At 51.3% G+C, this 143,342-nt stretch overlaps 1 protein-coding gene across 1 annotated transcript; it reads left to right on the top strand.

The window, feature by feature from the left end:
• The first annotated feature begins 29,177 nt into the window (after positions 1-29,177).
• On the top strand, positions 29,178-96,812 carry NKAIN1 (sodium/potassium transporting ATPase interacting 1). Its single transcript, XM_034754366.1, has 6 exons — positions 29,178-29,310; positions 35,301-35,381; positions 47,824-48,021; positions 51,821-51,881; positions 63,869-63,950; positions 95,723-96,812. Exons 1-6 carry the CDS (start codon positions 29,251-29,253, stop codon positions 95,730-95,732), a joined length of 492 nt encoding a protein of 163 aa, XP_034610257.1. The 5' UTR covers positions 29,178-29,250; the 3' UTR covers positions 95,733-96,812.
• The last annotated feature ends 46,530 nt before the right edge of the window (positions 96,813-143,342 follow it).

Below are 143,342 nucleotides of genomic sequence, written 5' to 3'. Positions count from 1 at the left end.
ATTTTGCACACCCCCAAATCCCAGGAATGCTCATGTCCAGGGGATGGGTTTGGTACACGCACACACACACACCGGCACACACACACACAGATGCACAAACATGCACAGGCATGTACAGATGCACACACACGCGGTGAAATGTCCGGAATGACCACTGAAGGGACCCGGAGTCGGATGATCTAATAAAGACTGGAGCAAACTGCGCTGAGTGCTCCCCTGAGCTCCTAGGAGAGGGCTCTCAAGCAGGAGAGAACCCCCATGGGCAAAGCGTCTCCCATAGTACGGAGATGCTGCTCTTCATCTTGGCAGGCGCGGGGCCCTGGCGAAGTGGCAGGGCCTCGGGACAGGGGCAGGGCAAGAGTGTTCGGTCTTGTGCGATTAGAACCCAACTCTCGCTGCTGACTCTGCGCTCAGGATCAGGCCTCATGTGGATTTCTCCCATGGGCCAACAGCAGAAAGGCGGCAGCCCTCGCCAGGTTAGTGAAGAAACTTTCGCTAGGAACCGTGCCGGACTGTGCGACTAGCCACATCCAGACAGAGCATCCAGCCCGGCTGTGAAAAGCTGCCCCCCCGCCCCCCGCGCGCCATCCTGGGCTGACTAGAGGACTCCTGGGGAGCGAACGGGTGAGGGAGCCCTGCAGTTCTAGGGCGCTGGCTCCCGTCTAACACAGCTCTGACTCAGGCTGGAAATTGGCACAGTCCGTCCCGTGAGATGTGTTGGGTTGTCACTAGCCCGGTTCTGAGGGGTGAATGCCCACGACGCCCAAGCACCGCTGCAGAGGAGACTAATTGGCTCCCTCGCTGGCAGGCTGAGCAGAGGCCAGGGACTGAATGGGCCTCCGAGACAGATCCCCCTCCCCCCATCCCTGGAGGGGTCCCCTCCATGTCGCTTCGGAGGAGGATATTGGTACCTGCTGGCCCTGTTGCTGCTCTCGCTGTCCCTGTTCTGTGTCCCTGGAGCCGTCACGGTCTCTCAAAGCCCTCTCTTAAGAAGGGAACTCAGGGACGGGGAGCATCCAGCCCCTAGCGCCTGGCTCAGGGTTGGAGTTACACCTGTGTGGAGCTCAGGGGAACGTCCTGCCAGGCTCCTCCATACTGATCCCGGGCGGCGATTTATTCATCAGCGGCCCAAGCTTTGAGTCTGCAGACAGGACGCCTGTGTGTGTTGGGTCTTCCTGAGGATTGCTTTGTTGCCCTCTGAAATTTGATGAGCTGCTGGCTCCAAGCGGCTGCTGCTTCTCCTTCGTCAGCAGGTTTTGCTGATGATTCTGGATCTTGCTCGCCCAGCCTTTGATCCAAGAATTACGGCTCCAATTAACGGCAAGGAAACAGGCTCCCCCCCCTCGCCCTCCCATGGGATCCATCGCCTGCCTCCAGCCTGGCGATATTGACGGAGGGAGGTGGTGGTTCTGAGCAGCCAAACCTCTCTGCGAAGCTCCAGTCAGAACGGCTTGGGGGGAGTAGGAGCGTTATACTCTTGCTATCACATCGCTCCTGTCCCCCGGCTCCCCCTTCCCACTCCATTTGTGGGCCAGGCTGTTATCTGGCTCATGAGGGTGTGTGTGTGTGTGTGTGTGTGTGTGTGTGTGTGTGTGTGTGTGTGTTGCAGTAGCAAACTACCTTTCAATACAGGGGGAATCTCAGGCAGGTCAGGGGAGCGGGTGCAAAGTGCGAACAGCAGGTTTGTTCCACTGACTCCACACAAGAAGCAAAGCCAGGCTGGCCCAAGGCTTAGGGTGCTACTTGGGAAACCCACATTCAAGGCCCTGTGCAACAGGGGCCAGTCCCTTAGCCATTGTCCCCCATCTGGACTATGGGGATAACAGCACTGCCCTGCCTCCCAGGAGTGTGTGAAGATCAAGACATTAAAGCTGGTGAGAGGCCCAGATACTAGGGTGACAGGGGCCAGATAAGACCCTAAGACAGCAGGTGGGGTGATGAAATACTGAAGGGCAGCCCTAGGGGACTGTAGAGTAACTTGGTGTGGACATGCATGTGGAATTGGATCTACTCCTGGTTTTGTAATTCTATCCCCCTCTATCGGCTGGAAGACAGAGCGTAGCCACCAGACCCCCATGTTCTCCAGGGCATTTGGGGATCATGAGGTCAGTTCTGAACGTTATGATGATTTGAATCCCAGCAGGGCCTAGGAGCCCTCATCACGGACCAGGCCCCACAGGACGAGGTGCTGGATGGAACCGAGCAACCCGAACGTCTTCCCACGACACATTCCGAACGGCGACTGCCTACTTCAGGTCTCCCTGGGGGACGTTTCACCTTTTCGGTTTGAACTGACATTTCAAAATGGAGAGGGAACTTTCATTTCAATTGCACCCGCCAGGTCGGTGTAAAAAACGTGACACGACGACCATCAAAACCGCAGGGGGAATTTCCGCTCTGATGGGGAAAATCGTTGATGTTTTCCCGCGAAAAACACCTGCTCTGCCGAAATGGTATTTTCCCCAGGAAAACGTCCCTCGTCACAGACCTGGACTCGCTGGGTTTGAAATGTGACCTGTCTGATCATGTGGCCACAGGTCTGTTCTGCCCTGTTAGTTCTGGTGTCCCTCCCCCCAAACACGGCGGGGATGTGTGTGCCCATGCCTGCCCCACCCTCGAGAATGAGCAGTAGGGGGGGGTTAAAGTGACGCAATTCCCCTGCAGTCAGCCAGCCGGGGGCACACTTCCAGGTCCAGAGATGAGTGGCACATGCTGGTGGCTGCATTTCCTTTCCCTCCTGTTTGCTCATTTCTTTTTCTGATTACGGGAAGGTGCTGCTGTGTGTACAAGCCGGCTGCTGGCTGGGCCTGTGTGGCAGGGCCGGAGATGGGAGCTGCTCTCAGCGCTGAGCTGGGCCAGACATCCGGCCCGCAGCGCGCAGTGTCCCAGGCTGCCCTGCCGAGGGCTCTCCTGGCTGCGCTCAAACGCTAACAGAGCCGACGGGCCGCTCATGCAGAAAGCTCTTTGGTCACTGGCCAATTAAGCACAAGTGCCTGCGCTCCGGAGTGCAGGTTAGCCTCGCGTGAAGCATACCAATGAAGCAGGAAGGTGCTGGGGGGCAGGGGAGGGGACCACTCGGGCTCCCCTCAGCAGGGAGCCCTGAAACATGGCTCCAGGGGATCGTCCCCTCCCATGCCGCAGTGCAATCCACTCCTTTCGTTGTCCCCTCCCTGCGCAAAACTAGTCCCCCTCGAGGTCCTTGCCCCTTCTCCCTGGCTTCTGTGATCTACTGCGTCAGTGCAGGGCAGCTGTAGCCAGGACTCCTGGGTTCTTCCTTTGTTCCTGGGCGGGTGCCTCATCTTGTGGTTGGAGCAGAGACTGGGAGCTCCAGTGCTGCAGCTGGACGGCTGTAGCACCACCGCATCCATGCATCCTACATGGTGGGAAAGGGTTTGTCCAGTGATGGCGTTAAACCACCTCTTGGAGAGGGGGGTAGCTAGGTCGACCTAGCCCCATCGACACTGGGGGAGTGGGAGGGTAGGTCAACGTAACTACGGTGCTCAGGGCATGAAGTTTTTAAGTATAGACCAGGCCGCCAGAGTGCTGTCCAGTGATTGGAGCATGGAACTGTCAGTCAGGACTCTTAGAACCAGATTTCTTGGTTTCTATTCTTTCTAGCTGGTAAGGGAGGTGGAAGCAGCATTGTCTAGTGGTTAGAACAGAGGCCTGGGAGCCAGGACTCCTGGGTTCCCTTCCTGACTTGGGCTCTAATTCAGCAAGGTACTTAAGCCCCTCAGTGGTCTGACTAACTTCGGTGGGACTGATGTTAGGCCCGTGCTTAAGTGCTTTGTTGGGCCGGGGCCCTTGTCACTGATTTGCTGGGTACCTTTCAGGAGGTCACTTCCCCTCTCTGTGCCTCGGTTTCCACACCTGTGAAATGGGGATAAGCAGAGCCCCATTTGGGAGTTGCTTTGAGATGCTGAGAAGAAAGGGGCTAGCGAAGCGTAGCGCTGCCATGGCTTATGTCCTCCTTGCTGGCTTCCTTCCAGCTCACTGTCCCATGGGCCATCACTAGCCCGGCCTCCAGCCCATGTGCGACTCTTCCAGCCAGCCACACCTCTTGTGTGTCCCAGGGCATTTCCTGTGTGAACCAGGCAGGGGAACGCCGCTGAGCTGTGAAGCAGCTGGCCTAGAATTTACTCACTGAAGTGTCCCAAAGGGGCCACGCTAGGGAAAGGCCTAAATTATTCACTCCATTTACATTCATTGCGTTTCCCTGATGTCAGCAAATGCTCAGCCCTTTGAGTCTGCCGGAGCCAGGGCAGCCTGAATATTTCATCGCAGGGAGCCGGGGGGGGCCAGCCCTTCTGAACAGAGGGTCCTATGGCCCCACCCCCACATTGCAGGTCCCACCCCTCAACATCACAGGGTCCTATGGCCCCGCCCCCAACACTGTAGGGTCCTATGGCCCCGCCCCACCATTGCAGGTCCTATTGCCCTGCCCCCAACATCACAGGGTCCTGAGCTGCTGGCGTTTTCCTGCTCCCTCTTCCCCAACCCATCCCCCAAATGTCTTCTGGCTCCTGAGGGCAGGGGAGGCCCTATGCCTGCCTCCTGCAGCCGCTCTGATTGGCTGCCCTTTCCCCAGGGACGGGACGAGTTATAAAGGCACAAGCCTTGGCAAGGCCGAGTACCTGACAGCATTGCTGCAGCATGGGGTACTCCAGGGTTAGCATTACTGCAACATGGGGGTACTCCAGGGTTAGCATTACTGCAACATGGGGGTACTCCAGGGTTAGCATTGCTGCAGCATGGGGGTACTCCAGGGTTAGCATTGCTGCAGCATGGGGTACTCCAGGGTTAGCATTACTGCAGCATGGGGTACTCCAGGGTTAGCATTACTGCAGCATGGGGGTACTCCATAGCATAGCATAGCTACTCCAGTGATTCTTTCGGGAGACAGCTACCTTCCCACCAGGTAGATCCTGAGAAGTAGGGAAAGAATAAGAGAAAAGGTGGGAGAGGGGGAGAAAGAGAGCTAGGTGGGGAGAGGAGACGGAGTGGATGAGAGCGAAGGATGGAGAAAGGGGGATGGTGGCTTCTATTCCCAGCTCAGACACTGCCTCATTGTGTCGTTGAAGCTCGACTCTTCCCGTCTCTGTGCAGTGATAATAGTACCTCACAGTTACAAGGCCAGCGCTGGGCGGGTCAGAAAGTCTGCCCATATTGTGCTTTCCATTGGTAAGTCTCAAACATTTTACAAATAGGGGTCGCCGTCATTAGCCTAATTTTACAAGTGGGGAAACTGAGGCACAGAGCAGGGCAGTCATTTGCCCTGGGTCAGTGTCAGACGTCCTGACTGCCGGTCCTAGGAGCTACCTATTAGATCCTGCAGACTCCCACATGCAATGGCAATAAGATTACCTACGGGGATGTGAAGCATTAGATCCAACATCCTGAACAAATTCCATTGTGATCAATTACCTGTGTATTCTGCCTCCTCCCACGAAGGGAAGAGCTGGGCGAGCAGGGAGCACGTCAGCCGGAGGGGGGCATGGCAGCTTCCAGCAGACGAACAGAGCGGAGCGAGCTGGGTTTCAACAGCCGTCATGCTGTGGCAGTTTGTTTGCTCTTTTATTTAAAAAGTACATAAATACATAATCATGTACCTTAAAAAATTGCTGCGATCTTCTCCATAGCTGCCAACTCCCTTGGAATTGGAGTAAATACAGGCGGGCAACTTTTAAACACATGTAATTGGGGAGGGGAGGGGGAAGGAGCCAACATATTATTTATCTGTTTATCTGAGTGAAATGTAGCGCTGCCTTCCGATGAATCGCACGGTCTGTTAGGCAATGATGATTCACATCACTCTAGGACCAGAAGGTTCCCAAAGAGCTTTGAGAATGACATGGAATCGAACACCCCAGGGAAATGCAGCCACCTCTGGAGTGGAATGCAGCAGCCCTTTAACAGCAGATAATAGTGCTGCTCGGCCATTTAGGATGGGAGGTGAAGGAAAATCTGGATGGCAGTTGAAAATGCTGGATGGATTTACATCAGCGGGCTGTAATTACTCAGAAGTGGCATTTGTGTAGCCCGGAGAAGGGTGGGTCTTTGGCGCCCAGGCCTGAATATGTGTATCTCATCTCGGGTGAGGCATCACGTCCAGGACATCCTGGCGTCACACCGGGCATGAGGCACAGCACTGGCTCCCGGCACGGACTCACCACCACCTTCCCTGCCCCAGCTTTTTCACCAGAGTCTCTTAGCCGGGCTCTGATCCAAATCAGCTTGTGCAATTGAACACGAGCTCAGTAGAAAGTGGAGGTGACACACCTGTGGGGCACAGACCTGGCCCAAAACAGCCCCAGAGCAAAGCTCTGAAAACATCCAGTCTTGATTTAAACATTGTCCCCGCGGCCCCTGGTAAATTGGTGAATTACGCTCATCCTTTTAAATTGATGCAAACGAGCACAATGGGGTAGGGACGATTGGCCCTTCCTGGGATGCTAATTACAATGGACTGTTCCATTTCCCCTCCCCTCCTTCCTGGGGGTGGGGGTTAATCAAATGTTTTTCCTCCTTGAAGCGAGAGCGCCCGTTTCTCTGCGGCTGTTTAATTATTGAGGCTCCCAGGCTGTGATCATATATTTATGCATCTCCGTGGGCGCCCCTGTCATCCCAATCACAGCTCAGGCGAGAGGACGCCCCTCTTGGGGGGAGGGTCTCGCCTCGGGCCGGGCGAGGGGCGCTGCTGGCCAACCGCCTTTTAAGAGCAGAGCCCCCTGGAGTGGGGGGAGCAGTGCATTGTGGATGCAGCTCTGCCAGATGCAGGGGGTCTGTTGTGCAGCAGGCCCAGATGTGGGGTTTGCTAGAACAAAGAGACCCCTCCTCCTCCAGAGGTTCAGCAGGACGAGAGTGCTAATACATAATGGATAATAATGCTCTGCGTTACTGCACCGGGGATTTCAAAGCACTTGGAGAACGTAATCCACGGCAGCCCGTAGGTAAGAGCTAGGCATCACTTCGCTCGGCACCGAAATGCAGCCATCTCTGGGCTGGGACACAGCAGCGGTCTGCCAGCTGCAGAGCAACATTCAAACTGCAGGGAGGCAGAAAGTGTAGCCACTGGAGGTGGAAGGTGGCCAGGACAGCCGGGATAACATTGAATCTCCTGCAAAATATTCCATAAGCACAGCAGGGGTGGGGCTAATTGGCCCTTGTTTGGATGCGTTGGGCTGTTCCATTTCCCCTCCCCGGGGGGTGGCTGGTGATCCTATGGGGTCTTTCATGACCAAAGGGGGTCAGATGCTGGTTAGCTAAAGGACAGCTCCAGAGCCCAGCAACCCCTAGCATCATGCTGGGGCATTGAGGAGAGCACCCCCTACTGACTCTCCTACAGCACTGCAGTGGGGTACCAGCACTCTGAGAGAAGGGGGATTTCACCAAGTGACCCCCAGGTCTCTGCTATGGCTATCGGGCTGCTCCCCAAAGAGCAGGGGCCCTGAGTCCTGATCCCGGCCCAGTCCAAGCCGCTTGGGGGCAGGAGCGGAGCAGGTCCCAGTGCCACAGCCTCAGAACACAGCACCAGCTGCAAGGGCAGGGGCATAAGGGGGACCTGCCTGCCCCAAACATCTTAGCCTCCTGTTGGTGCCCTCTCAGTACGGCGGCAGGACTTGAGCGTGCTCACCCAGCCCCTTCCCTTTCTGCATTGGGGTGGGGGGCAGCCAGGATCAGATCCTCCCCTGCTCTGAGCTCCATCGATGGGCACCAGGGAGTCAGACCCACTAGAGAGCCCTAGCGGTGCACTAAGGCAGGCGGTGCCAATGATCTCACCCCTGGGTGCTATGCACATTACAGGCCTGCTGCTGAGACAGTGGCTGTTTGCTGGACTACAGCTCCTGCTGGCAGGAGCCCCCCAAAGGCAAATGATGCCCGGGGGTCTCCTGGCCTCCAGCATTTGTGCCTCGGACACTCAGGGCAGTGTGATTGACAGGCTGTCGTGCTGTTGGATGACTCCGCCCACTGCCGGGGTGGTACCGGCATTTCGTCTGCTGCGCCCAGCCCTGCCAACGCTCACCTTCCTTTCACGCTCATTGTGTTATGGGCATCAGCCACTGCTGCAAACGGAGGACAGGCCTGTGCCTGGCCAGCAGGGGATGAGAGCTGCTACCGGCCCAGCCAGGGAGCGGCAGCAGCTCCCACTTCTAGCTCTAGGGTCCCCAGTTCAATCCCTGATGCCTCGGCCAAGAAAGCTGTCCCCTAAATGGTGGTAGATCAGCATTTAGGGGGATCTGCAATGCATGCTTAGAGAGTGGGTTATGCAAATGTTTCGAGGAAGAGGGGTAGGACTAGCCCCTCCCCTTTATGGCTCGGAGGAAGAGGAATCTTGAAGGTATTGGGGATGAAAGCTCTGGCTTGAGGGTGATTCTGCGCCGATTGCACATGCACAGAGGATCAAAAGCCAAACAGCCCGTAGGACATTGTGTGTTGTGCACGTATGTGATAGGCTGCCCTCTAGTGGGCAGGCCGCAGCTAGGATAACTGACCTACAGCTGGTACCACCCTGAGTGGTCCCTGTTAGCTCATTGGCAGTGACCTGCGATGGCCATGGTCCTGACTGCAAGGCTGAGCGATGTGGGTTTGTGCGGCCTCACTCCTCACATGTCAGTTCCTTCCAAATAAACCCCCTGGTGAAAAGGGATCTGGCAGGACAGGAGGAGCGTCCATTTTTTTTTTGCCATTGGAAATGAATTTTCCTGGCAAGAACAACTGACACGAATCGTAAATCACTGGCGCTGACAGCTTCACCTTCCAGATTAGCCTAATGTGGCTCCTCCCAGCCCCGTTAAACACCGATCTCCGTGATGTACGCCCACAGAGCATTCAAAGCCGGCTGGGCCTCTTTGATGCCTTCCTCGCAAGGCCCTTCCCTGGAGCAGTTTAAAGGCCCCGTGCGGGCAGGCTTGAGAGCCACCCTGCTGGGAGTCTGTGACCGCTTTGACTCTAACAGGCATCAGTTTTAAGACCCAGTGCTCCGGGTCTCAAGCATCCATCGGGAAAAAATAGGGGGCAATCAGAACCTGCAGGGCTGGATTAATCTTTTATTAGCCGCGGCACCTGGACTGTGGCCCCACCCTCTGCTCCGCCCACACTCTGCCCCAAGGCTCCACCCCCACTCAACCTCGTCTCCTTGAGGCCCCACCCACCCTCTGCCCCAAGGCCCCACCCCCACTCAACCTCGTCTCCTTGAGGCCCCACCCACGCTCTGCCCCAAGGCCCCGCCCACTGCTCGCATGCAGGGAGGGGGCAGAGAGGAACACACACTGGCCAGAACAAAAGTCAGTGCCTGTGATCTAGTCTGACCTCCGCTAGTCTCTTCTGCCCTAGATGGGACTGAGCCCCACACTATGTCGCTTCAGAAGCTAGTGCCCCAGCTACTAGGCCACAGGAGCGAACCGAAGGACCTTGTCCATAACACAGCTTGTCCAGAATACAATGGCCTGGCTGCATTGTGCTGTAACTTCCCCGCCCCGTCGTAATGATCTGGAGTCTCCGGTTCTACCTTTCCATCGCATTTCGAGCCGGCACACACCGCCGAGGCACTCGGCAGTCGGGAAAGATTCAATTCTTCTATATTAGAAGCTGCAGTCCCTAGAGTGAGATGTCTGTCTAGTGTGTTATTACCTAGCAGGGTGGTATTTTCTTTTATCTCAAAAATACAGGGTCGAATTCAATAAAAGAGCAAAAATTGCAGCTGGCGGGCAAAAGGATTTGTTGTTTAATAAAGTGGCTCCGTTGGGAGTGAAGGACGGGTGGTCCTGAGAAACCTATTCCCCTGCCGTAATTAGATTTCAGCCCAGCTCTTTCCAAACTCAGCTCCAGGGACCAGCCAGGATGTTGCAGCATTCAGTAGGTGGCGCTCTTCCCCCTCAGTCAGTGTTGAGAAGAGACGAACCGATGAACGGAGCTGATCTGCATAGAGCCAATGTTTGCTGGGTGAATTTAGATTCATGTTCTCTTGAGAGTGAAATCCCCTCTTGTGCAGAGGGGCGGCATGTGGCCTATGCACCACTGAAGTCCTTCTGCTGACCCTTTGCATGGGAGTGATTTGTGAGCACGAGAAACGGAGGGTTGTCTCCAAGGTGTTGGTTACTGGACGGTAGCGGCCAAATGGTTCGAACGAACAAGGCTCAGTCTGTGCATTGAGCATGAGCAGCACATTGCAAGTGTTCACTGTCCAAGCCATGTTGCTTAGTTCGGATTGGATATGGCGGTCACACGGCACGGTCCTGCCCCTCCCCTTGGGAAGAGCAGGACTCGTTTAGAATCCAGTTTCCAAGGCGAATAGCACTCGCTTTGGTGAGCTCAACATGCGCTTTCCACCAGTATTGGCTCGAAGTTTGCCGGTTCTGCCAGTAAACTCACTTAGCAGAATAGTCACAGGGGGCAAAGACTAAAGGGCCGTGAGGTGGGGGAGGGGTTGTTTTATTTGAGGGAATATTTCCAACCACACTCTAGTCTCCCAGCATTAGGGTCACGTATTCTAAAGCGACCTCGAAAGCCAGTGAGACCTAGAACGCGGCTCCACTCAGAAAGTTACAGCAGGATAACGGTGCTGGGGACGAATGGGGTCTTTATCCACGTAGAGCTCGCCAATGCTAGCAAATTGTGTTGCTTTAACTAGATTCATATAGTTAATGAAGCAAAAACCCCTAGTGTCCATGTGGTTTACCAGTATAAAAGACCTTATACGAGTATTGCTTATAGTTGTATTCTGGTTCAGGAAAGGGAATAACTCTACCAGTTTAAGGAGGCACCTTTATACAAGTATAAACGGGTCCACGTTAGAGATTGTAAAGCTATACTGGTAAAAATCAAATCTCCACTGAAATAGTGATGCCCGTATGATTTTTCTAGTGTAGCCCAGCCCCTGGGTGTACAGTACAACTCCAGCATAGGGGCACCATGCACCGGGGCACCATTGTGCTAGGAGCTGTACAGACACAGGACAAAAAGATGGTCCCTGCCTCAAGGAATTTTCAACCTATGTGTCAGACAAGAGACAACAGATGGAGACAGACAGGCAGATGGGGGAGCACAAGGAAACAATGCGACATGGTTGGTTGGCATGATGGGCAGTGGTCTCAGCACACCAGGGGCCGAACCTTTCTCAAGCAGTCCATCACCGTCATGGCAAAGGAGACATCTAAGCAGAGCTTTGAAGGAGGACAATGTGGCTGCTCTGCAGCTGGTTGTAGGGCGCTTCTCCCACGTGTGGGGAGCAGCGGGAGAGAAAGCACCAGGGAGCTCGTTCAGAAGTTTAACCAGTGGGTGATGGAGGCTGGCGTCATGGGCCGATCGGAGGCGGGAGCTGACATTTCGATAGTGAATGAGAGATGAGAGTGAGGGTGGGGAGAGGCCTTGAAAGTGAAGAGAAGCCGCTTATGTCTGCTGTGCTAGAGAAGGGCGGGGATGGAAAGAGCGGGGTGACGCAGTCACAGCGAAGGGCTGGGGAAATGATCTTTGCAGCAGTTTGCTGGATGAGGACGAGCACGGCTCGATTGCTTTTGTCAAGGCCAGAGAGACTAGAGCAGTGACTGAGACTCAGGATGGCGAGAGCCTGGATGAGTTTTCTCTGGGTGACGGATAGGAAAGCTGTATCTTCGAGATCTTACACAGACAGAATCTGCAAGACTTAGCCATAGCCTGGCTGCGAGGATCTAGAGAGAGATCCGACTCGAAGACAATGCCCGGTGACGGGCCCGAGTGACAAGCAGGAGGGTGATGTTGTCTCCGACAGAGGAAAGTTATTAGCTGGGATGGCTTTGGGGGAAGATTACGAGCTCTGTTTTAGCCAGGTTGTGCTTGAGCTGACGGCTAAACCCCTGCAAGGAGCTGTCAGGGAGACGGGCTGAGATTTTAGGAGACAGATCTGGAGTGAAGAGGTAGATTTGTGAGTCTTCAGCATAGAAACGGGAGTTGAATTTGTGTTTGCCGATGGAGCTGTATCGCTCTATACTGGTACAGTTAAAGCAGCAAAGCTGCATGTAGGTAAGGCCTTGGGCTCTCAAAGGCCGTGTCACTTTTGAAAATAAGACTTAAGCCCTTCTAAAAATACTGCCCCTAGTCTTGAACCTGTAGCTCAGGAGGGTGTTGTGCTCCCTCTGACAAGCTGTAAAATGGAGGGCCTGGCCATCTGTGGTTTTTAAACATCCCCTGACATCTGCTGCAAGATATGGGAGCATTAAAGGGACAGTGTCAGCTTCAAAATCACTTCTGTCTGTAAGTTTTGCATGACCATTATTGTGGGTAACATCTACAATCACTTTAACTGGAAGGGGGAGAAAGAAGAAAAATCTCTATTTTTTCCCCTCCTGGTTTCCTTTGTACAGATGACAACATTTTGCGTGGAGTCAGTTTCACTCTACTCCCTGTGTCATTAGTTAATTAGTGTTCCCTGTGCAACAGGAAAGAGAAAAACATTCACAATAATAGGAACATATGAAGGCAAAAACACAACAGTTGGCAGGGGATCTTGGGGGCAAGTGTTATAACTGAAACAGCTTTTGATTAGATTTCAGCCTGAGAGTGGTGCTTTAAAACAGACACTCTGCTCAAACTCAGATTGGTTAATTTCATTCCAACTACCTATAATTCCCTCTCCAGTTTGGATTGGGCAAAGTATTGTTCATTTCCTGTCATTATCTATCTCTCCTGCAGAGTTGCCACATATTCTTAACAAGCTGCCATGTTCCACCCCAAAGGTCATTGCATTTCAGGGGTATGAGAATAGATCCTGATTTATCTGGCCTGTGAAATGCTTTGGGTCCCTTTAACCTAGCAGTGCTAGTTCAATTATTAGAAATGGACCTGACGCAGAAAACTTGGATCCAGAGCCCAACTTCATCAGAGCTGGGGATGGTCTTTGGGCATCAGGCGGTTTGGTTTGGCCACATTGTAGATATAAGAACTACGCAAAAAGTTTGTACCCAGGCCAAACTTCCCAGAAGTTCAGGTGTGGTTAGAGCCAGCGGAGTTGGTTCAGGCCTGTCTCTGATATAAACTTGAGGATTTTATCATCGGCCTTGGAAGTTTCTGTCCCATACAAGTGCTATGGATTCTGCCCCTGAAGAGGTTAATTTGTCAGGGAGAGGGAACATTGGGTGTGTATTTCCTTCCTGACCCCTGCAGCCAATCTTATTTATACCCTGAAGCATAAGTTTTGACTACGCTTGAACTTAGCTTGCAAACCTATAAATGGGCTGGATCTGTGCTGAGCTCCCATGAAAAGCCAGTGGACATGGCAGGTTCTCAGGATTTGACCCTGTGTGCTTAAAGATCATAAACTTATCTAGTCCTTTTAAAAACCCAGCTACAACACTTACCATCAGTCTAGGCCAGAGACAGAATCTATGACCATGGCTGCTCAACATGTCTCTTGCAACTCCCTCGGCCCCTGTAATAGAGAGCAGAAACTCCCGGCACCTGGACCTTGTTCTTGTCTGATTCCATTTTTTGATTAAAATAAAATCATTGCCACAAACGCATTTCAATTAGCAGGACTCCATTGCACGTCTGGCCCTGACTAATTGATACGATTTGCTGCAAGGAGAACTTTTGGGCCAATCAATAAACTATAGAGCATTTAATTAAGAGGGAGCCCTAAAACTTGCTGCATTGATCAACTGCAGGATTATCTTAATTAGCAACTGGCTGGTGTTCGACTCCACTGCTCTGGAGCCCTGCACGGACCCAGGAGATCACCTTCACTGTCAGAGCCGCAGTGAAAGCAGAAGATGGACAGCGGGTTGTAAATTGGGGCTTTCATAAGGGGTTTGGGGGTGGGGCTGTCTGAATAGACCATTAATAACCTATGAAGGGAAAATGTGTTTGGTGGGAGATCCCCAGCTGCCTTTTCCAGACCCAACAGGTTCAGCACATCCAGATCATGTTCCTCTCGCATGCAGAGCTCTGATTCAGCGCAGCCTTTCGAGGCTGCCATTAGCTAGGCAGATACGAGACCCATAACTATGCTCATGTCTGCCTAAGCCTGGGGTGTCATGGTCTCAAGTTGCAGTGGGGGAGGTTTAGGTTGGATATTAGGAAAAACTTTTTCACTAGGAGGGTGGTGAAGCACTGGAATGGGTTACCTAGGGAGGTGGTGGAATCTCCTTCCTTAGAGGTTTTTAAGGTCAGGCTTGACAAAGCCCTGGCTGGGATGATTTAGTTGGGAATTGGTCCTGCTTTGAGCAGAGGGTTGGACTAGATGACCTCCTGAGGTCCCTTCCAACCCTGATATTCTATGATTCTATTAATCGAATCTAGGGTCTCCATGTACAAGCCACTACTGCCTGATCTGAGAGACCCGGCTTATTAGACCATGCAGTCCCAGGCCCATCGAGCTCGAGCAGTGGCCCAGAGCTCCACCCTGCGCTGGGGATGGGTTCCATGCTCAGGTGTCACTCAGCTTCAATCCACTCCGGGGTCACTTCAGCGGAGTGACTCCAGGGATGAGTCTGAGCTCCATGCTCTCACTCAGAACCATACGAATCAGCGAGGGAGAAGGGTTTAGGACACCGATGCTCTGATCTGTTAGGACCAAACCAAGGGGATGCCCAGACACTGAGGCCAGAAGGGACCATTATGATCCTCTCATCTGACCTCCTGCAGAACACAGGCTGGCAAATGCCACCCACTGAGTCCTGCAACCAGCCAATAACTGGATTTCAATTACTGACCGTTGGCGAGTGTTTGCTCTGGGCAGGTCCCAGGCTCCCACCCCTCCCTTTCCAAGGCTCTTACAGCTTGGAAGGTTTTCGGCCTGTATTTACCATTGCTTTATTCCACCCCATTACGCCTGCTTCCACCCTCACTCACCCTGAACAGACCAATGAAGTTTATATGTGACTCCGCCACCCTAGCCATGGTCCAGTGATATTCTAGCCGGTTACCAAGTCCCCTCCCCTTAGCCGTTGCATGGTAACACTGTTTAGTAGCATGCTCCATTGGTTAGCGGGCTGGCGTAGCCGTCTGCAGCTGTGTAGTTTCTTCCCAGCTCTTCCACTGACCTTCGGTGAGTCCCGCTGCCCATCCTTTGTGTTATAAGCTCTGGGGGGCACTATGTGTGTCTATACAGCACCTAGCCCGATGGGTCTTGCTCTCATGTGCTGCCATGCTAATAATGGAGTGCAGATCAAACCAAAGCATCCTTCTTACTGCCGCATTATATATCCAACGTGCCACTCAGAAAGCGGACGCGCAATACTTAATTTGTAGTATTAGACAAACCTCAATTACGCTGCTGTTCTCCACAATCACACTGCTCCAACACCGCTGGGAGAGTGACCCCTGAGTTGGGAAAGAAAGAATCTTAGTGCCTCTGTCACTACTTTGCTGTGTGTCCTTAGGCCAGACCCTGCTCTGTGCCTCAGTTTCCCCATTTTTAAAATGAGGATGATGATACTTTACCCCCCTTTGTAGAGTACGTCGAGATTTACAGCTGGAAAACATTCTGGCCTTGATTCTCCATTGCCTGTGTCATCATTTATACCTGTGTAACATGCTCTCCAGTCAGTGGTGATAATTGACATTCCCTTTGCATGGGAGCGAATGATGACAACCGGTGCCAGGCAATGGAGAATCTGGCCCTAGAAGCATGCAAAGTACAGGAATTCAGTTATTAACCCTAGCCATTTGTTATACAAAGACTCCCCTCTCCAGGAGGGGCCCAGAAAAAACCCACACGTTTTCTCAAGTCTGCTGCTGTGGGAGATTTGCCCTTGAAGACCCCTGGATGAATTGCTCTTGGTAGCAGCTGAGGCAGGCACGCCCCAGCCAGCCAGAGACGACATAGGCATGTGTTTTGCTCCCCCGCCTATGTGCCTCTGTTTCCTGCTGCATGGAGGAATTATTAGCACCTGTTCCAGAAATTACAGGACGCTGTCCCCAATTTACAGCATCAGCCCAGCATCTGCCACCTCCGCTTTTACAAGACATAACCAGGGAGATGAATTTAAAGCTGCCCGGAGCATCAGTGAGTTTAGGACTCAGTGAATATATGCACGAGGATGCAGGCTGTCGCTAGGAAGAAAGGATTTCCTGGAGAGCTAGATGGTAACTTACCAGCGGAAATCTCTGTCGAAGGAGCGAGGATGTTTGAGATAAATGAGACCAATTTTGGAAAAGAATGTGTTCTACCGACTGGATGAAATTCAAGGCAGGACATGAGTGGGTGTGGAGAGATCGGAAGTCAGTTGGAATGATACATCTGCTTGTGCTGGATTTGACTAAAGAAGCTCCACATGGTGGGAACAGGTTGGAGGCTGAGCTCTTTAGAAAGTCTGGCCATAATTGGCACGATGGGAGGTGCTGAGTGCTTAGAAATACGGCCCATTGCGTTTATCCAGCTAAAGGAGCAAATATACCAGGAGTTGACCCCTGTGTGGAGATGGATAATCTAGGACACTGAGGTCTGTTTGACTGTGGGCGGAGAGTGTTACAATCACGTGACACGGAAGTGATAGGTCAAATTGGAGATTCTGATTACAAACCTCGCGAGGGTTAATTACCTTCCCTGTATGGCTGGACAGTCTGGGTCCATCTGTCTGGCAAGAATTTCCCCCCAACCTATCCTGCATTCAGAATGGCCAAACTTTGGGCCCAGACCTGCCCAGCACAGTGTGGGGCGTTATGCCTAAGGTTGCCAGGTGTCCGGTTTTCGACCAGGCCAAAAGGGACCCTGACAGCTCCTGTCAGCACCGCTGAGCAGGCTGTTAAAAGTCCAGTTGGCACAGGGCTGGCAGGCTCCCTACCCGGCTCCACACGCCTCCTGGAAACGGCCGTCATGTCCTCCAGCTCATAGGTGCAAGGGCGGCCGGGGGGATCCGCATGCTACCCTCATGCTGAGCGCTGGCTCCGCAGCTCCCATTGGCTGGGAAATATAGCCAGTGGAAGCTGTGGGGACGGTGCCTATGTGTGGAGGCAGCATGCACTGCACAGAGTCGCCTGGCCACGCCTCCGCCTAGGAGCCGAGGGACATGTCACCGCTTCCGAGTGCCGCCTGAGGTAAGCGCCACTGGCAGCCCGCACCCCAAAAGTCCTCCCGAGCCCCAACCTCCAGCCCTGAGCCCCCTCCAGCACACAAACTCCCTCCCAGAGCTTGCACTCCTCCCGCACCCCAACCCCCTGCCCCAGCCCTGAGCCCCCTCCTGCACCCAAACTCCCTCCCAGATCCCACACCCCCTCCCGCACCCCAACCCCCTGCCCCAGCTTGGAGCCCCCTCCCGCACTCCAAACTCCTTGGCCCCAGCCTGGAGCCCCCTCTGCACCCCAAACCCCTCGCCCCAGCCCCCCCCCCCCGCTCGCAAGCCCCAGCCATACCCCTCACCCTCCCACCCCCCACGCCCCATAGGGTTGGAGGTCGCCAGCTCGACATGCCACTGCAGCTGCTGCCCCGCCCCCAATCCCATATCTGATTTTGTTAGGCAGCTGGTTCAGCCGGGCTCCCGGCCCCTCCTGCACCTAATTGCTTCGCTGTCCCTGCGGCAGGTTAAGTTGCCATCTCTGTACTGGCAGGCGAGCAGCGACGTGCTCTAATCTCGCTGCCAGCTCAGGGAAGCGGAGGGCGAAGCCGGGTCCGGACTCTGAGCAAGGTCAGCGTCAGTTGGCTTCCCGGGGGCAGGGGATGGAGGGCTGAGCACTGCTGGGGATTGCGAGCTGGGGGGTCTCAGGCAGCAGCTGAGGGGGTCCCTACCAATGCCCGCTCCTGCTAGCGGGGAATGTGCTCGCGTACCAGCGCAGTGCCAGGTCGGCTGTGCCAGCCTGGAGCAGCTGCTGCTCATGCTCCTACCCCGATCTGCAGTTAGCCAGGGACAGCAGCCCGTGGGTAGAGAGCCCCGTCTCCCCTTCTCCCTCTGCCTGCATGGGACGCCGCAGGGACCAGACCACTCTCAGATCCCCCCAGGCTGCAGGCATCATTTGTCTGGGCAGCTCCACTCTGCCCAGGTGCAAGAACCCGGCAGGTTCTTTAGGGTTGGGGCTCCCCAGCCAGTAAGCTCCCTGTCCCTATAGCATGGTGGAACTCAGCTAGGTACAGAACTGCCCTGCCTTTGGTCACTGGGGGCCATCCCTGTCCATTGCTGAGGACTCGGCTTGGCCGCTGGGGCCTTGTTTTGTTTCACTTCACTCTGTGCAGGACGCCGTGAGGGGTGATGCACGGGGACAGGGCACTGGACTGCCTCTCAGGAGGCCTCCCTCTATTGTATTCCCAGCCATGCTGCTGACTTGTTTGGTGCCCATGGGCAACTTGCTGTCTGTCTCTATGCCTCAGTTTCCCCATCTGTAAAATGCAGGTAATACTGCACACTCACCTTTGAAAAGTGTTTGGAGCTTTACGGATGAAAAGGGTCACATAGGAGCTGCCTACTCCTTTTATTATGGAGCATATTACAGAGCAAGCCAGTCACACTCGCTAATGAAGACTTTATATTTGTTCTTTCTCGGTCTGTTATTTTCCTTAATCTTCAACAGACTTTAGCCAGGCTGAAAGACTGGTGATTTGCTGTTGGTGTTGTAACTGTGCACTGCACACCACTCAGCATTTACCTGCCAGGCAGATGCACTGGAAAAATTTGTAGATGCAATTAACAGACTTCATCCATCCGCAGGGAGATTGTCTCATTAGCTGCTAATTTTGCCTCTCCCTGTAATGAAGAGGGATTTTTGCTGCGTGTTTCAATTAGATGCTTCCAATCTCCCTAGAAATCTCATTTTGACTCCTTCAAACTGTCCCAGCTTGACAGCCTGGAATTAAGGAGTCCGGCTGAAATGGAGCCTGTACTGCCCGCATGTAAACACGCTCACCTAGTCTAGCTGTTCGTAGTGAAATCCCTCGGAAGCCCTTCCTAGCTCCATCCCCAGAGTCGGAGGCTTACGTGATCACCAGAAGCTAGCAGCCTTTTGGTCTAGCTGCTTGTAAGCAGCTCTGTCAGCAGCCCCCAGATCGATGGCTGGCTATAAACCGGCGAGCGCCACGCTCCTTGTATCATTTATTATTTACATTCCTCAATTGAAAAGATTTACAGCCCGGTTGTGTTTCCCACGGCCCGTTCCTGGGCGAGTTTGAACAGGGCCGAAGTGAATTTGGCTACAGCGCAAACAGCCCATGCAGGCCTGGCTGTGCGTGGCCGTTTGGCATGAGAACGCTGGTTTGTTACGCCGCCTGCAGGGTGGTTCAGCAGCCGTTTTCACTGAAATCTCAGTCGCACCTGCAAGGCAATGCAGATGCTGTGACGAGTTGGCTCACAGAAACCCCCTTGGGAGCTGCCACCTGATGTGCCAAGACTACCTCTGCTCCTGTTTTCCTTGCCAGCTCAGGACTCCAGCCCCCTGTCTTGCTGAGCCAGACACTCCCGTCTGCTCCAACACAGACCCAGGGTCTGAATCACTTGCCCCAAAGCTGCAAGTTTACCTGAAAACAACTCACAGAAGTGTTCCTGTCTTTAACACTCAGATGCCCAACTCCCAATGGGGTCTAAACCCAAATAAATCCGTTTTACCCTGTATAAAGCTTATGCAGGGCAAACTCATAAATTGTTCGCCCTCTAGAACACTGATAGAGAGAGGTGCACAGTTGTTTGCTGCCCCAGGTATTAATACATACTCTGAGTAAATTACTAAGTAGAAAGTGATTTTATTAAATACAGACAGTAGGATTTAAGTGGTTCCAAGTAGTAACAGACAGAACAAAGTAAGTCACCAAGCAAAATAAAATAAAATGCGCAAATCTATGTCTAATTAAACTGAATACAGATAATCTCACCCTCAGAGATTCTTCAGTAAGCTTTTTCTCAGACTGGCCACCTTTCAGGCCTGGGCACAATTCTTTCCCCTGGTACAGCTCTTGTTCCAGCTTAGGTGATAGCTAGGGGAGTCTTCATGATGGCTCCTCTCTCCCTTTGTTCTCTTCCACCCCTTTATATATCTTTTGCATAAGGCAGGAACCCTTTGTCCCTCTGGGTCCCCCCCCCCCACACACACACACACTGGAAAAGTACCAGGTTAAAGATGGATTCCAGTTCAGGTGACATGATCACATGTCACTGCAAGACTTCATTACTCACTTGCCAGCACACACATATACAGGAAGACTCACAGGTAAACACAGCCATCTGCAGACAATGGTCCTGGTTAATGGGAGTCATCAAGATTCCAAACCATCATTAATGGCCCACACTTTGCATAATTACAATAGGCCCTCAGAGTTATGTTTCATATTTCTAGTTTCAGATACAAGAGTGATACATTTCTACAAATAGGATGATCACACTCAGTAGATTATGAGCTTTGTAATGATACCTTACAAGAGACCTTTTGCACGAAGCATATCCCAGTTGCATTATATTCACTTATTATCATGTTTTTATAAAACCATATAGACTGCACAACGTCACAGATGCAATACACAAGGCACACTCCATGCCTAGGAGGATAGTGCTGGCTAGTGGTTAAGGCAGCCAGGCCTCCTGGGTTCTGTTCCCTTCTCTGCTATTGGCTTGCTCTTTGGCCTCAGAAAAGTCACTTCACTTCCCTGTTCCTCGCTTTTGCCCATCTGTAAATGGGAAAAATACAGGCGTGCCGTTCTACTGCACTCTGTCAAGAGCCAGCTGTATGAAAAATGCCAAACAGGACATAGCATCAGGGCCGGCTCCAGGCACCCGCCCACCAAGCATGTGCTTGGAGCGGCGCCTGGAGGGGGGCAGTGCGGTGGGGCGCTCCGGCCCGAGAGTGGGGCCGCAACTGGGCTCGGCGCCCTCCCCTGCTGTGCTGGGGGGGCGGGCGGGGGGCTTTTTTGCTTAGGGCGGCAAAAAAGCCAGAGCCGGCCCTGCATAGCATAGCATGGAGCCAGTGCCTGCCCCGTGGAAAGTTGAGTCCAGCCTGGCCCTGCTTGTGAATAATCCCAGGGAGTTCCTGGACCCAGTGCACTGAGTCATTCCTGGGCAGCAGACTTTGCCGAATTGGGGCCTCAATGACTGGTGCACTTTAACCACAGCCTGGAACAATTGTGAGCAGGCAGCCCAGCACCCGGAGGAGATAGGCCAAGACGCTGAGAACAGCACTCGGCGTTCGAATGCCCAAGGAACATGTCTGATTTGCCAGGCTGGAGGAACCCTTTGTCTCTGCAATAGGTATTTGGTGGGTTTAGTGGGGGCAGGCCTGAGCTACCGCCCCCTTGGACAGCTGCGTGGCTGTGCACATCTGGCTCTCTGCTTCTCTGGCAGATGTTACCATCCTGCCCCTCCCTGCAGAACACAGGATGGGTGAGTGGCTGTGTTAACCCATCAGCTCAAACAGGGAACCCACCACAAGCGGAGCCAACCTGGGCTTGAGATACCGGGCTCTGCGAGCAGGACAGGCAGTGCCAGTTCATTAAGAGCTGCTTCTCTTACCCTGTGCCCATTCTAAGTGCATATTGGATTCTCCTAAGGAGGGGCATCATGGAGCTGGGGCCTGGACCCCCTTGGGGATCAGCCTCTGGGGAAAGGGAGAGAAGCCACAGAGTGAGCGGGGGGGGGGGGGGAGGTGTGTCTGGAGCCAAAGTACTGAGCCAAGATGAGAACGGCTGAAGGCCGAGGGGGCGCTGGCAGGTTTGCTGACATACTACAGAGACCGGTGCTGCAGCCGAGTGCAGGATCCATCTCAAGAACGTTACAAACAAGGTCAGGGCCATGGCTGGAGACAGGCAGGGAGTCGGATTTGGGGGAGGGGACAAGCCCTCCCGTCTGAGCAAGGCAGCTTAGGCTTATTCTCATTTCTACTCCATGAGTGCCAGAGGCTCCAAGCAAGATGAGGGCCCCCTCGTGCCAGGCGCTGCCCAGACACATTGCGAGCGACAGACCCTGCCCTGAAGCGTTTGCAAAAGCCCTGATCCCAAGCCAAGTTAAGACAATTGACTGAATCTCTCTGAAGAGTCTTTCCAGGGCCTCTGGATCGGGTCCTGCACAGAACAGACAGAACTATTGTCCCGGTCGAGATTCAGTGACTCGCCCAAGGCCACGCAAAGTCTGTGGCAGAGCCAGCCGTCCCGATTCTGTATCACAGAGGCACTTACAGGCCCCAGCTAGCTCAGGGCCTCCTCACGCTGGGCGCTGCACAGACACACAACGGGAGCCAAGAGGTCCCCGTCTGAGGAGGAGACACAGAGAGGTGAAGTGGTTTGCCCCAGGTCACATAACAGGTCAGCAAAGAGCCAGGAATAGACCCCAGCTGCTCTGAGCCCCAGGCTGTACCCACTAGACCATGCTCCCTGTCCAGCTGGGCGTCTCTGTTAGAGGGATGTGAGTTCCCATTCCCCACCTAGGGCTGCCACCCATCCAGTCTGGGGTTTGGCTTGTGTGTCCGGGTGCCATTTGACAAGCCCTGATGTCTGGGGGGTTTTAATCGGGGGGAAGGCGGAGATGGGCCGGGGCCTGAGGGAAGAGTCGGAGAAGGGGGCAAGGCCTCAAGCGAAGAGGCGGAGAAGGGCCTGGGGGAAGAGGCGGCTTAAGGATCCCATTACCAGCCATTAGAAAGCTGGCAAGCCTCCCTCCACCAGCCCAATCGTCCTTCCTCTGCAGGAAGCTGCAAATGAACCCGTTCCAGGGAATGTCCTGTCCCCCCATCATCATGGAACCCCAATAACTGGTTAACATTCCACTCGGGGGTCTGCTCGCCAGGCACCACAAGCCCCGAGATCAGCTGCTGCTTCATCGCAAGGGTCCTTCTTGAGTCCTCACAGACGGGTTCCTCCAGGCAGGAGACTTTGCGTCACACGCTGGGACCACCTTGGATTGCTGAGTGGGGGGGAGGGGCAGTAAATCCCAAGAGCCCAGCTGATAAAGGTGCCCCTAACGTGAAGCATAAATAACACTTGTTAGCCGGTGACACACACATTTCACTCAGCCCATTAAATGCTGCCATCGAAAGTTGTGTCCCTCCAACTAATGAAATTGGCCAACGCTCTGTGTTGATTTTTGTCTGAGTCGTTTTGGTTTGCAGTAAATTCTGCTCGGCAGCGCTATCCGTGTGGTCATTCCCATGCTGAACTTCACTTCGCTTGGAGCAATGGCGCTTAAATAAAGATTGCCTGGTAGGGCCATGGAGAAGCAAGAGGGGGTTTGGGGGCTCGTGTCCCACTGAGCTTTTCACGATAAATTCATTGTTTACTGCACAGTTATGATTCCCATCCCATCTCCTAGAACTGGAAGGGACCTTGAAAGGTCATCGAGTCCAGCCCCCTGCCTTCACTAGCAGGACCAAGTACTGATTTTGCCCCAGATCCCCAAGTGGCCCCCTCAAGGATTGAACTCACAACCCTGGGTTTAACAGGCCAATGTTCAAACCACTGAGCTATCCCTCCCCCCTAATTCATCTCTAGAAAATGCTCACTCCAGCCAAACGAGCTCTGAGAGGTGGGGGGGTTGAAGTGTTGGTTTGAGAAGTTATATGGGGTGCAAAGTCACAAGAACCCCTAGCCTCTATTCAGTGCTATTCACCAGAAGTGCTGAAAGCAGCTTACAAAGGAGGTAAACCTGATTTTCCTGGGGAAACTGAGTCACAGAGCGAGGAAGTAACTTGCCCAAGGCCATCTAGGGACTAAGGTGGGAATAGATCCCAAGAGTCCTAGTACAGGGTGCTGTCCACTACGCCATACTGTGTCCGTGTATAGCTTGCCAGACAGACATCATATAGCTCCATACAGAAACAGATCAAAGCTTGTGATACTGAGCAGGGTAAAACTGGGGGTGTAGTGAGACCCCCTTGAGAAAGTGAAGAGACAGGACTGGACTGTGATGCATATAAATGTAAAGAGGATTCTTTATTGAGGCTGCTACACATAGACAGACCCTGTGGTTCTCCCTGGTTCCCCGTCTGTGCTGCCGAATGTCACTGCACAGGGTGTCCCCTACGCCTGGCCTGGCCTGGCCTGGCCAGTTGTTATGAGAACGCTCCAGCACATGCGACAGGTGGATTGGGTAGGAAGGAAAGTCTTTGAGCAGCATCTAGTGACCCCAGTGTACTTCCTCTTTCAAAATGGGCTGCGGAGAAATGCAAAGGGAGATCCTTTGATGTACTGCCCGCTCCGAGCGTTCAGAACTCATAGCTGGCCACAAACAGTCATGAAATTGCCTTAAAAATCATGAGATTAATATGTTTCTGTGTGTGTATATATATACTTTTAAGTTTCTGAGCCTTTAATGTTCAGATGTGCCAGCTTTTCTCTGCAGCCACAGGGGCTAGAAACCTGGGGCCAGGTCTACAAAGGAATTTAGTAGAGCTAGGCAGAGACTGGAATTGCCGTTTCATGGGAAATTCTGCCATTTCTAAATTCATTTTCATTTCAGATCAGAACAGAATACAAAGAATTTTGACATGTCCTCTGCAAAGTGAAATGAAAAAAAAAAACAATTTTAGGTCCATCAAAACATTTCGTTCTTACTGTGACATGTTTCAATTTGTAAATGTTTTTATACTAGAAAATAAAATAAAATGTAAAACAAAAAGTCATTTTGAAATGAAAAGTTGAAATGGGCCTTGCCAAAAATGCCCAAACGGAACATCTCAACCGTAGGAAAATGCTTTTTTTAAAAAACAAAAATCAAAACAAAATGTCATTGACATTGACACGTTCCTGCTGGTAGTTTTGGTTTCTGTGAAATGGCATTTCCCCTATGGGTGCCTCCTGGGAGTTACAGATGTGTCTGTAGGAGTTATGTACCTACCTCCAATCGACTTTCAATGCGAAACAAGCCCCCAACCTGCTTAGATGTTTGTAAATCTCACTAGGTGCCTGTCTGCACCTTTAAGTGCTTAAATACCTTTGCAAAGGTGGCCCTTACTCCTCTTAAATGAAATGGAGAATCTCTCACCTCCAAACCTGGGACTTTAAGAACAACGCCAAATTCAAGACTTGTGGTAACAATGTGTGCAATAAAGAGGTTGGGCTAGAACTGGGGAGGGAGGGTCCTCTGGCAAGCAGTAAAGGGGTGAGAGAGAGCCTGGTAGTTAATTTAATCCATCTAGTTGATCGTAAATGTTGAGCTGCAATTCATTCCTGGACACGGCAGCAAAACCCATCTGAACAGAGCCCCTGGGCAGAACTGCCTTCATGCTTCCGTTTGCTGAGCGGACACAACAAATGCATCACATGATCTGCATGCAGCATGTTCACTGGGACCAGTTTTTGCAGTGGAAACCTCTTTGCACCCTATTACTCCATCACCAAGAAAAGCTCTTTGGTTTCATTTTTAAGGGTATTATTATTTATTATTTGTATTGCAAGAGCGCCTAAGGGCCGTGGACCAGGGCCTGGCTGTGCTAAGATCTGTACAGAACCAGAAGAATTGTGTTTTAAGAGTCTGCTCTGCTACATGATGTTGTATGTCATTTATGAAGCAATGCAGGAGTTTTGCAATAAATTCAATGCAGCTCTGATAGACTCAGGGTGTGGGCGCGTGCGTGCGTATTATATGCATTCTATACCGTTAGTTCTCCATTAGATCCAAAATTGTAAAGTCTAAGTGTATTTTCTAGAGCTGACCAGAAAATGAACATCCCCCCAAATGTAAGTTTTTTGGTTTTTCAATGAAAATCCAAATAATTTTTTCAAAAACATGGGGTGGAGGAGGGGGGTTGTGAAAACGTTCACTTTTGACAACACCCCTTTTTTGAATAAGAAACATTTTTGTCCAAACATGTCGACCGGCTCTAAGATTTCCTCATGTTACGAAGCATAGGCAATCCAGGGAAGGGGGAGAGTTATTCGCAACTGGCTGGAGTAGACTATGCAGCATCGGAGGTCCCTTACACAGAACTAGCTGCTCCTGGGGCAGTTGCAGAATAATAATAATAATCCCTAGCTCCTATATAGCACGTGGCATCAGTAGATCTCAAGGGGCTTCACAAAAGAGGCGGTATCATTGTCCCCATTTTACAGAGGGGGAAACTGAGGCCCGGAGAAGGGACGTGACTTGCCCGCAACTGCATCCCCCTAGTGATGGGGTTGATCCAGATACTTGCATTTAAAAATCTCAGGCTGCAGCTCAGGGAAACACATTTTCAAATGCCCCTTTTTGCCTTAGCGCAGTCACGGTCGAGAGCATTGGCGCTCAGATGCTCCTGCCCCACAGAATTGAAGGCTAAGGCCCAACTCCTGCCACTTTTTGCATGCAGGCCCAGCACTCCTCCGGGATGCAAAAAATTGCAGGATCAGGGTTTAAAGCTTTTCAGCCAACACATATAAGCTTCAGTGGGGACACTTGGGGAGAGAGACAGAGACACAGACCCAACACCAAGTGCCAGGAATCATGGCCGAAAAACATGAGATTGGCTTAAAATTAGTAAAGAGTTTATTTTCCTTGCCCACTGGTATTTAGGAGTCATGTTTTCAAGATTTTCTCTACAGCCACTATATATATATATATGTGAAAGATGTGATTCCCATCTAATCCCGTGACTCCAGATGCTGGGGTTTTAAGAAAAACACTAAGTATCTGACAATGAAACCTGGGAGTTCGCAAGGCTTCCCCCTCTTTTAAACCTTTTCTAAAACGAATTCTGTAATTAAGGATAATAGGCCTGAAGCCAATAACAAATACAAAGTTAAATAAAGAATGGACTAGTAGGCAGAGAAACAAATACCGAGACGGTCTTTCATTTTACATGCATGCAGAAATCTCTATGCAATATTTAAAACCGCATCAAAGCCTTATTTATAGATTATGAAAGACAAGTGCCATTAAAAAATCATGGCGGTAAACAAAGCGAATTCTGTACATAAAGAGCAATGAATTGTGAAGTAACAGACTGATTTGGAAGTAAAGGTGGCACAGTTCAAATTTTCTACTGTCCTGTAAAGGACCCTCGGAAAGCCACTTGAAAATATCAGCTGTTCTGCTGTATTGATTTCACAGAGTTTCCCTCAGTCTGGGCTAGGAAATTTTCCCTGAAGCAAATGAAACTCAGGGATGAATCTGGCCCTGGCAGTTCATTCCAGGTTTTCCCATTCGTCTGTGCCAAAGAGGCGAGTTCAGCGAGCGATCCTAATGCCAGTGCTCTGGGTGAAGCTGGGGAGAGCAACTCCTCCTCCAGTGCTGCAGAGCGGCAGGTAATTGAAGGACATTTAAATAGAAGAGTTAACTGAGCTAAACATGACAAGTCTCACTAACATTATTATCCCCTTGCTTGAGTCTCCAAGGCCCAGCCCTACTCTTAACCTGTAAGCTAAATCACAGGCTAATGCCCAAACCACTGTCCTCTCTGTCCACTGCTCTTTGCTGCCTGCGCCCAGCTTTGCCATTGTCTTCACTAATACCAGGGCTGTGGCGGTTCTGAGATGGAACGCAGCTTCCAGACCTCCTTACACACCTTCTGTCCTGCTGGGAGGGAGAGTCTTTCTTTACAGGGACCCATTGCTATTCAATGCAATTCACTGCAGGACGAACCCCATCACACGGCTCAGAATCAGAAAAATGGATCCGCGCCCCTTCCATCGTTGGGGAAGTTTGGACCCTGACAGGGCCGCCCAGAGGATTCAGGGGGCCTGGGGCAAAGCAATTTTGGGGGCCCCTTCCATAAACAAAAGTTGCAATACTCTAGTAACATGTATTTGGAAATGTAAAAAATAACCAGTGAAATACATTCAAAAATTAATTTTTAATAATTTGAAAATACACAAAATACATTATTTAAAAACATTAAATGCTTTAGTACATTTGCAATTACATAATGGGCTGTCGCTGGGTGATGGTGATGGTTGGTGCCAATGGGCTGTTGCTGCCTGGGGGTGGCGCTGCTGTTGCCCAGGGCTGGGTGGGGAGCTGGGCTCTGGGTCGGGGGGTGCCCGGCTCAGAGGGGCTGTGCTCGGAGCTAGGGGTCAGGGCTGTGGAGGGATGGGGTCAGGGGGTGCCCGGCTCAGAGGGGCTGGGCTCAGAGCTGGGGGTCAGGGCTGTGGGGGGATGGGGTTGGGGGGTGTCTGGCTCAGAGGGGCTGGGCTCAGAGCTAGGGGTCAGGGCTGTGGGGGGATGGGGTTGGGGGGTGTCCGGCTCAGAGGGGCTGGCCCTGCTGCTTGCTGCCGCCTCTCCGGGCGCCTCAGCGTGCCGCGTCCAGGAGCGGCCCTGGACAGCACTGCAGCGGCAGGACCTGAGCTCCTCCCGCTCAGAGCCGCGTGGTAAGGGGGTGGGGCTCCAGTGGGACCTGAGCTCGCAGCCCCGCCCCATTACCACACGGCTCTGAGTGGGAGGAGCTCAGGTCCCGCCGCTGCAGCGCTGTCCAGGGCCGCTCCTGGATGCGGTGCGCCGAGGAGCCGAGGGATGGGGGAAGGCAGAGGTGGGGGGAGCCTCCAACATTCTCATGGGGGCCCCTGTGGGGCCCGGGGTAAATTGCCCCATTTCCCCCCCCTGCTCCCCCGAGCGGCCCTGGACCCTGATCTGAACTTCACAGCTCCGGCCCATCCCTCTGTCTCTCACTGCCCAGGGACGAGCTCCAGCTCCTGTCCCTGCAGCCAAGAAAGACATTTGGGAACATCCGTCTTTGCCATCAGCTCAGTGCGTCCGTGCACCTGGCTTGCTGCTGGAGAGCTGTGTGCGAATTGTGCCTGGAAAGTTTCACAGACTCTCTGCACTTCATTTTGATAGATTCATAGATTCCAGTCCCAGAAGGGACCATCACACTTATCTAGTCTGACCTGTATAACTGTATCATCTGTATGACAAGGGCCAGAGAACTTCCCCCAAATCATTCCTAGAGCCGAGCTTTGAGAAAAAACACCCCGTCTTGATTTGAAAATTGCCAGTGATGGAGAATCCACCATGACCCTTGGTAAATTAGTCCATTGGTTTTGCTAGGGAGGCACTTGCTCCCGGTCTCTTAACAAATCAGGAGCCTGTGGCCTGCAGTGGGGAGAGGTTCCTACCTGGTGACCCCATGAGCTCTTGGCTGCCCATTCCCCTGGCTCAAGTCTCCCCAGTCCCTCCTTCTCCACCTCCAGCTGGGGATCATTCCTAATAAATCCTCCCTGCCGCGATGTATTTGCTGGACGCTGGACGATGAATCATGCAGACATTTCAGTCTATTGTAACTAATTGTCCATGGGATTTCCCATTAATTACATGATACACTTTGCCTTTAATGTCCTGCGAGCCGCTGTGCAATGAGTAATTCTTTGCTCCGTCCCCCTTTGTTCTTTTCCAGATAGCAGCGCTGGAGAGGCAGATCTTCGACTTCCTGGGGTATCAGTGGGTGCCCATCCTGGCTAATTTTTTACACATTATGGCTGTCATCCTGGGCATCTTTGGGACCATCCAGTACAGATCCAAATACCTCATAATGGTAGGTTCAAGCGGCCGGCCGGTGCACCCTGCCTGCCAGCGCATCTCTTTCGCTTCCAGCACTTTGGACAGCACTCCGCAGGTCTCACTGCGAACAGTTTTACTGCTCGGGGGCTATCGGCTGGCACCAGCCGGCACTCAGCAGTAATGATGATAATTTCATCGAATCATAGAATCTCAGGGTTGGAAGGGACCTCAGGACATCATCTAGTCCAACCCCCTGCTCAACGCAGGACCCATACCCAGCTAAATCAAATTTGTAGTGGCCCAGATTGTGCCAAGGAGATCCATGCCTGGAGAGGCCCTGCATGCCCCACGAGAAACGGGGAAGTCAATCACCTCTGCATCACCATCCCCCTCTGCTCAGCACCCTGCCGAAGGCTCTTCACGATCCTCATGGAGGAGAGGGCGGGACAGGGCTGCAGGCCAGGGAGCCTGTGTGCTCCTGGAGAGACTGCTCAGAAGCAACAGAAAGATCCCTCCCATTGGGTCACAGAGGCAGCTTGTCGCCAACTTCATTAGTACTAAGGGTCCCTGTGTATGTGTAAGGGTTACACCAGGCCCGCCCCTGTCTGTTGTTATGAAGTGCTGTGCAACCTCTCCTGGGTCTGTGAGCTGCTCCAGCAGAGAGCGAGAGAGAGAGAGCCGTGTATCAACGCTGGAGAGAGACCAGGGGGCAGTGGAGATGGGCAGCCTGGTTGGAGTTTCATGGCACACTCAGGACTCAGCCCAGTTCATTAACAGGTTCATTGAGGCTTTTCAGTCCTTACAATCACAGGCGCCACCAGCCCTGCCCCCTCCCTGCCCCTATTGGATCCCTCGCCAAAACCCTGCCCTGGCCCCGCCTCTTTCCCAAGCGTGATGCGTTCCTCCTTCTCCCCCCTCCCTCCCGGGCTTGCCGTGGGAAACAGCTGTTTTGTGGCGCAAGCGCTGGGCGAGGGGGGAGAAGCAGAGGCAGAGGTGAGCTGGGGCGGGGGGGCGGGTTGGGGAGCTGTCAGTGGGTGCTCTGCTCCCACCAATTTTTCCCCGTGGGTGCTCCAGCCCCAGAGCATCCACGGAGTCGGCGCCTATACTTACAGTGGCCATAGGTGCAGTTTTGAGGGTCCCCAATCTGAGTTAAAGTGAAGTTCTGAGTGACCGTAGATCAAGGTATGATTCAATTTCCAGTAACCGCAGGCCACGTTATGGTGCAGTTTCAGGTAACCCCAGGCTGAGTTAAGGGCAGTTTCAAGTGACCCCAGGCCAAGTTAGGGTGTGGTTTCAAGTGACCCTGAGCTGAGTTATAGTGATGTTTCAAGTGACCCCCAGGGTATGGCTCCATGTGGGATCTGCTGTTTCATTTGATTTAGACAGAAAACTGGGTGAAACTGGCTGTTTGAGCAGAGTCTTATTCTGAGATTTGAGGTTCACTTGAAGCTCAGGGAGAGTGACCCCCTTGTGAATGGCCACAAAGAAAATGAGAAAAGACAGAGGAGGGGGGAGGGAGAGGTTTGGGGAAGGAGGTGACTGGAAGGGGAAGCTGATTGAATGTGGAGCAGGGTAGGAATGAAATAGGGGTGAGGTTTTTCTTCCAGAATCCCTCCCCCATGTCTGCTCCTGGGAGTGGGCGGCAGGAGTAGAGGGAGCTGAGGAAGCCAGCCACTCGGCGGCGCAGATGGTTGAGAAGCTGCTGATGGAACGTCTGATGCAACGAAATCAAACCGTTTCATGGGCACAGACTGATTTTGCTGAAATGTTTGACAAAAAACCCCACTACCTTTTGTTTCGATAAAGCCAAAGGGCTCGGATTCCACCTGATTGTTTGGACTCTCATGTTATATGATATTAAACCAAGCTAGACAGTCAAAGTGAAGCGTTTGGACTGCAAAACAAGGAGTAATGGTCTCAAGTTGCAGTGCGGGAGGTTTAGGTTGGATATTAGGAAAAACTTTTTCACTAGGAGGGTGGGGAAGCACTGGAATGGGTTCCCTAGGGAGGTGGTGGAATCTCCATCCTTAGAGGTTTTTAAGGCCCGGCTTGACAAAGCCCTGGCTGGGATGATTTAGTTGGTGTTGGTCCTGCTTTGAGCAAGGGGTTGGACTAGATACCTCCTGAGGTCCCTTCCGACCCTGAGATTCTATGATTCTATGCTGCGCTTTGATAAGCTCGTTTCGATTTTTCGTGGGAAATTTCAATATGCCGACGTTCTGTACCTGTCTGGGCGGAGCAGCCAGTCCATGCTTCGACGGGCTCTGCATGGCAGGGCTTTGGCCTTTCCCCCAGTGCTCTCGGTTCCTGGTGCTGGGCGATCAATAGATTCAGGGACCTTAAATGTTACTGCCCCCCCCTTGGTTCTGTGCCCAGGCACATCCCCACCCGCAGCTGCTAACCCTCCAAGGGGTCCACGCAGGCAGGGGTCTGGCCCGTGCTCACGAACCATTCCACTTCCTCAGTGCCCGGCAACCTCGCCACGCCCCTACCCCCCCGAGGTCTGTGGATTTTGCTGGACAGTCTCTCCACCTCCCCTGGGCCAGAAACTGAGGGCAGAAGTTCGGGGCTGCAGGAGGAGGTACAGGGAGGTGCTCCGGAAAGGAGGCATGAGAAAAAGGAGATGTGGAAAGAAGGATGAGATCGGAGGCTTGTTACTTCCGGAGCACCATTGCTGGGCTGGTTGCTCTCCGCGGAGAAGCAGAAGTGCATCGTAATCCCAGGCTGACCCAGATAATGCAGCACAGGCCCCAGGCCTGCACTGTGCGCACTCCTTTTACATCTCCCCGGAGGCCTGGTCTGCACTGGAGGGTTTTCACACTGAGGTAGCTGCAGCCAGGGCTAACCCCTAGTGTAGACATGCTGGAACCAGGGCTACCAAGAGCGGGTTCGGGCCCCGGTGAAAAAAATTTTTCGGGCCCCCTTCTGGACCGCCGGGCTCCGGTAATTTGTACCGGCTTCCCCCCCCTCGTCAGCCCTGGCTGTAACTGTGTAAACAGCGACCCTCTTGCACTACAGTGTTTTACACTGGTTTCCACCCAGCCCCTCCAGTGCAAGCCACTTTTTACACTGGTGCAACACATCTATCCAAGGGATTTGCACCAGTGCCGCTGTACTGGCAGAGCTACCTCAGGCACGGTCTACACCTAAAAACTATGCTGGTGTCGGCAGGTTGCTCGGGGGTATGATTTTTCCCCCCGCCCCGACTGATATTGCTGGGCCGGCAAAAGCTGTAGTGTAGACACAATTATACCTGAAAACATGTCCTTTTCCCGGAATAGCTTGAACCAGTTCCCCGGTTCAGGGACCTGATTTAAGCTAAGTCAGCACAACAGTTCTTTTGCCAGTATAAATTGCATCTCCCCTAAGGGGGGGTCACTGGTACAGCTAGATCAGCAAACCCTCTCTCCTGTAGGCAAGGCCCCGGATAAATAATCCCAGTGCTGACAAGCCCCGAAGCTTTCTCAATGATGCTATAATTCCCAGCCAATTATCTGGGAAATGTGGTCAAATGACTGTAGCGGGGGCCAAACATCAGCTAATTCATCCTATCTAACTCTCCCAGGGGACAGTTCCGTTACCATTATTATCCTTGTTCTACATTGTGTGAATGACTTGCACAGAGTGCAAGGCACGGGGAGTCAGGAGCACTGCCCCTGATTTGATGCATGATCTTGGACAACTCATGCCTCAGTTTCCCCACCTGCGAGACAAGGAAAACAGTCCTGATCTAATGCGCAAGAGGAAATGGGAGGATCTTCCCAATGTTTGTGAAGCACGCCAACATCCTTAGATGTCAGGTGCTATAGACCTGCATGGTATTTTTTGTAGAACAAATTCTGTTCTCAGCTGCACAGATGCAATTGCTGCAAGATGATTTCCTCTGGGAAAGCATTGAAACCACCCCTGGTAATAATATCACACTGAGCTCTCAGAAGCTGTAGATCTCAAAGCACTTTACAAAGGAGGGTAGGATTTGTTATAGATGGGGAAACTGAGGTACGAGCGTATCGACAACTCGCCCAAGGTCACAAAGGAGGTCTGTAGCACAGCCAGGACTAAGGACTGAGGGCTCTTGTTGCAGCCCATGGGTCGCAATGCCCTCCTCTGCTGGCGCTCCGAATGACAGCACCATAAATGCGGTCATGTGACATCGTGACTCGTACGGTAGAATTCACAGTGTCTCGTTCTGTGCCGAAGAGCTCTGGAGAAGCCTGGAGCATTTCCTCTCCCATCTTGTTCTGTACTGGGCCCTGGTGAGAAGCAGAAATGCCTCTACAAGGGCAAGGTTGGTAAAGCTGGGCTTCAGCATTGATTTTAACTACTGGAACCACTTCTTTACCATAGGGGTTTTCTGCTTTAACCCCTCTTGTCCCCTGCCTGTGATCCCCCCCGCCTGGTTAGGGAGGAGAGGACGAGTGTGTTTGGTTGACATTGTCTGGTCTCTGTCCTCTTAGAGATGGGCCTGACGTTCAGATCCCACTCAGGCTTTCCCTGAAAAGTCTGGGAGCGTTTAGATGAGAGAGGGGTCGATGCTGGGAGAGTAGGTTGGGCTAGAACCCTTCTCTGGTTGATTCAATTGAAGTTTATTAGCATAAAGCGGGTAGCTTAAGCTAGTGGCCTGAGTCCTGACCACAGGTCTAGGAGCCAGGAAATTTCATGTCTGATACTGACACATTGCATGACCTTGGGCAAGTCACTTTGCTTGGTGTGCCTCTGTTTCTCCATCTGCAACAGGGGGATAACAATACCTATGCACCCATCTCATAGAATCATAGAGTCATAGAATATCAGGGTTGGAAGGGACCTCAGGAGGTCATCTAGCCCAACCCCCTGCTCAAAGCAGGACCAATTCCCAACTAAATCATCCCAGCCAGGGCTTTGTCAAGCCAGGCCTTAAAAACCTCTAAGGAAGGAGATTCCACCACCTCCCTAGGGAACCCATTCCAGTGCTTCACCACCCTCCTAGTGCAAAAGTTTTTCCTAATATCCAACCTAAACCTCCCCCACTGCAACTTGAGACCATTACTCCTTGTTCTGTCATCAGGTATCACAGAGAACAGTCTAGATCCATCCTCTTTGGAACCCCCTTTCAGGTAGTTGAAAGCAGCTATCAAATCCCCCCTCATTCTTCTCTTCTGCAGACTAAACAATCCCAGTTCCCTCAGCCTCTCCTCAGAAGTCATGTGCTCCAGCCCCCTAATCATTTTTGTTGCCCTCCGCTGGACTCTTCCCAATTTTTCCACATCCTTCTTGTAGTGTGGGGCCCAAAACTGGACACAGTACTCCAGATGAGGCCTCACCAATGTCGAATAAAGGGGAATGATCATGTCCCTCGATTTGCTGGCAATGCCCCTACTTATACAGTCCCAAATGCCGTTAGCCTTCTTGGCAACAAGGGCACAGTGTTGAGTGTGTGTGGGAGTGTGTGTGGCATTATAGGGTTAATTAGCTGATATTTGTAAGGTGCTGCGGGTATGTGATAAATTATAACAGATTTTCATTTCCAGAGCCCCGTATGCTTTTGGGGCCAACAGATTACAAACACTGGGCCTGATCACCTTGTCCCTGCTTCTAGTTTAAACCAGGGGTGACCCCACTGAAGTTTGGTGTAAATCTGGGGTCTGTGAAAGCAGAGCTGGGTCTATTACTCATTAAACAATGCGTTTGCTTGCGCGTGCTGGGTAGCTGCAGGCATCAATGGGAGCTCATGCACCAGCCCGGGTTCAGCACGCCCAAACACGTGGGGCATGGGGCTGTCTCTTTCTGCAAGGCCCATGTGCGTAAAGCCTGATCCAAAGGCCCTTGAAGTCAGCAGAAAGACTCCCCTTGACCTCAGTGGGATTTGGCTCAGGGCGGAAAGCGGGTGCAGAAGAAATCTGAATGCTGTTGGTCTCTTTCGAATGCCCGAGGGAAAAGCCCCTGGAAAAGCCCCACGCCACCGCCCGGCTGCTTCTCTCTCCTGCTGCTACGGGCTGTTTTGCCCTTCTGCATTTCTGAGCCTCTGTTTCTTTCTCTCCCCAGTACGCAGCGTGGCTGGTGCTGTGGGTTGGATGGAACGCATTCATCATCTGCTTTTACCTGGAAGTTGGACACCTGTCACAGGTAATTACCTCTCTAATGGCACTGAGCGCCGGCTCCTCGGAGCCATTGATCAGCCTGGCATCCCTGCCTCTTGGGTTTCACATCCTTCCCGTTACTGCTGTTATTCCTCATGCACACAGAGGTCACGGTGCCGGGGAAGAGCAGCGCTGGGGCGGGAGGTCGCAGTGCATCTCCACTCCTGCCGCTGCCACTGCTTACTGGTTTGCATCTTTCTTTCTTCACACCGTAGCACTGCAGAGACTAATGAGCTGATAGCGCTGGCTTGCGGGAGGCGGTGGGGCTAAGTGACCTGCATGTTTCCCCCAAATGCAGCACAACTGCTGTTCGAAGGACGGTGTAGTGAATTGGGCACTGGACTGAGGCTCTGGAGACCAGGTGTCCTGCCTAAGCCACATACTCCTTGTGTGACCTTGGGAAAGTCACTTAATCTGCCCTGTGCTTTGGTTCCCTATCTGTAAAGTGGGATGATACTTCCCTACCACACAGCGGTGTTGGAAGGATAAAGTGGTGACATGCTCAGACTCCGTGGGGATAAGGATTTAGCTGCACCTCAGTTGTCCCCTGCAACATCACCTGGCCTCCTCACACACAGCTCTGTTGGTGTCCCTCAGCCCTGACTTGCAGCACCACCAGCTATCCCAGTCCTGAGCTGCAGCTGGTCAAAACATGTTCCAGTTGGAACATAAGAGAGACAAGGTGGGTGAGGAAATAGCTTTTATTGGACCAACCTCGGTTGGTGAGAGAGACAAGCGTTCAAACTACACAGAGCTCTTGGTGCCCAAAAGCATGTCTCTTTCACCAAATGAAGTGGGTCCAATAAAGGATGTTTTCCTCATCCACCTTGCCTCTCCCATATCCTGGGACCAACACGGCTACAACTACACTGCAAACTACAGTTGGAAAATGGGGATTCAATGAATTTGGAACGTTTTGCAGGAAGGTAGCGATTTTGTCAAAATGTTTGAGGGAAATTAACTAAATGTTTCATTTCAATAAGGTCAAAATGTTTTGTTTCGACGTAATCATTTTGACTTATATAGTGTATTGTATTAGGTAAAACAATAAAGTCGAAACCTTTTAGATTTTGAGACGGTCGGAAGAAAATAGTTCCAGAATATTTCTTTTCGTAAAAAATTCTGAGATTTCAGCCTTTCAGCCGCATTTAGGGTGACGCCAGATTTCAAAATCTTGGAATTTCCTGCGGGATGGAAATTCTAGGTTTTGGCCAACTCTGTTCTGAGTCTCTCTTAGTGGAGCTTTGGGGCTGTGTGGGGAGGGGGACAAGTGTTGTCTGGATGAATGTGCCAAGGCTCCAAACTTGGTTTCTACTTTTAACCTCACCCAGATTTGCTGAGGCTGGGGTGAAATCCGGGCTCCACTGAAGTCAATAGGAATTTTGCCACTCACTTCAAAGGAGTCCGGATTTCACTCCCTGTCTCCAGAAGTGAAGAGCTGGTGTTTCCCCTTCTCCATCTCTCCCTTCTACGTCCTTTCATCTTCAGTGCTCCACTCGCTTCATAGTACAACCCATGAAAACTGCAGACTTCTTCGCTGTGTGCCCAATGGCACCAGTTCCAGGCATTAGAAACACAGTGCAGACTTCAGAACAAGGGACGGGTCATGGGCAGATGGGCTAGAGTCCAATGTCACAGGGCTGGAAGGTCTCTGCCACACGAAGACTCGGACTGTGTGTACTAAGCCCTTGGCGGGCGGGCGGGTGAGCACGCTGAGCAGCAGAGGAGACCGGGAGCATTGGACTGCGCATAGTGGCTTGTTATTGTAGGGTTTCTCCTGAGCACAGAGCTGCACACACTGGCTTTTGGGGTAACTCCTGTAGACTGGGCAGCACACGCTGGTTTGCTTTTGTCAAGCTGTCTGTAGGGGCTGGGCAGTGCCCACTGATTTTATTATTAATTATTATGATTATTACCGTAGAGTCTGGGTACCTTAGTTATGGACCAGAACCCCATGGTGCTAGGTGCTCTACAGACATAGGACAAAAAGATGGTCCCTGCCCCGAAGAGTTTCTAGACTAAGTATAAGACAAGAGACAACAGATGGAGACAGACAGAGAGTACATGGAAACAATGAGACGATAATGGTCAGTATGACAGGCAGTGGTCTCGGTCCAAGGGTTGCTTATGAGTCTTGTTCTGGTCACCGTTTTTCTCCTCAGAGGTTTGGGGGTGATGGTCTCTCGTCACAGGTTTTGGGTGTGACGGTCTCTCCTCACAGGTTCTGGGTGTGATGGGTCTCTCCTCACAGGTTCTGGGTGTGACGGTCTCTCCTCACAGGTACTGGGTGTGATGGTCTCTCGTCACAGGTTTTGGGTGTGACGGTCTCTCCTCACAAGTTTTGGGTGTGACGATCTCTCCTCACTGGTTCTGGGTGTGACAGTCTGTCCTCACAGGTTTTGGGTGTGATGGTCTCTCCTCACGGGTTCTGGGTGTGATGGTCTCTCCTCACAGGATCTGGGTGTGACAGTCTCTCCTCACAGGTTCTAGGTGTGATGGTCTCTCCTCACAGGTTTTGGGTGTGACGGTCTCTCCTCATGGTATTTTAATCTCCTCATGGCACGCAGAGAGCAATGATTTCTCCTCCCAGTGATTTGTATGCAGTGTTTTTTTCTCTTGATGGCTGCTCCTTGCAACTCTTTCTTTCTGTGGCGTTCTGGTTGCTGTACTTTTGTCCTGCAATAGTTTCTCCTCGCACCACCCATACTGTGATTCTTTCAGGCCAGAGATGGTTTCTGCTCACCAGAATTCAACCTACATGATTTCACCCCACGCTGGTTGTTTCCACTCCACATTGACATGACAGAAAGAGCGATTGGGACATGCTGTTCTTCGGTGCCTCTTCTAACAGCATCTGGAGAGCCACCAAACGGGGTGACTCCCATGGTGTTCTACGGGGACTCATTTCTAGGTTTCAGGGAAGGACGGAGGAATCTCAATGGATATAGAAGAGCCCCCAAGACAACCTGCTCACCATCAATTGGGCAGAGCTGTGCACTCCTTCCCTGTGACAGCACAGCACCTGCACATCTGGCTGGCAGCATGCATGGAGGGAGGCATACAGAGTAATCTCCCATGTACACCATGCAGGCAACTGTTGCTTCTTTATCTCTTCAAACCAAACACGGGGCCCCCTCCCCAGCCTCCCTGGAAAGGCAGCGAGTGACACTTTCACTAAATCTAAAGGGATGTGTGCATTTAGTGGCGATGGCGAAATCACTCTCTGAAACACCAGCTCCATTTACCCACCCGACAGAGATGGATAGCGCTGCCGGCTTTCCATTCTGTTACTTAGATCCATCAGCATCCCGGGAAGGGCAGGGTGCCGAGGGCGATGGGGTGGGCGGCTTTGGAAGGGAACGAGGCTGCGGATTCGAACGTGGAGCGCAGAGGAGCAAAATGAATGAGACTGATTAATAGGGAATTTCAGGGCGCTCGTTAATCACGCACTCTCACTTAGCGCTGCCTCAGTTTATGGATTGCATGAATCAGACAACCCAATTTCATAAGCCAAGGCTGCGGCTCTCACTGCAACTGCTGCGGGATCCATCCGTGTGTCACTGTAGCAAGAAACAGGCGCTTAACAGGTGGTTACAGCCGGAAAAGGGGCTGTGTTACAGTTCCTTGTCACTCAGCACAGTGACTCCTTGTGCATCTGTGAGGCCTGGGCTACACCTATCTGCTTTGCCGGCATAGCTACATCCGTTCGGGTATGTCGACACTCCAGGGGACTGTAGCGCTGTAGCTCTGCCGGCACAACCTTGTAGTGTGGACACTGCAGTGATGGAAGGGGGTGTAGGAACACCACCTCCCTGAGCGGAGGTAGCTAGGACAATGGAATCATAGGTTGGCACAGCGACGTCGCGCAGCGGGGTGGACACATTTTACACTGACCAGCCCTGCAGAGTGAATCCAGCTAAGGGACCATCCGCTCCATGAACCTATCAAGCTCGGTCTTGAAGCCAGTTAGGTTTTTTCCCCCCACTGCTCCCCTTGGAAGGCAGTTCCAGAACCTCACTCCTTTGATGGTTAGAAACCTTTCTCTAATTGCTGCCTTACACACCAGCAGCAACAGAATTGTCTGCGGTGCTCAGCTGGCCGAGATCCTGATTCTCCGTCACCCTGTGCTTCGTACCGTCATTCGCCCCAGGGCAGAGTGAGCGCAAGGGGGTGGGAATCCATCAGCGTGGCGGTGTTTTGCACGCACTTTGCACTGATGTAAATGATGTTGCCACGCAATGACGAATCGGCCCCTTTGTCACTGTTGATGCTGCTAGAGGGGAAGTGGCATGAACTGAGCTTGGTAGTTCAGATATCAGGTTGTGCCTGTCGTGCAAGCAGTGGGACAAAACTCTTTGGGACGTGGGATAGGTTTTAATTCCCTCTGTTATGTATCGTGCATGCACCTAGGGTGCTGTACGTGCAACTCTTATTAATACTTGATCTTTATATAGCACGTGTCAGGCTTTAGGACTATGCATGGAAGTGCAGGGCCATTCTGCTGACTCACCAAGCAGTCAGAACAGGTGGGTCCCATTAGCACACACATGGGCAGAAGTCTAAAAGGCTGAGATGAGTCTCTCTGAGATGAGCGAGAGCTAGAGGGAGGATAGGAGAACAACCCAGGGGAGACACTGCAAGTACTGTCATTTCCTGAAGGAGCTCAGGTGAGGCTTCTGTTTGTAGGTACATTGGCCACCCTTAGGACTTGGTTACTTACACTGGCAGTCATTAATAATGATAATTACCCTGTGTGTGTATGTGCTGTTAGGAGCAGTTTGGGGAATCAAGAGCATGTGAACAGTTGAACCTTCAAAGCCCAGCGTAGCCTTTTGCTAGCACTGATAGGCAGGGAAGCATCCTGGAGAGTTGGAAATATCAATTGTAAATTAATTTTTGTTGTGTTAATGGGTTTGAGAACTCAGCAGACACTCGCAGTGTCTATTTCCAGCAGCCAGCTAGAGCCAGCTAGAGCCCTCCAAGGAGCTGGGAAACGAACCTAGCGCCGATCAATAGCCTTTGGCGCTATCCTGCAGCACTATCCCCACGCCTCAGCTCTGCTGCTCCTGCTTTCCGGCCTGACCCAGCTCTCCCTGACGTTCGTAGGAGCCTTTCAATGGGAATCAGCGTGGGTGCCTTAATCTGCCACTGCACCTAGTCATTCCCCCTCGGCATCCAGCTGGGTGGAGACCAGGAGACTGGGCTGTCAGAAGAAGCTGCTAATGAAATATGGCTGCAGAGTCAGGGCTTGTGAGAAGCGCCCTGGATCGTGGATGTTGTGACGCTTAGGAGCACTGCAGGGTCCCCTGCTGCTGCCTGGCTTGCAGCCCAGTCAGTGCATGTCAGAAACATCCTGGCAGATGTAAAAGCTCAGGGATGGTTGTGTGAAGCTGGAGATACTGCTGAGAGCGCAGAGCAGAGCAGGATAGTTGTTCTCCAACTGGGGGGAGCTTGCGTCTGATGATGAGATTGGGGGACTGGTTGATGGCCAGAAGAGGGGGCATCCTCTTCTGGCCTTCAACCAACCCCCCAGCCTCACCAAGCTCATCATCGGAAGCAAGCTGCCCACAGAGCAGGACACACCGACCCCAAGCGGCACCAGATCCTGCCAGAACCACAGATGGAAAACTCGCAGACATATCTCCACGGCCACACTGATCAGCGCTCCCCACAACACACCTTTCAAGATCGATGGGTCCTACATTCAGTGCATCAAATACCCCCAGAACAACGGTGTAGGTGAAATCAGACAGTCACTGCGCTCTCGAATGAACTCACCCAGGAAAACGATCAAAGATGGAAGCACCCTATCTCCCATGGGCCAACACTTTTCTCAAAGCGATCACGCCGTATCTGACCTCTCTGTCCTCGTCCTCAAAGGAAACCTGCACAACGCCCATCTGGTCTGACCTCCTGCACATTGCAGGCCACAGAACCTCGCCCACCCACTCCTGTAACAGACCCATAACCTCTGGCTGAGTCACTGACATCCTCAAATCATGGTTTAAGGACTTCAAGTTACAGAGAATCCACCATTTATACTAGTTTAAACCAGCAAGTGACCTGTGACCCCGTGACCCATGCTGCAGAGGAAGGCAAGAACCCTCCAGGGTCTCTGCCCACCTGACCTGGGGGAAAATTCCTTCCCGACCCAAATATGGTGATCAGTTAGACCCTGGGCATGTGGGCAAGACACCATAGGCACCGACTCCGTGGGTGCTCCGGGGCTGGAGCACCCAAAGGGAAAAATTAGTGGGTACAGCCAAGCTCCCCCCACCTTTCCCCCCCCCCAAGCACGCCGTGTCCCCGCTCCTCCGCTACCTCCCAGCACTTCCCGCCGAGCTGCTGCGAAATAGCTGTTTGGCAGAGTTAGCACACTTCAGGAGGGGGGAGGACCGGGGATGGGGAGGAGGGGGGGAAGAGGCGGGGCCGGGGATTTGGGGAAGGAGTTGGAATAGTGGCAGGGAGGGGGCGGAGTTGGGGCAGGGACTTTGGGGAAGGAGTTGGAATGGGGGCAGGGAATGGGTGGGGCCTCATGGAAGGGGTGGAGTGGGGTGGGGCCAGGGATGGGCGGGGGGGTCGGTACCTACGAGCCAGACCCCTGTGAAATATTTCCCTGTAGTAACTCAGAGCCCCCTGCCCGGCTAGTGTCCCATCTTTGGCCCTTGGAGATATTTGCTGCCAGCTGTTGCAGATCGGCTACATGCCATTGTAGGAAATCCCATCACACCAGTCTTGAAGCCAGTTAGGTTTTTTCCCCCCCACTGCTCCCCTTGGAAGGCAGTTCCAGAACTTCACTCCTCTGATGGTTAGAAACCTTCGTCTAATTTCAAGCCAAAGGTGGCTGATGGCCAGTTTATATCGAGCTTGGGAATTTAAATTCATAACTCTGCTAGACACGAATAATCACAGTCTTACCAGAGACACTGGTTTTGTGGCTCATTACAACAATTTGTAACCTGCTAACTCTCCTTTGTCCTGCGTCTGCACAGATGTTCATTACCCACTTCGTTTTAAGTGGTTTCTTGCAGCATGTGTTAACCCCTTATGCTTAACAGTCTGTCCCTCCTGGTAGATAGCTGTGGCACTTTGGTTACCGTTTCCAGACCGGAAGAAGAGCTCTGTGTAAGCTCAAAAGTTTGTCTCTGCCACCAACAGAAGTTGGTCCAGTAAAAGATATTCCCTCCCCCATGTTGTCCCTCAAATATCAGGAATGTCAAGTAAAATCTTCCCTGGCTTTTGGTAGATGGCTCATTCAAGGTCTCGGAAATGTGGTCTCTGAGATTTCTCCGGCTTAGCAGAAGTGGCAGTAACACGAATTCTTTGACAAAGACAATTATCCTCCGAAGTATTTCTTAGGTATTTGAATTAAATATACGTTAACAAACAACAACACGCAACGGCAAAGAGTTTTAAACAGACTGAATAATAATAACTTCTCTGTTTGTTAGGATTCACTAGCATGGTGTTTCTCATGTCACGGTTCTACCAGTTTTCCAGTTAGCCATAGAGTCTTCCAGGAAAACTAGAGTCAAAACAAATTCTGTTCTGAATGTGGACTCACGAACCGGGCTTGTTTGAAAATGTAACCAGTGGGCGATGGAGGCTGGTATCATGGAGCCAGAATCGACATTTCGCTAGTGACTGGTCTGAGAGCTGGTAGGTCGGGTGGGGATAGGTCAGAACATGAAGACACGTAGCTCATGTTTGATGTGCTGCATAGGGGCGAGCCAGGGAAGGGATGCAAAGAGCGAGGTGGTGTGGAACTAAGCAATGGGGGCTGGACACGAGGCGATATCAGAGAGACAGGCTCAGATTTTTAGTTTGGACTAGCGTTGCTTGCCAACTTTCTAATTGCAAACACCCTGGCCGCACCCCTGCCCCGAGGCCCCATCCCTGCCCTGCCTCTTCTCTGAGGCCCCACCCCACTCACTCCAGCCCCCCTCCCTCCATCACTCGCTCTCCCGCGCCCTCACTCACTTTCACTGGGCTGGGGCTGGGGGTTGGGTTGGGGAAGCGGGGAGGGCTCCAGCTGAGGGTGCAGGCTCCAGGTTGAGGCCAGAAATGAGGGGTCCAGGGTGTGGGAGGGGGCTCTGAGCTGGGGCAGGGGTTTGGAGCATGGGAGCGGGCTCAGGGCTGGGGCAGGGGGTTGAGGTGTGGGAGGGGGTGTAGGCTGTCTGGGGGTGTGGGCTGTGGGGTGGGGCCGGGGATGTATTTGGGGTGTAGGAGGGGGCTCCAGGCTGGGGCAGGGGGTTGGGGTGCTGGAGGGGGTTCTGACCTGGGGCAGGGGGTTCGGAGTGCAGGCTCCGGCCAGGCGGCGCTTACCTCACGTAGTTCCCTGCCTGCCTTGGCTCCACGCTGCTCCCAGAAGAGGCTGGCATGTGTGGCCCCTAAGGCTGTTTAGGAGGTGTACTCCAGCTTTAAAAAATATCCTGGAACTGTGCGAGGAGGTTGTATTGGGGTGAGGGAGATTGGGACGGGTCTGGACCTCAGGCTCCAGGGGCCTGATTCTCTTGTGCTTTGTACCTAGCGTTGTTCTGTACATCAATCAGTGCAAAGAGGGCATACGACCAGATCACAATGGTAACAAACGCTCTGCTTTAAATGACTGCACAAGGCGCACGGCAATGGAGAAACAAGCTCTGGCATCTCACAAAGAGGAAAAGGAGCGAAGCAAAAGCGCATATTGTGCAAAGATGTGGCACTGCCGCTGTTTGCATGAAAGCTCCCAGCAGTTGGAGCAATAAATCTCAGCAAAACCGTTATGTTAACATTGAATTATTAATAAAAGTTGGTGTTGTTAAAATTAACGGCAGCAGGGAGAGCTGTAAACTGGTGCTCAGAAGAATCAGGGGAATCTTACGCTGTCAAAGAGCTGGAATGCAGAGAAATAGGACACTGATAAGCAACGGGTGTCTAGAGACCAGGGGCTGCACCCCCCCCCCCCCATGCGTCGCTGCAGGATGCCTGGAGTGGTCATTCCTCGCTTTTGGCAGTCGCTAGAAGATGCTCTCTTGCCTCTGACTCGTTCTGGGCGTAGTTCAGCTCTTCCAGGTTCAGCCGGGGATGGGACAGGCTGTGCAGAAGCCCAGCAGACATGGAAACCAAGCTCTCCAGGCTTTCCTAAACATCCCAAACATTGGGTGGCTTTTGCCATAGGGAGCTGGACTGAGACCCACAATACAGGCTGCGGATCTGACACATGCAGCCTATTGTGGGCATGTCAGCTGCATCTGCAGAAACATGAGGGGCCCTCTTTTATGTCCCCCAAACGGCATTGTTATTATTATTAAATAATAAAAAGAACCCCTTGGCTCTTATCTAGTGCTTTTCATCAATAGAACCCACAGTGCTTTACTAAGGAGGTCAGTATCATTTCCCTATTGTACAGATGGGGAAACTGAGGCCTGGAACAGTGAAGTGCCTCACTCAAGGTCGCCCAGCAGCACAGCGAGGATAGACCCTGGACCTCCTGAGCNTTTTCACTGAAAAACCTCGAAACCAAAACACTGACGGGTTTTTTTTTGTGTGTGTGGCTTCTGACAACCCAAAACCCAAACTTTTGGCTTTAAATCAAAAATGTTTTTGGTTGCCGAAAACTGGGGGGGAAATACCGTTTTTTTAAATAAATACCCATTTTTGGTCAAAAACAATTTTCTTCACAAAACAATCCTTTTTGACAAAAACCTTGATTTTTGTCACCAAAAAAAGTCAATGTTTTGTCAACGCACCAAGGGGCTGCTCATTGCCAAACTGCCCTGGGCCTGGATCCTGAACTCGGGGCTCGGGGCTGCACGTTTGGTGCTCCTGGCAGTGCTTAGAGAGGCTGCTGTGGTTTAATATCAGACACAAAGCAGAGCTGGGACACATGCACTGTCCTGAAGTGGCTCTCTGCTCCTGAACCTGTGCCCCCCCCCCCACCCCATACTCTCAGTGCTGTGGGGGCCTCTCCTCTCTTCGGGGAACCCTCCACAGCAACGCTTTCAGATGCGAGCGGTCCCCGTGGCTGCCCCCAAAGGAAGCACGGCTGCAGGAGAGCAAAGTCTTTAAGTCCAATCTGTTCTTCTGCTCTGTGAGCGGGGGCAGCTGCGTTGATCGTGCCGTGCGTTCATCTGGTCACTCCTGGAAGGGAGCCCCAGCCCACGTATTGCCGGCTCTATTGAATTTCAGCTTTGCATCTTCCGAGTCTGCTATCAGGCGGGTGCAGGCGCTGGGCTGGGAGGATTAGAGAAGCAGCATCTTATCCTTCCCCCGGTGACAGCCCAAAGCCGTGTTGTGCAGGGGCAGGCCTGCTGGGTATGAAGCAGAGATCTAAAAGCTCAGGGAGATCAAGCATGGAGAGCCCCAAAGCATGTTAATGGGCTTGCCAGGCGCCCAGGCCGAGCTATCCAGGAGCAAAGCCTTCATGGCGGGGGTCTGTGTGTCCATCTCGCTGGCAGTGCTGCCCAGTGCAATCAAACCAGGCTGGGGAGAAGGAGAATCCATCTGCATCTCAGAACCGACAGATGGACCTGACCCGGGGCTTTGCTGGAGTGTTATGGTGCTGGTTCTCCAGGTGCTGAGTGTAACCCACACACCTGCTGGGTGCCGTGTTCTGTCTCTGGTGGCACCGAGATGATTTAGAGCGAGGGGTGGGGGGGCAACCTGGGGCTCCGGTTAACTCTTCAGAAGTTAATATGCGACTTCGGGACTGGAGCTACAGGTGCCAACTTTCCACTGCTCAGCTCCAGGCCTCGCCCCCACTCCACCCCTTACCCCCAGGCTCCTGCCCCTTCCCCTGAGCCTGCTGCACCTTTGCTCCTCCACAGAGCCTCCTGTACTCTTCGAAACAGCTGATCGCAGCGGGCAGGAGGCACGGGAGGGAGGGGAGGCGCTGACCGGCAGGGCTGCTGGTGGGCAGGAGGTGCTGGGGGTGGGGGGCGGCTGACGTATTCCTGGGGCTCTTTGGCAATGTACATTGGTAAATTCTGGCTCCTTCTCAGGCTCAGGTTGGCCACCGCTGCCTTAGAGAGAGTTAAATGAGTCTGCTCTTAGCCAGGGGGCTTTTAGCTCGTGTGGTAGAGGCTCATGCACTAAGCTCCAGTGGTCCCCGGTTTGATCCTGCCTGTCGATGACCAGGGTCTGTCGGCGTTACATGTGCTCTGGCTATCGCATGGTGCAGCCAGTGCTGAGAGAACCTGCAAAGGTCCCTTTGCCCAGCTGGAGGGACAGGTGCTGCTTGCGCAAAGGAACTAACCCTGGGGCTTGCAAAACCAGGCTGGGCTCTCAAAGACGCCGCAGTGTCCTCAGCCCGCAGGCGCTTGCATGTGCCATGATTGTACAGCACGTGGCTGCCCCTCTCCTGTGCTGCTGTAGCCCTTTGGGAGGAAATGGAAGCACAGGGCTGGCAGGCTGGAGACGTGGGCTCAGTCCTGAGCCGGTCGACAGAGCCTCATGGAAGTCAGTGGAGCTCCTCTGATTCTCACCAGCTGGGGTCCCTGGCTCTCCTCCCTGCTGTGCCCTGGATTCCCGGTATGGCCCTGGGCAAGTCAGCTAACCTCTCTGGACCAACCGTGCACAGTAATGTGTGAATGTAGAAGTAACTGTAGATTTACGCTGATGGGACGGAGAGCAGAACGTGGCAGAGCAGAACGTGGCCAGGTTTCCCATTTGACAGGGATTATAAGGCTAAACTCCTGAACTCCTCTAAAATGAGACCTGTGAATAGAAGCTGCTAGAGAAGGGCTGGGGCGCGGCTAATGATTAATAAAGCAGATTGGGGATGCAGGGAGAGATGTAGTAATGGTGCGCTAAATGAATACGATTCATCGTTCGGTGCAGAAGTATGTGTGGACAGTAATGTAATGCTACGTCCCATGGGGCAGGGTGTGGCACCAGTGGGGTTAGAACATGGGCTTGCTGGACCTGAATGCACTAAAAGGTCCAGGCCCAGGTCAGCCCATTTGTGACCCTGCCCCTGCATGAGGGGACAGAGCACTACACTGAGTGGGTTACGGGCCCCTTCCCCTGTGAAGTCTTGTTGCTCTTGGTGTTGCTTTGGGGAGTGGACCTGCAGCTCCCACTGACTTCACCGAGAGTTGGGAGGGCTCCACACTTCTGAAAATCAGATCTTTGATGGTTTGTGTTGGGTGTCATTGTCTCCATATGGAGACGTGGGTTCGAATCCCACCACTGACACCATGTAGCAATTACAGAGACCCAGGACACAGTGATCAGGGTGAATGCAAGACTGTCTTTATTTTCTGCTTACACAGATCCTTACTTCCCTACTGGGTGCCTCCTAATGGCCACCCTGAATAGAGGCTCTAAATGTTGACAACCAACACCCTCTTACCCCGGGAATCAGGAGTGCCCTCTGCTAGGGAATGGTTCCTACAGAAAGGAGGGGCCTCACTCTGTGCTTGTGTTCCCATGTGCCTCTCCCATAGGACCGGGATTTCATCATGACCTTTAATACCTCGCTGCACCGCTCGTGGTGGATGGAGAATGGGCCCGGCTGCCTGGTGACGCCGGTGATGAACTCAAACCTGGCCCCCGAGGACCATCACGTCATCACTGTCACCGGATGCCTGCTCGATTACCAGTACATCGAGGTAGTGAGCAGCGCCATGCAGATATTCCTTGCGGTAAGGGGAGCCAGGGTTCGCCTCGGATCTCGTGTCCCTCCCATGTGATTCCTGAGGGCGCTAGAATGAGGAATAGCAAAGATCCTGGGTCTGTTGCACAAGCTTTGACTCCATGGGAGTTACTCCTGGTTTCAAGTGAGAAGAGAATCAAGCTCACTGGGTGTAAACCCAATGTAACACCACCAGAGTAAGGGTTTGTCTTGGTGTGATTGCAGCATGTGTAGCCATACCCAAGATAGCTTTGATCTAGCCACCTCCAGTAACAACAGCAGTGAAGCCACAGCATCACGGGCGACCGTAACTACCCGTGGTCCTGGGTGGGTGGAGCTACCCTGGGCCCCCAAGGCTTCACTGCTGTTGTTACTCAAGCTAGTTGATCAAATCACAGTCACACCTGTGATTGCAGTGTAGCCATGCCCTTAGTGGGCCTGACACTCCATTACCTTGCACTTGTTCACTAGTGCAAAGTGGGTGAAAAGTGGCGATCTGCACACTGTGCCATGGGGTAGATTCCTCTGGTCCTAGATGGCTACACACAGCGCAGGGCAATGGAGAGCCAGCCAACTCACTGAGAACATATCCTCCCAGTCACCTGTTACTGACTTCCCAGAAATTATCGTGTACCATCGCTATCACTGAATGACTGTAACACTGCAGCCCAGGGTCAGCTGCATTTCAGGGGTCAGGGACCCCTACAGAAATACAAAGTTAGCATTATTTATGAAGGTGGAGGACTGGGAGGCTGAGACATGGGATTTGGGTCCGAATCCAAATTTTCCCCAAAGTTCTGGAGCATTTGGATTCAATGTGTTCTAGTTCTGGCCCGTGCTAAAGCCAAACCCAGAAATGAATCTGGATCAGAACTTCCCCAAAAGACAAAGGAGACTTTTCCCTCCAGATTTGGGTTTCTGGGCCTGTCTCTATTAACGATCCCCTTTAACTGTGCATAATGCCGCTGTGATTCCATTCACCATAAACCAACAGGGTGAAGTTCGACACACCAGAATGGCCCCCAGAGGGGGTCGTGCTCTTAATGGCTGTCCAGTGAAACTGGGCAAAGCGCTATGCATTTAAAAAAAAAAAAAGTTTTCACATTTTTAAAAAAAAGTAAAAATCCTCCATTTCCACTCAGCTGCGATGTACCATTCAGGGGCATGTGTTATTGTATGATGCCCTCGCATCTGTGGCACCCACAGAAACCACTCGAGGAGCTGAAATGTTGTAGAGCCATCAGCCCCCAGCCTCAAAGGTATTTAAGCGACTCACTCCCGTTGGAATCAGTGGGAGCTAGGCACCTACGGTGGCTGAAGTCATTTCAATCCTTGGCCGCTCCCCAAAGCCACCACTTAGACGCTTTTGGGACCATGTTATTTTCAAAGTGAAATGGGGAGGTGTGGCTTCAAAAAATATGAAAACAGCAATCCTGGGTGTTCTTATCTGATAAATGTATCTCTAGTCCCTCGTTAAACCATGGAATAATAACAAGAGGTGTGGGGGGATCACTTAAAGATCGAGGGTGAAATTCACCTTTATACAGAAGACCATCACAAAGCGCACTTAAGTCCTCTGCACCTGGTAAATTTCACCCTAGCAGATAACAGAGCCATGAGCATTAAGCTGCATGGATTATAAACCACCAACTTCGCTCCTTTCCCTTTAGCTTCAATTGTAATATGAGTGGAAGAAAGGAATGCAGCTGTGGCACGAATATATCTGGGGGAGCGAGGCTGGCACATTCCAGCTGGTGACTTCCCAGGGTGTTAGCGTACATTAGCGCCTCGTGCTCCAGAGGAGATGTTGATAATATAATGTGTCATATCAGCTCATCTCTGGGCTGGTGGTGCTCGAGGTGTGAACAGCAGAGGAGCAGAGCAGACAGACCCTGTGCCTGAAAGCCCCCCTTGAAATGTGATGTTTCGTGTGTGCGAAGTGTTGACTCAGAAATCATACAATGACAGCCAACGAAAGAGCTGAGCGACACGTTCCCAGAACCGTGTGGACGGAGGCCACTGCTCTCATCTCCCCGTCTGGCAGCTTCCTACACCAGAGGCTGCTAGTGAGTTGTCAACAGGCAGAAAGATGCCAGGAGTTTAAGCAATTGTGAATATGTCCTTGGCTGGGCTGGAAGCAGAAATAATTGCCGGAGAGACACGCTCCCCTTTCGAGGATGCTGGAGGGGAAGGTTTTAAAGGAGAACTTCAAGGCAGGGTTTAAAAACAGGGGTGCACTTTTATTGCACACTCATGCACACACAGCCCTCCCCCGTGTCCCGATTAATAATAGCAGGGCTCCCTCGTGCAGCCTCCTGAATGACAAGCCCAATAAAATAAAAATAAGTTGAGTGCATCAAGTGCTGCTTCACGACACGGCCTGGCAATGGGGGAGCTGGATGGAGCTGGCAACAGGCCGGACCCAGTCCAAGTGGAGCACCGAACATCTGCCAGACATGACCTGGGCTGGCTTCTACCAGTCTTGGCAGCAGCAGTCTTTGATTCGGGGTGGGGCCAGGACTCGGAGGGAGTGGGAACCGGGCACATGAGCTTTGAGAAGGGCCTGCTTCCCACCAGTCTTTGCAGCTTGATGTCTCCGAGCTAATCACAGGCTTCCTGTCAGGTCAGCTGGCCTCTCCTGCACCCAGGGTGTGTGGCTCTCTCTCCCTGCGTAGTAACCTGTGAGTTCAGCCTCGCTTTCCAGCACACACCTCCCATGGCAACACCGCTTGAGAAATCCGCTCCTGCCTTTGCCACGCCATGCGGCAGGCCACCTCTTAGGACCCTGGGGGTCAGTGACGAGTGCTTTCTCCAGTCCAGGTGTAAGTGACTCAGGCAATGGGGTCTCCTGCAGACAGAGCCCACAAAGTGCAGATATTGGAACCAAAGAAAGTTCCACTCTTGTTCCCCAGTTCCAACTTCATAGAACAAACTGGAGGGATTTGAACCCTTCCAGCTCCAACACAGAACCCTTCCAGCTCCAACACAGCCCCATAATTCTCTCCCAAAAGAGCACTCCCCAAATGCTGTCACCCCCAGTACGGACTGATGTCACAGAACCCTCCTGGCCAAGGTGCTAGGACATACCCCTCCCACTCACCTGCTGAGTGCTTGTCTAAACATACAAGTTGCACCAATGTGTCTTAAATTGGTTTCTGGACATCCTATCAGAGGACAGGACTAATGCCATGTGACTTAGGTGACCTGTTACCTGCCATGAACAGAGTTGAAAACAGAGCCAAAGGGTAAAATTCATCCCATGCAGAAAACCTGCACCAGGTAGAGTGACCAGATGTCCCGATTTTATAGGGACAGTCCTGATTTTTGGGTCTTTTTCTTATATAGGCTTCTATTACCCCTCACTCCCTGTCCCAATTTTTCACACTTGCTGTCTGGTCACCCAAGCACCAAGCCTATGCACCACTTACACTTTTGTGCAGCACCTAGCACAATGGGACACTGTTCTCAGTTGGTCCCGGGCCACTGCCGTAATAGACATGGTTAATAATAGTTAATCACACATTAGCCCATAGGGTTGAGGATGGACAGGTCTGTGCTGGCCCCTCTGAATTTCACCCAACATGAACAGCTTGTGAAATTGAAATTTACTAAGAAATTTGTAACCTTCTAAATCTGTTTGCAGGTAACTGGTGAGCAAGATAAGGGGATTACATTGACTTGATAGATTATTCGCTCCAGATAGCCTGCCCGTGTCCACTGCTGCTCCTTCTGACCCGGGCTATCTGTCTGGTTTCACATTTCTCGAGTTCCAAATAATTGGCTTTTCTCTCTGTGTTTTTGTTTTGAAGCTCTTTGGATTCGTCTATGCCTGCTATGTCAGCAAAGTATTTATGGAGGAAGAAGACAGCTGTAAGTGCTTTTGCTATTAGTCACAGAGGGTGAGCGGCAGCATTGCAAAAGAATCAGGGATAATATGGTACATTGGTTTGCACAGCCAGTGCTGGGCGCAGCAGAAGTGTCGGGATTAATGAGGGGGAAATGCACCAGGCTCCTTTTTCCTCTGGGCTCCACTTCCGAGGAGGCTCCAGTGCCAAGACTGAGACCTAATCCATCAAATGACACAATCCAGGATCCCTCCTCCCAAACCCCTCAGTTTTAATGGTGCCTTGTCACAGGGTGACTGACCCCTTTAAGGGGGGATGGGCCTGGCCCCACACTATGACTACCTCCCTAGCTGCAGGGCCAGCTGATAGCCTGAAGAGAACCCGCTCCCTATAGAGGCCGGCAAAATGGAATTAGCGGCCATCAGTTATGGAGAGCTGTATAACTAATAAATCGTGCCAGGAGGCCAAGGCCTGTCCCAGACTCTGGCCTGGGGCTGCTCCTGCAACACCTCCTGTTGCTGTTGCGTGGTGTTGCCCACTGGCCTACACGCCCATTGAGGAAATGATTCTTTGTTTTTGGTAGCACCTAAAAGCCCCAACCAGGTTTGGCTGCCGCATGCACATGGAATGGAAGAGGTCTCTGCCTCGAAGATCTTACAAATACAAATAACAAGACAGACAGTCAGAAATGGACAGACAACAAAAAAGCAAAAGTGCAGGCCTTGTGAACTCCAGCATGATTTCTTCCCCATTTCGCCCTCGCATAAACACTCCTTCCCTCTCCTTCCCTCCCCTTCCCACCGAACAACCTTCCCCATTGCCAGCATTCACCACAATCTGGATTTCCCAAGCACTGGTTTATCAGGAAGGCAGTGTAGACTAATGGTAAGCGCAGGGAGTCAGAGCCCCTGGTTTCTATTCTTGGCTTTGCGACTGACTGGCTGTGTGATCCTGGGTAGGTCGTGTTGCTCTATGGTTAAGCAGAACTTACAGTCTATGCATATAGATTTATATGCATAGTCCTAAGGCAGGCTCTTTGCACAGGGTGACTTTCACCCGTTGTGCCCCAATCCCACAGCAGGGAGGTTGGCTAATAGGACAGCGGGTCAATCAGTGCTGTGTTTGTTAGTTTAAAAGAGAAATACAAACAATGGGGAAATGATGGAATAATCAAGCGCTTGTCGGAATAAGCCTTTTGGGCCAATCCTCTGTCCTTTGATCAACCTCCCACTCCAGCTCTGTCTCTGAGGAAGAGGCGGAGTGAAGCTACATAGTTAATGATACCAAGTAGGTCCATAGAAAGCACCACTACAGCATTAGACCCCAATCCAACTCCCATGGAAGTCAGTGGGAGCAAAAGGCTTATTTCAAGGGGATTTGGATCGGGCCCCTGGTGAGGGACTGCCCAACCCACAAGCAGTAGCACCCTTCTGCTTTTCCTCAGCCGACCTCACCCCAGATTCTGTGTCACGTTTTCAGGCCCGGTGATGACAGATGGCTAAATTAACTGATCAGCGCGAAAACGCGGACGTTTCGTTCACTGCCTTTTAGAGCCCAGTGCTGTGGTGTCTGGCGCAGCAAAGCGCCACATAAAATATCAATATGGGGCGATAAATAGCAGCTGAAGACATGGAACTTCCAGCATATTTTTGTCTGTAGCAGGATCAATGTTTATGCATCTATTCATTTGGGAGACTTCTCCTGTAAATCTCAAACACTTCCTTTTATGAGGGGAAGTGGTTTGCTGATGGATTGGGATTCTGAGCAGGGGTGTGGGGACGCCTGGAGTTCAGGATAGTAGAGTTAGTAGGAGCAACTTTATAGCATCTGGGAACCTTTGGCTCCGGATAAAAGCATGGGTGAAAAGTTAGCCTGAGTGTAGATCAACCCGATGCCTTCTGGGGGCAGGGCCTAACCACTATGAGCTGGGGTGATGCTGAACGTGACACCACGCAGTCACGGTCAGCATTGTATTGGCTAACTTTGTCTTCTCAGTTGAGTCGTAACACAAGAGAGATTTGTGGTGGAGATGAGCCTTCAGGGAGAACCTGGGTCCAGAGATTGGCCACATGCCATGCTCTGAACAACCCTACCTCCAGCATCACAGCCATTCCGGGGACTGTTTGCTGAACCCACTCAGCTATGGGTCACCTGGACACTCTTTGGGGATTCATGGACTAGAAATATGTGACAGCTGCTAGTTACGTCGCTTAATGCGCCTCTGGAAAGTGCTCAGATCCTGTGGCGATGGGGGCCATATATGAACCTGAACAGGGGAGAATAGAACCAATGCCTGAGACCTCATCCAGGAGCCTACATCAGTTTTTAGTTCACTTAGGTACTCTTCTCTCTGTCTGAAGTGCCACTTACTGAGTGGGCCACCATGCTCAACACCAGCTGACTCTTCCAAGAGGTGGAAGGCATTGGCACTGTCCCATCTGGAGGAGGCAATGCCTTGGAGGACTGTAACGAGATGCCACAGCAGCAGCCGCAACCTTCCAGCCAAGCACAGATGGAAAAACACAAAGCCATCTGCGCTAAAGTGCATCCAGAAGCAGCGAAAGGTCCAAAATGGCCCTACTGAGTAACACACTCAGGAAGGACGTGAGGACAGATTGCCAAAACTCACGCTGGTCTCAAACAGTTCAGCATAACAATCATGTTACTATAGGGTTTGGGGCCATGACTGTAGGTTTTTATTAATCTGATACTAACGATATGAAATGGGGTTGATGCAGGACGGTTTGCAAAAGATAGAGATGTTTACACACACAAGTGCTTTTAGCAAACCTTTTTCTACAACACGAAGACCTACAAGAGCTCCGAGGAGCCCCCAGCTCAGCCAATACAAAGGATTAATTAACACAAAGAACACAGGTCTTCCTAGCCATCAGCAGAACTTTGGCCAAACATTCATTTCACAAGGGTGTGTCTCTACAGACAGCACTGCAATGGCGTAGCTGCACCATACCAGGTGCCACTGCACGCGTCTGGTTAAGACGCTGTATGCCGACAGGAGAGATCTCGCTTGTTGACATAAAAAAACACCTCTACAAGCAGCGTAAGCTATGTCGGCGGCATATGTCTCCCACTGACAGCACTGTGCGCAGGGCCGGCTCCAGGCACCAGCCCACCAAGCTTGTGCTTGGGGCGGCACCTGGAGGGGGGCGGCGCGGCACTCCGGCTCCAGCCGCCAGGGAGAGCGGAGCCCCGGCTGGGCTCGCCGCCCTCCCCCCGGCGCTCCGGCCGGTTGGGGAGAGCGGCCCGTAGCCGGGCTCGGCGCCCTCCCCTGCCACGCTGGGGGGGTGGGGAGGTGGGGTGGCGGGAGGCTTTTTTGCCTTGGGCGGCAAAAAAGCCAGAGCCGGCCCTGACTGTGCACACAAACACTTATGTCAGTGTAACATATGTCGCTCAAGGGGGTTGAATATTCACCCCCCTGAGCGATAAAAGTTTTGCCGACATAGGCTGTAGTGTAGACATAGCCTGAGTTAAAAGCTGAGTAAGGATCGCAGCGTTTGCCCCAGTGTTACATGCCTTTACACTCCTTAGTCCCAGGTACTCCCAGTTCAGTTTTGAGGGAATTTCTTACTAGCACCTTTTCTACATAGCGGCACGCTGCTCAATGCTGCTCTTTCATTGTAAGAAAAGGGGGATTTGGATTAATTAAACAGGCCTAATTGTGGGAGCAGGTATTTCCTTTAAAAGTTTCACCGCACACTGCAGGTCTCTTATGGCTTGTCTATAGGGGACATTAGTATGCGGCAAGCCAGGGTGTGACTCTATAGCACAGTCACTTGTGTACAGTAATGTTCCCCGTGCGTGCTGGCACTAAAAGTATGTAGTGCGCTTTGACATAGTCCTGTTTCCAACAGCAGCACGTCACAGCACAGTCACTGTCTGCACGTGATGTCACTGCACGGCAGGCTAGTGCACTGTACATTCACAGCCCATGTAGACAAGCCCTTAGCCACATGTCCTATCATTCTGACACAGCTCCCATTACCGTAAGTATTGGAGAGCCTCCCAATCTTTGACCCGTGATCCCCATTTCAGAGCTGAGGCACGAAGAGACATGCCCGGGATGTTTGTGGCAGAGCAGGAACTGAACTCGGGTCAGTGCTCTAACCACTAAGACATCCTTCCCTCCTCCTAGCTTCCACCACAGTGGGGCTTTTTTACCTGCTTCGCCCTTCTATGCAATACTCCGTTACAGTAAATATGAACTATTATCTCCTCCTAGCCAGCGTTTGAAATGGTAGCAGCAGGAAGAATAGTATGGGAGTGGCAGTACGCTGTGCAGAAAGACGGAGACCCACAGAGCCATAATCACAGATTGTTACCGATCCAACCTACTCCGTTTATTTGTAACCCGGCAGAGGAAAGGAAATGTAAGCACAGCTATGGGAGAGTTTTAAAAAAAAATCTATTTCATTTATTTCCATTGAACAATATTGCAGGCAGCCACATACAAGCGCTGAGTGCTCGGCCAATAATGAAACGTACAATCACACCGATAACCATCCAGTGGCATTTACTCCTCATCTGCAAATAATTAATTCCAGCCAGTTGGCAGCATCGAATAACCAAAGGGGGGCAGGGATTTTCCCACAGCCAGCCAGTAATCAAACAAAAAGCCCCAGCAAGGAACATCCCCCCAAACCACATCAAATAAGTGACTCGTGTAGGAGGCCTGATAGGTCACTGCTGAATTCCTATTTTACGTACTCACGTGGCTCCCATCGCCACATTACAGGAGTGCCTCCAAATCTTCCATGTATTTAGCCTCACCCAGTTCTGGGAGTCCCTAGTGTACAGGTGGGAAATAGAGACATAGAAAAGCTAAGTGACTTGACCAAGGCCACAGAGGAAGAAAGAGGTGGAGCAGGGATTTAAACCTCAATCTCCCAAGGTGCACAAACCACTGTGCCATCTTTCCGCTTGCTTTAGCTGCCTTCATGTCATCAGCCAAAGCTACTACTGCCGCAAAACTCAGCCCCCAGGTTCTTAGATCTCTCCCCAGTGTGTAACCAGATTTTTTTCTGGGGGTTAAGTCCCCATCTCAGCCCCTTGGAATCTCTGCCTGGTAAATGTCCCTGATGCAGGCCTGCCTAGGGTGTGTTTGGGCTCCTCACACTTTAGCTGCTTCTTTGCAGCACCTCCAAGGGCTCCTGAAACCCTCTCTGCAGCATACTGGGCAGGAACGCAGTGGGGGAAGGGAGTACTTGGCACCCGTGCAGGGCCAGGCTCAGCTCATACAAGGTTGTCAAATTGGGAGGGGTCAGTCCTGGGTCCAGTACAATTCAATATTTTCACTGATGACTTGGATAACGGAGTGGAGAGTGTGCTTATAATATCTGTAGATGACACCAAGATGGGAGGGGTTGCAAGCACTTGGGAGGACAGGATTAGAATTCAAAAGGACCTCGACAGATTCGATGATTGGTCTGAAATCAACAAGATGAAACTCAGTAAAGACCAGTGCAAATTACTGCTCTTAGCAAGGACAAATCAAATGCACAGCTACCAAATGGGGAATAACCGGCTAGGCGGTAGCGCTGCTGAAAAGGATCTGGGGGTTAGAGTGAATCACAAATTGAATCTGAGCCAGCAATGGGAGGCAGTTGCGAAAAAGGCGAATCTCATTTTGGGGGGTGTTAACAGGAGAGTCGTATGTAAGGCAGAGGAGGGTAATTGTCCCGCTGTACTCAGCACTGGTGATGCCTCCGCTGGAGAACTGGGTGCCGCCTTTAGGAAGGAAGTGGATAAATTGGAGTGAGTCCACAACAATGATAAAAGGTTAGAAAACCTGACCTGTGAGGAAAGGTTAAATAAACTGGGCCTGTTTAGTCTGGAGAAAAGCAGATGGAGAGGAGACCTGATAACAGTCTTCAAATATATGAAGGGCTGTTACAAAGGGGACAATCCATGTCCACAGAAGGCAGGAGACGAAGTAATGGACTTAATCAGCAGCAAGGGAGATTTAGGCTAGTTAGTAGGAAACCCTTTCTAACTGTAAGGATTGTTAAACTCTGGAATAGGCTTCCAAGGGAGGTTGTGGAATCGCCATCAATGGAGGTTTCTAAGACCAGGTTGGACAAATACCTGTCGGTCTAGGTTTACTAAGCCCTGATTCAGTCCAGGTGACTGGACTAGATGACCCCTCGAGGTCCCTTCCAGCCCTACATTTCTATGATTCTGTAATGGCCACCTCAGGAGACCCAGGTTTCCAAAATGGCTGCCCAAACTGCATGTGCAAATCCCACATTTCCCCTGAGCGCATAAGCTTCATGTATGGTTTGGACCCTGATGTACCGGGGAGACTGGCCCTCCCCTCTGATCTCCCTTTGGCCATATTTCTTATCGCTGTGATTGTGAAGGAGGGACGAGAGCCCCTTCAGGCAAAGCAAGGACTGCCCCCAGATTCAAAGCTGATCTGAAACTTCAGACGCTTGAAAAAGTTCTGCTAACTTTGGGCTCTCCCTGTGGTTCCGCCAGCCCACTTTGGTCATGTATCTTTCCAAAGAGATTCTGAGAAGCATTCCAGCTCTTGCTTGATGATCCAAACGAAACCTTTGATTCTGGCTGTCTCCACGTGCTAGTTATAATACCTGGGTTAGCAGTTACTAACTGTCGTGTCTAAGGCCTGGTGTACACTAGAAAATTAGGTTGGCTTAACTGTGTTGCTCAGGGGTATGAAAAATCCACACCCCTGAGCGATGGAGTTAAGCCAACCTAAGTCCCTGTGTGGAGCATGCTAGGTTGACAGAAGAATTCTTCCATCGAAGACTGTTGGTAGGGTTGCCAGGGGTCTGGTTTTCGACCAGAACACCTGGTTGAAAATAGACCCTGGCAGCTCTGGTCAGCACTGCTGACTTGGCCATTAAAAGTCCAGTTGGCATGGGGCTGGCAGGCTCCCTACCTGGCTCCGCGCAGCTCCCAGGAAGTGGCTGGCATGTCCCTCCGGCTCCTAGGCACAGGGGTGGCCACGGGGGCTCTGCGTGCTGACCCCGCCCTGAGTGCTGGCTCCACAGCTCCCATTGGCCGGGAACTGTGGCCAATGGGAACTGCGGAGGCAGCACTTGCAGGTGGGGGCACTGAGTGGAGCTACCTGGCCACCCCGTGCCTAGGAGTCAGAGGGACATGCTGACTGCTTCTGGGAGCCACCGGAGGTGAATGCCGCCCAGAGCCTACACCCCCACCCCCTACCCCAGGCCTGAGACCCCTCTTGCACTCCAAACCCCTCAGCCCCAGCACAGAGCCCCCTCCTACATCCCAAACTCCTCGTCCCCGGCCCCACCCCAAAGCCCACACCCCCAGCCGGAGCCATACCCTCCACACACACCCTGAACCCCTCATCTCTGGCCCCACCCCAGAGCTCGCACCCCCAGCCAGAGCCCTCACCCCCTCCCACATCCCAACCCACTGCNGCTCGCACCCCCAGCCGGAGCCCTCACCCCCTCCCGCATCCCAACCCACTGCCCCAGCCTGGTGAAAATGAGGGAGTGAGTGAGGGTGGGGGAGGACAAGTGATGGGGGTGTGGAATGAGCAGAGGCGGGGTCTCAGAGAAGGGGCGGGGCCTCAGGGAAGGGGCAGGGCAGGGGTGTTCGGTTTTGTGCGATTAGAAAGTCGGCAACCCCACCCATTGGCATAAAGTGTCTGCACTGAAGCGCTACAGTGCTGTCGCTGTAGCATTTCAAGCCATCGCTTCGAGATACCATATACAGGAGTCAGCTACAACCCAGCAGTGCAGGAAGAACTGGCTCAGCTGGCCTCTAACATTTGCCTAATAGAGAAGTAGCCAAACCTGGGCAAACGGAGGCACATTGGCACCTGGCTGGGTGTTGCTTACAAAAATGAAGCAGGCTGCAGCTGTTCTCCTCTTTAATTACAAAGCCGTGCCCAAAGGAGACGACGGGTCCCAGAATGCATTGCATTGGCAGACGTTCAGACCTGTAGTCACTGTATTGGACAACCATGGGCCACATCCCAGGGCAATTTGACCCTGGCTTTGGCCACCTCTGCCTTAGGGTATGTCTATACTACCCGCCAGATCGGCGGGCAGCGATCGATCCAGCGGGGGTCGATTTATCGCCTCTACTCTAGACACGATAAATCGACCCCCGAGCGCTCTCCCATCGACTCCTGTACTCCACCGCCACGAGAGTAGACGGGGGAGCGGCAGCAGTCGACTTACCGCAGTGAAGACACCGCGGTGAGTAGGTCGAAGTACGTCGACTTCAGCTACGTTATTCCTCCCCTTTGTTAGGGGAGGAAAGAGATCTACATTCCGGCTCGCGCTCTGCATTGCCCTTGCACCAGCATTTCAAACCGATGCAGTGGAAAATAAAAATCTCCATGTGAATTGGACACCGCCTGTTGTAATAAGTTGCTTATGTATATTGAGATCTGGCAAGGGGCTTATCTGCCTCTGCTGTCTTTGAACTGTGTTTGCATTCCACACAGCACACGGCATTCAAACAAACTCAGGCATTCAATACACTTTTAATATTAATGCCACTGTAGCTGAGATTCAGATGCATTTTTTTTAATGGAATATCTTATTAGATTTGGAAATGGATGGATGCCGTCAAAAGTGAGAGCTCGTTGAATATTAAGTTAGAAAGACAAATAGGCCTGGAGGATGGCCCCCTTGACTTCACTCTGATTTCCAGAACACTAATAGGATAATCCATGGCATTCAGTGCTTCTTAAATGATTTATATATTGATTTCCGGGAGATCGGCAGCACCGGCCCTCTCGGAGTGTCTCGGAAGCTCCGCTTTGCAGGGAGAGAACCTAATTTGGTTAAATACAGTTTCTCTGTCCAAAAGCTGCCTTATGTTCACGTTGGGTAGCGGAGCAGCTGCCCACTTTGCAGGGGATTCATGGACATCTCATCACTAAATTCCTCCCGAGGATGTCCGTGGGAGGGTTTAGGTGTCAAGTGCATAGAGGACTTTGGAGTATAATTCCTCCACGGCGTTTCAGCGGGAAGAATTAAGTGGCAAAGCCGAGAGTGATTGTAAGAATAACACAGTGCGGCTTATTTTGCTGTAGCACCACCAGTAGGCGTTATCGCCTGGCGCTCGTCCCAGAGAGACAATCGCAGGCGAGAGGGGAAAGGGAATTTGTCAAGGGAGATTTAGAGGGATGAAGCGACTCAGCGGTTCAGAAACAGCAGTGGGAAGGGAGCTCCAGAGAGATGGAGCAAATTCAAGGGACAAAGGGACCCTTCCTGCCCCTTGCCCCAGCGGTGAAGAATCATTGGGGCTAGAGTGAGGAGCTGGGGGAGTGGGTGGGTGTGAGGTCAGAGGTCGGGAGGAGGAAGCTCGTGGGCAGTTTTGTACTGGAGTCAGAGAGGGATGGGGAGGCAGTGACGGAGATGGAGAGGAACGCCACTGAAAGTGTCCGCGGATGGAGGGAGGGAGAGGAAAGCAGTGAAGGTGACACAGGAGGGGATGAGCGGCTGGATGGACAGTCGGCGAAGCTGCTGGAGGATGAGGGGGATGTATGGCGAGTCTATAAAAGGGATGGAGAGATGGCTAGGAAGCCAGGGTATGTGACAGAGAATGGGGATGAGCCAATCCTGGGACAAGGCACTGCATCTGCTTTTGCAAACTTTGAAGAAAATGGAGCCTTTTCCTTCTTGCCTCAGAAGCCCAGGGCAGGTGGACGGAAAACCTGCTGGTCCAGGGCAAAAAGCAGAAAAAGTCACCATAACCTGTGATTTTAAAAAAAACCAGGGGGATAACGCTGGCAGTATTGTCCCAGGGCAGGCAGTATTGTGGGGTGGGAGAGGCAAGTATTTGCCCTGCATTGGATTTGTCCAATTGTCACAGTCCCTCCTGAAAGTATCAGAGGGGTAGCCGTGTTAGTCTGGATCTGTAAAAAGCAACAAAGAGTCCTGTGGCACCTTATAGACTAACAGATGTATTGAAGCATGAGCTTTCGTGGGTGAATACCCATTTGTCACTCTTCAGGGGTGAATGCTGTCCCGCCTGGAACTGCTAGTGCTGGCAGGCACCACTGGGGGTGCTGTTATTACTAGAGAACATTTACCAAGCCACCGAAATGTGCACAGGTAAAGTCACGTCTCCTGCCTTCAACTGTAAGTGCTTTGGGGCAGGGACTGTCTTTGTTCTGTCTTTGCACAGTGCCTAGCACAATGGGACCCTGATCCATTGGGGCTCTCCTCGGTGCTCCTGCAATATAAATGATAAACAGTAATATAATAAGAAGCCTATCATCTTCCCTGTCTTCAGTAAGGCAGATTGGCTACAGGAGAGGGATAGGAGCCGGGATTCCTGGCTGTCCTCATAAATTGCTTTATGAGCTGGGAGAAAATCCTTCCCCTCGCTGTGCCATGTGTGACATGGGCCTAGTGATACCAGCCTGCACCACAGGGTGGTGGATTAGCTTAGTGACCATCTGTAGAGCGCTTTCAGATCCTGGAAAGGGCTAGATAAGCACAAACTGTGAGTAGCAGGAGAAAGGTCTTGACTGAGTAATGAGATTTTTGTTAGTATAACGCTTTCCCAGCCTATTCTACAGACTGCATCTACACTCACCCCCCACCTGGGATTTGGCTTTATTAACACAGTCAACAATCAGGTAACAAAGTTCAGCTCAAACCTCCTCCCAGTCTCTGCAGCTCCTAAGGGCTCCTCCCTCATGACTGCTCAGCCTACACCCTAGATCCTCTTGCCCCAGAAAGTTCCTCCCCTGTATATCCAGATGGGGTAAGGAGCCACCTGCCTTGGTAAGGCAGCAGAACTCACTTGGCCCTTTCCCAGCAGGATTTGCACCTGCCAAGCGTGCCTGTGTGTGTGTGAGAGAGAGAGAGATGGAGGGGGGCATCTGGCAGCAAGCAAGCAAACACTGCTAGCCTGTCAGCAACACAAAAAAGCAACAGTGCTTGCAAACATTGGGCAGAAAAGATCTTGACTGTAACATTTTGCTCACCTGGTAATAGATGCCCACATTGGGGGAGCAGAATAGGTCAAGATCTGCTCTGGGGAGCAGAGGCCAGCGGTCTGCCCACTTATCCAGGTCTAGTGTCTGCCCTCAGTACAGCCCACTTCCCATCGCCCCTGGACACTGTGTGTGCCAAAAGCCCCCTGGTTTGCACTGGCGGCAGGCCACTCACTTGGCAGGTTTGCATTTCCCTTCTGCTCCAGAGTAGGCCCACGGATTGTTTATTCTGGTGAGTGCCCCCCGGGGCTCATAGACCAGGTAATAGACTCTCAAACAATAACCAGGCTCCTTGTATTAATGCTGTATGAAGCGGGATTAATCTGTCGGATGGAAATCACAACCATCGCAGAAATGAAAACTGATCTATTGGTGTCTGTAATTCCCCTAAATTACACACTTTAAATGAGACTTAAGTCACCCATAATTCTCCTTAAATGCCCACTTTGGCGACAATGATAGCGTAATTTTACCCACTTTGTCCAGCGTGAAATGTGAGGTCTATTGTGTGGAGTAGAAAAGAGCCAGGGGGATCTTTTTAAGTCAGTCCGGCTCTTCCTGCATTTATCTTCCGTCCGGGCAATGGGAAGGCGGCTGGGACACACGTACCGAGCTCGCAGGCCGTGTGCTCTAGGCGCACGAATGCTGGGCCGGAGTCCCCTCTCGCTTACCCTGGCTCTGCTGCTGGGATGCTGCACTGATTTCTTGGGGTCACTGCGGATTTCCACCGCTGGGAGAGAGGCCCGGGGCCGATGCACTCTCTGCATTCACGCAGTCCGACACACTCTGTCTCCGACACACACCTTCTCCCCCTCAGCCTCTCACACGAGCACGGAAGGATCCAGTTGGCTCTCCCCAGTCCGAGATGGTCACATCAGACCCACCAGGAAGTCCTGTTGCTGGGGGATTGGGCCGTTAACCTAGAGTGGGGGTGGGAGGGAAGAGAAATCCACTGCCCTGTCCTGTGCCAGCCGTGTCTCCCTGCAGTAGAAGCCGGAGCCCCTGCTGACACCCCCCTTCCTGTTCTTTCCTCTCCCCAGTTGACTTCATCGGAGGATTTGATTCCTACGGCTACCAGGCTCCACAGAAGACGTCACACTTACAGCTACAGCCTTTGTACACGTGAGTCTCGCCTGCCCGCGGGGATGCGAGCGGGAGCAATGAGTCGGGGCCGCTGTTCTGCGGGGGGCGGGATGGCTCTGGGGACTGTCAAGGGTCCAGGCAGCCTTTTGCCTCCGGTCATCACCGTGCCGCCGCGGGAGCAGACTGAGTCCTCGCCACGGCGCAGCTGCTTGTGGGCGGGCAGGTGATGGCTCGGAGCCTGGCTCCTAGCTGGACACAAACCACCAGCACAACTGGCACCAAATGGCCCCCTGCATGGGCCTTGGTGACCCAGCTGCCCTCTTGCACATCTGGGTGGGGCGTTGTGGGGAGCAGCATGCCCTGCCCTGGCCACTCCGGAAAACGGGGCCTGGTCACTAAGGCAAATGGGGGCGCGGCTGTGGGGAGGTCATTCCACCCCCCCGCCAGCACAGTTCCCTTCAGCATGCCCGACTAAGTGCCAGTGTGTCTCATGCCCCCTGCGGGGCTCATCGACAGCTGGGCGAGCTGCCCCAAGCCCCTTGGGAAGAAGGTGAACACAGTGGCTCCAGAAGCCAAGGCACGAGAAGGGACATAGGCCTGAAACCGCACAGCCAGATGCCCCCGCAGAACTGATCGGCTGGGGGAGAACGCGTGGGATGTGCAGCCAAGGGGAGATAGTCGGGTGGGGGCGGATGAGTTCCCCTGTTTTCCCCTGTGCGATGGTGAATTGAGTGTCAGGGCTTCAGCGATGTACTTGAGGGGTTTCAACAGGAGCTGATGTGAGGGGAGGGGAGCCTGAAGTGGATGGGGATCTTCCAGCCTGCAGTGAGCTAAGGGGGATGGGCGGGCGCCTGACTCAGAAGCAGGGAGTTGTGCTGTGGGAAGAGATCAGGGCCGGCTCCAGCGTTTTTGCCGCCCCAAGTGGCAGGAAAAAAAAAAAAAGCCGCGATCGGTGGCACTTCAGCGGCAGTTCTACCCCACTGCTTCATTCTTCAGCGGCAATTCAGCGGCTGGTCCTTCCCTCCGAGAGGGACTGAGGGACCCGCCGCCGAAGAGCCAGACATGCCGCCCCTTTCCGTTGGCCGCCCCAAGCACCTGCTTGCTGTGCTGGTGCCTGGAGCCGGCCCTGGAAGAGATATACGGAGACCCTCACTCCTATGAGAGAGCATAGGCTGAGCGCTATGCTGACCCACAGCCCCCCTGCTCTTCCTGTCTTGAGCCCCTCTGCAGCTGTCCTAGCACAGCTCAGTCCTGACCCACAGCCCCCCTGTCCTGAGCCCCCCCACAGCACTGCACTTACAACACTGGCAATTTTAACCTGCCACCTCCCCAGCTGCTCTAATCCTGGGTTGTTTCTATTGATCAAACACTGGTAGACAATGGTACCAGAGTTTGATCAATAGAAACAAGATCAGACTCATCACATTCATTTTCACTTGCGATCCGATTCGATTGTGCACTGAGAACCCCAGAGGTGAAAGGATGGTGCAGAAAACCCCGCTGCGCCCCCTCTCTCCTCTCTATGGCTTTCCACTCTTCCATTCTGCAGCCACTAGGCCTTCTAAACACTGAATATTTTCCAGAGCAACATCTCTTCAGATAAGTGCAACTGACTTCCCCCCCTGCCCATTTAAGCTTAACTAGATAACGCTAAAATGAGATAACGATGCAAAATCTGAAGGGATTAGCCTCATTCGGGCTTTGCTGGCTGCCAAAAATTAATTGTGTTTTAAGTCTTGTATGTAAATTCAAGGGCATACAGTGCAATTATAGATGCAGAGAGGAGACGGCCATGAGACAAATGCATCCAGAGTGCTGCTGTACTCTTCCTCAGCGCTCTGTCAAAGACATGCATTCTCACATGCAGAATTAACTTCCCTCTTTCCTCTGACCCCATCTCTGGGCTAGAAAGAGAAATGCCCCATAGGTCCCCTCACCACAGCAGATGAATAAGGGGGTGGCTATTGCAAAGGGGAAGGAATGGGTGATGGAGTGTGAAATCAATGTCGCTATGCCAGGGATCGATTGGGTCCTCGGCTCCCAGGAGTGAGATGGCAGAGACTGGAGAAGCGTTTTCCAACATAAATCCCAAATGAAGGCTTCTATCAGGCTTCTGTGATGTCTCTGCTTTGCTTCCTAATGCTAACGTTATTTTAGACTAGACGCTCTTATTTACTTCATGGTTGTACAGTGCCTAGCGCAACAGGACCCAGCCAGGGTGACCTGTAGGCACGGCTGCAGGAAAAATGTTAAATCATGATAATAACTTGGAAGCCTGCAAACTACTGATCGTCGGTCTCATAAATCCCTACTTGCTGCAGCTACTAGAGGGGGCTATGGCAGGGTGCTGCAGGGGAAGCCCTAATCAGCCCTGCCACTGCAGCCCCAATCAGGGGAAATGGTTTGGGGCTGGGCCACTAGCTAGGACTGGCCTGGAAACTGGCCACACCTGCCAGCCTCGTTAACAGGGGCTAAAAGCTTGGGAGGGAGCCCGGGGCGGGGGGCAGGCTCAGAAGGAACCCCACCAGCATGGCTATTGTCATGAAGTGAACGGAGAACGAACCCCTGGGGTTCCTGTCCCAGCTCAGTGCGGTGTTCCACAGAGGTAGCCCAGATCTGATGGCAGCGGGGGCCTAGGAACTGTTGTGGCAGTGCTGAGAACAGCTTCTGTGTCGGCTTTGGGGCAGTTAGTCAAACGGGCATCAGCCGACTTCGCAGTCAAGTGTGGTGTTTCTTGGAGTTTGTAATGAGGACGGTATTTCTTTGCAAGCAACCAAAACAGCTGCCTGGCTCAGAATTGGCAGCAGGAGAGTATTGTAGTATAGTAGGGCTAACTGGGTGCCATAGTGCTAGGCACTGAATACCCCCCACAATGCACAGAGCACCCTGGAATCCTGCGTCCTTTAGCCTTCAGTGAGCTCTTGGGCTGGTCAGTAGCGAGTATATGAGCAATGCCCCCGCTTGTATTGTTACATAGTGTGTTGTGGTGTTATTGGGCAAATCCTTGTGTGACCACCCAAAGCACTGAATTCCATGTGATTTGGCACCCCTATTGGAGAGCGCGGTGTGACGTGGCTGGGACAGGCCCAGATCCCCGGTGTTACACAGTCAACAGAACGGTGCTTTACAGCAGCATGTGGTGAATTGAATTTGGCTGGATTCACCTGCAGCTGTCTAATGACCTTCCTCTCTTGTGCCAGCCCCCGGGAAGAACAGCAGTGCAAGGAGCAGGGAGCGCACGCATGTCCGAACAGCTCTCTCGACATGGAATGATCCTAATGCGTTCTTGCACAGATGAACCAAAAGGCTGGATGGGGGTTTTAAAGATGTTTGTGTTTGTCTCAGATTAAAGCCCGAGAGAGCTTTCTCCTTCCACGTTAGGCTTTATTGCCATCAAACAGTGAGCAGGGGGGATCTTGACAGTTCATCTGAGTGGCTAACGGTCAGAATCCAGCATCCCCTTGTGGACGGTTGTTTTGGCTGACTCATTTATGCTACGCTTGGTCAATGCTGGATCGATTGCTTCAGGCTGGGACTCAGTGATGACCCCAAATAAGGTTCCCCGCGATACCAGATCAGCAGCGTCCTGCAGTAATGTGCCAAAGCCGGCCGTATCAGTAGTGTTTGAGAACACTACCAGCGATTTCTGCAGCGGTGTTTCATGGGAGTTATTGAAGCCACAAGAGATACAGGGTACTCCAAAGCTGATAGCACTTAGATGCTGTGGTGATAGGTGCTACAGAGAAACCTCAGCTAGATAGAAAGGCCTCAATTATGTTTTGCTATGGCTTTGTTTCTGTACAATGTGGAAGCCGTGCCACCAGGCGCTGGGAGCTGGTCAGATTTCACAAGCTCGGCAGGACAGAGCTAGGTAGGAGACACCAGGGAACACTTCAGATACCGCCCGAAGCAGGGTTGCCAATGGAGCTTTGGGGGCTGTCCCCTCGGAGTCAATGTGGAACCAGTACCCCAATGCGAAGGTAGGGGGCGCTGTGTTGCGGTAAAACCACACTTCAGAGAAGACCTAACACGGGCCCTGCGCGGTGTGAGATCCTCCGGCACTGGGTACAATACAGTGGAAAGCCTAGAAAGGTTGACAGGGAATAAGCTGAGTTGCAGAGAGGCTAGTGCTAGAGGTCTCTGAAGTGGGCACAGGGGAGGCAGGAGGCGTCTGCAGAGAGGAAAATGGGTGATCTTGCTATCCGGCTGTGACGATGACACATACCCCAAGCACAAGGACCGGGAGAGTATCGGGAGCAGCGTGGCCCAGGGGAGGGCTAGCAGATAGGGACTGTCGATATGTGTCTGTTTGATGGCCATCATCTTGGAGCTCAACCTGGGACCCCAATGGTTAGAACCTGAGTGGCGACAACTTGAGCTAAAGATCCAGCCTTCTGTAAGTGGTGGCTATTACCGTTCAGAACCTCTGTAGCCCTGGGTGACCTGCAGCACACCCGTACACCTGTACACTGCTTACCACAATGGGGCTCTGGTTCCTGGCTGGGGCTGTTAGGTGCGCTTGTGGCTTAAATACTAACAATAGATCTGGGCTTTGTTCCTGCCTCTCCCACCAGCTGCGTGACTCTTTCGTTCTCCCTCTGCAAACTGGGGGTCGTGACGCATTCCCCACCTTTGGGAAGCACCTGGAGAGCCAGGAATGAAAAGCACCATGTGTGATCTATTTGGATCCCGTAGTGGGTGCCAGCAGAGTGATATCTGAGTCCCTGCCAAGTAGTTAGCCTGAACCCAGCCCTGCCAGGCCAAGAAGCATCATTATCCCCTCCGTACACCTAGGGATACGAAAATCACCCAGGGAAGGGAAGGAAGAGCTGGGGATTGAACCCACTTCTCCTGTATGGACTGGCCCAATGGCTGGCCGACCACTGGGGGCTCTGGGCTGACTCTGTGCTGCCAGTGTCCTTAGCCCTTCTGGCCTTGGGCCTGATTCTTTCCCCCTTACGCCAGGCTCACACCACACCACTCCACTGACCTCAGTGGCGCTGCTCCTGATTTACGCCGGTCACTGAAACCAGACTCAGACCCTCAAAGACTTTGATCTGTTCCGAACCTGGAAATGAGGCAGCTCGAGAGGATTTGCAGAACTCGCCGTTTCACCCGTGTCGGGGGGCTGGGCACATTGTTATGTGACGTGGAACTGTAGCGGCTCACACAGCCTGTCACTTGAATGGCCGGAGGGGGGAGGGTTGAAACATGTGTTTATACTGCGCCTTTCATCCCGAAGGATCCCAAACTGCACGAACTCTCCAGTGCGCTGTATGCATCCGTCCTGATGGCACAAAGTGAGTTTCCAGTAACCACGGGGAAGCATTTGCCAGTCTGTCCTGGCTTCTGTATGTCTGTCCTTTTGCTTGTAAGTTCTTTGGGGCAGGGAATGCATTATTGTTGTACTGCATAGTACAAACTAGGTAATACATATGGAAAGCATTTTGTCTGCCAGTGAAATGTAGCTACTTCTGGAGTGGAAGATGGCAGCTATGTACAGCAAACAGCAGCCCAGCAGTGTAGGGCAGAAAGTGAAGAAGAAGAAGACTATTTGCAGTTGAACTGGGGAGAGAGGGGAGCAGGATTCTAGGTAGGCCATGAAGTCTGGTGGGTTGAGCCCGGGAGTAGGTAAGACCTGCCTGTGATGCGTTGGGTCACAGAAACCCCCTTGGGAGCTGCTACCTGATGTGCTAGGTCTACCTCTAAGCCTGTTTTCCCTGCCAGCTTGGGACTCCAGAACCCTGCCTTGTTGAGCCAGACACGTTTGCCTGCTACAGACACAGATCCAAGTCTGAACCGCATCCCCCACAAGCCGCAGGCTTAACTGAAAACAGCTTGAGAAGTGTTCCGGTCTCCAACACTCAGATACCCAGCTCCCAATGGGGTCTAAACCCCAAATAAATCCGTTTTACCCTGTATAAAGCTTACCCTGTATAAAGCTCAAACTCATAAATTGTTCGCCCTCTATAACACTGATAGAGAGATATGCACAACTGTTTGCCCCCCCCCCCCAGGTATTAATACATACTCTGGATTAATTAATAAGTAAAAAGTGATTTTATTAAATACAAAAAGTAGGATTTAAGTGGTTCCAAGTAATAACAGACAGAACAAAGTAAATTACCAAACAAAATAAAACAAAACACGCAAGTCTAAGCCTAATACAGTATGAAACTAAATGCAGGTAAATCTCACCCTCTGAGATGTTCCAATAAGCTTCTTTGACAGACTAGCCTCTTTCTAGTCTGGGCTCAATCCTCTCCCCTGGTACAGTCCTTGTTCCAGCTCAGGTGATAGCTAGGGGATTTCTCATGACTTCCACCCCCTTTGTTCTGTTCCACCCCCTTATATAGCTTTGGCACAAGGCGGGAATCTTTTGTCTCTTTGGGTCCCTACCCCTCCTTCTAAATGGAAAAGCCCCAGGTTTAAGATGGATTCCAGTACCAGGTGGCATGGTCACATGTCCTGTGAGGCCCCAAGCCTTCATTTTCCCCAGCCTGACTCACAGGAAGGTTTGCAAGTAAACAGAGCCATTTACAGTCAATTATCCTAATTGATGGAAGCAATCAAGATTCCAAACCCCCTTAATGGCCCACACGTTGCATAATTGCAATAGGCCCTCAGAGTTATATTTCATATTTCTAGTTTTAGATACTAGAGTGATACATTTATACAACCACACTCAGTAGATTATAAGCTTTGTAATGATACCTGCATTAAGCATATTCCAGTTACATTATATTCACACTTATTACCATATTTTGATAAAATCATATGGAGTGCAACGTCACACTGCCAATAATAACTCTTTGCCCTTCTTTAGCATCTTCCATCTTTGAAGCCCAAAACACTTGAGAAAGATTAATGAATTAAGTCTCACACACAAGCCCAGTGGGGTAGCTAAATATTATCACCATATTTCGATGGGGAAACTGAGGCACAAAGCGATTAAGTGACTTATCTAAGGTTCTAAAACAAGTCAGAGCTGGGACTAGAAACCAGTTCTCCTGACGCCCAGCCCTCTGCTTTAATAGCTAAGGTAGGCTGTCTGAGCACTGATCCTAGCTCTGACACTGACTTGTGTGACCTCATGCATGTCATGTCACTTCTCTGTCCCTCAGTTTCCTCCTTTGTCCGAAGAGGGCAGGTAGCTAATACCTTCCTCACAGCAGGGCAAGTTAGAATTCATGAATGATTGTACATTGCTAACGGTTAGCATTGGGCAGGACTTCATGTCCTGATGGGGTTTGAACCAGGACACCAGCGTTTAAACAGAACATCCCTGCTCTTGAGCAAAGTGCCATGGGATCTGTAGTAACCAGGGCCTTGGTCGTACAGCCCATCCAGCGCACACAGCCAGAGCCCTCTCCCATGACTAGGAATGGGGGTCCCTGCGTGTTACCCTGCTCCTTGTATGAGAGAAGCAGTGGCTGTGTGATCCTGCTTCAGCTCTCTGTGGACTCGCTTAAATCTCTTCCTCCTTTTCTTTAAGGTTAGAGTTGCATGAGCACCATGTGGTTGTGTGGTGTCCACCACGGCAAGGCCTACAGAAAGATGAGCTCCACACGCTTGGTTTCCTTACATTTCCCGCAGCCCCAGGCCGCAGGGCCCTTGGTGAATTTCAGACACATCTCCCCCTGTAAATGCAAGGCTTTGGCTCCTCAGTTCTAATCCGTTCTTCGAAGACACAATGAAATTAAATTGCGAGTCGCGTGGGAAGAGCGTCAAGCACGAGACGTTTTCCTGGCACGCCGGTGGCTTTGTGCACTCCAAGTCACAATGGCACGGTGGGGCATCCCCACCGGAGAGCAAACACCTGCGGGGCTTTAGGCTAAGGGCTCGCTGCTCATCTGGTGGTTCCAGTATTCCTCTGTCTCATGAGATCCCCCCATCAGGGCCGTATCTGAGCGCCTCTCACGCACTAATGGCTTTGGCCTCCTGGTGCCCCTGGGAGATAGGGAAACACGGTCCAGGTGTCCCTGAGCCTCTGACTGCCGGAAGCTGGGACTGGGTGACAGAATGGATCTCTCAACAATCGCTCTGTTGTTTTCATTCCCTCTGAAGCATCTGGCATAGGCCACTGGTCTGACCCAGAATGGCCATTCTTATGTTCTTATTATGTCCATTGTATGGATGGAGAATGGAAGCACCAGGGACAGGATTCATCCCTGGACTGGTATCTGGGCCTGCGCTGTTCAGAGGCGGCTGAGAGCCCTAGCCCTGGCTCTGGCAGCCCTGAGGTCCTTTGCAGGGCTGCTCCTGCTACCTCCCTCTTCCAGGCCACCCGCTCCCTGCTTCTGTTCTGCCCAAGCTCCCCCTGTACCCAGGGCTGCAGCGCTGTTGGGGCTATGTCTGCACAAGGGAGGGATCTCAGGCCTCTCCTTCAGCCCTTAGCACCAGCCTTGATGCACAAAGAGGGTGAATCAGGCCCACAGAGATTCAGTGACTTGTACCCAGTCACGCAGGAACCCTGTGGCAGAGCAGGGAACTGACCCACTCCACTGTCTTAGTCACAAGACCAGCTTGCCTTTCTTGCCTGTCCAAAACCGTTGTTTATCTCCATCAGCAGTGACCGGCCCTGGTATTGACCCATGCTTCATCTGCACTAACAATCGCTCAGATTAGGGTGACCAGATGAGAGGGAGAAAATATCGGGACACGTGGTGGGGGGTCCGCCGGCAGAGGGGAAAGAAAAAAAAGCCGAGTGCTGCCGGCGGAGCAGCATAAATAAATAAAGATGAGTGCTGCCGGCAGAACAAAATATCAGGACAAATTGCGTCCCGACCAAAGATCGGTCGGGATGCGGGTCAAACACCTAAATATTGGGACGGTCCTGATTTTATCAGGACGTCTGGTCACCCTAGCTCAGATTTCTAGCCCCTCTCACCCAGGTGGGCTCTCTGGGATTCTGCCTCAACCCCCCCAAAACAAACAACAAACCCCAACCTCATGAAAGATTTTCTCAAAATGCACCTCAAACAAACACAGCCTCTTGTGATTTACCCTGGGAGCAGATTTATTCCTCACACATGAATGGGTCTGTGTTGAACAAAATCAAAAGCTTGCAAGCAAAATGCCAGGCCGTAATAACCAAATCCCTGGACGGCTGGCTCAGTAGGACTGCCACTCTTTAGTACCCATCATATGCCTGGGGGAGGGATACCTCAGTAGTTTGAACAGTGGCTTGCTAAACCCAGGGTTGTGAGTTCAATCCTTGAGAGGGCCACTTAGTGAGCTGGGGCAAAATCAATATTTAGTCCTGCTAATTAAGGCAGGGGGCTGGACTCAATGACCTTTGGGGGTCCCTTCCAGTTCTAGGAGATGGGCTATCTCTATTTATTATACCTGCCCTGGGAGACCGACATGCCCTTACCAGCTTACTTTTTTTTGCAGAACCAGGCCCGTTTCAAGCAAACGAATGTGAGTGAGCGAGAAACCGGCTGGATTGAGGTTGAGCAGCCGGGTTTGTAGCTCGCTGGCAGGGAAGCTGGGAAGGCCGGGCTTTTAAAAACAGGCAACATTCTGAATTCATCTGTTCTGTGTCCCGGGGGTTTTCTGAGTGCGGTGTCTCTTCCTGAACACAACCCACTGACACCATGTAGGGCCCCCTCAAACGCCAGCCAGGACTTCGTAGGGATGGGACGGGCTGCTGGGGACACGGCGGGCGGCAGAGTGGTAGCCAACGCCGAACACACCAGTGCGAATTTTGGCCAGGGATTGTCACCCTCCTCCACGTCTCTGAGAACTGCCACTGAGCTCTTTAGCCCAGCGCCACCCACCACCTGTCCTGAGGTTTCCTCAGGCCGATAAGCACCCAGCGTGTCTCGAGAATTCACTTCCTCTCTCGACAGGGAGCTGAAGTGGCCTTGGAGGGAGCTCGCCCTGTGATTCTAGAGGAAGCAGGTTGTCCACACCTGAGGCTTAAGCCAGTGAGTCACCCCCTGTTGACGCATCTGGCAAGTTGCTTTTTCAAACTACGTATTTTTTTATTAGTTTCATAACTCGGGAGCAGACCGTGCACGCGCCCCGTCAGAACAGACGCAGCTTTGCCACCAGCCCTGGATTAATAACAGTCATTACTGCACAATTTGACAGCAGTGCCTCTGCTGGACATATCTCATCTGGAACAAGCGTCCCGCCCAGCCCCCCAGCTGCGTCTCTGCCGGCCTGCTGACTTACTGCCTTATACCTCACTTCAGTCCAATACCAGAGAGCCAGTGGAGTCCTGGTGCCAATTTCTAAACCTGACTGCCTGGCCTGCCCCTCGAACCACAAAGCCCCAGATGTGTGTGCGAATGCCTGTGAGAGCACACACGTGTGTGTGAGAGCTGAAGTGTCCCTAGTGTTTTAGCACAGACCGGACTTGGCGGTAGGGATTCTAAAGAGGATTGTTTCTTGAGGCTGCTGGACACAGCCAGACCTTGTGGTTCTCTCTGGCTCTCAGCCTTTGCTGCCTAGTGTCACCACACAGGGTCTCCCCTGGCCTGGACTCCGCACTCATGGACGGGATGGCTGAGTGCACTACGGAGGCAGTCGATGTGTCTGGAATTTAAACACCCACCTTTGCAAAGGAGGCTGTGTCCACACGACAAACCGCAGCGCTGCCACTACGTCACTGCCTAGTAGACTCGTACCACAGCGACGAAAGGGGGGTTTCCATCGCTGCAGTAAACCCACCCCCTCCAGAAGGCATACAGAAGAATTCTTCGCTCGACCTTGCGGCATCTCTAGTGGGGGTTAGGTCGACCTACCTACGTCACACAGGACGTGACATTTTTCACAGCCCTGAGCGATGTACCTAGGCCGACCTACGTTTTAGGTGGAGACCATGCCTAGGACTCTTAAAGGGGATCTGCAAAGCTGTGATGAGAGCCGAGGGAAGCCCAGATTTCTGGGCTGACTCCCCGTTCCCCAGGCTGTCCGGCCAGCCAGCATCGGACTCAGGGTCCATTCACCTTTTCACCGTTTTTCTCCCTGGCCCTGGCTGGTTTGCTGGCACCGTCCCAGGGCCGGACGCTGCAGAGGGCGGCTTGCACAGGCTGTCAAGAGACTTTTGCAGTCAGTGAGATCATGGACTGGTGCATTCTGGGATATTGTTAGTGGATCAGGGAGGGAGAGAAAAGCAGGAGCAGGGCAGGGAGACTTTTAGACCCCCAGTTCCCAAACACAGCCTCCTCTGCCACTCCAGCCCTGAGCTCCCCCCACAGCTCTGCCAATGCACCGACCTGCAGCATCTCCCAGCTATTCCAGCCCTGGGCCTCTCCTGAGTACGGGCTACACGTCCTCATGAAGGCAGAGGTTGCTTTATGATGTTGATAACCATTCACCCGAGTCCAGACTAAGAAACCCAAACTCATTCCATTGATGACCTACAGCCTAAGTACAACCGACTCCCTACGAATGGCCTAAACCCCTCAGATACTACGGAGAAGAAGGCAGTATAAGAACCTGAATAGAACAGACACACTTGCCCTGTCATTGTGTCTCGCCTGTCCCAGTTAGACACATTGTCTTTTTAAAGCCACCACAGCCTGGTCTGAGGCAGAATCTCAGAGCAGCCAGGACGTACTGTGACATTCCATCCCCGTGCATCATCAAACAACCGCCTGAGCAGGCCCTGGCCATGGTCTGGGACTGGCTCGCCGGGCGGGGGACTGTGCTGCGGAGCAGCTGGGCTTCGCATGTCCACAGCCATCTTGTGCTCTGATCACCCAGCACATTAATTTCCTCAGACATAATTACTCCTTGTATTATTTACAGCGAGGCGTGTCGAACTTCCATCATCCCAACAGCAATGTTGGTTCGAGCTCCTTTCATCCAGATAGACCTGCTCTGGATGGTCAGGCTGAGAGACGTTTCTCGCCACCTCTCCCCCAGGATAGGTGCTGCACAGCGAGCCGCTCACCCACCACTGCAGCCTGGGGGATCCCCCGTTAGCGCTCAGGACTGTGTGGGGAGAAGCTCCTTGAGAAGCACAAAGAGAGCTGAATCAGACGGCCTCTGCCTCAACACTGCCATGGCAACTTGACCCTTCTCCCCTGCACCCAGGCCAGCCCTGCCGAAGGGCATCCGTCCGGGCAGAGCGCCCTACCCTGTTCTAAACTCATGAAGCATGCCTGTGACAAAGGTCAGTCACCGTAGCCTTGTATTATAGGGAGGCAGTGTGACCTAGTGGGTTGAACACTGGCTTGGTACTCAGGAAACCTGGGTTTTATTCCGGTCACTGCCACTGGCCCACTAGGTGAGCTTGGGCAAGTCACGACCCCTGCTCCGTGCCTCAGTTTCCCCATGTGTAAAACAGGGATAGTGATTCTGACAACCTTTGCAAAGAGCTTTGAGATCTCCTGCTGCAAAGCACTATAGAATAGTGAGGGATTATTATTTTACAGGTGGAGAAGCGATCACAGAAATGCCTGAGATCACATATGAAGTCAGTGGCACATAGCTGGCAATAGAAACTGGTGTCCTGAGGCCGAGTCCTGTGCCTTAACCACAAGCCCATGCTTTTAAACACCAGCCGAGCACTTCGTTAGCAAACATGATTGATCAGAGCAGCCTGCGAACAATGCCATGACGAGAAATCCATGGAGTTTACAAGGCGTCCACTACATGATATGAATTAGCATTAAAACATCTCCCTGCTCTGGCCTGAAACACTCTGTGACCCAGCGATGGCTCTGCAGGGGCCCTTCCATCAGCTCTGATTAGAAACACAGAGCCAATTTCTGGTCTCAGCGACACCGCTAGGAGAGCAGGGCAGCTCCACTGCAATGCACAGAGTTCCTCCCGATTTCCGCCGCTGTCTCTCAGGGCAGAAGCTGGGCCAGAAACTTTAAAAAATAAAAATCAACCCCAGAAGAACTGGCTGGAGTAGGTTTAACCCTTCAACTGCTGGTGTTTTCCAGACTCTGTTCCTATGTACTTCCAGCCCCAGGCATGCACAGGACCGTCACATACACCTGCCTCTACCTTCTGTGTGTGATTGGGCACTGCTGCCTCCAAAGGGCACTGCAGATCTGTGAGGCTCCTGAAATGTGCCATGTCCATCAGCGCCAAGCCATTCCTGAGAGTGTAGGAAGGGTCATGCAGGATCAGACCTGTGTCCCTCCCAACAGTGAGCAGCTGTGGGGTGATTTGCCCCAGGAGAGTTTCTTCCTGACCCTTAAGAGCCAGCGAATGAAGCAGGAGATCCCTCTCCGTTACTAACGCCGGACATTCGCGTTCTGTCCAGTGTATCCCGCAATGAGCTGATATCATCGGCCACGGTCCTCTTTTCCCAGGTGCCCACCACAGGTCACAGGCCCCTGTCGTCAGATGTTTGGCTGCATGCGTGTTCTCCCGGCAAGTTGTCCCAGCTCTGTGCAGACAGCTGGCACAGCAGATCGCGAGCAGACCGCCCAATGACCACAAGTTCTGTTAAGGTGCGAAGGCGCCTTGCCAGGTTTATTGTCAGCAAATCACGGTCCTAGCTCCCCGGATCAATGTCTACAGTTACACTAGCACATGGATGCCCGTGACAATGGACGCAGCTCAGTCAGTGGTGGGACTTTCTACTGTCCCCTCAGCTGGGCAAAGACACTCCCTCTGAGCTACATCTTTATACACCATACAAACAAGTGACGTATTACCCTTGACATATCAGGGTGCCACCCTCTGATGTATTAGGGTGCCAACCATTGCCTTGTACCTGTAGGTTTGATCAAAACATCTCTATTCATCACACTGTCATCCTGACCTTATCCTTAAGCTGGGTCAGCATGTTCTTGTTATCCCTGGGGAATGTGTTTATCGGGGTGTTCCGGTACCACCCTTTTGGAATGTGCTTGCGTGAGTGTTTTGTGCCCAGCATCTCTTAGGAATATGTGTTTTTACAATATCAGCCCTGTGCTTGCCACATTCTGTGAGCAGGGCCTGCCTCTTGCTCACAGCTTAACTTTGCTTTATATCAGCAAGGTTTTGACTACTTTAGCTCAGGCCTCAGGCCTCATACCAGGCTTCTGATACAAGGGCTTATGTCTCAGGCTCTCTTCCCACTACAGCCCCTCAGTTCCCAGTCAGGATTCCCATGGGTGTAGATGGACACTACACTCACAGAGCTATTGCAGACTGTGGGGCATAGTGCCACAGGCCATCCTGCGAGCTGAAGAACGATCATGACCTTTATTTCACAGAGGGGGAAACAGAGGCAAGAGAAGGGCTGTGATTTGCTCAATGAGTCAAGGATGGAGCCAGGTCTGAAACCCAGGAGTCTTGACTCCCCATCCCCTACTGTAACCACTGAACTATGCTCCCTCCCAGGTACAGGGCTTGCTGCAGCAGCACGAGAGAGTACTGGGAACAGATCTAGAGCTGTGTGTAAAATGATAGATGCTGTAAACGTGCAACATACGTATACAGCCAAGAATAAACTAAAGAGCGCTGGTGCCTTCTCAGTTTAGTCTGAGTGGCTCCGGATTTGCATTAACGATGTGCAGGTGGGTGGTGAGGACTGTAATGGAGAGGAAAGTTACGCTATAATAAAATTGTTAGTTCCCATTTATAATCTGGTTAGCAGACAGTGCAGTGTAACCAGAATCTCCATAAATCTGAGCGCCTGGTGCGAGGAGCAGTTTAATTCTGCTTTTGGTCTCTGGGAAGGGCCTTTGCTGAGACGGATTGCACAGGCCAGAGTGCTGGAGGGTTCATCTTTCACTGCACGCCAGCCGATGTCCTCGCCCGTCCTCGCTGCGCCCCGAGTGACAAAGCTTCAAAGCAGGAGTGCAGGCGGGGAGTGTTTCAAGTGGCACGTTCAAAGCATGAGTTCAAAGCAAAGAGCTGCAGTTGTGGGAGGCAGCGATCAGCACACAAACACCTTCTGCCTCTGGGTTGGTCTCTGAACTACCACTAAGTGAAATCTGGCCTGGGCGCTCTTAGCGCCTGGCTGGTGCAGGCTGTCTGTCCTGCCCTACCTGGATGAACAGTAGGGACTGGACTTGTGACCTTTAGCTCTAAAGGCAGAAACTCTTATTGCTGGAGCTAAAGGAGAGCGCTGTTACCCGGAACCAGCAACAGACTCATAAACCACTTATATGGCCCAGCCATTAGCAGGCAACAAAGACCTGTACGTCCCATGGGGCGTTGTGCAAGGAAATCATAGACTCACAGAAATGTGGGGCTGGAAGGGACCTCGAGAGGTCACCTCATCTAGCCACCTGCGCTGAGACAGAGCCAAGTAAACCTAGACCCTCCCTGACCCGGGTTTGGCCAACCTGGTCTTAAAAACCTCCCATGACGGGGATTCCACAACCTTCCTTGGACGCCTGCTCCAGAGCTTACCTTGCCTTACAGCTAAAACGCTTTCCCTATCATCTAACCTCCCTGGCTGCAGATTAAAGCCCATTACTTCTTGCTCTACCTTCAGTGGACTTGGAGAACAATTGATCCCCGTCCTCTTTATAGCAGCCCTTACCCAATTTGAAGACTTATCAGGTCCCCCTTCGGTCTTCTTTTCTCCACACTAAACATGCCTGTTTTTTTAACCTTTCCTCACAGGTCAGGTTTTCTAAACCTTTTATCAGTTTTGTTGCTCTCCTCTGGACTCTCTCCAGTTTGTCCACATCTTTCCCAATGCACAGCAGCCTGATAGCTGGGGAAAGGCCAGTCGCAGAGGAGGCGGTGCTGCTGTCCAGAGGAGCTGAGGCAGGGAAGGTGGCTTTTGCCAGGGGGTAGGCTCTTCTCCTGGGCCTCTGCGGCACCCCAAACCCCTGCACAAGATGAGGAATAGTGGCAGACCCAGTCCAATATCCCTCTTCCGGCTGTGCAGATCAGGGGCTGCCGCTGCCTCCTTGCTCTAATCCCTTCCGGCAGGGATAGGGGGCGCTGCCCGCATTCTCCACCACTCCATTCACCAGCAGTCCAGGCTCTCTGGCATCCTGCCTCTACCTACAGTCAAACCCTGATGCTTCAAAGGGAGCTGACGCCCCCTTGGCTCTATTCCCCGGGCCCCATAAATGCACCCAGCCAGTTCTACAATGCTGCACCTGGAGGGCTGGTGGGGAATCCTGCCTGACCCCTCCAGGGGCTACGCTGATGCCCTGGAGCTTGAGATTTGAGAACCCCAAATGCTGGAGGCAGCATGTGCATTCTGGAGCAGGTCCTGTTCCTAGAGGGAATGCTATCCCTACTCGTCCACCTACGCGCCTTCGGTGAGCTTGCCAAAGGTTAGATTTCACCTCCTCGCTGGCTCGTTAAGCGCAGTGTAGAATACCCCAAAACAGAGACAGCTGTACTGGGCGAGCGGGTTGGAACACAGCTATAGGGTCTTGCAAAGCATACGCCCTGGAGAGGGGCTGCGGGCTTGTGGCCCTGCTATTTGAAGTGCTCTACCCTGATCACCTCGAAACCCTGCGGCAGCTGCTACAGTCTGGCTCTCTGACGTGCTTCCAGCAGCATAGAGGGAAGTGTTTGGAGGAGGGCGGGGGGCTCGGTTGTGAAGCTCCTGACTTTTTAATGAGAGTATCTCAGCTCCCTGGGCAGATGCAACACATGAAAGTTACGAGCCTCACTTAATTCACTCTCCGTCAAGCAGGTCTGGTAAATGGGGTCCCCGAGGATTATTAAGGCAAAATGAATCTGGGGAGAGCCTTCAGGCAAACAGAGGCTACCTTAATAGCCTGTGAAATTAAAGCTCCTTATGTAGTTACCAATTAGCCGTAATTGGATTAAAGGCAGGAGTGTGAGAGCACTTTTAGAAAAGCACCGAAGCTGCATTTGCCCTGTTGCCACGTCCTGTCTTTCTTTCTCCCACTCCATCCCCAGGCCGTTCCCCGGGGCGGCTCACGCCAGGGCACTCTCCTGACCTGATGGGAAATGAGCCACCGTGCTGACCCGGGGCGGCTCCCAGGGAGCCCACAGGCTGCCGAGCACAATCCCTGCTCTCTGGGGGCCGGTGCTGGCCCCCCTGCTGGTCCTGCCCCTCCTGGGTACGCAGCCGCCGCCCCGCTGCACGTGTTCCTGAGCCCAGCAGGCAGTGGGGTGTGAGCCAGGAGCGCAGGGTCTCCTGGGGGTGCTGCACAAGCACTCAACCGGCTTCCCCACTGGGCATTCAGACCCTGCTACACACAGGCGCACGCCAGCTAAACTGCACCCCCACGCCAACGGGCACAGAGCTCTGATCTTCAAAGAGCTCCGCACACTGAACTCAGTGACACGTTGGGCCCGTAAGGATCCCCTGCTCTACAAGCCGAGCCCCAGCCCGAGGCAGGACGGGGGGGCGCTGTGCTAGTGGAGAGGAGGGGCTGGTGCCACTGAGCAGGGGGCGAGGTATTGCCTCCAGCGCAGCGTGGTGGCCCCCGTGCTGCACAGCACCAGCTGGGCACAGGCTGGCCTGGCTGCACTAGCCCGAATGCAGCCTGCGTGGGGAACGCTAGCACCGAAGGCAGCGTAGTCCGGTACGTATTCACCTTGTTAGCCCACCATTCTATGCATCCGAAGAAGTGGGCTGTAGCCCACGAAAGCTTATGCTCAAATAAATTTGTTAGTCTCTAAGATGCCACAAGTACTCCTGTTCTCTTTGTGGATACAGACTAACAGGGCTGCTACTCTGAAACATAACACACAGAGTGATTCAGATACACCCCACAAACACACACACACACACAGAGTGACACAGATACACCACACAGACACACAGTGACAAAGATAACACACAGAGTGATTCAGATACATACACACACAGATACACCACACAGAAACGCACACACAGTAATGCAGATATCACACACACACAGAGTGAGTCAGATACACCCTACAGAAACACACACACACAACCCTTTATATTGATATTCCTGATTGGTTAGTTCACTCATTAATAGCACATGAGAATGACTGGAGGAAAGAATTCAGTGGTGTGCATTTGGTGCATGTCTGTGTGTGCAGGACTGAGGGTGTGTGAGTGTGAGCCTGACTGGGTATCTGTATGTCTGGTGTGTGCCTCAGTGTCCTGTGTGAGGAGCATAGAGCTGATTTATATTAATGTGCATCTGGGTCTATGGGGTGAGGGGCTGTGTTTGACTCTGTCTCTGTGTGTGTGATTACATGTAATGGGTGTGTTGTGTGTATTGGATCTATGCTTCTGGGGGGAGGGTGCCTATGTGTGTGTGTGTGTTGTGTGCCAGCATAACTCCCTGTGATGTGCATCTGCATGTGTGATGGGTATGTATGTAACCAAGAGGAAGTTGTACATGTGTCCCTGGATGTCTGTGTGCATCTGTTTCTGTGACTTCCTGCGATGGGTATTGTGGATATGTGTGGGGTGAGGGTGCATGTGTGTCTCAGTGTGTATGTGTGTGTGTCTTTGTCTCCATGTGTCACGTAGCAGAAGTCTTTGTCTCCAGCTCACACACACACACAGAGACACACACATCCATTGCCCTGTTGCTGCAGGCAGGATTGGGATAGCTGCTGTGATTTATGGTGGAGTTGTGCTGTAAGAAGTCACAAAACAACATTTCGTGGTCAGACCCAGAGGCGCTTACAGAGCGAGAGTGAGACAACGAGCTGACCCTTCGATCCATTTATCAAAGCGGCTGCAGTTCCTGGTTCCAGACAGGTGAAACAGTAATAAAAAACGGAGCAAAGAAAGTTGTTCAGCAGCCAGAGAATTTTAAATAAGGTGAAAAAAAAAAAAAAAAAAAGACAAACCTGCTAGCTGTGGCAAGCTCCGCTTTGATGAACTCTCTCTCCACTAGGAAGCTGCTTCCCCATATGATTCCCCAACTCTGCACGTCACCTTTCGTAGGAGACTCGTTTCTACTTAGGCCTGGTCTACACTCCAGAGTTAGGGGGACGTAAGTCGCCTTGTGTCGACCTATTCCCGCACGTGTCTATGTTCGGATTTGTCTCTGGCTGACGTAAATGCCCCATTCCAGTAGCACAGGAAAACCACCCCTGAATGGCGTGGTCGACCTACTGAGGTTGGCACAGTGCGAGTGTAGACACTGCATGACCTGTGTCAATCCTAACAGTCCTCCAGCAGCTGTCTCACAATCATAGAACTGGAAGGGACCTCAAGAGGTCACTAGTCCAGTCTCTTGCCCTCAAGGCAGGACTAAGTATTATCTAGACCATCCCTGCAAAGTGACTGCTCTGGTCACAGTTTTAAACTCCTCTGCCTGGGGGTCCCAGAGACAAGAAGCCACTCCCCCTATTTAAAACACTCCACGTATTTTTGAAATGCCTTTTTCCTGATTGCCCACCTTGGCACACGTACCTAGCAGCGCTCTCTTGTTGTGTGCAACTGTCCAACCGAGCATGCCGGTTATACATTCCAGACACACTCCTGTAGCAGATAGGAGATGTTGGCTCCCTGGGACTGTGGGAAGAGCCTGAACAGGCCCAGCTATGAACCAGCCATAGAAACATGGACCTCTACGAGCAGATTGATTGGGAGACGGGGTACAACAGGGACCAGCAACAGTGCCACATGAAAGCGAAGGAGCTACGGCAGGCCTACCCCAAAGCCAAGAAGGCCGACAATTGATCTGGTCCTGAGCCACAGACCTGGTGCTTTTACAATGAACCATATGCCGTACTTGGCAGAGACCCCACCAGAGCACTGCAGATACTGCGGAGGGGCCCGAGACAGAGACCCCTGCAGTGAACAATGAGGAGCAAGGATAGGGAGATGTGGTGGGGAACTCCAGCCATGCCGCAAGCCAGGACCTGTTTGAGACTCCGCCACAGTCCAGCCAGTCTGACCAGGCAAACGCAGACGAGCCTGAAGGGGAAAGGGTCCCGGGTAAGTGTGTGTATGCATTTTTCCTTACAATCTTTAAATGTAAAGATGGCAGCCACCCGGACCAGTGTTTTAGAAGGGCTGGAGATACAACAAACAGAGGGAGAGTTAGCATCTCCTTTCCCTCTTCCCCCATCGTCCCTGGCGGGCTGTCCTCACCACGGCTGGGGATGGACTGTGGTGCTGTGCCAAGATGCTCTGAAGCTGAAGCCTCAATAATCATTTCTTGTTCCAAGTGTTTATGGGAATAAGGGAAGGGAGTTTTGAAACTTGGCTTTCCCTTGTGACTGTATAGTCAGAGGTACATCTGTCAATTTTAATCAGCAGCTGCCTCTGGTGCCCCCTCCATGCCCTCTGAACGCTTGACTCTGATGAGAGGAGAAAGAAGAGGATTCGTGAGGACATGTTCTGTGAGATTCTGCAAGCCAGTGCTCCATCACACCGGGAGGTTAGAGGGCCAATATGACCAACAGCCTGGAGAAAGGCAGAAAGGACAGGAGAAAGGCCCAGGACTCCCAGCTGGAAAAGGAGAAGGAGATGCACCAGGACATAATGGGTCTTCTCAGGCAGCAAACCCAAATGCTGCAGACCCTGGTTGACCTACAAGTCCAAAAATCCTGGACTCCTCACCCTTTGCAGTCCTTGGAGAACTCCATGGTCACACACTGCTCCCTACACTCCCCAACGATGGCATGGTAGGGCACATCCTTACTCCTACCACTCGATGCTGGGGGACAGCAAGGAAAACCACAGCTTCACATACAGTGACCTGCAAGAACCACAGCTGTGTAGCCACAACGGCCTACATTTGTTACTCAGATGGACATAATTGTTTACTGCCTTTCTAGTTTTAAATGTTCACCCCATTAAACTTGTTAAAAATTTGTGTAACATTGCCTCTGGGTTTTTTGTGCACATTGATTTTCCACGCCGTTTTCCCCCGCTCAATAAAGTTCTATTTTTGGAGAATCAAATTATCTTTATCAGTTCATAACAAATATTGCCAAATACATAGTGATCGTCAAAGCAAATGGCACTTGTAAATCCACACCAAGCACCACAGAATTCATAGCTTTGGGAAAACACCCAGTCATATTTATCAATGTACAGCAAGCCCTATACAATCCTTAGCAGTACCCAAAGCTCCCAGAGAAACTCCAGCAGAGAACTCTCCTGGGGCTGACCATTAAAGTACTGTTTCCTCACCTGGATAGCTCCACGTTTAGCTCTTCTAATGACCTCGGTGTCTGGCTCTTCAAAGTCAGAGACGTCTGCTCCACCTCAACCTTGGTGGTAGTTTTTCCCCGTTTGCCTCACAGATATTATTCAGGACACAATAGGCATGGGATGTTTTTCTCATGGAGATCCAAACAAGTGAGTGAACACCACCAGCGTCCCATCAATCTACCAAGAGCACATTTGACTGCAATTCTGCACCTGCTGAGCCAAGAGTTGAATATTTCCTTGGTGCTCTCAAGGTGGCCAGTGTATGGCTCCAGAATCACTATTGGCATATCAGTATCACCAATGGTAATCTGGCGGTCAGGAAAGAATGGCCCTTCTTGCAGCTTTCTGAAGTCTTGTGTTCTTAAAGATGTGAGTGTCATGCCCCTTCCCTCACCAGCCACACTGTTGTCGGTGAAGCATCCCCAGTGATCCACCAACACTTGCATAACCAGAGAAAAATAGCTCTTTCTGTCGATATACTCTGTGGCAAGGTGGGCTGGTGCCAAAATAGAGAGATGTGTGCCATGCATATCCCTCCAGGAGGGAGGGATAGCTCAGTGGCTTGAGCATTGGCCTGCTAAACGCAGCATTGTGAGTTCAATCCTTGAGGGGCCCATTTAGGGATCTGGGGCTGGGTCTGGCTTTGAGCACCAGGTTGGACTAGATGACCTCCTGAGGTCCCTTCCAACCCTGATAGTCTATGATCAATCACCCTACCACAATTTGGGTGCAAATCCATCCTGCACATTGCAGAGAGTTACAGTCTTGCATAGTAGAAGATTTTTTGCTGACCAATAGCAATCCAGCATTGCAAGCTTCCAGAATGCAATTGCCACTTGCTTCTCCACTGCCAATGCAATTCTCATTCCGGTGTCCATGCACTGGAGACCTGGAGTGAGCGTGGCACACAGGTCCAGGAATGTGGCCTTTCGCGTCTGAAAGTTCTGCAGCCTCTGCTTGACATCCCAAACCTGCGTTATGATGTGATCCCACCATATGTGCTCATTTCTCGGGCCCAGAAGCAGCGCTCCACTGTCTGCAACTGCTCCATGAACACCACCAAAAATCTTGAATTGGTTTTCGCTGTGTCCCTCCACAAACTGTCCTTGAAGACATCCTCATGGCCCTGGAAGTTGTGGTACTTCCTGCAGGTCTGCAAATACAGGAGCACCGTGCACCCTGTGTGTGCAATGTTCATGCGAATAGTGCAGAGCTGTGTGGGCTCCATGCGTCTATCGGAGATGTTGGATACTAAAAATGCCTTGCAGATATGTGGGATTTAAAAAAATAAATAAGTCAAAATTATGGGTTATGGGTGGCATTATGGGATGGAGAAAGTTGCATGCTGGAAACTTGACCCCTCGCTCCCAGAGATCCCTGGGCGAGTCATTATTATCCTACAACACATTTTGCAAATCATTTCCCAGCAGGCATTGCACCAGAAAGTGGCATGTGGCACACTGGGATACGTACTTGTGGTGCACCACACTTTGCATCAACACAAGCACTGCTGGTGAGTAGGTGCAGTTTGCAGGCCCCTGAGCAATATACAAACCTCGGCAGCTGAACACGGCCCACAGCTGGTAGTGTAGACGTGGCCTTAGACTGTGGCTAGGTATTGAAGCTCTGTAAAGATGGTAAGTAACCAACTCTCCTGATAACCCTGGTAGGAGGTGAGCATTGATATCTCCTCCTTGTCCAGGTGGGGAAAGACACGCTAGGTGATCTATTTAGACTGTAAGCTCTTTGCGGCAGGGAATGTCTACTACTCTGTACAACACCCAGTGCAATGTGGGTGGTTCTTAGGCACTATTGTAATAACCATGATTATTATTAAGGGTACGATTTGGTCATGGAGGTCACAGATTCCGTGACTTTAACAGAGTCCGTGACTGCTTCGGCTTCAGCCCTGGCCGCAAGAGCAGCCCCCACCGCAGGAACAGTGGCCGGTGGCTGGTCAGTCCCCGGCAGCTGGGTCGGTCCTCGGAGCTGGAGCAGCCCCCAGGCATAGGTCCGTGTCTTTTACTGAAAATACCCATGACAAAATCTTAGCCTTAATTATTATCGTTACTAGTAATATAGGACTTGCCTTAAGTCAGTGGCAGGACCAGAAAGAGAGCCCAGTTCCCCTGCCCTAACTGCTAAACTGCAGTGGGATGTTACACGGCCTGGTGAAGCAGGATGGTCCATTGGTTCAGGCACTAGCCTAGGACTTGGGAGTTCAAGTCTCTGCTCTACCCCTGTGTACCCTTGGGCAAGTTGCTTTGTCTCCCTGTGCCTCAATTCCCCATCTGTACACTGGGGTTAATAGCACTTCCCGGCCTCTCAGTGGGGATTGTGAGGATAAATGCACTCAAGGTTAGGAGGTGCTCTGGAGCTGTGGTATAAGTACCTAGACTAGAAGCCGTGTGTATCTGCTGTGTGTCTGTGGAGAGCTGTGCACCTTCCAGACTGTTTTCCCACAGTGCACGCAGCTCTGTAACTGCTATGACTTGGTTGTTGGTGGCCTTGGCCATTCCACTGCTGGCTGGCAGTGCCATTTTGTGGTCAGCCGCAGCATGCTCCAGAACAGGGACGCGCACACTGCGCTCTCTCGGGGAGATGTCACATTCGTTCTTTCTTGTTATTTTCCTTAATGCGATAAGCCCTTCAAACAGACCGGCTCTGCTTGTTCGCTGTGTGTGGAAAACACCCCCCTTCCTGAAGCTGTTTGCATTGACCCTAGTGGCGTCGCTCCCTCATAACTGTCTTCCCCCCTTGTGCTCGGCCCCCCAGAGACATGCCTGGGCCAAACCCAGCATCACAGAAGCTGTTGTGTAAGCGGTACGCTGGGTGGTCAGGAAATAGGTATAAGTGGCAAACTCAGGTAACTTGTGTGACACACCTGAAATGTGTGCATTGTGTCTCATCTGATGTCTGCACTGCATAGAGGATAACAGCCTACTATTGCTATCACCTAACGGAGTTACTCCTTTCAGCCAAGTGGGACTTCAACTCTTGTGGGCCCCAGATGCTGCTCTGGGTGGGCGACCCCTGTTGGGAGGAGTAGGAAACGTGTGTGCCATGTCCCTCTGGTGGCTAGTCCCCATATCGGGCTAACAGCCTACCTCAACCACCAGCTAATAGTTAGGGTTGCCAACTTTCTAATCGCATAAAACCAAACACCCTAACCCCGCCCCTTCCTGAGGCACCGCCCCTTCCCTGCCCCTTCTCCAAGGCCCTGCTCCCCACTCACTACATTCCCCCTCCCTCGGTGGCTCACTCTCCCCCACTGTCACTCCCTTTCACTGGGCTGGGGCAGAGGGTTGGAGTGTGGGAGGGGTGAGGGCTCTAATGGGGGGGGCGTGCGGCCTACAGGGTGGGGCCAGAAATGAGGGGTTCAGGGTGTGGGATGGGACTCTGGGCTGAGGCAGGGGGGTTCAGGTGTGGGAGGGATGAGGGCTCTGGCTGGGGGTGCGGGGTCTGGGGCAGGGACGGGTATGAGGAGTTTGGGGTGCAGGAGGGGGCTCCAGGCTGGGGTGTGTGGCAGAGGGGTTCAGGGTGTGGCAGGGGGGCTCTAGGCTGGGGCAGGGGGTTGGGGGGCAGGGGGAGTGAGGGCTCCATCTGGGGATTCAGGATCTGGGATGGGGCCGGGAATGAGGGGTTTGGAATGCAGGAGGGCTCAGGGCTGTGGCAGGGGGTTGGGGCTCGGGGTTGGGGTGCGGGCTTACCTCGGGCAGCTCCCGGTCAGTGGCGCAGCGGGGCTAAGGAAGGCTTCCTGCCTGTCCTGACTCCGCGCTGCACCCCGGAAGCGGCCAGTAGGTCCAGCTCCTAGGCGGAGGCGCGGCAGGCGGTTCTGCGTGCTGCTCTCACCCGCATGCACCCGTTGGCCGTGCTTCCTGGCCAATGGGAATGCAGAGCCAGTGCTTGGAGCGGGGGCAGCGCGTGGAGCCCCGTGGGCCCCCCCAGCTAGGAGCCGGACCTGCTGGATGCTTCCAGGGCACAGCGCGGAGCCAGGACAGGTAGGCACTACCTGCCTTAGCTCCATAGTACTGCCAACTGGACTTTTAAAAGCCCGGTCAGCAGTGCTTACCAGAGCCGCCAGTGTCCTTTTTCGACCGAGCGTTCCGGTCGAAAACCGGACACCTGGTCACCCTAGTAATAGTTACATTCTTAGTTTAAGCCGAGGTTTGTCATCCAGTGGGTCACAAGGAGTAGGAACACAGGGCATAGGACAACTGGTAAGTTTGGTCATGATGGCAATCCTATTTGCAGAAGATGCAGTGAGGTGGGACATGTGGCAAGGAGATGCATGTCTGAGAATAGGCTCAGAGCTCGGGGAGACAGAGGGCAGACCTGAATGACATTAAAGGGCAGGCTACTGCTGTGGGAAGGTGCCCAATGGTGTTGGTTAAGATTAATTGGCTAGAAATGTGGGCCTTGCTAAATAGCGGGTCTCAAGTCACCACCTTGCAGAGCTGACATTTTAGGAAACATTGCACTCAAGAGGGGTTGTCGACTACCAAGAACAGGGTGAAATCGGTAGCAGGAAGTGGTTTGGGTATCTCATGTGCAGGCTAAATGGAAGCTGAAGCTCACATTGGAACTTCTAAATATCCAGATCAGGGTATTTTCATTAGCAATGTCAACCGTGATTATTTACCCCCAGTAGTCATAGGTAGGAGCCTCCTGCAACAGTTATGAGGCGTTGTTTCAAGTATTAGGGTCAGAGCAACAGCTCCCCAGTCATTACAAGAAGGTCCGGCAGACTGTGATTCGACATGCAGTATAAGAAAGCTATGAAAACGTTGCCAGTCAATAAGTGAGAATAGCAGATGTGCATCCCATCAAGCTGCACCCAAATATGGAAACCTGTCTCATTTGTAAAACAAAAGTTGGTTTTATTTCTTTACTGGAACCTTGCTGGGATAAAGTAGGGAGCTCCCACAACAGTGGCAACGGAAAAAGGATTAGTACCAATTAGGATACTGAATTACGTGACCAGACCTGTGACGCTATATAGAAATCAGGTGGTTGGGCGTCTGGTATGCATAGATTGGGAAGACAATTTAGTGCTCAATGAACAGTTTGGGGAAGTGGGACATCTGCAGACAGTGATCCAGGATGGTGAGATAGATCCATACCTATGGACAAAGGAAGTAGACTTGGGAATGCCTTCAGCATCTGCAAAGCAGGTAGAAAGGTTAGTACAAATGATTAAGGAACATGGAATAGCTTCCTTGCAACGTCTTTTGGATTTTGGGTGGGCCACCCAAATACAGCGCACTGTGCCCACAGGGGGACATCCTCCAATTAGGGCTGATTTCAACCAGTTGCTCTAGCTCTGTATCGGCTGCTGAAGGAAATGATAAAAGAGATTTGGAAGCTAATGTAATAAAAGAGCGTCATCATTCATGGGCTGTGCCCATTGTGCTAGTTCAGGCAAAAGATGGGAAACTGCGCTTTTGTGTAGATTACTGAAAATTGAGTCAGGTCACCCATAAGGACACCTATACCTAGAACGGAAGATTCCTTAGTGGCATGAAAGTCAGCAAGTTTCTTCTCTACTATCAGTTTAGTAAGTGGATACTGGCCAATTCCAGGGGCACCAGAAGATCAAGAAAAAACCCACCTTTGTGACACCCATGGGACTTCATGAATTTACAAGAAGGACTCTGTAATGTTCCAGGGACTTTTCAGAGATGTGTGGAGCATTGTCAAGACTCTGAGAACTTTGATACCATTTGATTGTGTCTCCATGACATCACTGTGTATTCAAAGTCCTTTGAGGGACGTTTGCAACACTTGGACGTGGTGTTTGATAGATTCACACAAGATGGATTAAAAGTAAAACCTTCGAAACATCATTTCCTAAAAGAAAATGTGAACAATTTGGGACACACAGTGTCTGTGGCATGGGTCGCTCCTGATACCGAGAAACTGAGAATGACAGAGGAGTGGCCCATACCTGCCACGGTACAAGACGTCTGGTAGTTCTTACGATTTGTTGATGAATATTGTTGATTTATTAAGGACTTAGCTAAAGTTGCTTGGCCATTACCTGGATTGTTAAGAAACACTGGAGATAAGAACATTTCTAAAGCTGCCCAGGTAAAATGGAGAGCAGAGTGCCAAGCAGCGTTTGAAGAATCGAAATCTCTCCATCCTTAGCCCCGTCCTGGCTTATCCAGTTTATAAACTACCTTCTAGACTAGTGCATATAGATGCCAGCAGCAAAGGATAGGGAGCCCCCCTTGCTCAAGAGCAAGATGGTAGGGAGCGAGCGAGCGATTGCTGACGAACACTGGAGCTTAAAGGGATCTCAAAGAAATGATGAGAAATACAGTTCACTCCGGTTGGAATTCTCGGAATTAGCCTGGGCAGTAATGGGAAAGTTTCAGCATTATTTTACAGCAACCTCATTTGAAGTGTTTACAGATAACAGCCCATCGACATATTTGCAAACTGGCAAACTAGGGGCATTGGAACAACCGTGGGCTTTTTGTCTGGTCAATTATAACTTCACCATCAAATACTGACAAATACAAATATATTACAGTATTAATGTAAACGCTGATGTATTGTCTAGGCTGCCACAAAAGGTGATTATAAATGAAGACTCAGATGAAAAGGAGGATTTGGAAATGCCTCTGTTTCTGAATGTTCCTATCGAGAGATCCAGGTTTATTGCTAATCATGTGGTTGGGAATGAAGAGATAGAACTTGACATACGTCAAGATCTGTGGAAGGAAATTCAGTTATGGAGTCTGGTAACGCGGGAATTAAGAAGGCATCTAAGAAAAGATTGAGTGCTGATGGTTGATTGCTTGGAAAAGTTACCAGCTAAGGTAGTGAAACTGCAGAGACAACAAAAATATCTCCAAGAGAATGGGAGGTTGGTAAGGAAGGTTATAGATTCTGACTCTAAGGAGGAGACGATACAGATTGTCTTGCCCAGACAGAGTGTAAGGACGGTATTAGAAGCTTATCACAATGCGTTTGGACATTTTGGAGATAAAGAGACAGAACCGAACTTGAGAAAGAGGTTCTGTTGGATTGGGATGAAGGAGGACATTATACAGTGGTGTCAGAAATGTGAAATATGTAACTTGAAAAATAAAGCTGGTAGTTTTGATAGACCCTCCTTGCATGCTACTGATAGCAATGGTGATGTTAGATCATTTAAATCAGAATTACCTATGTGCTTGTCATGACTGATCATTACACAACATTTGTGGTGGCAATTCCTGTGAAGGATTTGTCAGTGCAGACGATGGTTCAGGTCTTCTGGACACAGTCTGTAAAGCCGTATGGGTACCCAGTGAACATGCTGACAGATCAGGGAGAGGCTTTTGAGTCGCAGTTGTTTAAAGAACCTTGTACACTTTATGGCAGTCATAAGAAGAGATGTTATGTGCCAATGCAAGGCTTAGAATCCTTTTTCACCCACCCAGCTCCAAATTCCCTGGTTATGACAGCAGCAAATGAGTGAGTGAAACAGGGTGGATATAAAGCTGTGTCTAAAGAAAAAGAGTCCAAAAGGCTAGATCTGATGGGGAGAAAAGTCTTCTTGCCGATGCGCATTGCAAACCAGCAAGGTCTGTGATCAAAATACGATTTTGTGAACTGGGACATTATGTCCAAATTTGTGGACAAGTTACCAGAATCCTCCAGGGAGGGGTTCAAGTCCTTCATTATGGAATGTTATTTAGTGGCCAAGACAACCGCCCTGATGTGGCCTCGGCTGTAACGATGTGAAGAATGTCATGGTTACAAAACTCTGGTGTAGCGCCCAAGATCCAGCAAAGCAGAGAGAACTTGTCGTTTGATGGTCACCTCTTACCCTCAGAGAGAACTGATGAGCCATTACACTCTTTCAAAGGTTCCTGGGTCACCCGATGCTCATGGGGAATTTATATCCAGGCTGCAAAGAGATGGCATTCTGGGAACCAACAGCAACAACAGCAGCAATGTCGTCCTCAGCAATATTTCTGTCAGCTGTCCTACACTGCGAGGCAGGCACAAATCACGGAGGAGGAAGCCTTCTGCGCCTACTTTTGGTCAAATGCGGCTAGGCAGTCTGTTGTCATTGTCATATCTATGCCCCGGCTATTTGCAGGCAGGCGGTCTCATTTGTCCAAGCAAATCCAGCCTATGTTACTGCAGACTCGGGACCTTGTGGAGTAGGTGCTGCATTTGAAATTGTCAGGCTTCAGTCCGAGATCCCTGACGTTTCACTTGGAGGCGCTCTCGGCTTTCCAGCCTCCCATGCAAGGAATTCTCAAACCCTATGGCGATGAGCAGTTTTAAAGGTATTATCTGTCTTTTTCCTCCCGCTGTATGCAGTGTTGATGTAGCCTTGATGGTCCCAGGATATTAGAGAGACAAGGTGGGTGAAGAAATATCTTTTGTTGGACTAACTTCTGTTGGCGAGAGAGACAAGCTTTTGAGTTTACACAGAGCGACCTGAAGAAGAGCTGTGCGTAAATTTGAAAGCTTGTCTCTCTCGCCAACAGAAGTCGGTCCAATAAAAGACATGACCTCACTCTTTTTCCACTGATGAAAGAAACGGTCCCATTGCGGGACCTTAACAGGGTCCTGGCGGCGCTGATGGGTCCACTGTTCCAGCTGATAGCAACTTGTTCATGGGCGCGCCTCTCTCAGAAGATGGCCTTCCGTGTGGCTATAACATCCACAGGAAGAGTTAGTGAGTTGCAGGCCTTAATGGCAGATCCTCCACACAGTCAATTCTTCAAGAACAAGGTGGTTTTAAGATCACACCGGAAATTTTAATCCGAAGTCATATCTCAGTTTCACAGCAATCAGGTCATTTACTTACCTCTATTTTTTCCCAAATCACATTCAAGTGCAGAGGAGCAGCGGCTACATAGCCTAGATGTCAGGCGGTGCTTGGCGTTTTATTTAGAAAGGGCTAAGCCTTTTCATTCATCACCTCACCTTTTTATCTCATGCCAGTGGTTCTCAACCAGGGGTACGTGGACCCCTAGGGGTACGCAGAGGCCTTCCAGGGGGTCCATCAACTCATCTAGAGATTGGCCTAGTTTTACAACAGGCTACATAAAAAGCACGAGCGAAGTCAGTACAAACTAAAATTTCATACAGACAATGACGTGTTTATACGGCTCTATGTACTATACACTGCAAGGTAAGTACAATGTTTATATTAGCGATACCTGCAGGGCTGCGATGTGGTCTTCTCTGCGTGCTTTTGCTAGACATGATGCTGTCAACGCGGCCTCGAGATCGGATGCTGACTTTGGAAGGCAGTTCTGCACTCACTCCATAGATCGACTCTGAGCCCAGAGTCCCCCAAGTGAAACCCCTGTCTGCAGCCACTCGAAGGAGAAAAGACAGTTACGTGTCTGTATCGTAATGGTGGTTCTTTGAGATGTGGGTGCAGACATGTTCCCCGACCCACCCTGTGCCCCTCTGCATTGGAGTCTCCAGCCCGGGATTTCGGTGTGAAGGTACTGAGGGGGATCGGGGAGCACCACCCTTATGGAGCCCTAGGAGGGACTGTGGGGAGGGAAATGAGAGCTGCCCCTGGGGTACTGCTAGGCAAGTCTCCAGCTTTGGTGACCCGGGCATGGGGCGTGGCTGCACCCACATCTCAAAGAACCGTTACAATACAGCCAAGTAACCAGCTGTTACCAGCAGGTGGGGGAATCAGGCGCACGAAGTGACTTGTCTAAGCTCCCAGAAAGGGTCAGTTTCCTGGTTCTTGTCTACCCTGCCAAGGGTTTGGTGTATAGCAATACCGACCCAGGGCTAGGCTGGCAAGCCCTCCCCGTGGGGATCCGGCTCATACAGTCACCAGAGTGCGGTCACCCCAGAGCTCAGACCACACAAAAGAAGCTCCCCCAGCACAAGGCCGGTTGCTGGCACAGCAGCGTCTGTAGGGGAGTTTTTGCCGGCGTGGGCGCAGCTCTGGGCAGTGTGATTTTGTCACACTCCTCACTGACAGAGCTACGCCAGCCAAGCTGTTCAGTGTAGACGAGCAGGCCCCGATCTGCTGCGGGGAGCTGCCTCTCCCCTGCCAAGCTTTGGCTCTCGGGCTGCATTGGCTGTTCAGCAGAGGGGTCGGAAGGGAGGGCGTTTGTAGCAGCCCTGGCCCCAGCAGCGGTAGCTCCCCCATGCTGTGATCAGGGGACGGGGAGCCGTGCGTGTTCCAGCGGCTGCAAGGATGGGCAGCACGGAGAGGCAGTGCCCCGTCACAAACTCCAGCTCTCCCCGCCCCCCACCATGCCCCCGAGGAAAAGGGCTGGAAATGGATTGGTGATGAAAACTGAGAATCTCTCTTACATTGTGAGGGCGTCAGCGCCCTTGTGGCGAGAGCAGTGAGCTGGGTTCAGTGGCCACCTCTGTCAAGGACGCCTGTGTGAGCCATCGGCCCCTGAATCTCTCTGCCTCAATTCCCTCTCTGTAGAGTGTGGATGATCCTCGTCCCGCCCCTCCGGCCTTTGTCTGCTGGGTATGTTCAGTCTGGGAGTGTTCTGGGGCAGGGACTGTCTCTTATGCTGTGTCTATGCAGCACCCAGTACCATGGGGCCCCGACCTCCGTCAGGGCCTTCAAGTATAAATAACGGGTGGAGTATCCCACGGCGAGTGAGGGCGAGGAGGGCAAAGCCACATGCCCACTGAGCCCTTAAGCTGCTCTGATTAGGAACATTGTCTCCTTCTGTCTGGAAAGCACGGAGCCCACCTTGAGCCCTACGTAGATAACGAATCTCTTTGTCTCAAGTGCTAGGTGGGTCAGTGCCAATCCCAGACCCCTTCCTAACTCTGTGCCTTTGGTTTGTTCCCTTAGATCTGGGTAACTCTCTTGCGCCCTGGAATCCGCCCCCTCCTGGATCTTCATGGGAATGCGAGGTGGCGGGAGGCCCCGAACGATTGCGAACTGTCCCGAAAGCAACAACTAAACACGCCAAAGGCGAGGACAGCACGGAGCCAACACCCTGGGTTCATCTTGGTTTCCTTTTATTTTCCTTCTGGGCAGTTGCACAGTTTTCAGGGACTTGCTGCAACACCAGAGAAACACACACACACACACACACACACTTTTCTGCTCAGACTGAGGGACCAAAAGAGGTGCAATGGCTCCATCTGCTGGCTACTGTTCAAATCTCACCAGTAGCTGTAACTCCAATGACAGCAAGGACCACGGTGGAAAACCGATATTTTCATGGAGGATGGGGAGAAGATTCTGTCTAAGGAACAGCTTTATTCATCAACACCCTGACTGGACTCCTGCCGTCCATCCATACAGTTATGTCAGCTGTTCTGATCTGAACCCCTGGCGCCATGGCTTGGCAATACGGATGGTGGATTGAGTAGCTAGCAATGCATCAGGTATCTGTGTTTAAGGCAAGGTGAAACTGACCAGAGGAGGGTAGGTAGGATCTCAATTAACTATTTTCTTCTTTAATTTTATCCACATCTTTATTTGAACTAGTGTGTCCCTTGTCAGTGTAGATAAGTGCCAATCCGAAAGGACATTTCATGGGGCGCGGGGGCAAAATATTCTGCACTTAATGAATTCAGCACTGGTGGGAGGAATACACTCTGTCAGCTGGCTGGCAGTGAGAGCTGGCTGCTTCTTGCCTCTGGTAAACGGCCACAGCACCCCACTCACCCCTGAGGCGCAGCCAGAAGCTGCAGTGTTGCCAGCTCTTGCGATTTTACCACAAGGCTCACGACATCTGGTTAGTTTCTTAAAGCTCCAGCTTCTGGAATCAAGAGACTGCAGGAAAATCTCAGCTTTCATGCCTAAAAAGGGAAGTGTCTAGCTGTGCTGATTTCAGAGAAAAGCCTGAAAACTAGGGCTGTCAAGGGATTCAAAAGATTAATGGCAATTAACCGCGCGATTAATCGTGCTGTTTACAATAAGAGAATACCATTTATTTAAATAGTTTGGATGTTTTCTACATTTTCAAATATATTGATTTCAATTACAACACAGAATAGAAAGTGTACAGGGCTCACTTTGTATTTCTTTTTGATTGCTATTTGCACTATAAAAAACAAAAAAAAAATAGCATTTTTCAATTCATCTAATACAAGTACTGTAGTGCGATCTCTTTATCGTGAAAGTTAAACTTACAAATGTAGAATTATGTACAAAAATGCCTGCATTCAAAAATAAAACAATGTAAAACTTCAGAGCCTACAAGTCCACTCAGTCCTACTTCTTGTTCAGCCAATTGCTAAGACAAATAGGTTTGTTTACATTTGCAGGAGACAATGTTGCCCGCTTCTTGTTTACAATGTCACCTGAAAGTGAGAACAGGCGTTCGCATGGCAAGATATTTATGTGCCAGATGCAGTAAAGATTCATATGTACCTTCATGCTTCGACCACCATTTCAGAGGACATATGTCCATGCTGATGACGGGTTCTGCTCAATAACAATCCAAAGCACTGTGGACTGACACATATTCATTTACATATCTGAGTCAGATGCTGCCAACAGAAGGTTGATTTTCTTTTTTGATGGTTCGGGTTCTGTAGTTTCCGCATCGGAGTGTTGCTCTTTTAAGAATTCTGAAAGCATGCTCCACACCTCGTCCCTCTCAGATTTTGGATGGCACTTCAGATTTTTAAACCTTGGGTCAAGTGCTGTAGCTATCTTTAGAAATCTCACATTGGTACCTTCTTTGAGTTTTGTCAAATCTGCTGTGAAAGTGTTCTTAAAACGAACAATATGTGCTGGGTCATCATCTGACACTGCTAGAACATGAAACATATGGCAGAATGCGGATAAAACAGACATATAATTCTCCCTCCAAGGAGTTCAGTCACAAATGTAATTAACGCATTATTTTTTTAACGAGTATCGTCTACATGGAAGCATGTCCTCTGGAACGGTGGCCGAAGTATGAAGGGGCATATAAATGTTTAGCATATCTGGCATGTAAATACCTTGCAATGCCATGTAGAAAAGTGCCATGCAACCGCCTGTTCTCACTGTCAGGTGATGTAAATAAGAAGTGGGGAGCGTTATCTCCCATAAATGTAAACAAACTTGTTTGTCTTAGCGATTGGCTGAACAAGAAGTAGGACTGAGTGGACTTGGAGGCTCTAAAGTTTTACTTTGTTTTGCTTTTGAGTGCAGTTATGTAACAAAAAAAAATCTACATTTGTAGGTTACACTTTCATGATAGAGATTGCACGACAGTACTTGTATGAGCTGAACTGAAAAATACTATTTCTTTAATTTATAATTTTTACAGTGCAAATATTTGTAATAAAAAATGATACTATAAAGCGTGCACTGTACACTTTGTATTTTGTGTTGCAATTAAAATCAATATATTTGAAAATGTAAAAAAACATCCACACATATTTAATAAATTTCAATTGGTATTCTACTGTTTAACAGTGTGATTAAAACTGCGATTCATTGTTTTGAGTTAATTGCGTGCGTTAACTGCGATTAATCGACAGCCCTACTGAAAACACGAAGGGAGTTTATCCCAAAGGCTCTGAAACCAGGTGACAAAGAAACACAACCACAAGTGTATTATTGAGTATTTTTAAATCTCGTGATTTGTAAGCCAGTCTCATGATTTTGGGGGCCTGCCTCTTGCTTTGTAAAAGTTTGAGCTTGGTAATAGTGACTCTTTCGTCTCCAGCAATGTAGAGCTGATTTAAATACGATAATGAATGTTATTGTATAAGTGCCTGAATCTAAAGGGACCCAGCTCAGTCTCTCCATACAAGGACAACATTGTTTTCCAAAGACCAAGGAAATGCCAAACAAAGCGAACCCCCCAACCCTGCCTATGGTACAACATTACATATCAGAAAGTCAAGGCAACCGAGGCCAGTGTTGTTTCTTCAGGTTACATTGCTGGGCCTTTCCCACGATAGGGGCATGTGAGAGAGACTTTTGGTGCTTAAGAACGGTGCCGGATGGGCAATCATGAAGTCGGCCTATATGTCCTGGGTCAACATGGCCGGTGTTTCTTTCCCTCTGCTGATAAGCGTGGGTGCCCTCGAGTGGGGAAAAGGCATGGCTGTCCCCAACCTGGCCCTCTCTACACATGGAGTTGCTCCTAATGAAGTGTTCCTGATTCACTCCATATATGGACACTCGTATTCCAGAACAAGGGTGCCTGGAAGGGGTAAGCCGGAATCAAGGCACGCTCACTGTTGCACAAGGGAGCCTTTTGTAACCCTTGCTACATCCTCATCTCCAAGGCTGCATCTGCCCTAGCAAACCTGGGAGCCGGCATTCCTCCTGGCAGTAGCAGCAGTGGAGACAGGATGCTTGATCTGGAATAAGAGCGTCTACACACAGACCTAATCAGGAATAACTTCATGTGTAGTCAAGCCCTTAGTGCCAGCTGCAGTGGGGATGTCTCTGATGTGGACACTTAGCTGGCGCTAGGGCCGTCCACTGCAGTCCCAGTGAGGGTGAGATGCGGATGGGCGCGTGACTTTGTGCCCCATGGTGGGCTGCAGATGCAGCTTTGCTATTGCCGAGACAGAGTCTGATCTCTAAGGGCCAGATCCTCAAAGGTGTGGAGACAGTTCACTCCCTTGGAGGAGCTGAGCCTAAGTGTCCAGGCCTTTAATTGATTGTCTAGCTCCTAACTCCTGCACCATGTACAAAAGGAGCTAATGAACTGGGGTCTGATTGGCAGAGGTGCTGCGTACCTGGTCTCCCAGTGACTTCAGGGGGCGCTGCTGCCACTTTGAGCCTTGCAGGCATTTGCTACTTAGGGCTTCAGGAGTTTAGCCAGCGAGCATCAAATCCGCTGTCAACATGGGCCAGGCCAACCCTCTTCCTTGGCTCGTGCCTGCATCCTCAAGAAGCACATTGCTGTCTTACTGGAATCCTAGGTCCCAAGAACCCCAAACTAAGAGCAAGTTCAGAACCCCCTGGGGACGTTCTAGCCCATCTCTGGTGGAATGGGCAAGCAGAGGGGTGTCGGAGGCTGGGGAAGCAGGAGAATTGGAAAGCATGGCGCGGTGCAAACCTAGAAGCCACATTCCCCATTGGATGGAGACAGGAGACCTGGATTGCTTTCTTGGTGGGGCTGCTTCCTCTCTCACTGCCTGAGCATCCCTGTCTGTACAAGGGGGACGGTAATACTCACCCGCCTTAGGAAGGGGCTTTGGAAAGCACCAGAGCAATGATGCTGGGAAATGAAATGCTGGTGATGTGCTTGGAACAGCCGGGCTCGTGTCAGGGGAGAGTTAAGTGGCTTCATAAAACCAGAGGCCATAAGGCCCTAGCACCTAGCCCAGCCTACTTAGTGCAGAATTTCTCCTGCAGCATAGGCAGGGGCTGGTCCCCAGCAACGGGGACTTTCTGAAGAGATCAGAGCTGATTTAACAGGACATTTCCAGGAGGGCTTCTGAGGCTCCTCTCTCCAGAAGACGTCCTCCTCCCTGTCTTCGTCTCGCTGTTGCCTAAGGGAGGAAAGAGTGTGAAGAGTCTCCTGGTGCCTCTTGAAGCATGGCCAGGTCCTCTTCACTACGGCTGCGTGTGCTCTAGCAAACTGGGGAGCCGGAATCCCACCCCGAATTCCAGGCATTTTTACCACAGGCTCACACGTCCCTTTCTAGAATTCTCCATTGCTGGCCATCGTTCTAGGAAGATGGGAGGTTTCTCGACAAGATCTGCTCCAGGAATTATCCCGGGGCAGGTCCATAGCCTGTGCTACAAGAGGACGTCAGACCAGATGATCATAGTGACCCCTTCCGGCCTCAAAATCTATGAAACAGGCTCCTTCCATAGGCCCTAACCTACTGCATCAAACCACACCAACATGCCTCCTTCCGCCCAACGACCCCCTGCCCTATGCCCTGCCCAGCTCCTCTGCCTCCCCTGTTTTCCGGGCAAAGAGCCTTTTGCTCTCAATGCCATGTGCCAGCACCAAGTCTGCCTTGTCAGCCTTTAGACCCACCAGCCGCAACCTTGAGTTCCCACGGCTCCTTTGCACGCTACCGCTACACACAGTTGGTGCTGTCGGGGCGGGTTTGGTTTTAATATTCTCTTTCTCTGGGACTGAGACCCTTTGGCACTAAATTCCCCCGGGAGTGCGTTTCTACTACGGCAGCAAACAATCCAACCCAAGGGTTTAGAAAGGAAAAGCCGATGGAACCTTAAGTCCTCCGGCCCATGTGGAGGCGCTGTTGTAACAATATGGGATACTGTGAACGCTACAAATCATGCATCACCTGCTTAAAAGACCCCGTCAAGCAGTTGAGGCCTGAAATTCGACCTGCCTTTAATCCAGTAGGGAAATAGGTCTGCATTCAAAATTGCCACAGGGATTGGGGTGCAGGGTTGTAATTGTTCACCAAGTCACTGGGGAGTTACAACAAAAAACAATCATCATTGTTTATACAGGACCTACAATATTTACTCTGCTGCTGCAGTGCAGCCAGCAATGTGCAAGGCAGCTAACAAAGGCAAAGTCTGATCCCGCTACTGAGCGTAGTGCTGATATGGGCTACGTTGGGGCCTTCCCACAAGCACTGGGGAAGGGCTAGGATGTAGTTACACTGGCCCAGGGCAAGGGCTGAAGTGTGACTCAGATAGTCAATGTTTGCTCCCTGTTTACGCCAGGGGTAAAGTATCTGTGCCAGTCCTTTAGCTGGTACAGCAGACTTCCCCCTCCATGCCCGCTGTGCATTGGCCAGTGCCTTGCAAAGGGCAGGGTCAGCTCTGTCCACTCCCACCCTTGCCAGTCCAGTCTCTGCTCACCTGCATGGGAAGGGGAGTAGCGGCCTCACTCCCACTGCTGTCTCTGCACCAGTGATGCAGGTAGCCCATGCAGGGGTGTAAGGAGGTACCCCCCCCCACCATGTGAGTAGCCCATGTGGTAGTCAGAGCGCTGGCCAGCAATCAGTGCTGTTCAGTAGGATTGGGCCCCACATCAGCAGTGCAGGCCAATGCAGAGTTTAACAAGGAAGTAGGTGACACGGTTTCCACGTTAATTTCAGAGCCTGTGAAAACCCTGAAAGAAAATCAGGGCTTCCTACCTGGCAAGGGGCCTCGTCCTGCCACTTGGCCTGGAGCCCCCCGCTGGGTCAGGTCCCTAGTTGGGAGCCACGTTTCTCAGCGACAGAGAACAAGGAAGAAACTCTTTGGAAACGAACCATTAACAACAGTGCTAGGCTGCTCTGAATGTCGTTCTAAACAGGCGCTGGGCTCAGCCATTATCTGCCAGGCTGGGGGGTGGGGGGTGGGAAATACCTGCAGGCGTTTGCATCCTGTGACCCAGGAGCCGTCCACAGGCCCAGATTTGCACAGGGTGTGGATAAGCAGAGACATTAGCCATTCCTGAGAACAAAGAGACCAAAGGAAGGAGGGACACATGGCGCTTTGCCTGTCATTATCCCTCCGGAAATGACCCCGGCAGCCCCTCGCACTCCCATCTCCTTCCCTTTGATCCCTTTCCATTTGGGGAGGAATCTGTCTGGAAAAACCCAGCTTGTTTGAAACAATTCCCATTTTGAAATCAAAGGATTGTCACTCCTAGACAACCCCAGCAGGCATGGACCGGTGACAGCTCTTCCAGCCAGTGCACCAGCCAGGGCCCTCTGCCTGCCGCTCCGCTCACGGGCTCTCCCCCGCCATGGGGCTCGGGCAGCAAGGAGAGGGGTCTGGAGCTACGCAGGTGGGACAGATTGTGTGGAGCTTCCAGGGCGGTGGCCAGCAGCTCCCAGCACAGAGGAGTTGCTCAGCGCGCTAGTCACACAGGTCTGAATCCTACCCGGGCCAGAGGCTGGGAGACACCGATGTCTGCCTAGATCTGCTCCTTGCTCCGGAGCAAAACTGGCTCCTATTAAAAACCGCAGCTGACCCAGATCCCCCAGGGCAAGCGGAGTGAGCTGCCCTCTGAGCCGCCTGGTCCCAGGCTCTCAGCAACGGCACAACGTGGTTCCCCTAGAGTCGCGTCCGTCCCCTCCAGCGGGCGCTGATCACTGTGTCCGGGTTATTGCGCCGCAGAGGGTGGGGGGCACCTGAAGCTAGATGGGGAGGGAGGGCCTACTTCTGAACACCCATCGACCTTGGAGGATCTGGGCCCGGGTGCTTAGTGCAGGGGGCATGGAATGGGCGTGGCAGTGTCAGGGCATGGCGGGAGCAGACAGCCGGGCTGGGACAATATCTTGCTGGAGAAAAAGAGGCCTTGGCAGTAGCAAACAGTGAGGCGGCTGGACACAGCCAGACTCTGCGGTTCGCTCTGGCTCCCAGCCTGTGCTGCCACGTGTCACCGCACAGGGTCTCTCTAAGTCCTGGCCTGTGTCACAAGCCACAGGACCTCTCCTTGGGCCTTCACCGCTTCCCGCTCCCCCTTCCCCGGCAAGGCAGGGAACTGGCTGCTCCTACCCCGGGAAGTTTAAAACCTTTCAGGCAACAATTTTGAGTCAAAACAGCTGTTTTCTAAAGAAAAAAAAAAAAGAAAAGAAGTAGTGACTGGCTCTGTGGGTGAGATCCCACCTCCCCGCTGACCCTGGGGAAGTCAGCCAAGCCAGCGATGCTCCGAACGCGATGGGAAGCCTCTGGACGAGTCTCCCACCGAGCCAGCAGGGGCAGCAATGACCACATCTCAGCCCCACTGGCCTTTCTGTAGCGCTTTAGATTTATTAATTTCAACCTGCTCCCCACCCTATCCTGAGTTACCTGTCAAGAGCACTTAAGCCAAGCTCCTCAGAGGTCTTTAAGTGCCTAACTCCCATTGGTTTTAATGGGAGACAGGCACCTAAATAGCTTTGATGCTCTGGCACGTCTGTTCCATTGAGGGAAGCATCCCTAATCACACACTTCACTTCACGCACGTCCCATTGAAGCACACCATGAGAGTGAAACACGTGCTGAGTTGTGGTCTTAGGTGCATGCTCACCCTTACGCCCCATAGATGTCAACGAGGAAACTAACGTGCTTCGAGTTCAGCTTTAGTTTAGAGTTTTGCTTAGCTGCTGCTACCAATCTGGGCCTGAGACAGGGAGTGCGCCCTTTCTCTTCTCCCCCAGATGGAAGCTCCTTTGAGGACTGGCCGGTCCATCCAGTGCAGAAGGGGATGCAAACTGGTTATCTCACACGGTGGAGTTGCTGACAGAAGATAAAGACTGCACCAAGATCTAACACAAAAAGCCCTGTAGACTTGGGTAAACTGCACGGACAAGGTCTGCGCTTCTATTCCCTGCTTAAGAAACAAACTAAAGCCTGGATGAAATATAATTCCAGGTTTCAGTGTAGACTTGTAAAAGAAAAGCACCGATCCTCCTCCTGGATTGTCACCTGTGTGGGTATTTATTCAAGAAAGAAAAAAACCTGTTATTTAAAATTTGGTAGAAAGAAATTCCACTTCCTAACCCCCCCTTCCTGCCCTCCCCCCTCTTTTTAAACTTGAAGGATATAGGCACTGGTGCTTTGAGATCTTTTTTGAGTTGGTTTGTTTTTATAAGACCATATTTGTAATGTGAAATGGGGATTTGTTTTCTATTCTGTAATTATAAAAGTCAGAGAAGTTTCATCCAATGGCTGTTTTGGTTTTGTGTATTTTCATTTTTTGTGCAGTTGAATTGATTAAAAAGTGGTGGTTTTTTTGCTTTTTTTTTTTCCTTTAAGAAAATGCTGCATTCTCGCACTGCTGAGTCTGAGATCTGATCAACACTTTAAGATTAGATTGGTTCAACTATGTTGCTGAGGGCTGTGAAAAATGTCAAACCGCGAGCGGCACAGTTAGGTCAACCTAACCCACGATGTAGACACGGCGAGGCTAAAGGAAGAATTTATCCATCGACTTAGCTACCGCCGCTCAGAAAGGTGGATTAACTACAACAATGGACGACCCCTGACTGTAGTTCCATAGCATTAATATAGACATGGGCTTTTAACCAAGGACTCATCCATCTTTTTGTCCCATGTAACTGAGTGGTTTTTTTTAAAGTGACCACAAAGAGGCTGGTAATCACGGCCTGGAATGCCGAGCTGCCCTCGCCAATCTATAGAATTTCCTCCTCAAGTGCCAGCGAAGGTAATTTTCTCCCTGTACAATTCACATTTGAATCATTCCCCCTCGCGAAACAAACAGCAGCTTCCCCAGAAATCAGTGCTGGCAACTCCCAGAGCTGCATTCACAACACATTTGAGAAATGACTACTTAAGGCGCTCTAAGGACATGGACCCGATCTGCAAATCACGTGCACACGTGCTTAGCTTTAAGCACATTGAATAGCCCCATGAAAATCAGCGTTAAAACTAGCCCCATAAAGTCACATGCTTGAATGCTTTGCCGGGTGAACGCTTGGCTATGCAAGTGTCTGACTCAGAATTACAGCTGGGAGATATTTTTCAACTGAAACTTTTTTTCTGGTGAAAAATGAAGATTCAACAATGCCAAAGCATTTTGTGAATTGTTCCTTGCAGGAGAAAAAATCAAAACATTTCATTTTAACATTTTCATAACAAAATGTTTGGCTATTTTGGCTCAAAATGACTTTTTGTTTGGAAATTTCCTTAAATATCATTTTTTTAAAAATTCAAAAATATTTTACAATGCTCAGAATTTAAACAGTTTTTTTAAAAACTTTTTGATTGGCCAAATTTTTTTTTAATTTGTTTTCAGTCTGATCTGAAACAATTCCTCGCCCCCCAACTTTTCAGAGTTGTCAATGATCCAAAAAATCATTTACTCCCCCAGCTCTAACCAGGATGTTGGATGTCTACAGCTGAAAGCTTCATGAACAAACACAAATTCCTGCAGAGTTTAACTAATTGCAGGGAGTTTGACCTGGCCTTTTCTCTAGCTCTTTTCTCCAAAATATAGTGACTCATTAATAATAGTAATAAGAAATAAGCGCATGCATAGCAGAGGATGGTTACAATAATAAATGTAAGCAAAGTCTGAATGAGCTCCCCCCTGACATCTAGTGGTGAGCTGTGGAAAAGGACTTAAGGAGTTGATCTCGTTTGCATGGGCACACCCACCCTGCCTTGATACTCAGCATGATGGAATTTCTTGCCCAAATGATCACTTGTGGCTCGTGCTGGATCCCCACTCTCCTTGTTATTGGGGCAGGACTATTAAAGGGTTGCTATCTTTGTTGTGTGAATCAAGGGCAGCAGAACTGTACCTGGCATACCCCGATGGAGGGACTCACCCTCAACTGAATGGCACTCGCGAGGCAGGGGACATGGGTTCCAAAGCCCAATAAATAGAGAGAGGGTGGGGATAGATATTTATTGGGGTTCTGCTTAAAACTGAGCTGTGTTAAGTGGTGGGCCCCAAAGACTTCTTGGTGAGTGGGCGGCTGGCTAGCAGAGAGGTGTGGCAAGCAGCCAGCAGGGTGGCTGGCAGAGAGGGCCAGAGCAGAGCCCCACAGAGAGGTGCAGAAATTGGCTGGTGGGGTGGCAAGTGAGTGCCTGAGCAGTGCAGCGTGTAAGGTGCCTCCTTACCCCTGCTTCCACCCAGGATGGGAAGTGAACTCTGCAGATGAACCTCTGGACTCTGGGGCTGCACTGACCAAGGACAGCAGCTGTGAGTGGGGTGCAGAGAAGGGATGGGCATGTTAAAGGGACTTTGGGGTTGCCGGTCTTAAGAACCTGAGGAGGAAAGGACACTACCCAACTTACTTGGGGGTGGGTCTTTTGCTCAGCGTTTATGTTTATGAACCTAGTTGTGGTGTTTTCCCAAATTAATGCTGAGTTACTCCCCTCCTTTTTAAAAAATTTTTTGCTACACTCAGACACTGTGCTAGCAAGAGGAGAAGTATTGCCTCTTAAAGGCGCCCAGGCGGTGGTGTGTAATTGTCCCAGGTCACTGGGTGGGGGCTCGAGTCGGTTTTGCATTGTATTGATATTGAACCCTAGATATTGAACCCGGCCCTTGTTCAACGCTGACTGGCAGAAGGGTTACATAATAAATGTCAATGGAAATTAGGAACCTAAATAGCTTTGAGGATCTGGGGCTAGGATGCTATTGTATTAAGTGCTGTACAAACACTGTTTTGGAAGGGGGAGGAAGGGAACTAAGAAAATTCCCAGACAAAAAACTTACTTACAAGAGCTAAGATTGCAACGCCATATCTATAGCCACTCAATGTGCAGTGGCTGTCAGAAAAGCAAACAGAATGTTGGGAATCACTAAGAAAGGGATAGATAAGACAGAAACTATCATATTGCCTCTATATAAATCCATGGTACGCCCACATCTTGAATACTGCACGCAGATGTGATCGACCCATCTCAAAAAATATATATTGGAATTGAAAAAGGTTCAGAAAAGGCAGGGCCGGCTCCAGGCACCAGCCCAGCAAGCATGTGCTTGGGGCAGCGCCTGGAGGGGGGCGGCGCAGCGGGGCGCTCCGCCCGAGAGCGGGGCCGCAACTGGGCTCGCCGCCCTCCCCGCGGTGCTCTGGCCGCCGGGGGCTCTCTGCCCTCCTCCCGGCGCTCTGGCCGGTCGGGGATTTCGGGCCCGCGGCCGGGCTCGGCGCCCTCCCCTGCCACGCTGGGGAGTGGGGAGGGCGGCGGGTGGCTTTTTTACCTAGGGCGGCAAAAAAGCCAGAGCCAGCCCTGAGAAAAGGGCAACAAAAATTATTAGGGATATGGAACGGCTGCTGTATGAGGAGAGATTAAAAAGACTGGGACTTTTCAGCTTGTAAAAGAGACAGCTAAGAGGAGATATGGTATACCTAGCGGTGGATGTGGTATACCTAGACTTTAGTAAGGCATTTGATACGGTCTCGCATGATATTCTTATCGATAAACTAGGCAAATACAAATTAGATGGGGCTACTATAAGGTGGGTGCATAACTGGCTGGATAACCGTACTCAGAGAGTTGTTATTAATGGTTCCCAATCCTGCTGGAAAGGCGTAACGAGTGGGGTTCCGCAGGGGTCTGTTTTGGGACCGGCTCTGTTCAATATCTTCATCAACGACTTAGATATTGGCATAGAAAGTACGCTTATTAAGTTTGCGGATGATACCAAACTGGGAGGGATTGCAACTACTTTGGAGGACAGGGTCATAATTCAAAATGATCTGGACAAATTGGAGAAATGGTCTGTGTTAAACAGGATGAAGTTTAATAAAGACAAATGCAAAGTGCTCCACTTAGGAAGGAAAAATCAGTTTCACACATACAGAATGGGAAAAGACTGTCTAGGAAGGAGTACGGCAGAAAGGGATCTAGGGGTTATAGTGGACCACAAGCTAAATATGAGTCAACAGTGTGATGCTGTTGCAAAAAAAGCAAACATGATTCTGGGATGCATTAACAGGTGTGTTGTGAGCAAGACACGAGAAGTCATTCTTCCGCTCTACTCTGCTCTGGTTAGGCCTCAGCTGGAGTATTGTGTCCAGTTCTGGGCACCGCATTTTAAAAAAGATGTCGAGAAATTGGAAAGGGTCCAAAGAAGAGCAACAAGAATGATTAAAGGTCTTGAGAACATGACCTATGAAGGAAGGCTGAAAGAACTGGGTTTGTTTAGTTTGGAAAAGAGAAGACTGAGAGGGGACATGATAGCAGTTTTCAGGTATCTAAAAGGGTGTCATGAGGAGGAGGGAGAGAACTTGTTCACCTTAGCCTCTAAGGATAGAACCAGGAACAATGGGTTTAAACTGCAGCAAGGGAGGTCTAGGTTGGACATTAGGAAAAAGTTCCTAACTGTCAGGGTGGTTAAACACTGGAACAAATTGCCTAGGGAGGTTGTGGAATCTCCGTCTCTGGAGATATTTAAGAGTAGGTTAGATAAATGTCTATCAGGGATGGTCTAGACAGTATTTGGTCCTGCCATGCGGGCAGGGGACTGGACTCGATGACCTCTCGAGGTCCCTTCCAGTCCTATAATCTATGAATCTATGAATATGATTGAGGTCTATAAAATCATGACTGGTGTGGAGAAAGTGAATAAGGAAGTGTTATTTACTCCTTCTCAGAACACTAGGGGTCACCAAATGCAATTAATAGACAGCAGGTTTAAACCAAACAAAAGGAAGTATTTTTTCATACAATGCACAGTCAACCTGTTTCAGAGTAGCAGCCGTGTTAGTCTGTATCCGCAAAAAGAAGAACAGGAGTACTTGTGGCACCTTAGAGACTAACAAATTTATTAGAGCATAAGCTTTTGTGGGCTACAGCCCACTTCCTTGCCTGAGGAGGTTGTGAAGGCTAGGACTATAACAGGGTTTAAAAGACAACTAGATAAATTCATGGAGGTTAAGTCCCTTAATGGCTATTAGCCAGGCTGGGTAAGGAATGGTGTCCCTAGCCTCTGTTTGTCAGAGGATGGAGATGGATGGCAGGAGAGAGATCACTTGATCATTGCCTGTTAGGTTCACTCCCTCTGGGGCACCTGGCATTGGCCACTGTCAGCAGACAGGATGCTGGGCTGGATGGACCCTTGGTCTGACCCAGTATGGCCATTCTTATGTTCTTATGGATAGGTCCATCAGTGGCTATTAGCCAGGATGGGCAGGGATGGTGTCCCTTGCCTCTGTTTCCCAAAAGCTGGGAATGGGGATGGATCACTTGTTGATTACCTGTTCTGTTCATTCCCTCTGGGGCACCTGGCATTGGCCACTGTCAGAAGACAGAATACTGGGCTAGATGGACCTTTGGTCTGATCCAGTCTGGCCATTCTTATGTTCTTATATATTAGGACAAAATCCTTGTTAGAACATCATCATTATAGAAAGAAAATCCAAATGCTTGACGACGATTCCATTCTGAGTTCCGGGTTACGTTTAAATGATTAAGTCCCAGGTGAAGTATTCATTTTTAATTAAGAAATTATTTGAAGTAAAAAACAAAACCCAGAATTAATGTTCCACAAGCAAAACGAAAAGGGATTTTCAGAAGTATCGGGTCTGTGTTTGCCATTTTAACTCTTCACAAGGTGTTGTGTGCAGGAGTTTTATTTTGACAGTGCCCCTCTCTCTAACAAAATAGCTTAGCCACGCTGGGGAATATTATTTGAAATCTCCTGTAGTTCCAAACTTCAGGGGAAGCTTCATTCATGGAATTAAAGCAGGGTATGAAATTAATCAAGATGGTGACGTGTCTTCCTGTGTGTTTGTACAGTGCCTAACGCAAAGCGACCCAGATCCTGATCAGAAGGTCTTGGCTATACTGTAATAGCAGCCCTGCCATGCAGAGCAGAGCAGAGATGAAACAAGCACCCGAAGTGCTGTAGCCTAGTTGCGCTATATGTTCGCATGCTCTCATAACCTGAGCAATATAGGGCTCTGCAATCCCATGGGTGGAAGACCACCAAGACACACTGTGTGCAGCTGACACCTCAGTGTGGGTTACTTTTCCTCCTCTGAGTCAGTAATGAACCAATGTCCCTGTATAGAGCAAGGAGAGGTGCAGCTCGTCCAGATGAGATACAAAAAAAAGGTCCTGCTTACTTGGGGTTGTTGCAGAACTGTCCTGGAAAATTCCAGCTCCAGGAATGATATTCTGCCTCCCTGCGTTCCCACTGCAGTTGCTTTTACGGTATTCGTCACTTCCTGCCCGCTGGGTCCTGGGTGTGTTCAAAACCTTTCAGTAAGACTCAGAGGTTTAATTAATTATTGTTTGCAAAGGACTTCAGTTGCAAGGCCAGACTGTAGAGGCATGCTGAGTGCTGCTACTGAAAATACAGCTGCCATCAGTCACTCAGCGGTAGCTCACAAATTGCCTGCAATACACTCAAAACCGATTGGGAGGAGAGAGGAGGTTTGGCAGGCTCGCTCTTTGTTCATTTGTCACTTACCTCCAGAGTTCCCAGTTCCATTTCCAGAGGCCACGTTCGGCACCAGACCACACTGTGGGACCATAGCAAAGGAGACAAGCACAATTAACACGTATGGAAATGTACAAGGATGTATTTCATAATGACGTGGTGTTATATTTACATGAAGCCCTACTGGTCACATCAGAGGATTGAGGGCCGGTCCCCTGGATTCTGTTCCTGCTGTATGCCCCTTGCTTTATTCATGTCCCACACACAGAGAAGTTAGATAAAAACACACATATTCCTTTTGGAATGTTGCAATGTAACTTGACTTTATTTCTTAGCACACGAACCCAAAACAGAGAGACAAAACAGGCTGCTCCCTAAAACAGAAAGGCACAACTCCCCCGACCTTTCTCTAGGCTGACTGCTGCTAGCCCCAGATTGCACGCTTCCCTACAGAGACCCCTAGCCTGGAAGCAGAAAAGACCCCTGAAATTTAAAGTGACAGTTTGCAATTTTAACACAGTTTTCAATACATCACAATACCGGGCAAATTATTTCAAACTTGATCATTCTCCTTTCATTTACACCATCAGGAGCCACCAAAGTCAACAGATTTAGTATAAAACTGGTGTGAGACCAGAATCAGGCTCGATTTGTGCTTCAGTTTCCCCATCTGTAAAATGGGGATATTAGTGCCTACTTCCCTGGATTGTGGTAATAAATGTTCATAAAGTGATCTGAGATCCTTAATTGAAACATGATATTTAAATGAGAAATATTCTTAATTATACTATGGCTCTCACAGCAGAGGAAGAGATAATTATGGTTCCATTACAAACCTTGCTCCCATCCCCAACACATTTAGAAGAAAAATACATCTTTTTTTGCCTGAGTGTTTGTATCTTTATTGTTGATGTAGCTATTATTATTTTTTAAAATACAAGATTTGAAGCAAATGATGGGCACTGATCCAGCTGGTTAACATTTTTTTCATTTAAACTTTTCTTTTGTTTTGTTTTGTAACAAAAAATGTGTCTTCGTTTGTTTTGGCTGAGATTTTCCAATTTTTTTGCCAACCCCTCCCCCACAATATTTTTGGGGGGGTTGTTATTATTTCCCTCCCTTTTCTCTTCCTTTTCCAGTTGAAGAACACTGTTTAAAAGGGAAAGCAATAGAAAAAATAAAAAGCAGGGCTGTCGATTAATCGCAATTAAGTCATGCGATTAATTCAAAACAATTAATTGCAATTAAAAAAAATAATCATGATTAATCGCACTGTTAAACAATAGAATACCAACTGAAATGTATTAAATATTTTTGGATGTTTTTCTACATTTTCAAATATATTGATTTCAATTACAACACAGAATACAAAGTGTACAGTGCTCACTTGATATTACTTTTGATTACAAATATTTGCACTGTAAAAAACAAAAGAAATTGTATTTTTCAATTCACCTCATACAAGTACTGTAGTGCAATCTCTTTATCATGAAAGTGCAACTTACAAATGTCATTTTTTTGGTTAGATAACTGCACTCAAAAACAAAACAATGTAAAACTTCAGCGCCTATAGGTCCACTCAGTCCTACTTCTTGTTCAGCCAATTGCTAAAAGAAACAAGTTTGTTTACATTTACAGGAGATAATGCTGACCGCTTCTTATTTACAATGTCATCAGAAAGTGAGAACAGGCGGTTGCATGGCACTGTTGTATCTGGCATCGCAAGGTATTTACGTGCCAGATGCACTAAAGATTCATATGCTTCTACATGCTTTATCCATCGTTCCAGAGGACATGCGTCCATGCTAATGACAGTCATTGAAAAAATTATGCATTAATTAAATTTGTGACTGAACTCCTTGGGGGGTGAAATGTATGTCTCCTGCCCTGTTTTACCCGCATTCTCTCATATATTTCATGTTATAGCAGTCTTGGATGATGACCCCAGCACATGTTCGTTTTAAGAACACTTTCACTGCAAATTTGACAAAATGCACAGAAGGTACTAATGTGAGATTTCTAAAAATAGCTATAGCACTTGACCCAAGGTTTAAGAATCTGAAGTGTCTTCCAAAATCTGAGAGGGACGAGGTGTGGAGCATGCTTTCAGAAGTCTCAAAAGAACAACACTCTGATGCAGAAACTACAGAACCCAAACCACCAAAAAAGAAAATCAACCGTCTGCTGCTGGCCTCTGACTCAGATGATTAAAATGAACATGCGTCGGTCCACACTGCTTTGAATGGTTATCAAGCAGAACCAGTTATCAGCATGGACACATGTCCTCTGGAATGGTCATTGAAGCATCAAGGGACACATGAATTTTTAGTGCATCTGGCATGTAAATATCTTGTGACGCCGGCTATAACAGTGCCATGCGACTGCCTGTTCTCACTTTTAGGCGACATTGTAAACAGGAAGCAGGTAGCATTATCTTCTGAAAATATGAACAAACTTATTTATCTGAGCAATTGGTTGAACAAGAAGTAGGACTGATTGGACTTGTAGGCTCTAAAGTTTTACATTGTTTTATTTTTGAATGCTGGGGTTTTTTGTACATAATTCTACATTTGTAAGTTCAACTTGCATGATAAAGAGATTGCACGACAGTACTTGTATGATGTGAATTGAAAAATACTATTTCTTTTGTTTTTTTACAATGCAAATACTTGTAATCAAAAATAAATGTAAAGTAAGCACCGTACACTTTATATTCTGTGTCGTAATTGAAATCAATATATTTGAAAATGTAGAAAACATCCAAACATATTTAAATAAATGATATTCTATTATTTTGTTTAGCAGCACAATTAATCACGATTAATTTTTTTAATCGCTTGACAGCCCCAATAAAAAGTAAACTTTTTTGGTTTTGTTTAATTGGGGGAAAACGGCAAACTATTTGAAATTTTTTCATGGCAAATATAAAACGATTTTCTAGCCAGCTCTAGAAACGCACTTAGACCCACAGTTACATACAAATTGTACATTAGCATATTTTAAAGGTAATTTTGGGAGCAACCCCTCAAAACCACTAATATTTGCCCAAGCAAAGTTGACCATAGAGTTTTCTTCCATACGTCTACATAGGCGCAGTTACAAATGTTCAAGTAAAAAATATGGGAGACTCCTTATAGCTTTACCTTTGCTAATTGTAATGAACAAGGCAGTGTGTATGGGTCACTAGCGCCCTCTACTGGCAGGAGGTAGACTCTTCTTTAGCTGGAGCAGAAAGTCCCAAGTTCCATCCCCAAGGTCACTGCGAAGGCGTAAGTGGTTGTGGTGTGTAATACAGAGGTAAGCAAGAGATCCCAGGAAGACACAAATCTGGTATCACTGGTGACCATCTGGTGGCTTTGAACTTGCCCGGATTCTTCCATTTGTGTGTTTACGTGATGTAACTATACATGTTCTAGGAAGGCAGCATGGTCCGATGGGAAGAGCACCAAGCCGGGACTCTAGAGATCTGAACTATCCATCTAGCTCTGCCACTGACTTACTTGTCAAGTCACTGCCTCGTCCGTGCCTCAGTTTCCCCAGCTATACAAGGCAGATACTGATCCTGGCCCTCCTTTGTAAAGTGCTTTGGGAAGATAACACTGAATTATTTCAGAGTTGCTTTTGAAAGTGGCAAATAATCTAGCAACCGCAGAATTATTATCCGTTAACTCCACGCATAACCAGCTCAGAGCCTGCTCTCCCCTAATCTGGGCCATCAGTTAGAAGCGAGGAGCTGTCTCCCCTAATTAGCAGAAGTAATTGATGGCTCAATCATCAAGAACATGGGTACCATGCACGATGGAGGCGTGAATTATACAGCCAGTGCTACTAACAGCATGATTCTAACCCATGTTAACCTCCAGCCAGCTTTCCCCCGGGATGTGATGTGCCTGCATGGAACGAGCACCCTCAGAGCTGCGTATTTTGCACTGACTCTGCTCTGGGCAGAATCTGCCTCCTGCTGATATTTCGGCAGTGCTGTTCGTTCGGAACGGAGGAATTACCCGACTAGATCAGATCCACGCGCCACCCAACACAGTATCCTGTCTCTGACAGTGGCCAGCCGCTTCAGAGGAAAGTGTAAGAACTCTGCAACAAACAGGTGTGGAATAATCTGCCCCCTACACCACACACAAACACACGCACTCCGGTTTCATCCTGGTCTCTAACAGAGAGAGATCTTCTTAAACCTTGAAACACGAGATTTAATCTCTCTTCCAACACTTTGGTTATGAATTAATACTCTGGATATTCTTGGCATCCTTATCAATATCCAGTTCCTTTTGGAATCTTGCTAAATTCCTGGCCTGAACATTTTACTGTGGTGATGAGTTCCACAGTTTATGCATCGTGTATAAAATCTATTTCCTTTCATCGGTTCCAGAGTTAGGGGATTAAGGAGTTCCAGGATATCAGCCAGTTTGAGGGTCCCCAATATTTCTGGATAGTTATCAGGGAGCATTCAGTTGCCAAGTCACCCTAGGATTCCCTTCCCTAATTCCCCACTTATCTCTATTGCCTTGTGGAGGTTGCATCCCAGGCTAAGGGTTAAGTGAGGTAAAAGATGTGGAGTTTTTTGATCATGTCTGCACGGAGTGGAGATCCACTCAGCCCTGACCATACTCCTGAAGTCCTGCCCAGCAGGCACTGGGCTCAGCACAAAGCCGAGGCGGGAGTCACTGGAGGCAGCCTCTCCTTTGGTTGTTCCACAGCTCTGGAGATGAATCCAGAAGGGCTGCCCCAAAATCTTACACCGGGGGTCCCAAACTGCCCTCTTCATCAGGCAGCCACCTGCCCTTTCCCTCCAGGTTCTGCCAGCCCCTCGTCTCGGAGCCACCTGCCTTGGCTACTGCCTCTCCCATCCCAAATGGAGGCCCAAAGAGGAGGAGGATCTGGAGAGGGGTTTGGGGCAGTGTCACAGGGTGGCTGGTCTCTGTGGACAGACAGAACTGTGCCCTGCACTGCAGCAGGGGAGCCCGACCCAACTAATGAAAGGGACTGGGCTGCCCCTGGGCCCGTGAAGGGCTGCTAGGAGGGAACTGAGGAGGAAGGACTGGAACAGGCTGAAACCTGGGGAGGAGATGCCACACTGGAGTGGAGTCCCTGGAGCAAGTGGGGCCAGGGGCCCAGGGGATCCCTGAAGTCTGGGGCCAGGTATTGACTGAAGACAGGTCTGTTTGTTTGTTAACCTTTGTTATACACGAATTTTGGCAATTAATTGGCCTGACTATTAGCGGTAAATATGCCCAATGGCCTGTGATGGGCTATTAGATGGGGTGGGATCTGAGTTACTACAGAGAATTCTTTCCTGGGTGTCTGGCTGGTGAGTCTTGCCCACATGCTCAGGGTTTAGCTGATTGCCATATTTGGGGTCAGGAAGGCCCTGGGGGGGGGTTTGCCTTCCTCTGCAGCGTGGGGCATGGGTCACTTGCTGCAAGATTCTCTGCACCTTGAGGTCTTTAAACCATGTTTTGAGGACTTCAATGGCTGAGACACAAGTTTGATACAGGAGTGGGTGGGTAAGATTCTTTGGCCTGCGTTGTGCAGGAGGTCAGACTAGATGATCATAATGGTCCCTTCTGACCTTAAAGTCTATGATTCTATGGGTGGGACTGGGCATGGCAGTGCGTGCTGGGAGGCGGGGTGCAGCGGCCCCCCCACCCTCCATTGACAGAGAGGTTGCAGGCCCTCAAGCTACAGGATCCAACCCCACAATAGGGTGGGGAGGCAGGTGAAGGGTGCGGGGCTGTGACCTCACCAGGTTCCTCACTCTCACCTCCTGGCTGTCTGGGCACCCCACCCCCAAATCTCATGCTCCCCCATTCACTGCCCAGGAGACCTGGTCCCCCACCTCCTGCGGCCACTGGGCCGAGCAGCCGAGGTGCTTCCAGGGGAGGGGCATAATGTTAATGGGAATCCCATAGCGATGGGGTGGGAAGCGCTGCACGAAGGGAACCCACCTGCTTTGAGGGCATCTTCCCATCCCAGTGAGGCAGGGGGAAGGCCCATTCACGCGCGCTGATCCCTGTGCAGACAGAGCTAACTGGACCACGCATTGCTCTGCAACAGGGAGCAAACCGCTCGGGGAGAGGTTCTAATTAGCCACGAAGGAAAGTACCGGGGGGCTCTGTTTTAGGGGATGCTCCTTGAGCCATCTACTTATTTCAGCTCAGTCTGTCTCTGTGCCAGATTCTGTGCTTAGCCCTCAGGAGGGGCCTGCTGGGGGAAGGTGACTGTGCTGCAGTGAACCCCCGTCGCTGCCTAGAAAAGGGGGGAACCCCAGTTTGAGTCATGCTTTGCGGCTGAGGAGAGATTAATTAATGGCCTCCTGGCCGGAGCTAGCTAAGGACCACAGGGGGATCTACAAGGCACTGTAATGTAAACACAGGTTTAGACTCAGCTTTGAGCCCAACCGCCCCCTCCATCCATACAGAAATCAGCCTGACTCAGGCCAGGAACCTCTCTGGACTCAGGCCCCCGGACTCTGCTGGGGGTGGGAGGCATGGTCAGAGCCCAGGTCCCGCTGAGACTCAGGCCAAGCCCTGTCACTTTGCAGTGTGGACACAGCCCAAGCCACAGCCCCGAGTCAGAAGGTCTGTGTAGAGCACTATGCAGCGCGTCCCTGGGGTGGCAAGCCGTGCGGGGTGGCCTGCTGGTCACCGTGAGGGCGGCAGTCAGGGAGCCTTCGGCGGCATGCCTGCGGGAGGTCCACTGGTCCCGCGGCCTTGGCAGTAATTAGGCGGCGGGTACGCCGAAGGCGCGGGACCGGCAGATCACCCACAGAAATGCTGCCGACTTCTTGTCCCCAGCGGACCGCCCGCAGGCCTGACAGAAAACATAGAGCCGCCCCTGGCACTATGGACACATTCGCGTGGCAGGTTCAGCAATTGTAACGCCGGGTTTACAAAGCAGTGTGGATGCTCAAGAGCGGGCTTGGAAACCCCAAGTGCACAAGGCCAGGTCCCAGAGTGCTGGGTGTAGACACCCCCCCGGGCACCTTGGCCTTGTAAGGAGCTGAGGCTGTTCAGCAGGGGGAGCAGACTCAGGAGAGAGGGAGTAAGAGAATTGCCTCTCCCTGGCAAGGGCCTGGAGAAGGAACCCACAGCCCTGAGCTAGGGGCTAGCAGGAGCCCTAGGGGAAGCTGCCAGAGTCCCTGGGGCAAGGAGGCAGTGGAGGAAACCGGCTAAGACAGGCAGTAAGAGAGGGGGAGCTCTCCAGCAGCAGGTTAGGCCCCTGCAGGGGACGCCCTGAAGTAGGGCCAGCTAAGAGCACTTCAGCGGAGCCCAAGAGGGGCAGAAGAATTCTTCTGTGGCTGTTTACTTGGACCTTTTTGTTACCCCAGGAGGGGGAGGGATTATAGGAGAGTTGGCTGGAGGCTGAGCCCCGGAAGACCCGGGGAGGGACAGGTGACCAGCAGGAGGTGCCAGGGACGAGGACCCCTTGCAGCACCGCACTCTGACCCCCGGTGGCGCCGTGGTTGGTGAGTTCACTACCGTACGCTAGCTTTACCTCACTGTCGCACCGTCAGGAATCCGAGCTGAACCCGATGTCAAGCGAGGCCCTTTGAATAAGACAGACCCGCCCCAGGGCTGCTCCCGCAAGGCCCACGGACCGTCTGTTTGTTCTGTTTGTACAGCGACAATGGGGCCCTGCCCTATGACTGGAGCTCTCGGCACTAGAGAAATACAAGGCGTAAATAATAATAGCCAGACTGCAAAGCCCTCCAGCCACTCGCCCTCCCCTAGCAATGTCCCCCTTCCCCCCCACCACAACCCCTCCCACTCTGCCCAGGTATGCTCGGGAGGGCAGCGGGGTGCCGCCTATCACCCCTGTACTGGGGACGTTCCCAGGGAGGGGAGCATTTCACCCCAGCCGGGACCCCACCCAGCCTTCTCTCACTGGTGCCCCCATCGCTGTGGTGTGTGAGTCTGATACGGCTCAAAGGGGTCATTTAATTCCAGCAGGGAGCACTCCCCCTGCTGGCGATGAGGAACTTAGCAATGTCAGCCGCACTGAGGTTAAATGACCATCTCAGCTCTTTTCCCCACGATTTCCTCCCCACCCCCATTTCTGAAAACAAACTCAAGTGGGGTTCTGGGAAGGATCGTCCTGTCCCGCCCTGCCTTTCTGCTCAGCGCTGGAGTTAGACAAATGGATGGCCGCGCGCCAGGCTGTCGCAGTGCTTCATCACCATTATTTCAGCGCTGTTTCGGATTCCGGCACCCCGGGCTTTAAATTAAACGTCAAATGCAATTTATCAGGAATCGAGCGTGTGGAGTTGGGCTGGGCAGGGAGGGAAGAAACACAACAACCCCCCCCCCAGCTCAGCTATCGCGGAACGAAGCAGCAATCAGGACTTGGGGAAGATTAATCAATCCGCTCTCTCCGCCGCTGTGGCAAGTGAGGCTGTGGATTGCATCCCGCGCCCTGCCTGAGTGGTTCAGAAGAGAACAAAATTAACAGGTGGGCTGCCTGTCCCACCCCGTGTGAATCTCGCAGCCTGCCTCTTTATCCAGCTGGCAACACACTCAGCATGCTTCGGGCCTGATTTTCCGCTTCCCTGCGCCTGGCGCTGTCATTTACACAATCAGATCGGTTGTGGTTTGCACACCCACCTTGCACTGGGGTAAATGATGACACACTGCAGGGCAGCAGAGGGCCAGGCCTCTTCTGTGTCACCAGCACTCTCTATCCAAGGATCTTAAAGCAAGAAAGCCTCAGTACAGCCTGTCCAGGCAGATATAGCGTGATCCTCCCTTTGTCATTTAAGCCCTTCATAGTGTGTAGGTCACTAGTATGGTAATGTGGGAATTATCAGTCAGGAAACTGAGGCATGGAATGGAGAAGGTCAAAGTCACACAGGGCCTGTAGCAGAGCTGGAAACAGTCCCCATATCTCTAGGCACCCAGTCCTCTACCTCAACCACAGGGCCTTCCAGGGCTGGCAGGCTCCCCGGCACGGACTGGGGAGAAGCCCTGAGAGTCCTGGCTTAAGCCAGGGTCTCAGTGCTTCCAGGTTCCACCCTGCAGAGTTGGGAGCCAGGACCTGGCTAAAAAGGGGGTGCCTAGAGCTTCTGGGCTCCCCGCTCCGCAGCACGAAGCCTGGAAGCCATGAATGCCCTGACCCTAGCCACATTGTATCCTTCTCTCCCCAAGGGGCCACCAATTTTGAAAGAATGGTCTGGTGGCTCTGAGAACGATGCACTCTCTTGTGTTTTAGACTGCCAGAGTTCTGCTGTGAAATATGCATCTTCCCCAGCGTTCGGGAGTGTTGAGACAGGTGCCTCTCCGCTGCAGCTAACCATGGGCCAGATCCCACATGGGGTGTGAGGAAGGGAAAGGACCGGTGCAGCAGAATCTCTGTCTGGGAGGGGCTGGGGATGCAGAGAGCCCCGGGAAAGGAGCTAGCTCTGCATGGGACCCCCAGCAGCACAAGGAATTCAAGGCTGGGGAAGCACCGGGGAAAAGCCGGAAGGGACTGAATAGCAAAGCAGGTGATGGACCAGCAGGGAATCTCCTGGGGAAAGGCCGAGTCTGACTTGCTGCAATTGCAGAGAACAACCAACCTAGCGCTAAGTGATCATTCCAAGGAAGCTTCTGCTTCAGGGCTCCTCCTTGGAGCACCCCCTCACTCAGTCTCCCCCACAGCCTGCCCCAATGCTCCCCCCTCCACACAGCACACCGGATCGTCTCCTGGCTCTGAATCTACGGCCGCCCTCGCAGCCTGCTGTGCTCCAGCCACTCCCCGAGAGCCGCTCCACATTCTTTGCCCAAAAAGATTTTTAAGAAACAAACATCACTTGTCACCATGGTCGTTTCCTGTATTGACATTTCCCTCCCCCCACCCCTGCGAGTTTTGCGGGGGGTTCTTGACCAAATCACTACTGATGTTTCTGATTTACTGGAGACCACATTTTCTCATCGAACCCCTGGCTTTTGATGAATGGAAAACATATAAAAAATGATTTTGATCAAAATGCCAGTGAGGAAATATCATGGAAAATTTTGCAAAATCATGAACATTTCAAAGCCTGCGAAAGGGAAAGAACTTTGAAATGCTGCTCATTTTTGTGACTGGTTCTGCTCCTGTCTCTGGTCCTTTCCCTGGGGCTGCTGGTAGATACAGCTGGTGAGGCAATGGGACGTGGGGGGCTTTCTCCATGGAAAATACTGCATTTTCATTGAAAAACAAACCCCCAAATGCTTCAGTTTTCAGCAACCAAAAACAAAGGATTCTTTTTTTTTGCTTTTTTCCCCATTTTTCTGACAAAAGAACAGACTTTTTAAAGGAAAACGCACACATTCTGTGAACATTTCCACTGAGCTGAAAACCCGACTTTCCCATCAAAAAATGGCTTATGCAAATTCCCCTCCTGGCTCCTCGGCCGAGAGTTGGATCGTGCGTGGGAACCCCTGGGCAGGGCTTAGAGAGTCCCCAGCAGAGAAGAAGAGGCTGTGTTGGAATTGGTCCCCACCATCCCACTGCTGGGACGTGACCCTTCCCCCACCCCAAGGGCCGAGTGGGAACGGGCCTAAGGGAAAGGCCCCGAGATGCTGGCGCATGGCACACGTCCCTGGCCCCGGAATGGAAATCAGTTGAGCTTTATTTTCAAAACCCTATCAGTGCATCCCCCCATCATGGGGGAGCTTTGGGTCATATCATTAACTCTGATTTTAACCCCTTCCTTGTCCCACTGGGCGCAGGGTAGGTGCGTCCCTCGCGTCATGCAGGCAGGCCAGGGTGGCTAACTGCGGGCACGATTTCAGCAGCTGGCCTGCGCAAAGGGGTCACGTCCTTCCCCAGCATGCCCTGTGGCAGAGCCGCTCACCCACTCTCTGTGAATGAGATGGGGTTGCAAAGCAATCGGGAATTTGATTTCAGAGCCAAGTCGCTCCCCCTTTGGGACCCGAGCGACCCTGGGGATGTTCCACCTGGGGGCAGAAATTGAGGCTGGAGTCTGGGGTTTTCTTCAGTGCTGTCGGGTCTATTTACAAGGGGTGCGCAGAGCCCCTGCTCATGCAGGAGGAACCAAACCCAAAAGGAGCAGTTTCTTCCTCCAAACCCCTTTAGCCAGCACCCCCGACATAAGTGTCTCTTGCTGACAGGTGGCTGCTTGGCTCTCTTGCTCCACTCTCAGTCTCTGTCCCAGTCTCTTGTCTGCCTTTTCAACAGACCCTTCCCCACACACAGACCCCCTGCCCCCAGTCTGAACAATACCCAGTCAAACCTCCGCCTATAGGGTGCTCGTTTCTGGACAGGCCCAAATCTGTGCTGCAGGATGAAATAATAATACCCTGCTCTGAGCCTTGTTTTAGGGGTGGCTGTTTAAAAACAGCCCCCTTGGAATAAAAGCAACAAACAGCTCTGTTAAGGCCAGCAACAGCTGTGGCCTAGATGGAGGGTTGTTGCAAGAACCCCTTTCCTATTAAGTTGATTCACAGATTATCATTCCAGAAGGGGCCATTGTGATCATTTGGTCTGACCCCTAAATAACACAGGCCATAGGACTTCCCTGAATTCATTCTTGTTTGAACTAGAGATGATCTTTTAGAAAAACATCCAATCTTGCTTTAAAAAGGCAAGTGATGGAGAATCTACGACGCCCTTTGGTACGTGGTTTCAATGTTAATTATCCTCACTGTTAAATATTTACACCTTATTTCCAGTTTAGTCTGTATCTGAGTCTAGTCTTCCACTTCCAGCCATTGGCCCTGGTTAGATCTTTGTTTGCTAGACTGAAGAGCCCGTTAGCGAAGTTTTGCTCCCGTGTAGGTACTTATAGATGGCGAACAAGTCACCTCTTCACCTCTTGGTTAAGCAGATTGAGCAGGTGAAGGGCGAGTTCACACATCAGTTTCATCCCGGTTTCATCTCAACTCATAACAAGGTTTAACCCAGCTTGTAACGAGGTTTACTGTTCACGATGGGCCCCGTCAGCCACAAATTTTGACCTAAAAGGCCCAAATTTCCCCAGAGCAAAGAGGTCTCCAAGGCCATGATTTTGGTTCATCTCCATCTTTGTTTATTTTTTTTAAACCCTCTTTTGTTCAGTTTGAGGTGGACAAGCCCGCAGTTCTGCTGTGGTGATGTAAAGGCCAAGACGCCCCTCCAGAGATGGCATGGGCCGGGCATTGCTTGACTTGCCCCATTTGGCCGGGGCCTTTGGCCTGAGACACGGTGCAAGGTGTGACAGCCAGGGGAGACACTCTCTGCGATTCTGTTCCCTTGCAGCCCTGGGCTCCTCCCAGAGTCTGCTGCTGCCGCTACGCCGGTGCAATTAAGACCATCAAGGGGCAAGTCATGGTGTGTCACTGTCAAGGGATGCCAGATTGTGAGTGAAACAGGCTGTCGTTAGGTATTTGAACTTGTATTCATCAGCCGTCCGGGGGAACAGGGCTCTACGTGATTGCCTGCTCCCGAAGTGCGTGCTGCAGGGTGAAATAACAACACTCAGCTCTCGGCTAGTGCATTATACCCGGAAATCTCAGTGTGCTGCACGAAGGAGGTGAATAGCAAGATCCATATTTTACAGATGGGGGAAACTGAGGCACGGAGCGGTGACTTGCCTGAGGTTATCCAGCGGGCCAGTGGCAGAGATCTCAGGTCTCCTGAGTCCCAGTTCAGTGCTCTATCCATTAGGCAACACTAGTCTCTGGTCTGGCAGCGAGGATGCAAGAGTAGCTTCCAAGTGTGTGCCCGGCCCTCCTCATTTTCTTGCCCAGGCTTGGAAGATGGAGGGGGCAGCAGGGTGCTGCCCGTGGACCCCACTGGCTGGCATCGCACGGGAAATAGGCTAGAGAGAGACATGGAGCCAGGCAGAGTTCAGGGTCCTCTCAGAGCCAGACACTGAAACCGGTTTCATCTCCCTTCTTCCGCGGCAACACACTAGGGCGCGTGTGAAGAATTCCTCCCCGGAGCAGGACCTGTCCGGAAGGGTTCAGCAAGCACCCTGCATGCCGTGGGTAACGCTGCAAATGAACAGTCACTGCCCCGCAAAGGCGCTGGCTTCCAAGGAGATGACGCTGACGCCTGCGGAGATAAAGGAAGCATGACGCCATACTTAAAGAGAGGAAACGCATTCCCTGGGATACGAGCGTCAGCACAGCGCAGCGCCTGCAATGCAGGATACAATGGAGCCTGCATAGAAAAGGAGTTTTGCTGTGATAGCCGCTGAATTCGCGCTTGAAATGCATTCGCTTTGCTGCAGATACAACTTGTTTAAGCTGCCCTAGTGGTGTGCGCGCGTTCGCCACACCCACCCCTTCCGCCAAATCGGGCTGCCCCCAGTGCGGGTCCTACCCCCTCTCACCACATCTGTTTGGGTTGGGGGATTTGTACGGGGGGGGCGTGTTTTTTCCGGTGGTCAGGGGCCCCCATCTCCTCCCCACGGGTCTCTCCCGTCCCAGGTGAGTGCCCTAGTCACTGGGCTAACAGTTAGGGGGCACCGCCTCCTCTTCCCGGCTGTTTCGGGTGAACTCGCCTGATGGGCTTGATTTGGTAGGCGGCCTCTGAGCTAGGGTTGCCAATTTTCCAAATGCAGAAAACCGAACTCCCTTGCCTCGTCCCTACCCCGCCCCTTCTCCGAGGCCCCATCCCCCGCTCACTCCATCCCCCCTCCTTCCATCGCTCACTCTCATTTTCACCGGGCTGGGCAGGGGGTTGGGGTGCAGGAGAGAGTGAAGGCTCCGGCTGGGGGGGCGGGCTCTGGAGTGGGGCTGGCGACGAAGGGTGCAAGGTGTGGGCTCAGGGCTGGAGCAGGGGGGGTTGGGTGCAGGAGGGGGTGCAGGCTATAGGAGGGAGTTTGGATGTGGGCAGGGGGCTCAGGACTGGGCCAGGGGGTTGGGATGCAGGTGGGAGTTCAGGGTGCGGACTCTGGGCAGCGCTTACCTCAGGCAGCTCCTGGAAGCAGCCAGCATTTCCCTCAGCTCCTAGGCGGAGGCGTGGCCAGGCAGCTCCGCGGACCACCCTCGTCTGCAGGTGCTGCCCTCATCCGCAGGCTCCGGTTCCCAGCCAATGGGAGCTGCGGAGCTGGTGCTCAGGGTGAGGGCAGCGCGCAGAACCCCTATGGCTGTGCCTCCACCTAGGAGTCGGAGAGATGGGCCGACCGCCTCCAGGAGTCAAGTGGAGCCTGCCTTAGCCCTCCTGTATCAGTGACTGGACTTTTAATGGCCCAGTCAGCAGTGCTGACCAGAGCCACCAGGATCCTTCTTCGACCGGGCATTCCTATTGAAAACCAGATGCCTTGCAAAAAGATTGGGCATTTTGCTAAAGTACGTCGCAGTAGCCAGTTCAATCAACAGGTGCATGCAGTTACAATACCAGATGTTACTGTGCTGAGTGTAGACAAAATCACTACTCTGGCAACCCAACTGTGAGCACCCCCTGGATCAGTCCCCCCGGATCCGCTCCCATATGTGACTTTGGCGGCCAAATTCCATCTCCCCCTGGTTCGTCAGTCACCAACAGAGCGAGGCGCCTCCCTGCAGCCTGGACTTAGGTGCCCACCGCGGGGCTTAGCACGCCTCCCTGTCGTCGGCATGTCCCATTGGCTAGATCAGGCGTTTCCCCATTTAATGATCTGCCCAGTAGCGCTCAGCCTAGCTTAAATAAGGTACAGTAGAAGCTCAGAGTTACGAACACCGGAGTTATGAACTGACCAGTCACCACACACCTCATTTGGAACCGGAAGTGCACAAGAGATAAAAGAAAAAACAACGACAATACAGTGCTCTGTTAAACATGAACTACTAAAAAAGAAAGGAAAGTCTTTTAAAAAAGATTTGACAGGGGGAGGAAACTGTGTCTGTGCTTGTTTCATTTAAATTAAGATCGTTAAAAGCAGCATTTCTCTTCTGCCCAGTAACGTTTCAAAGCTGTAGTAAGTCAATGTTCAGTTGTGAACTTTTGAAAGAACCAGAACGTTTTGTTCAGCGTTACGAACAACCTCCATTCCCGAGGGGTTCATAACTCCGAGGTTCTACTATATGGGACACACAGCACCACCTAGTGACTGAACAGTATAAGACAGTTTCGCGTTCCATTCCATGGGCACCTAAAAGTTAGGTGCTGTGACACGCAATGCTTGTGTCCCATTGTGGATCTGGACCGTAGCCCCTCTGGGCCTCAGTTCCCCATCTGTACAATGGGGATAATAGCTCTGCCCTGCCTCCTAGGGGAGAGGAGAATTACATTAAAGACTGTGAGATGCTGTGGTGATGGGAGCTATATAAGCACCATAAATAGCCATTTAATTTCTTGCAAAACCTTGTCTGCTTGGGCTTTAAAAGATACCGTACTCTAGATTCATTGCCCTGGAAACTGCAGCCTTTTGCCCGCTAAGCGGGTACAGGCCAGGGAACAGGAACAGTTCCGGCAGAGCAAGTTTTGCCAGCGCACTGCCCAGGCAATGGGACTCAGCAAGAACTGGTCACAATTTCTGATTCAAAACATTTTTCAGTGAAAACTGGGTTTTTTTGTCCAAACGCAAATGTCTGTGGGGAAATGTCTGATTGCGACAAAAGATCTGGGGAGGTTCAATTGCATTTTTTTTGCCTTTTCAATAGCAGAAAATTGAAAAATGTCACCCCCACAGCAAAAGCTCTTCACCCTGTATAAGGCTGACACCTTGCCAACTCTTTGCAAAAACAAACAACGTCTAGCGGCGGCTAGCTTGGGTCAGCTATGAAGGAGCAACCGATATGTGGAAAGATCCCATGCCTCTGGCCAACCCCTCTGCACCTGCTTGCTCTTCTGGTGTGTGCACTTCAACCCGTCACATTTTTGTTACCTGTGCCCTTAGCCTATAGCTTCAGAGCACAGTGTATTCTCTCTCACACACTCTCTCTCTTTAGTGAAAGACCAAAGTCTCATCATGGGTTCCAGGAGCTCAGTCTGCTTCACCAAAAGGTGAAGAGGTGACTTGTTCGCCATCTATAAGTATCTATATAGAGCTGGGGTTGTTCAAGCTAAAGACTATCTCAAAGCCTAAACATGCACAGTTTGAAAGGCCCTTCCCAGCAGGAAGATTAAGGGGGCATTTCGCTGGCGCGTATTAGCTCCAGTAAACAGCTGCGTGTTTCCCAATATATTGTGTGCATTTAAGTTACTGAGAGAAATGATTCATATGAGGGCTAGGGTACGGCTGTGGGTTCTGCAGCTCAGAAAAGCAGTCAGGCAAGGAATGGAGAAGAGCGGGCTGCCCTGTGGATAGTAACGATTCTCCATGTGCTTGCAGGGGTGGGGAACCAAGCCACCACGCTACTGAGCGAGGGAGAAAGACCCAGACAGATCTTTGGCTGCTTTGCTGCAAGGTTTTCCTGCCACTGGCGGAATAACTGTAATGAATTCATTTTATTTTTGTCCTCTCATTTGTCATGGGCTCTTTCCCATGTGGTTTTAACCAAGTCCAACTAGCTGGCTGTTTAATGTGGTTCTGGTTGAGAAGTGCACTGGACTGGGAGTCAGGAGACCTACGTTCTAGTCCTGTCTCCACGGCTACCCTGCTGGGTGAACCTTGGGCAAGTCACTTCCCCTGTTTTTCCTCCCACCCTTTGTCTGTCTTGTCTATTTAGACTGGAAGCTCTCTGAGGCAGGGACTATCTCCCGCCGTGGGTCTGTGCAGCATCGAGCACAGCGAGGTCCCCGTCCTGTTTCGGCCTCTAGGGGGCTCTGAGACACAAGTGATGGCATTGGGTGACAGTTCTGCAGGGCGGGGGGAAGGTGGGAATACGGAAACGGTTTGCAAAGAGGTACCAACCGGCAGCCCTCAAATTCCACCCTTGTCCTCAAAGGAGGAGCTGTTTTTTCCAGAAACTTGAAGATTTTCAATTGCATTCAACCTCCAGGACAGGACCTCCCCGCCCCCCAACCCCCACCAGACAGATGAGATTGTATTATTGCAGACAGCAAGCTGCAGGTTCATAGAATCATAGACTATCAGGGTTGGAAGGGACCTCAGGAGGTATCTAGTCCAACCCCCTGCTCAAAGCAGGACCAGCACCAACTAAATCATCCCAGCCAGGGCTTTGTCAAGCCGGGCCTTAAAAACCTCTAAGGATGGAGATTCCACCACCTCCCTAGGAACCCATTCCAGTGCTTCACCACCCTCCTAGTGAAATAGTGTTTCCTAATATCCAACCTAGACCTTCCCCACTGCAACTTGAGACCATGACTCCAGGTGAGGCCTCACCAATGCTGAATAGAGGGGAATGATCACATCCCTCGATCTGCTGGCAATGCTCCTACTTATACAGCCCAAAATGCCGTTAGCCTTCTTGGCAACAAGGGCACACTGCTGACTCATATCCAGCTTCTCATCCACTGTGACCCCTAGGTCCTTTTCTGCAGAAGGGTTATCTAGAAATGGGTCAGAGCCACTCCTCAGGATCTGAATGCCTCAGCACTGTGGGCGGCTTCCAGTCTAAATGCCACCAATGGCCTTTATCTCGCTTGTGCATCAAAATCCACATCCCCAAATGCATGCATGTTCCAAACCTAAGCCAGCCCCTTCTGCCTATTCCAGGTCAAATCCCATAAACCCAGATCCAACCTTTTGGGAAGGGTGGCGATGGCTCTGGATCTGAACTCTGCAGCCTGGGCCCATCTCTAAGTGCCACACACAGAGACACACAAATTCACATGCTTCTTGTTTTCAGGAGTTGACAGAGACAGCTGCGAAACAAGGGCAAAGCGAAGCAAAGGTAATGAATGAATAATCAAGCTTATATTCCATTACCTACAGCAGCAGCACACAATGCTGGCACGCACCATCCCCAAGCAGCTGGAGCCGAAGCGTGTTGTTGTTGTCGTCGTAGAAAGAAGAGGACGGCTTTCCCTTTAATTCCTCTTTCTCGCTAGGGCAGGAGAAACGAACTTGGCTTGGTAACTTCCGCTGGAATTTTCAGAAGAGCTCAGCTCCCAAGTAAGCACCAAAACAGGCCAAGATTTTCAAAAGCAATGAATGATTTTTGGTTGCCCAACTTGAGACCTCTTAAGTTGCTGGTCAGAAATTGCAGAGCATCTGACCTCTGGAAATCAAGTGCCTTTAGGGGATCTCACCTGAGATCACTAGTTACTGATGAAAATCTGGGCCAGATTTTTCGGAGAACTCAGCATAACGGGTGCATGCCTGGTGCTGAACTCCTTTGAAAACCCAGTTCTCAAAACCTACTCCTGTCCCATTCGAATGGGATTGTCGATCTCCACTGGAGCAGGAGCAGAACCTTCGTAATCCTCTGGCGGCCCACTGAGATCTTGGTGCACCTACCACACCACTTCTGTCACATATTTTCAAATATTATAAATAAATCTCCTCTGCCCTCTCCTTCCCCAGAAAACGGAGCTCGGAAAATCCAAGCCCGATCTCAGACAAAGGGCACTAATCGTACAGGACACTGTCACTGACTTGAAAAGGCCATCCTGTTCTCTGGGGCCAGCACAGGGGGATGTTTGACAAGCTCCTGGCATGGAGGAATTCAGACGTTGAGCTGAGAGCCGTGAGTAATACCGCTCAGCTTTGGGGAACCCAAAATATCCTCATTTCATTTCATTTCCAGTCTGTCATGCTGCTGAATCAGCCACTCGGGAAGGACTGCCTGGGGGCGAAGGGACGTTTACACCACCGGGGGTCACTGACATAGGTGTCTGTGCATCCGGGGGTGGGTGAGCCTCTCTGGGACCGCACCGATGAGCTGGATTTTTTCATAAATCAAACATTGCAGCTCCTTGATTCATGTTCTTTCCATAAGGGCTGTATAAGTAGGGGCATTGCCAGCAGATCAAGGGACATGAGCATTGGCCTCTATTCAACATTGGTGAGGCCTCATCTGGAGTACTATGTCCAGGTTTGGGCCCCACACTACAAGAAGGATGTGGAAAAATTGGAAAGAGTCCAGCGGAGGACAACAAAAATGATTAGGGGGCTGGAGCACATGACTTATGAGGCGAGGCTGAGGGAACTGGGCTTGTTAAGTCTGCAGAAGAGAAGAATGAGGGGGGATTTGATAGCTGCTTTCAACTACCTGAAAGGGGGTTCCAAAGAGGATGGATCTAGACTGTTCTCAGTGGTACCAGATGACAGAACAAGGAGTAATGGTCTCAAGTTGCAGTGGGGGAGGTTTAGGTTGGATATCAGGAAAAACTTTTTCAGTGGTGAAGCACTGGAATGGGTTCCCTAGGGAGGTGGTGGAATCTCCTTCCTTAGAGGTTTTTAAGGACCAGCTTGACAAAGCCCTGGCTGGGATGATTTAGTTGGGGTTGGTCCTGCTTTGAGCAGAGGGTTGGACTAGATACCTCCTGAAGTCCCTTCCAACCCTGATATTCTATGATTCTATGATTCATACACCTTCTTTGAGAAAAATAATAATGAAGTGCCTTTCTTTTCCCACATTCAGACAGAAATCTTGGACCAAGTAAATTATAAATGTTTCCTTTTGTTGTATTCAAGCAGGCAGTGATTGCACTAATGATGGAATTTTCCTTGGAAGGGTGGGTCAGTCCTTTCTCAGGAAAGAACACAGAGGAGGAGCTGCCCCGCCCAGTAGCTAACTCACTTAGCCAACATGCAGGAGACGTAGGTTCAAATCCCCACTCCACCCAAGAGGAGCAGGGAGTTAAACCAGGTCTCTGACATCTCTGATTGGTGCTCTAACCACTGGGGTATTTTGGGGTGGAGGACGCACTCAAGCCACGAGTGGCAGAAGCACCCTGAAAGTGTGGCAGGGGAGCACAGGTGCCCAAACCATGGCTGCACTGCTCCCCTGAGGCCTCACCACTGCACAGCCCCTTCTCTCTGAACCCCCGCTCTCGCCAGGGTTGCCAGGTGTGCTGTTTTCGACCGGAACGCCTGGTCGAAAAGGGATCCTGGCGGCTCTGGTCAGCATTGCTGACCAGGGTGTTAAAAGTCCAGTCGGCGGTGCAGCGGGGCTAAGGCAGGCTCCCTACCTGCCCTGGCTCTGCACAGCTCCCAGAAGTGGCCAGCATGTCCGCCTCCTAGGCACAGGGGCCAGGGAGGCTCCGCGTGCTGCCCCCACCCTGAGCACCAACTCCGCAGCTCTCATTGGCCGGGAACCGCAGCTAATGGGAGCTGCGTGGGCGGCGCCTGCATGCGCGGGCAGTGTGCGGAGCACCCTGGCCCCTCCGCCTAGGAGCCGGACATGCTGATCGCTTCCAGGAGTGCCACTCAGGGTAGGAGAGAGCAAGCGGCTGTACATGTTCCCACTGGCAAATCTTTAGATGCCGATGGGACTTTACCTGCAGAAACGTAGGTGCCTCGGGAATTTAGGAACCTCCGGGGCCATTTTTCCAGCAGCTCCAAGCCTCTGAAAAACAAGGGGCTTGGGAGGAAATCGCCGTCGGGGGGTCACTGGCGGGAGGCTACAATCAGAACTCACACCCACCCAGCTACAGCCGGCCCCGCGATCTCACACTCACCGCTCAGCCCAGAATATCATTCGCCGCGGCACTGAGACCCATTGTGACTGGAAGCTGGAGACAGGCCTGGCCCCACGGGTGAAGGCAGCCACGGCTCTCAAGACCATTGGTTTCCTTTCAGGTCAGAAGCCAGGCTCAAGGGGACTTTGCCTGTCCCACTTCCAGTGTGTCGGCTCCTGCCTGAGGTGCCGCCACAGAACGTGCTGCGGGTGGGACGTTTAGCCCAAATTTTGGGTGCCTTGGTTTGCTGGTGCCGGCTTGTCGGTGCCGGGAGCTCCGTTGAAGTCAATGGGAGCAGTGGGCAGCTCACATGCACACTGCCCCGCCCCCCAGACCCACGTGCACATACAAACACACACACACATATGCACACTGCCCCCGCCCCCGACACAAGTGCACACACACACACATGCACACACTGCTCAGTGCCTGCTGCTCCTGGAGCTGATGCCGTAAGTGACCAGTGGCCCAAGCCCTGAGCTGGCTGCAGTCCCTGCTCCTGACACCGGCCACTGCCCCTCCCGACTGCGCTGCCAGGATCCTTTCCTTGGGCGCGGGGAGAGGGCCCTTAGCTTCCTCTTCTTTCAGGCCTGGCCACGTGGCTGCTATTGCACATGGGGGTCGGGGGCAGGGGGGAATCTTGCTGTTGCTGTCCCCCACCCCCCATTCACGCTCTGGGGGGCCTTGTTTTGGCAGATTTCCCTGACCACATTGTATGTGCATCGGACAAAGCTGCTGCCACCAGCCCTCTCCACTCCCCCTGCACCCAGAGCATATAACGGGGGGGCTTTGGCTGAGGGGAGGGTTTGCAGCCAGCCAGCCTGCTCCTCTTGGGAAGGGCAAGCAAGTAACTCTGCATGAAGTCTCTGCTCAGCCAGCAGGAGTGTCTGCGCCGGCACAAAGCCAGCATTGCTGGTGCCAGAGCTTTAGGGACCCCTGCCGCGCTATACCAGCGCTCCGCCTCCTTCCCCCCAATCCTGAACCCGTGTTCTTCCTTCCAAGCGAGGCAGTTCTAGCCAGCCCTAGCCAACGGCCAACGGGCACCACACCTGAGCCTGCTGCTGCATCCTGGCCCCCTCCCTTAGCGCAACCCAGACACCAAGGACACAATGCCGCTGGCGGCTGGTGCAAGAGCCTCCTTCTCTGCAGCTTAGGGAGCGTTTCCCTGGCTCCTTCCCCTTCATCAACACTCAGTCACCTTCCAAACCTCACCCGGAAACTTCCCTTTATAGGGCCGACTCTGTGCCCAGGTTGTGCTGCTGTGGGAACCCCGATCAGACTGGGAAAAACAAGCATGCTAGAGCAGTGGTTCCGAAACACCAGACGTGCCCTGGAACGGGTTCTAAAGCCATTCTAGAACCACACACCCCCCACACCCCATAGGGCTACGCTCTCTGTCAGCCAAACAACTGGCTACGCCCTACCCGCCAGAGGCAGCCCTGGGGATCACGCCACCGCAGGGCCCCAAATAACGGAAGGGACCCAAAGTACTGAGTCAGTGACGCCCAAGGACAAGGGCTTGGGGGGAGGCGGCAGGCGGAGGTCGTGTGGCCAAAATCTTAGAGGAGCAAACTCTGCAGCGGTCTGCGGGCTAGGAGGGAGGAAGCACATGGAGGAGGGAGGAAGCACAATGAGACATGGGAGGATCCTTCTACATACGGCTGAACCCGGTCACAGGGTGACTGGCCCCTTTAAGGGGCAATGGGGCCAGTCTCGCTTGTGCCTTGATAAACTGCCCAGCTTGAGATGCCTCAGAGGTGCTGGGAGCTTGCTGAAGTCAAGGGGAGCTGCGGGCAGCTCAGCACCTCTGAAGATCATCGTTTCATGGAGTTTAAAACCAGACGGGACCATCAGATCATGTAGCCCTGACCTGCTGTCTCTCACAGGCAATTAAGGCTACATCTACACAGCATCTGGGAGTGGGCCCCCACTCTGTGTAGACAGACGCGCGCTAGTGGGGGAACAGTGTGGATGCTCCAGAGCAGGGCCGGCTCCAGCTTTTTTGCCGCCCCAAGCAGCGAAGTGGGGGGAAAAAATTAAAAAATTTTAAAAAGCCGCAACCGGCAGCACTTTGGTGGCAGCTCTACTGCGCCGCTTCATTCTTCGGCGGCAATTCGGCGGCGGGTCCTTCACTCCGAGAGGGACTGAGGGACCCGCCGCCGAATTGCCGCCGAAGACCCGGACGTGCCGCCCCTTCCCATTGGCCGTCCCAAGCACCTGCTTTGTTCGCTGGTGCCTGGAGCCGGCCCTGCATGTGTGTGTGTGTATTTGTATGTGCACGTGTGTCTGGGAGGCGGGGTAGTGTGCATGTGTGTGTGTGTGTGTATTTGCATGTGAACGTGTGTCTGGGGGGTGGGGCAGCGTGCATGTGTGTGTATTTGTATGTGCACATGTGTCTGGGGATGGGGCAGTGTGCATGTGTGTATGTGTATTTGTATGTGCACGTGTGTCTGGGGGCGGGAGCCGTGTGCATGTGTGTGTTTATTTGTATGTGCACATGTGTCTGGGGCGCGGGGCAGTGTGCATGTGTGTGTGTGTGTATTTGTATGTGCACGTGTGTCTGGGGGGCGGGGCAGTCTGCATGTGTGTCTGTATTTGTATGTGCACATGTGTCTGGGGGCGGGGGCAGTGTGCGTGTGTGTGTGTATTTGTATGTGAACGTGTGTCTGGGGGTGAGGGCAGTGTGCGTGTGTGTGTGTATTTGTATGTGCACGTGTGTCTGGGGGGCGGGGCAGTGTGCATGTGTGTGTATTTGTACGTGCACGTGTGTCTGTGGGGCGGGGGCAGTGTGCGTGTGTGTATTTGTATGTGCACGTGTGTCTGTGGGGCGGGGGCAGTGTGCATGCACATGTGTATACGATGAGCTGAAGCCTTCCAAGGACAATAATGGAGAGGAGAGAAACGGGGGCTAGAGGAGGAGGGTAGGGGGAGGAAGGGCCTTTCCTGGCACATAGCAGCAGGTTTGAGATCCTCCCTGGAGTTTGTAAACCGCTGATGAGCCCAAAGATTTGGGGGGGGGGGTTCAGAGTCTGTCTCTGGGGGACAAAAGGCCAATTCCCAGCCACATCTGACCATGCTCTCCGTGGGCGGCTGGATACCCTGAGAGGGGGTGTGCAGGGAGGTGGGATTGGCTGCCGTCCGCAGCTCGGGGCTGAATTCCCCACTGGAGTAAAGGGGACAGCTCCATTGAAGGGACATATGTGAGCAGGGCCCCTGGCCCTTTGAGAGCGAGAGTGCACCACAGGGCCTCGTTAATAATCCTCCTGCTCGGACTCGTCTTCATGGCGGCCTCCTCTCCAGCCACGAAGTGCCAGACATGGCTCCTTGCACACCTGCTCTTGCGGCTCCAAGCACCGTTCAGGGAGCGTTGGCGCCGTCCGTTTGTACGAGGGCTGATAACGTTTTGTGCCAAGCCGGGTTTTCAGTGGAAAATGTGTTATTTGATTCAGTGGAATATTTCGCTGCATGTGTCGGCTTCCAGGGGAAACGTCGATTTTGATCAGAACCCTAAAGAGTTTTCAGGCAACCGTTATCCTAGAGCTCAGAGTCCCGAGGGACCAGTAGATGAGCTAGTCCGACCTCCTTTATAGCACAGACCAGTCCTTTCCCCCCAAACACTCTAGATTAAGCCCAATAACTTGTGTTTGACTAATTCATAACTTGGAGCCTAGGCACCAACTCTGCGGGTGCTCTGGGGCTGGAGCACCCACGGGGGAAAAGTAAGTGCTGGGCACTCACCAGCAGCCCCCAATCAGCTCCCCTCTTCTCCCCAGTGCCTGCCGCCTACCAGCAAGCCTCGCCAATCAGTGCTTCCCCCTCTCTCCCCATACCTCCCGCCTGCCGCGATCAGCTGTTTTGCTGCGTGCAGGAGCCTGGGGAGGGAAGAGGGGAGAAGCAAGGGCGTGGCATGCTCAGAGGGGGCAGAATGGGGCAGGAAGAGGTGGGGGGGCCTTGGGGAAGAGTGGAATGGGAGCAGGGCCTGGGGCACACTGGAAAGTCAGCGCCTGGGACTTGGCGTTGGCTAAAACAAATCTTCTGGATGTGAAGACTCCAAGGGATGAGGAATCCACCGGTGGTTTCCCTTGGGAGTTTGTTCCAATCCTTTTTCGCCCTCGCTGTTTAAAAAGAAAAACGAAAAGTGCCTTCTGTCTGGCCTCAGCTTCCAGCTGTTGGCTCTCGTCCTGCCTTTCTCCGCTAGATTGCAGCGGCCTCTCGCACCTGGTATTTTCTCCTTGCGAAGGTCCTGACACACCATAATCAAGTCACCTCTCAGTCTTCTTTGTGATCAGCTAGACTGAGCGAGTGTCTCGCTGCGAGGCGTTTTCACCAACCCTCAGAGCAGTTTTGTAGCGTTTTGACATCCTCTTTAAGATGGGGACCGCAGAACGGCACAGCTCATTCCAGGGTCTGTCTCACTTGTGCCACATGCAGAGGTAAAATCCTCTCTCTCCTCCCCTGTGTAGCATCGCACTGGGAGCTCACGTCAAGGTACCTGTCAGGGGCGCTGCTTCCCAGGACACAGCCTTGTTCCTACACTTACAACTTTCCATCTGACAGTGTTTGAATGGGCCCAGGTTACCAAGTGATCCAGATCGCCCTGTATGACGCCCTGTCCTCGCCATTGCTTCCCACTCGGCCAATCTCTGGGCCATCTGCATATTGCATCAGCCGTGATTTGATGTTTCCTTCCAGACCATTGATGAAAACGTCGACTAGTGTCAGGCCTAGCATAGATCCCTGCCAAGCCCCATGGGCAGGAGCACAACCAGCATTTTCCTAAGGAAGGGGGCCCAGAGCTCTCCCTCCCCTGCCCCCAGCCCTGCTCCCACACCCAGCCCCAAGGGCATGTGACCCATCTGAGACTGCTAGGAGCAAATATCTCCAACGGCTGGTGATGGGACACTAAATGGGGAGGGTTCTGAGTTACTACAGAGAATTTCTTCCCAGGTGTCTGGGTGGTGGGTCTTGCCCCCATGCTCAGGATCTAAGTGATTGCCAGATTTGGGGATGGGAAGGAATTTTCCCCAGGTCAGATTGGCAGAGACCCTGGGGGGTTTTCACCTTCCTCTGCAGCGTGGGGCACAGGTCACTTCCTGGAGGGGCTGGATGAAATTCTGTGGCCTGCACTGTGCAGGAGGTCAGTCTAGATGATCACGATGGTCCATCCGGCCTGAAGATCTATGAGCTATTAGATTGTGTGCAAACCCTATGAGGAGTCCAAACTGCAGGAGGAGGGAGACAGTTTGTCCTGGGGATGGTTTGAGCCAATACCCCAAAAATACAAACCAGCACCCACCCCCGGAATTGGGCTCAGATTTTGGAGGCCAGTTTGGATCCATCTGCCTCCTGATCCCTCTGTTGAAATGTAGGAAGCCGCTGGAAGAGGCTTGGAGCCAGTAACCAGCCTTGCTCTATTGCTGGCTGAACTTCTGAAGAACAACCTCATGGTTTAAAGATCAAACGCTTTTGTTTAAATATTAAAGAGCGCCGTTCTTGTTCTCCCTGATCTGCCTCTCTGGCTCGGGAAGCCCCACCGGAGCCTGGTGCAGTACAAGCATGTTAAACAGCAAGTGCTCTGGGTCCAAGACGAGGGGCACGGAGGAGGCACTGACAAAGCCTTGGATTTCTGCATAGGATAGGGACTTTGAACTCGGCTTCTGCACAGGCCTCAGGACCCTGCTGGAGAACTGTTGAGCAGTTGTAGAAAGTGGAGCTTTGACACATCCAGGTGTAGTGCTGGTGGTGTTATTACCATGGTCTTTGGGAACTCGGTCTGATTTCAATTACAACACAGAATACAAAACAACAAAGAGTCTTGTGGCACCTTGTAGACTAACAAATGTATTGGAGCATAAGCTTTCGTGGGTGAATACCCACTTCGTCAGACGCATATCCGACAACAGAATATAAAGTGTACAGTGCTCACTTTATATTTATTTTTGATTACAAATATTTGCTCTGTAAAAAACAAAAGAAATAATATTTTTCTATTCACCTCCTACAAGTACTGTAATGCGATCTCTTTATCATGAAAGTTGAATTTACAAATGTAGAATTATGTACAAAAAATAACTGCAAATAAGAAGTGGACAGCATTATCTCCTGTAAATATAAACAAACTTGTTTCTTTTAGCAATTGGCTGACCAAGAAGTAGGACTGAGTGGACTTGTAGGCTCTGAAGTTTTACATTGTTTTGTTTTTGCGCGCAGTTATGTAAGTTGCATTTTCACGATAAAGAGATTGCACTACAGTACGTGTATGAGGTGAATTGAAAAATACTATATCTTTTATCATTTTTACAGTGCAAATGTTTGTAATAAAAATAATATAAAGTGAGCACTGTACACTTTGTATTCTGTGTTGTAAATGAAATCAATGTATTTGAAATGTAGAAACACATTCAAAAATATTTAATACATTTCAATTGGTATTCTATTGTTTAACAGTGTGATTAAAACTGCGATTAATCGTGATTAAGTTTTTGAGTTAATTGTGTGAGTTAACTGCGGTTAATCAACAGCCCTAATGATTATTTATTTGTAATAGTATTGTACTGTATTAGAGACTGTGGTCCCAACCAAGATCAGGGCCCCACAGTACCGGATGCTGCACAAACACTTGGCCAGATGCAATGCCTGCAACAAACAGCTTATAGATAAATGGACCGGAGAAAGATTGGGAGAGAGGATGTCATCTTACCCCCATTTTTATAGATGAGGAACTGAGGCACAGAGAGATTAGGGGACTTGCCCAAGGTCTCAAACACAGGGTTTGCGTTCTGAGTCACAATTCAGTGTCTTCACCAGACAACGGAGGTGGGAGAAAAATATAGCCTAGGATTTCAGCTAGCAATGGTTTAATGAAAGAGGGGTCATTCTGACCATTTTTCAGCGCAACCCCCCCCCACCAACCACAGTGCAACCCCCCATATCCGACAGCGTAACCCCCCATCTCCCACAGCGCAACCCCCCCACCAACCACAGCGCAACCCCCGCATCTCCCAAAGCACAACCCCCCATCTCCCACAGCACAACCCCCCGGCAACCACAGCACAACCCCCCCATCTCCGACAGCGTAACCCCCCATCTCCCAAAGCACAACCCCCCACCAACCACAGCACAACCCCCCCATGAACCACAGTGCAACCCCCCCATCTCCCAAAGCACAACCCCCCGCCAACCACAGCACAACCCCCCCATCTCCCATAGCGCAACCCCCCATCTCCCAAAGCGCAATCCCCCACCTCCCACAGCACAACCCCCCGCCAACCACAGCACAACCCCCCCATCTCCCACAGCGCAACCCCCCCACCAACCACAGTGCCGTCCACACAACCCGCACAATCTCGCACAGCACAATTCAGCCCCTCTCCCCAACCCCAGGCTTCTTTCGAAACTTGTGAGTCTCTCACCCCCAGTCATTATCAATGCCCCTCAGCTCCCCCCCCCCATAACAGGAACTGTCTCCCCTGCCCCATGGATCCCCAGCCCCATGCGAGCAGTCCAGGGGAGCTCAGTGTCAGGGATAAAGTACACCGGGAGCACAAGCAAGTTTGCAGCTGTAGCGCCACACACCGAGCTACTGTCCTCCCTGGCCGGGGCAGAGTGCATGGTGAGTGACAGGAACCCCTGTGCAGAGCCTGTGGTTTGGCCTCGTAAGGCGGGGGCGCAGAAAGCAGGTTTAACGGGATCCCCGTGAAGGGCGAGGAAATCTTCCTCCCTCCAGTCACGGTGAATAAACCCGCCCTCAGCTCCACTGGCCGAGGGGGATAATCAGGATCCGGATGTGTGTCTTGGCGAGGGTTGATTAAACAACAGCTATCCAATGCCTTCTTGGTGCCATGGATGGAGGGGGGGAGATGGAGCTCAGTCTCTATGGCAACAGCAGGACCAATCAGAGCCTAGAAATAGGACAGAAATAAAGGGTCAGTGGACCAATGAAGAACTAGGTCACACATCATGGTGTGCTCCGGATTCACAAATACTTGGCATGCGGCCAACTGCTTATTAAAGTTGCAGGCGGGGAAGCCGGCTAGGCCCAGCCTGGCATTGCCTAGAAGAAGCATATTGCCCATGTCATGCCCACATCTACAGCTCGGGGGCCAGCCTCCAGGAAGTGTGCAGGGAACCTTTAGTCACCGGGAGAAACGCTGCTCTATAGGCCAGCTTCCCCAACACTTCCCATGCTAAGAGCCTGGTTTCAGTTGCTTATCACTGCGAATTTTTAAGTATTTGGGCTGAAATTATCCATGCTCAGCATCTGCCTCCGGCTGCAATTTTTTAAAATTTCCATTTGAATTAAATGTTACTGCATCGGTTATGCTTAATTCATGTTTCCAAGCTCTTCTTCCCTCCATAACAGCTAGAGTCTTTGTTGTTGTTGTTAATGAAAGCTAAGATTCTCATGTAATCACATGGCTGCAGAAGGTGGGGCACTTCGCACAGGTCTTTAGGGTGGAATGCTCAAAAGGAAGTCCACTTTTCTTCTTCACTTCCACTGAAATCAATGCAAGTTAGGAGCCTAAACAGAAGTTAGGAGTTTAACTCCTTTGGGGCATTCTACCCATAGTGCCTAGGCCTTAATCCGGGCCTGCAAATCCTCAGCGCAGACCCTATTTTCGAATTTGAATGAGAAAGCGCTCTTTTTGGAAACATCCACTTCTGAATTTCCTTCTTAGGGTGCAGAGAGAAAATGTGATGATAATGCTCTTACGTTTATATTGCGACTTTCATCCTGAAGTAATCCAAAGCAGTATGCAAACTGATAGCCACATCCTTTGTTAGAGTAATTTATACACCTCCTTCCTTCTCAGTCTGGGAAGATGAGAAGATCAGAAAACGACAGCAACAACAATTAACCAAACTTTGTTAATTTCAAGGGTTCTGGTTTATACAAATCAATTCACCCCTCTCTACCCATAACCAGGGCCGGCTCCAGGCACCAGCTTAACAAGCAGGGGCTTGGGGCGGCCAAGGGAGAGGGGCGGCACCTGCGGCAATTCGGGGGCGGCAGGTCCCTCACTCCCTAGGAGCGAAGGACCTGCTGCCGAACTGCCGCCGCCGTTCGTGGCTTTTTTTTTTTTTCCCAATTGCCGCCGCCGATTGCGATCGCGGCTTTTTATTTTTATTTTTATTTTTTTTTGCTTTTGCTTGGGCGGCAGAAATGCTGGAGCCGGCCCTGCCCATAACAAAAGTAATTGGATGAATTACACTCGCTCTCCCGGGACACCAGAAATGACAAGTCGTCTTTCATTGAATTAATTCATTTGTGTGGGCTTTTAAAGATGATTAGGGTATATATCTGGAATGTACATATGCCTGTGTAACCCATGTGCCTAATAGGGAGATATCTCTTTAAGAGACCCATTGGGGGGAGATAGGAGTGAGTTGTGTTTAGGTCATTGATGCTAGGCAGATTTAGTACTCCACATCCAGAAGCTTCTGGAATGGGGTGGGGTAGTTTGGGGTCTGCTCCACTAGGTTCCCTGTTGCTGGGGTCAGACGCCCTGAGGGCGAGTGGGCAGGGCAGGTGCTTTGCAGGGGGCCTTGGGTGAGTTGGGAGAAGCTGAGCCCAGAAGCAGGAAGCACAGGGCCGGTGCTACCATTAAGGCAAACTAGGCGGTTGCGTAGGGCGCCAAGATTTGGGGGCGCCAAAAAGCAGTGCCCCCAATTTTTTTTTTTTTACAGCGTTCCTGGGCTGGACTGCCGGCGGCGCGCTGACACGTGCGGCTCAGACTCCCTCTCCCAGCGCAGCGGCCGCTCCACTTCTCCCGCCTCCCAGGCTTGCGGCACCAAACAGCTGTGCCTGGAAGGGGAGGAGAATTAGAGCGGGGGCGGCGTGCTCGGGGAGGAGGCGGAGCAGAGGTGAGCTGGGGTGGGGAGCTGCCGCACGGCTTCCGGGGCGGGGGAGCTGCGGGGGGGGGGGGGGGGCCCAGGGACGGGGGGGGGCAGGGAGCTGCCGCAGGGCTGGGGGGCACAAGGTGGAAGTTTTGCCTAGGATGAAAAACTTCCTTGCACTGGCCCTGAGGAAGCAGGTTGTTGTCCCTAAGTCTGAAACGTTTTGCAGCAGGTGAGTTTATTGTTAACCCTTGAACAGGGACGCCTGGGCAGTGCTAATTACAGCCAGGGGAAACTGGGAGGGGAAATGAACTTTTTCGGTTCAATTGTACGCTTGGACTGTTGTTCTGATTTTAGCCAAACTGTTCTAGTTACATTGTCTCAACTAGTGCGATTCACCCACTTTTCTTTAATGGGGAAAGAGTCATTTCTGGTTTGCTATTCTCAGTTTTGTATTTTCTTGTAATCGGGTTTTCCTTACATCTAGACACGTTACTGAGTGGTAGGTTAATCAGTCAGCGGACTGGTTAGCAGTGATTTCAGCAGGGGAAAAGTCTGCCTGGATTCCAGCTGAAGATCCCTCCACTTGCTTGTAGGGAAGACGTTGTTTCCACTCAGCAGACTGTCTAGTTTTGGTGATCAAAGACTCTGAGACTTAGGTGAACAAAACCGAAGCTTTTGGGAACTTTCCATTCCTTCTCACGGTGTTTCTGTGGTGACTGAACTGTTCAGATTTTAATTTGTTTCCTTTATTTATGTTTATGTAGAACTGTGAAGATAATGTCTGTGGATTATAACATAGCCATGTCATGCTGTAAAAAAATAGATTATTTGTTTATCATAAGATTTTATAAAGTTATTTAATTAAATTAATTCCTTTAGTTCCTTTTGGGACGCAAATATGGGGAGGTTGCCCCTGTGCAATCCTTGCTGAAAACCCTTAGAGACTGAACTCTGGGGGTTTTTAAGGCACTGGAGATGGGAAATGAAGTGAACTCTGGCCCATCCAAACGTTACACCTGTACTAGAGAGGGGCTGAAACCAACACGTTGAATCCCAGCACGCCCAAATCTTAGGCGAGTTCACGTTCAGCTGAGAAATGGAAAGCTGCTCCCAACTGCACTGAGAAAGTGCGAAGGTTGCAAAGTTAAAGCACTGAAAAATCGAGAAGTGAAGGAATTACGGTTACTCTTCCCTCTGGTGCACACACATTATGACTGGAGTTGATAGCTGAATTTTTGGTTTGGGGCAATTCTGAAAAATGGGGGTGTGGGGGGGATTGTTTTGAGTCAACCCCAAAATTAAACTTTTGCTGAATCAAAAAGTTGGGGAAAAAACATTTTGGGTCAAGGAACATGTTTTGTTTGATCCAAAACCAACACGTTTCATTCCAATTTCAGGCATTATTTTAACATTTTTGAATTTTTAAAATAAAATTGAAGGACATTTCAAAATGAAAAAGGAGTTTTGAATCAAAAACTTGAAACAATTTGACTTTTGGGTCCCCCCCCCCCAACATGAACAATATGGTGAAATCAACGTGTATTCATGAAATGTTTCAGTTGCTGAATCAGCATTTTTCACTAAAATAAAGTTTTGGATGAAAAGTTTCACCCCGCTGTAATCATGACACCATCTTTAATTACATGATCACATTCTGCTACTTCCCCAGGACGCTTGCCTCACTCAGCCATCTATAGAGGGCCAACAGAAAGCCTATGTAGCACCTAGATCCCATTTAAGATCTAATTTGAAGTCTTAAGTGGGACTTAAATGGTGTATAAGTCTTATGCTGGCTGTATAATGCCTCAGTGACAAGGTTGGATGGTTTGTAGTGAAGAAAGCAGGAATTCCCTGCTCGGTGTCTCATTCCAGGTCTAATTCTGTTTAGAATGAGAACAGTATGAATCTGGAGCAAACCAGTGCACTACATGGATTTACTCTGAATATAGACGGGCATAACGGAGAGCAGAATTGGGCTTGCGAGGGGGGAGGGTATGTCATGAATGAGAGGGAGGTGTGGAACGAAAGAATGATTTTCTCTCAGATTTTTACATATCAAAATTCACTCCTGGACACAGCCAAAGATGGAGAATTTCAGCCCAAAATGTGAAAGTCTCTGGAGGTCACAAACAACTGGAAAAGGCCCTTCATACTAGAGACACTAGAGCAAATGTGGCTGTGGCTGTGTTCTCCAGCTGTAATATGTGATGTGCATGGGTATTGTACAATAACTATCATAAATATATTACACGCACCTCTCAAGTCCCCTTGGGTACGAAGTATGTGGCTCACTTCAGACCCAAGTTTTCCTTTATCGTAAACTCCCATTGATTTCAATGGGCTTTGGATCAGGCTCATAATCCACATCATGGAAACCTCCAGGGAGACCTCCAGCAAACCCGTGATTGACCAACCTCACCGCTCCAATTGTGTCTTAAGAAAAAATAAACAAACAGGAGAGGGAAA

This window comes from Trachemys scripta, chromosome 20 (assembly GCF_013100865.1).
Source record: "Trachemys scripta elegans isolate TJP31775 chromosome 20, CAS_Tse_1.0, whole genome shotgun sequence".
Lineage (NCBI taxonomy): Eukaryota > Metazoa > Chordata > Testudines > Emydidae > Trachemys > Trachemys scripta.
The sequence above is the reverse complement of the archived record's forward strand: the minus strand, read 5'-3'. Positions and strand labels throughout refer to the sequence as shown.

Coding starts and splice junctions, on each gene's coding strand:
- NKAIN1 (XM_034754366.1), top strand. CDS start 29,251: ATGGCTGTCATCCTGGGCATCTTTGGGACCATCCAGTACAGATCCAAA. Junction 29,311..35,300: donor GATCCAAATACCTCATAATG/GTAGGTTCAAGC, acceptor TTCTCTCCCCAG/TACGCAGCGTGGCTGGTGCT. Junction 51,882..63,868: donor TATGGAGGAAGAAGACAGCT/GTAAGTGCTTTT, acceptor TCCTCTCCCCAG/TTGACTTCATCGGAGGATTT.